The sequence below is a fragment of the Motacilla alba genome, chromosome 4A (assembly GCF_015832195.1).
Source record: "Motacilla alba alba isolate MOTALB_02 chromosome 4A, Motacilla_alba_V1.0_pri, whole genome shotgun sequence".
Taxonomy (NCBI): Eukaryota; Metazoa; Chordata; class Aves; order Passeriformes; family Motacillidae; genus Motacilla; species Motacilla alba.
Genome location: NC_052045.1, coordinates 3,607,101 through 3,734,684, shown reverse-complemented (window position 1 = coordinate 3,734,684; position 127,584 = coordinate 3,607,101). Strand labels below are relative to the sequence as shown.

At 39.5% G+C, this 127,584-nt stretch overlaps 1 protein-coding gene across 5 annotated transcripts; it reads left to right on the top strand.

Annotated features, from left to right (window-relative positions):
- Positions 1 to 22,882: 22,882 nt before the first annotated feature.
- KLHL4 (kelch like family member 4) lies at positions 22,883 to 95,794 on the top strand. 5 transcript variants are annotated; one of them, XM_038122826.1, is made up of 12 exons: positions 22,883 to 22,987; positions 58,067 to 58,153; positions 77,358 to 77,528; positions 78,425 to 78,561; positions 79,107 to 79,303; positions 82,120 to 82,332; positions 83,376 to 83,562; positions 86,809 to 87,033; positions 88,890 to 89,052; positions 91,702 to 91,914; positions 93,348 to 93,519; positions 94,186 to 94,245. In XM_038122826.1, exons 3-12 carry the CDS (start codon positions 77,386 to 77,388, stop codon positions 94,243 to 94,245), a joined length of 1,710 nt encoding a protein of 569 aa, XP_037978754.1. In that variant the 5' UTR covers positions 22,883 to 22,987; positions 58,067 to 58,153; positions 77,358 to 77,385. The 5 variants fall into 5 exon arrangements, with proteins under 5 accessions (XP_037978754.1, XP_037978755.1, XP_037978751.1 ...); XM_038122823.1 differs by having other exon boundaries at positions 22,900 to 22,987; positions 58,067 to 59,242; XM_038122825.1 differs by lacking the exon at positions 22,883 to 22,987 and adding an exon at positions 58,548 to 59,242 and having other exon boundaries at positions 57,982 to 58,153.
- Positions 95,795 to 127,584: the final 31,790 nt, after the last annotated feature.

The following is a 127,584-nucleotide window of genomic DNA, read 5'->3' as shown; positions in this document are numbered from 1 at the left end:
AGGAGTTAAACAAATCAGCCTGGAAGAGAAGAAAAGAGCAAAGGGAGGCTTTGAGGGGGTTGGAACCATTTAAACGATCTGGATTTCCCGGGAGTGTGACAGACAGCAGAAAGGAGCTGGAACAGGAAGGTCAGGTGGATGAGATCCTAAGGGGCTTCTCAGTGCCTCAGGGCTGCCTAATGTACCAAAGAGCCAGGGCAAAATGTGCCATCAGTGCTGCCTCATGGGCTGGACAGTCACCTTTGAAGTGCTGATACTCAAAACAGGCACGCCGCAGTTCTTCCAGGCCACAAAGAATTAACAGCAAGCAGCTTCCAAAGTTGTTGGGAGGTCTTTTCTCCTTCTTATATATTTGATAGAAATAAACAACAAAAAAATCTGTCTTTCAAAAATACAATTTCTTGTTTTTCTGGGAAGCTGGTGAGTTTTTAGAGGTACTTTTAAACACCCAGCAATATCCACTGCAGAAATAAATGCATGAAGAGCGCTGGTTATACACTCATGCCAGTGTAGTTTCCACAAAGTCTTTCTCCAGCCAAGAAATCACCTGAAAATTAGGCCTAAATCTGTTTTGGAAATTTCCTATTCTTAATATCTGTCATTTACATATTCCAGTTAAGTGGCAGAAGGGAGCAGAGCTCACAGCAAGAAATAAGGAGCCTTCAGGAGCCTCTGTCACTGCAAGAGTTTCTGCTCTGTGTTGTTCAGAGCTTTCCCACTCAAAAGGACTCTAAAAGAGAGAATTCATCACTTTAATTAGAAAATTATTCCCTAGTTCAGCAGCTGACAGCCACAAAAAAAAAAAAGAGTTTAATTTTTATTAAGTTTTAGCCCATTTGTCCAGAGGAAACTCAATGCCATCCCAGCTGCTTGCTCTTTTAATTTGTGTATATACATTTTCCTTGTATTATCTTGTGTGTTTAGTCTAACCAGACCAAAAAGGATGAATGTGATATATTTATTTTTAGTGCACTCTTTAATAAATCTTTATTTCTTCTTCTTCAGAGTGCAGAGACAAGTAGGAGGATAAGAAATTAAATAACATTAAAAAATAAATTTTAAATATTCTGAATATATATATATGCCCAAATTCAAAGTGCTTTTATAACAAAAAGGCTATTAAAAATACACATAGTAAAAGAGAAATCCAACTGAGTTTCCACCTGAGACAAATTGAAGCATTCAGGTCATTCCTTAACCCTTCTACAGCAGTTTGAAGATGAAAGAAAACCCATCTTGTCCACCAAAAGACAAGTTATGCAGGGGGACTTTAAATGCACTGAGCTAAAAAGAGAAAAAGAGATAAAGCTACTGTGTAGTTTTCGAAAATCACAGCTGTTCAAACAAGAATTGAATGTAAATGCATTTCTAACCTGCCAGATTATTGAATTTAAAAGTCTTAGTCCCATTTCTCCAGTGTTCCTTCCCTTGGGATTAGAGCAGTAGTGATATTTTTGTGTCATTTGCTGCTCCCTAGTGGAGATAAAATATAATTTCAAGGTTAAAAAGAAGAAGAAGACCGAAAGAGATCAATTATTTGTAAATTTTGAGCCGTGAGGAAATCTGAGTTACTGAGGAGAGTCTGTACTGCAGTGTCAGGGACCCTCAGTTCTGAGGTGAAATAACCCCAAGGCTGAGGGTTTGATCCCTGCATGGATCATTTACTTAAGAGCTGGACTCCATCCTTGTGGGCCCCTTCCAAGCCAGAATATTCTGTGATTCTGTGATATCCCATACAGCACACCACTGCGGAGCCAGGCAGTGCTTTTTTGAATATAAATGTATAGTTCATAATGGAATTAGTGAGAGGGATGCTTGCGTATCAAAACCCCAAATTTGGCTCCTGTTCTGCTTCAGTTGATGAAATACACTTTAAAATCTAGACATTTAATAACCCTAAAAGCCTGTAGTGCAAAATGAAAAATCACTGTACAAAAAGAAGAAACTTTTTTGCTTAACCTGCACAACTTTGTCAATGTGAATATTCCTGTGCTAACCCAGAGCTCTCTGTTTGTTTGTTATTGCCTCTCCCATGAAATTGATTCCCTAATTTCCTTGAGTGCAGAGAGGGGCTCGTCTGCTTTCTCTAATCACAGAGGAAAAAGCAATAAATTATATTCCAGCAGAATGCATTTACAGTATCTTCATGCGGTTGGTACAGCACGAGCATTTCCAGCTGATTCTCCCATTAAAATCACATTGGTATGGCCAAGTCACCTTATTCTCAAATCTTATCATTTGCACAGGTTTTCCTTCTGGAGGGGCAACCAAAATGTCTCAGTACAATGTGAATTCTCCAGCCTCAGCTGGACTGTGAGACACCTCCCGGAGAGTCCCCAACAGGATTTTGCTCAGTCCTACACAGGATTTGCTTTTGAGCTCTTGAGGATGACTCCCACAATTCCAGGAACTCTTCAATTTTAAATAGCACTTGGACCACTTGATTTTCAGCTAGCTCCAAAATCAAATCAAATTTTCAGTGGAAAACTGATTTGAAAATTTTGGAGTTGACTGGCAAGGCTGCTCTGAACATTTATTTTAGGAGTCAGGGACTTAAATAGGTGTTTGGCAGCTGAGCTGCAGAGAGACTTGGGGCTGAGTCGCCTGCTCACAGTTACCCCAAACATATTCACCATTTCCACCTCCAAAACCTGCTGTACTGGGGAAGAAATTAGTTAGAAACCTCTGAGAGGCAAAGGGTGAAGTGTGAACTGTGAAATTTGTTTAAGAATTGCTCACTCTGAACAGGAAAGGCATGGACAAGAGCAACCCCCTTTTGGATTCTCCACAATTTTCCTCTGGTATTACTCTTAGGACAAGTAATTACATATTTAAGTACTTGCAAGTTTAAAACTTCCTCTCATTTCCCATTTGTACAAAGCTATTTGTGGGGGTTTCTCTGCAGGTTTGTACAGACATAACATCTTCAAGATCCACCTTGTTTATTGGACTCTTCAGCAATTTTTAGAAATTGTTGCCCTGTGCAGTCAAACAGAATTCAATACCTTATTTATAGCACACATTTGATTCGTTGCTTTGCAGTTGTTTCTTCATTGGCAGTTTCAGTAATTACTGGAGTGCTCTGCAGAGCAAGAGCAACGAATTAAGCTTACTGTGAGCACAGTGAAATAAAAAAAAAAAAAAAGTTGGAAAAAACAGGGAAAAGGTTAAAAAAAATCAACCTATAAGCTGGAGGAAGAGGGTTGCGTAACGCTTGCTAAAAAAGCCAAGAAAATATTAAATTTACCAGTATTGAAACTTCAGTATCCTCCACACAAAAGTTTGATTTGGATGAGTAGAAATTGGCTGATTTGCAATATTAGATCCTCATTTCCCTTCCAGTAATGAACTTGCTAAATTCATGACAGAGGGCACCAAAGCCACCTGCAGAAACCAGAGCCATTGCCAGATTTCTGTCTCCCAGAGCACAGCTTATCTGCCCTGATAATGTTTACATCTCCTCTATTAGTACCTACTAATGTTATATTTTATCAGATTATTCATTCTCATTTGCTATATAGACCTGAAGCTTTAATTTGGCTTTTCAATTTATCAAGGCTTCTTCAAAACCAAACAGCATTAACACTGATTTTACTCTTCCCTGTCAAACTGACTTTTATTTGCAATATCACTCCTTCCAACTTTACCCCCAAAGAGCCACTACTATTACAAGTGGCAGGTGTTTACCCTCGTGGGTCCTCCTGATAGCAAAGAAACAACACTCATAAAATTGTATTTTGTGGCCACTAAAGCAGTATCAATATTAAGCAGACAATGAGAAAAAACAGAATCCATCCTTGCTGAAAGAACTGTCCAACGTGGCTCTGTAGCATTCCCTTCAATAATGTTATCTGTTCCACTCAAGGCTCAGAGAGGAACAAAGCAGGTTTTTTTTTCTGCTCCCATCCCCTTTTTGGAGGGCTGAAGAGGTGATGTGCCTTTTGTGTGTGTCAAAGTTTTTCATGTAGAATTGCCAGTTCTCTGTTTTTAAAGGTTTCCTGACTCAGTGGGGATTTCACAGTATTTAAACAGACAAAAATTAAACTTGAGATTAGTAATCACATCTTAGGAATGCCACAAGACAACAAATGATCAGTGTTTTTACAGGGAAATTCACCTTGGCCTTTGGGTGCTATCATCAACCTCTCAAGAATTTCTGCAAATCTGAATACTTGAAAAAAGGCAAACCTATCAGAAAAACCAAAAAACTCTGGGGAAAAAACCTCTCGCTTTTTGAAATAAAGTTTACTGACTTTGGATGTATGATCTCTCAGTCTAGATCCCATCTTTGCTGCTCGAATTGCAAGATGAAAATAATATGAAATATGAATATGACAATCCTTGGTCTGACCACTAAATGGCACAGAGAGATGCACTCAGCTACCATGGGCAGCACTCTGCACCACCTCCTGATGAAAAATGGAACTCAAATTTTGGCTTGGGGACATAAATTTTCACCCAATTTTCAATTTCTGATCTCTCAGCAGCCACGCAAGTACAAAATCTGTCAGTATCAGCCTCACTTACACCACAACATACTAGAAAATTCAAGACCAGCCTATGCACCCTGCCTGCACTGAAGAGCATGGAATGAGATGTGCAGGAAAGTAGAAGGTAAACATGTTTTGGTTTTTTAAAATTGATTTATTCTACAGTTTTTAATAGTTTTTCTAAAGTGTATAAATTTTAATTTAAAATGCAAATTTGTACCCATATAATTGACTAAAATATAGTGGAATTGGTACTGTTAGCAGTGATTTATTTCATGTCACCAAGAGAAAAATCATAAAAACTAACATGACACAGAAGAAAAATTCCTATTAGTTAAAAGCTTTGTAGCATAGCAAACAATTCCCACTGCTGAGTAAAAAAGGAGTTGTTACATATACTGAATATATCCTAAATGATAAGCAATTAAAAATTGACAAGACTGCTCTAATGGAATGATAATGGCTATCAAGGGTAATATCCAGCCAGAGAATTAGCAACTGAGCTAATAGATCAATTAAACCTACAAGAAAATTTGCGCCCACTTTGTCACAGTGGCTGTTCCCAGAGTGGATGTTCTGCACAGAACAGTCTCCCACAGCCAAGGGACAAACTGGATTTTTAACAACTCTTGTCTCAGAAATTCCAAGATAAGGAAAAAAATGGAGAAAACGAATGCTCAACTAGGTGAAGACAATATTTTGTAGGAAGTATAAAAATTTGTCTTTGGGCCACTGGGATTCAAAATTCCTATAAGAAAAAAACAGATTCTTTTCATTGTCTTTCTTTGTTTTCCCTATGGATGAATCTGAATATTCTCAGAAAGACCAAGAACTGAACTAAACTCGTTTGAGCTAAAGAGAAGATTGAAATCCTTGGTTCCCCCACTCGAGAAGCCTCCACCTACATGGCAGCCCTGGCTGTTAAGCAGCTGAAGCAAACAGATCCACCAGTGTTTTATTTATTTAGTGCATTGCCAGCGCGCGGGCTGCACTTTATCACGGTGACGGCTGAATCCATCATCCCCTACCTGCAGCTATAATAGGAGTGCTCTCAAATCAACAAGTCTTTCCTTCAGAGTAACTGAACTGTAAATTGTCCTTGACCAGTCAGACAAACAAAAACAACCTTCCCTGTTAATCTGCTGAAGACAAACAGCTCGGTGTCTCCCCTCCTGCCAAGAAGGATGTTGGTGGCAGTGGTGGTTTATGTGCCACATCCCTCACGCCACATTCCGCCCCCGGGTTCACGAGCTCACTGAGGGATGGAGAAAAAGATGCAATCCGACCTCTAAAAATGTAAATAATCATTTTGTTTCTAGGGTCACGGGGATGGTTTTAATGGAAATGAGGTTTTCTGGATTGTTAGGATATATTAGAGAAATACAAGTTTTTCTGCTGGATAGAGTGAGCTTCCAATAGCACAGCACGACGTCCCGATAATCTTATGTCAAACACAGGCAAGTTTTTACTCCTGTGCACGATCAGGAAACCAATTTCATAAAACACAGTTAGAAAATTAACTAATGATGCCTAGGCTTCACTATTCTGAATTTCTAATTCATATATATGTATATAAATTGCTGGAAATATTTTTATTTAGATCATTTTCTGTGTTTCTCGTGGTGGCAACTGAGTGCAAATATTTTCTCTCTCCTCATCACTCTTTGTAACTGACTTTTTAAGGTGTTTTACCAAAAAAAAAAGCATTCCTGAAAGGCTCCATTAAAGAAATGCTGACACATTATGTTACAGTATGTTACAGTATCTTGGGTTCTATCAGTCACATTTCATTACTTTTACATAACATGGCTCTATTGATGCAACCTGATGTGACATGTCACACTGCAGTGTCAGCGACAAACTTGGGCTAAAAAGTTTTCCTCCTCAAAACCCCTGTCTTGACAAAACACAGGAGGGATGACTACACATATTCCTTTATTTATCACCACAAATACATAATTTAAATTAAAACCAACACCACGCCTGTGTGTTAGCATGTAATTCCCTGCCACATTTGTGCGCACTATGTGCAAAGTGGGTAATTGTCGGAGTGTTTTACTACTGGCACATCTTTATTCAGAACATCCAGAGGTGTCTGGGTCAACAGCTTCCTATTTATTCAAATTTATATTGACTAGCTTCAGAAGGCAAAGCTGACAAAATGATTAATTAGACTTTATAACTCATTGGCAGCCTGCAGTTTAATAGAATTAGCAGAGCTTAAGTTCATCTTTAAATACCATGACGGTTTTAATTTCAAAAACGTCAAATTACATTTTTCAGTCAGCACCAAATACAAGATGACTTATTCAAAACTTATGGGAAATCCAAAAAGGCTAAACAGGCACCATGTTTAATATTAGATTTTTATGACAATTTGAATCTTTAAGGAACAGATGAATATTTTCTTTTCCCCCACATCAAGCAGCTGACTCCTTGGGAAGGCAGCCAGTTGAGCAGGTATGAAGGTTTTTATAGTGTTGGCATGCAGGACTTTTTGTGACCTATTAAAGATTATCTAAACTGGATAAAATCAACAAAAATAGTGTCAAACTCTACAAGGTGGATGTGAAACAGTTAAAAAATCAGTAGTAATGATGGCATTTTGGTCTTAAATGTAAAAAGGTCTACCTGGCCCTCCACAGGGGACATGACTACAAGGGGTGTCACACGTGCTTGTTTCATTGCCAACTCTTACTGGAAACTATTGCAATTCAAATATTCATATTTAAGTAATATTATTACATTAAAACATTTATGTTATGCTATGTATGTGATGTTATACAATAATATTTATGGTGATTCATACTCAAAATTCTCATTTTTTGTTCAACAAATCAGTGGATCTCCAGGACACACAAGCTGCTGGAATTCTAGATAGCCTTGCTGATGTGCCAAAATTAAAATCATAGAGAAGCACTTTTAGCACCTGCCTGTACTGCATCAATCTGAAAGTAAAGCATGGCACTATTTTAAAAGAGTTTTTCACTTTTTCAAGGCAAAGTTGGAAACTCCCAATTAATACACACACAACACACCTCCTTTTATGCTTATAAAAAGTATTTTAAATGGTGTGATTACCACTTGACTTGGTACCAAATTAAGTGTAAAAAATGTGCAGTTTTTGGAGTAAGCAGATACTTCCCAAAATCTGCATCTCAGTACAAATGAAATTCTTGTCAGTTTTTGCTACGGTGAACAAATGCCCACGAAGTTCAGAACACTCCAAAGCACATAACACAAGCTCAGTTTTATAACAGGAAAGTGTCATTTTTATGGACTGCAGCACAAACCTCACTGCATTTCAGATACTTTGAATTAGAAAAGAAAATAAAATGCACACGGAACGCCTTCAATGAAGCCAGAAATACATCTACAACAGGTAAAGAGGCTTCCAAGAAACTGCAAGGCATTAGAGAAGCATAAAAAATATAAAGCTAGTGTATAAATATGCTGGAAATTCACGGAAGGGGTGCATATATATTCCCAAAATGTGTAACAAAAACCTATCTTGACTTCTCTGGATACAGCTGTGTATGTCATGAGACAGGAATTATGGTGATTCCATGAATTAGCAGGGAAATGATTTCCAATGGAAAATGATACACTAACTTTTGAACAGTGTGACACTGCCTTTTTGCTTACACTCCCTTTTCAGCTATGAGATTCAAGGTTCCCTCTGAACCTGCAGAATACTGGGAACAGACCTGGTTTGTTGTGCTGACCAAGAGGAAACTGCAGACCCACAGAGCTGCAGTTTCAGGGGGTTGTTCCAGACAATTCATTTTTCTGCAGCATTGATGGAATTCCCTCTTCACTCCAGGAACTGGACAGAATTTTCTTCACAGGCAGAGTGGAAGTGGCAGACTGTGATGGCAGGGAAACAGAAAATGGCCAGGGAGGGGGGTCTATGTCCACCTGTGGGTTCTCAGAAGCAATGGTGACATGTGGATAAGGAAAACAGATCCCCGGAAATGAAATTAAATGAAACGCAGCAGAAATTTGCAGGTTGGGTTTTGAGCATGGGCATGCTAAGTCAAGAGGCAGCAGAGAAATAAAGCACTGCCTGTTAGCAGTGCAATATCTGAGTGTGTGTTTTATAGAAAATGCCACCAGACAGGGCTGATGGTCCTTCAGGAAGAGGCAATTTTCCACTTAAATGCATGTGAATATTAAGGTGTGTAGTGCTGTGCAAACGAGGAAGGCAATCTATAAGGGACTTAGAGCAGGCACTCTGAATGAGAGTCAAAAGAGCCAATTCAGCATAGAGGGGATACACGGCTGATCATAGAGCCATAATGAACAATATCCCCGTGATGTTAATTAGTTGCACAGTGCTAGAGAGGCTTTACAATGCTAGGGAGCAGTGGAGTAAGGAAAATCCGAACCTCGATGAATCTTTCAGCATGCTAAAAGCAATAAGGATTTTTTAAAAAGCAAACCAAAACAGGAGCCCCTAATTCACTGGATCATCCAACCTCCAGAGAAAGAGGAAAGACTTCATAAAATGCAGAAACAGAAATTTCAAAGGCACAACTTTGTCAGAAAAGTCTACCTTTCTTTTTGTTTTCCATGCTACTGTAATAATACTCTTTGTCTCTTTCATCATCCACTTTTTACTTCCCCAAAGCCCAACAGGGCACAAACAGAATTACCCAGCCTGGTAAATTGTCACCATCCAAACACTGAACTTGCTCCCTGCTCCTGGATCTTCTTCCTTTGCTGTTTTTGAGTGCAGCCAGACCCCAAAGTGTTCAAAGCTGAGCATTCCTGCTTTGCTGTGAGGCTTAAAAACCCCAAATCCATTTGAAATTCAGGATTTCAATCACTGTTGAACACTTGTCCTGAGGACAGGGGGATCTGACTCGCCCCTACACCTTGGTGTTCTTGGAAAACAAGAACTGCTGCTGCCTCCCTGCCTTGGCAATCCCATGGCAGAGCCCAGCTCAGGGTCACAAGGGCAGGAAAGGAGAAGTACACATGTGGAAAAGCAATGGAAGAACAAAGGAATAACCATCCCATAAATAATCCAAAAATCAGATCAGCAAAATATTTCGCTGAATGAGCTCTACAAAATGTCCAAAACTTTACTAAACTACACTGTCAACGTTTATATTATAGAAAAAGTGTTCAGTTTGGGTCATTTTATGAGTAAATCAACTTACAAAACAAGCCAAAATGATCCTAGATATCAAGTACAAAATAAAAATAATGGTAGAAAAACACCATGTTCTTTCTGTTAAATATGAAACTTCTGATATCTCAACACATTTGCAGTGGTTGTGTTTGCAGCATTAGTTTGATCAAAAAAATAAGAAAGCAACCTTATGCATTTCTTATTAAAAAACCCAACCCCCTCCAAAAAACAGATCATACTTTGATTTAGGTTCTTATCAGCTGATAGCCTTAACTTCATGGCTGTGTAAGAAGATGGAAAGAATGATTTATTGTTGACTGTCATTCTTTCTGGAGATGAATAATCTTCTTCCTCAGTATTAAAGTGGCTTTCAGGCAAATCAATCAACCATAGATCATGTCATAAGACTGTCTGCTGATGTTAATAAAGCATTTGGTAATAAGGAGCTTTATGTGTTGTATTTATAGACACAGAAATGCTATAATGTCCTCTTTAAAAAGGGGACAATTTGCCTGTGGCATTGTTTAAAAATGAACTTTAACACACAAGTTTCTTAATTCTTCAGCATATTTTATGTGCAAGAGTGCAACAGTTTGCCAGGAATGCTGTCTCAAATAAAGGGATCAAGTCAGGGAGACAAAAGTCGACTGCAGGTGCAGCCTGAGTAATGGACATCATGTAAATTATTATGGTATTTCACTTTTTATTTATAATTAGCATCCCTGTATTTCCTAGTCTTCCTACATAACCCAAAGATTGCCTTTTAGATTATAGGGATGAGAGGGAATAATGTGGAACAGCAAATATGTGAAGGCTTACTTTAAACCTGCCTCTTCTCCATTGTATATATCATAAAATGACAAGATAATGGATTGTCAGGGCTGCAGAACACACAACATTGCCCCATGGAACTCCAGCACAAGCACAGAGTAATTTCCAGGTCAGGTATGCTCAGGAGTGGGTAATTTAAATTATCTATGAATTCTTTCAAGCTACTGAAAATTCATTACCTCCATATCTCCAATAATAAGGGAAAATGACATTTACTGCAGAATTTAAATATTTAGAGGAAGGACTGAGTAATGACTTATGGTCATCAAATACAGTTTTGTAATTGAACAATGAAAGAATAAAGAATTAAGCTTCTGGGAAATAGGGAAAGTGAATTTTTTCTAAATCCTAAAATTTTGACTTTAATTGTTAGCTTGTGTCAATTGTTGAGCTGCTCTTCACGATTTGGGCATCATCACTTTTGAGCAGAGGTTGGCTACTAAGGAATAGCTTGAATAAATAGCATTAAATAAATGGTCAAGTGTTCCCCACATGTAAAGGATTCCTCAGAATTTCTGAGTGTCATGATCATGTCTGTATATTATTGCAGACATTTTCCTTATTGAGCAGAAACTTTTCCTGTAGGAGTAAAAAAGCCAAAGCCAGGAACACTGATACTCCAAGGAGAGATGGATGAGGCACAGCTAAAGCAGCAACCATGCTGGGAAGATCCTTGTGCAAAAAATTCAGTTTTGAACCACAGATGGTGGAAAATCAGATACTTGGAGGATTCAGAGGCTCTTTGCAGGGACATTGAAATGGGCATATAAAGTGGTCTGGGGAACTCTGAGTTTTGTGTTCACAAGGAAACAATTATTGGTAGTTCAAAGATTAAGAGAGCACAGAGAAAAAACTAGGAAGAGATGATGGATCATTGATCAGTTTGGTTGGATTTGGAACAATTATGGAGAGATCAGTTGTAGAACCATGGAGATGTTAATGTTGGAAAAGACTTTTCAGATCAGCAAGTCCAGCCCCACCCTGAGCTCACCACATCACATCAACCCTGCAAGCAGCGTGGGGGAAGAGTCAGACCCTCGACATTTCCTTGTCTATGACCTAACATTTCATTGCAATAATTTAATTCTGATTCATGTGGGTTTTTTTTTTTCTCCCCCCCTTTTCTATTTTCCCATTTTCCTTCAAGATGTTGCCGTGGCCAGGGTTTAGCAGCCTCCTGTGTGGACTTAGCTGAAGAAGCCAGTTAGATTGGTTACCTGGTTATGCTGTGGAGTTATTTCCTACCCTGATGGCACTGAATTAGATTGCTGGAGTACAACCTTTACAATCTGTCACTTCTCCAGATCTTTTAAGTGCCGTTGATATCATCCTAGAAATTTCAATCACTAGAGTAGGAATAGCTCTGGAAATTATTGATGTCTATAATAAGGTAATATGTCACGGCAACAATGTCATTTTTGTATGGATTCCAGCTGGTGTAGATATTAAAGGAAATGAAATGGGAGATAAAGCAGTCAAAAAAGCTTTGCAAAATAATTCAGAAGTCATCGAGAAAGAGAATTCGGTCAGTCAACAAACAAAAAGGCAAAGCCAAACAACTAATTCTGGCAGCTGAAGGTTAAAAAAGGATAAGGCAATTTACAGCAGTAGAATATTCTACTTCTGTGCCCAGCTACCAAACACCACAGAAATGGCAATAAAACAGTGCCCAAGAACCAAATCTGTGAGCAGACTAAAAACATCCAGGGGCTGCAATGCCTTTTCTTAGATGTCCCTGCCAGAACGTCCTCACCCAAAACTGCTCCAATGTAAACTCATCCCAACAGAGAGAACATCACTCAGCAGAGTGCAGGATTTCACACACCATTGAAGAAATCTGATATTTGTCCAAGTGGACATGTTCTATTGTTTGAATAATTTTTATTAAATCCAAATAAAAAAGATTCAAGAGGAATGAAAAATCAAATTTAACCTTACAGCTTGCGATTACTGGAGCTAAAAATATCTATTAAGTCATCCTTCCATTTTTTTTCAGCTGAAGCAGAAGTAAAATATTATTACCACACAGTTTACAATAAATGCTTTCTTCAATGGTAGTATTTACCTGTCTAAAATAGGTAAAAGTGGGATATTAAGCTGATCTAAAGGCATGTTGGATACCTTTGCAGTAATGGCCAGAAAAAGTGAACACCCCTGTCTAAAGACACAATCCCAAATCAATCCTCTGACAATGAAACTCAGGGTACACAGACACACACAGGAACCTAAACACAGGTAGAAAGTAGATTTTTGGAAAATAAAGTTTGGAAGGGTCATGGTCAGAGCACATTCCTCTTTGCTGTTGAAGAAACAGCATATTTAGCACAGAGAGACAGTACCAGGGGATAATATCAGCATCAGAAACACAGTATGGAGAAGGTTTGCTCTTATTTTTACAGTCTGGTGGTGGGAGCTGACACCTGCCCATGCCAATGCATCACTTCAATGCCCTTTTGCCAACACCAAAGAGTTTCCAGCATGGAAATCTTATTTAACCTCTGATCATCAGGTCTGGACTCTTTTCCTGCCTCTACCATGATCATCATTTCCTATACACGAGAGCTAAAAGAGACCTAAGGACTAAAATGGAAACATCCTTTTGACTTATCAAACCTGGAGATGGTGAGCTGGGTACTGGTGTAAATCACCTTTTTAAAAATAGTTACATGTTTTAACAGCAGTTCAAACATTAAAAGGAAAATTTAAAAAAGTAAAAGGGAAAAAGAGAAGTTGAAAATATTTTACTGCCCTCCAGTGGTAAAATGCGAGATGGACCAGAGCTGACAGAGTTTTCCGGGAATAAATGTTTTATTTCTTCCAAAATATTGCAGATATTAGAAATTTAAATGCTCAAGAAAATATAATACATATATGTGTCAAAACCAGAACAAGAATATAAACGTACGAACCTCACTGACCTTCTGCAAATTTTTCTGTCCCTCCCCCAGTCCAGGCAATGAATTCCTAGAATGGAGATATTTATATTCTTAGAATTCTAAAAACAGGATATTAAATTTTAGCATGATCTTGAGAAATTTAACCAGCCTTACTGTGGGATTTAAATTTTTTTTTAATAAGTGAATAGATGGGAGCCTCGTAAACATCTTTTGATTTAACACGAAAGGCTGAAAACAATGAATTGTATTGATGCCAATTAACTGAATCAGTGCACCCAACATCAAAGCATCCCCATCACCATCTCCAAGCACACCAACATTGTATTCTCATGCCAATCCTCAGCCAGAAGGGTCCAGGGAATGGTTTTTCTAAATGGTTAATAATCAAAATATAGCCTGATCTTAGGAAATACTTTCAATGAATCACTTTTGACACAGTCTATTTCTGACAACTTTAGCATTTTTTTATATTTCTCCTCCAAAAATTAAAATTAATCCATAGTAATTCTTCCTTAGACCTAGGTCCCTGCAAGGTAGCCATTCTCTGAATGAATTTGCATCAAGTTGTTTTGGGTCTTGTCTGAAAATTAGAGATACCTTTCAGTGCCTCCTCAAGGAGAAGCAAAATCAAACAGTATTTATTGTGCCTCCCCCAGAATCCCTAAATCCAGCCATTTTTCACTGCAGTGGTGGGGGCTGGGATGCTGTGGGACATGAGGGAAACCCCCAGCAGTGCAGATCTCAAAGACCCCAGTGTGGTGTCCTGCAGGAACACCAGCTCTGCTGGAAGCCACCCTGATCCCAAAATGTTCATTCCTGCACAGCCGTGCCAGGCATCTGAAGCACCATCAGAGGAAGGCAGTGAGGGTTTCCAGAGGCTCAATAAACCAGCACAGACTGAATGTTTCTTGGTGCTGCTGCAGCTTAGCCAGGGCCTGACACCAAGTCAGCCTGGAGCTGCCCTGCCCTGGGCTGCTCCTGCCCAGAAACACAGACAACACAGAGACTGTCTTGCATACAACCTGTCTGCTCTGCTGTTTATTAATTCCTCATTCAGCTGTGCAGAAACATCTATAATATCACTTTCAACCCTGGCTGTGAAGTGGCCAAGAAAACAAGTGTTCACTTCTCTGGGGACGAGCACTCTTCCTTCCCTCGGTGCCCCTGCTCCGGGGGAAATTCCACTACTGCTCTCCTTCTGTTGAGACATATGACTGCAAACATGCTCTTCTCACAAGCACATAAATGTTTCCTCTCAATCACAGCAAGCTATGTCTGTCAGCTGCTCGTTTCCTCACAGTACTTCGTTGTGTGTTTTGTATTGGATTGTATTTTCTGCAATGAGATTTTCTTGCCTTATTTGAAATGGAAAACAAACAAACAAACAAAACTAAAACACTGAAAACCCAAGGAAAAGCACTGAGGTGTTTGATTGCTATGGTATATGATTTCTGTGAGGAGCTGCATTTTACAAATTGCTGAATATCTGTGCTGAAGGGCTCAGCAGCTCTCAGGACATTCCTGTGAATAATTGACAGAATCAGTTCTGAGCCTGAACGCCTCTTCTGAAGCTCTCTGAACTTGGCCAGTCCGGGAAAAAAAGGAAAATTTCTCATTTTTCTCCTTTGTTATGCCCTGCTGTCCCTCCAACAGCTCCTGCACGTCTGTGACAATAAAACATTAACTGTGGAGCAGCAATTGCAAAAGTTCTTTTATCAAATCCCATCCATAACTGCAACCCAGTAATATCACACACAATATCCTTGTGCCAGCAAAACACTCTGTGATTTCAGATACTTCTCTCACAACTTCAGCTCCCTGTACAAAGCAGCTACCAAATGAGAGACCACATTAGACTTTGGACCTAGAGAAGTAGTTGATCCTTAGCAATTTTATTCCTATTATAACTTACACAAAAATACAGCTTTGAATCTGTACAAACAACTTTTCTGCCACATTTTTTGTCTGCTCAATCATTTTGTCCTTGTGGAAATGACTGCTATCAATTCCACCTGGGTAGTATAAATGTGCTTGAAGAAAACAAAATGTCACTACTTTCAATTACAAGGGCAGCAGATAAATGCCAACTCATTACAGAGTACTTAAAGCTCAAGTCTAAACTTACTATGAATTACTTTCTAAATCTAAATGCCAATATTATACTTAGGTGTATTGATTCAGACATATAAACCTATTTAACTCTCTGGGTCAGAGTTTGTTTATCTTTTGTCAGGAACACATTACCAAGGCAAGGAGAACAGTAGTGGGTTTGGATAATGGAAAGAGTTTGCCTTGAGTGCCCAGCTTCATTAGGAGGTGACAAAAGCCTGGGATTGCAATGCATGTGGCGTTTCAATGCATGTACCAGGCTATTTTTATATTTTACATAATGCTCAAGTGTGAAATTGGGCGCTGAAACTCTGATTGAAAGCAGCACTGTGGCATACACAAACAGTGGAGGGACTTGAGAACATGCTTGAAGCTAAACAAGTTCTTCATTGTACTGAGGCTTCAGAGAGGCCCCTCGAAATTGAGTTAATTGGGCAAGAATCATTGCATCAAAGGCCAACCCACGCAATGGAGTTTGTTAGTCACTCTTTGCCATTCCTTTTGGAATTACCTGCCTTGCATATTCTAATGAGAATCATGAGTCTCTAGAAGCACAGTTTTTGTATCCCCATCCCCTCAGATGCCTCTGCTACCTGACCTTGGCTCCAGAAGTGACAAAATTAAAGGGTCTACAATTCTCTGGACGATTTCAGAGCTTTTCTCAGGATTCTGGGAAAACTAAATTACTCTTCTGAAGGCCTACAGACAAAACTCACTACTAAAAACCAAATTTTAAGTCAAAACAGCACCTTAGCAGCAGGCAGAGTGATGAGAGAGTAAACTTGATGAATTTTCTTTCCCTCATTGATTCAGTGGAACAGGATGGTGGAAACGTCTGTGGGCTCCTTCGGGAGAACCTCACAGGCAGTGAGGCCATTCCAGAGCCCGAGCCCGCTGAGGTGGAGGAGGCACAACCCAAAATGCTCTGAGCTGCTCCCATTTCTGCTCTGAGGTGAATGAGCTCACTGGGAGCATTCCCATCAGTGCAGGAGGGTGGAATCGTGGACACAAGGAAAATAAAGGTTGGATATTAGGAAACTTTTTACAGAAAGGGTGATAAAGTTCTGGAATGGCTGCCCAGGGAGGAGGTGGAGTCACCATCCCTGGGTGTGTTTAACAAAGCCTGGGTGTGGCACTGGGTGCCAGGGTTTATTGAGGGGTTGGGGCTGGCTTGGACTCGATGATCTTGAAGGTCTCTCCCAAGCCAGTGATTCTGGGAATTCTGTAAATTCTGTGGATTATCTGACACCCTGCCCAGACTCTACATCAAACCTGCAGAGGAAAGAGTGGTGGCAGGGCAGAGACCACTTGCTGGGAGCCTGGCAGTGGAAATTGCATTTTCCCTGACAGGGAAAGGCACAAATCCCCAGCTGCAGGTGCCAGAGAGGAGCCAGGATCAGGTGGGAAAGGCACAAATCCCCAGCTGCAGGTGCCAGAGAGGAGCCAGGATCAGGTGGGAAAGGCACAAATCCCCAGCTGCAGGTGCCAGAGAGGAGCCAGGATCAGGTGGGAAAGGCACCCCTGGGTGCTCCATCAGAGGTGGCAGGTTTGTAACGCCACAGCTGCCAGACACGAGGCTCGGGCATCACAGGAGCTGGCTGCAGCAAGATAAGTGTTTACAGAAGGACTGTGTGTGATTGTCCCAATGAATTCAGTGGATGGAGCCAAAATATATTTTTTTAGAACAGCAGCGCTTTCATTTCTGGCTGAACATTTATGAGTGCAGCAATCAGGGCTCAGTTTGCTAAGCTAAATAGAAAAAAATATGTTTTTTTACTTGACTGTATTTCAGACAAAGTATGACATAGCAATGTGATTCATTCAAAATTTCATAATCTTATTTTTCAATAAAAGGCATTCTTTAAAGGTATATTTCCACTATAAGCAGTTGCACTCAAATTCTTAATATGGTTTCTGGGGTACAGAAATCACAGAATTCCTCATGTAATTGAAGCATTACCTAATTTTCTATGCATTACAAGCATTATTATTGAAGTTTCAGTAGTTTTTACAGAAATTCTCATCCAAACCACTAAAAACTGAATCTACATCTCCAAATTCCCAGCCCAGGGCAGATGTCCATATTTAAATGAGAATTCTGATATTTATTTAAAATCTAACTAATATGGATAAACATAAAAATGTAACATGTTTCTCTTCTAAATATCTTTGAAAGATTTACAGGCAATCTAACACATAAATGGAATTAGGCTCTAAACAAAGACAGGGACATTACTTCACCCAGGTAAATATTTTTATCGTTAGTTTCTTCTTCCAATAGAGATTTAAAAAAAAATCAACCCCCTCACCTTCCCCCGCCCCCCAACCTTGAAGAGTATTATTCTTATAATTTTCTTATTTTCTTCAAATACAGTTATGGTGTATTTTATTTATCATTAAAATACCATTAGGAAAAAAATAATCTTGCAGATTTATAAAAATAATTTCTAAAATCATATGAAGACAGCTGTACTCACCATGTAACATTTACTTATTTTCATTATGAAATTGCTTTATGTTACTAATGGTGCACTTACATTTCAAAGGTAACAACTCCAACCCCTCCAAACCCGTGGAAAGGAATTTTGGAAGGAGCCAGCAGAGGGACCCCTTCAGTTAGAAATTAGAAATCATTCAAAACCCAACCCTTGAATCCAAACCCACCAGGGTTTTATTTAGGCAAAGGCCCAGATAGTGTCTAAAGTACCACGAGCACAAAAAGCAGCACATTTCTCATACAAGACAGTGAGGTTTCAGACAAAATAACAAATTCTCCTTTTGTGTTTGTACATTTCTAACAAAAACTGTGATATTTTAAGATTACCATTAAATTACACAATACTGAGGATGACTGGAACCCATGTGCTAAATCCCAGTGCCAGGATCAGAGCTAAGGAAATGATCTGGTTGCATTTTGTGCTGTTCCCTGAGACTAAATACAAAACAGAGCTGTGGCAGGAGCAGAAATTATCTCCCTAACTGTCCCTTCCTTCTTTCAACCACCACTTCCTCAGGATTAAACAGGATGTCCATGGGAATGTGACCACACAAGAACAATCCCAAGCTGCAGAGAAAGTCTGACTGCAGGAAGGATCCTGCGCTGCTGCAGCTGGAGCCTGCTGCTGAGCGCTGCTGCCGTGCACACATTCAGAAAGTGTGGTTCTGCAGCAAACACTTCCCAACTGCACCTTTAATTTGAGGGGAAATTTGATCAGGGAGTGTGTCTTATGCAATTGTTGCCATGGCAGCTTAGCCAGACGTGCTGTTGTAGAAACAATTAATTTTTCACATTGCAGGAACTTGGTATTTTAGGACTTTCTGCTTTTTATTCTTCGATTCTGGGAACTCCCAGAATATTATTTCCAGTCCAAAGTGGTAGCACCTTTATAATCAATGCTTGTTCACACTGCAGTGTGACAGCCTCCACACTTCTAGATCATTTATTCTAAAAAAAAATGTAAGCTATGGACTTCTGGAAATGCAAATTTAGAAAAGAGCTCATTGTGCTGTCTGCTTCCCAATGTTTGCAATGTTCTAAAACACCAATTCCGTGTAAAAGGCAACAGGGGCCATCACACAGCTCTGCCTCACATTCAGAATGAAAAGCAGATCAGGTTCCAACCACTACAGATTTAACCTGGTTTTGTCCCTTAAATACAAAACTCAGGAGGGTTTGGAGATTCAAAAGAGATCCAATTTTGTAATTAATATTAATATTTCATAAGTGATCCTATTTGCAGAGAAAAAGGTAACTTGGGATCTGTATACCCCTCACCCCTACAGATGTGCCTCTTTCACAGGTAGACAAAATTTACAATCCAGTAAGTCACTCTGATTGCTCAGAAAACTGATGGCAGCTGTACCTTTGAACCTATTTATTAATTATGATACAAAAATATTAATTTTTGTCAATGTAAGAGTGATATCATAACAACAGCAAGACACAAGGAAGCTGTTTCCTGCATACAACACTATAGTTTCACCCTGCTCTTTGTCTAAAAATTCATCTCCTTCCTCTTCAGGCTGTTTTGAAACTTCAATTCTTCCCTCCCTGCAATTCTCTCCCATTGTCTTATGTCACTTAATAAACTCAAGTCCTCCTTCAAACATTCTTGCACTTGCATGGCCTTGCAGAAAAAAGATTGTCAGCAGAAAGGGATTCTATTTTTTCAAATTTTCATAATTTTTGATGGACGTGTAAAAATTTACCTAGGGTTAAAAAAAAACCTCTTGGGGAAATAAGTTTTTGATTATCTGCGCCAAGGGGATGGAGAAATTTATAAATGTAACAGAATAGCAACATGGGAAATAACAGGAAACAATTTGCAGAGGATTATTTCATGACAGGACAGTTCTGATAATTTGCCAAGATAAAAATTTCATTTAGTGTTTCAACAAAAGAAACAACCTAAACATTAAAAATATATCCTGTTCTCTATTCACTGATTACCTTGAGCTCCCTTGTCCACATTCCCGATACCTTTTGGGTTCTCCTGCTCCCAAGAACTGCTAAAAAGGAATGAGATCCTATTGTATTTGCCAAAGCATTCACAGGAATTCTTTCCCCCATGTGCTGATAAGGATCCCACTGAGGACAGATGGCAGATGCTAATTCCACCCAGCTGACACACTGAGGGTTTTTGATCACCACGTAGGCAAGGAATACAATAAGTTGTGAGTTACTTTGAAAAACTCAGTAGATGACCAGAATTTGCTGGGCAGAAAGCATATGGTCAGCAAAACTTGAAAGGGATGAGCAGGTTTGGGGTTATTGTATCTGACTTCTCAAATCTGCCTATTCGAGCATTTGGGGCATTTCTACAAAGGTTTCTTACTTCATGCATTTATAAAAATATGCAAGAAATGGAGAATTTGAGGATCTCTTAACAGTATCTATGTATATCACTGTCTATGGAAACTATATATATAATGATATATTAGAGAATCTCCACCCTCATTTCCAGTTCTTGAAGTTATACAGCACTTTCATAGTAAAAGCAGATAAATTCTTGGCATTTTGGGATTACAGAAACTCCTCACTAGTAATTTAAATGTAGGTGACATTTCAGAAGTGCACAGTTAAAGAGAAAGGGAGGAAAATATAAATTCAGAACTAAAGGTCTCTAAAAATCCTTCCTGTTTCTTAAAGGTTGAGGTCTGGGTGCAGTTCAGTGCATGGTTGTGCTTGAAGAGCACATCAAACCGCAGTGTTCCTGTAAGCACAGGGGTAACAAATTCAATTCCAAATGCATTCAAATATGGAATTTCTGCCTGTACATTTATGTCTAATTAAAGGCTGCCTCTGCCATACAGCCTTTACAGCAGAACTCTATTTTCTGTCTTCCAGCAGCAGGTGGCTTCCTTCCTCCTGCGTTAAAACTCGACAGCTTAGTCCTACAAGGCACCACAGATTTAAACAAATGGCCTTTCTGAATGAATAAAATTTACTTTACCAAGCAAATAATAAAAAAGGAATAAATTATTATTAATAGGGAAAAATTGAGTAGAGAAAATGTGAAATATCTCAGGTTTTTTTTTCTTAGAGAAGCCAGTTATAATGCATTGGGTCATCACAATAAAAAACCTCAAAAGTAGGAAATCTCTAAAACAAAGAACTGTACTGTTCTTTTTTCATATTGTCAATCCTTACTTATTTAAAGTTGGTGCAGTATTATCTAAACTACACTACTCTGAATCCAATGGCAAAACGATTTTTGAAAGCTCAGCTGGGGAGATGAACTTGCCATAAATTATTTTCAAAGGTATTGCTTGGCTTTTTTAAAATTTATTTCGATGGCATTTATTTTTTCCCCAAAGCAATGTCAACGATTGCCTTACATAACTTTTATTTAATTGAAAATCAATAAAACGATACTCATATAACCTTGGCATTCAAAAATGACATTTCTCCTTTGTTTTTACAGCACACACAGCAAACAAAAATCAATGCTTTATCTCTCCACACTTGGCTAAAAAGGATAATAAAGCAGCAGGCTCACAGTGCTGTATGATATTGATCGTGGAGTCTCTCAAGATAAATTACTAAGATTTAAAAATTATTCTTGGTAAGCCAGCACTACATATTCTTTTATCAGTTTTCACAAGACTTTGAGGGAACATGGGCATCAGTACATGAGCTAAAATACATTACACTGGGGGCAATTCTTTGTAAAACTCTTCAATGAAAAATGCACTCAAGGAGCACATTTAAAAGTGAATATGTTTCATATTTTTTTTCTGCAGGGAAAAATGGTTCAAGTTGTATAATCAAATTCATTGAGGCACTCCAATACTCGTGCAATAAATGGAGAAATACATTGAACAGATTTGCAATTGCTTGCAGTTTTTAGCAAAAGAGAAATTTAGGACAAGAAAAAAGTTACTTTGTAGGCATTACTTCATTTTTAGAAAAAAAAAAAAAGCTTTTCAAGATAGGCCTTTTGGGTGAATATTAGAGTAGAGGCCAGATCTACCTTAGGATTATTTATAAAGTATATTTTGAAGAGAAATTAAAGACAAGAAATCTTTCTGTGTCATCTGAAAGGGCAACCTTTTATATGACATCTTGAAAGGATTGCTTTAAGAGATTTTTAAATTTGAAGTTAATTGCAACATGAATGTAGCTTAGCAACTTTATTTTCACAGTAAAACTCTCATGAATCATTAGCTGCCACTTAAATGTGTACAAAACCACCTGAATCTTAAGTGTTACAACTGAAAAGTTATTAAAACCTTTGACTCAGAGGGAAATGGAAAACACAAAAAGATTTTAGCAGGCTGGAAGGGATATATTGCTGAATGTTATTCTGTAAAATAAATGAAAGCTGCTGTGCAAGAGTCTCACTATAATTCATCTTGGTGTGTTCTCTGCTCTGCTACGATTCTAATCACCTACCAACAGCGGGGCATGAAATACATAATATTGTAGCTGTATCTTGCTCCTCCAAGGACGCCTTTAGCTCACAAAAACCCCTCAAAGTCTAAGTCTAACTCTCCAGAATTGTTACTTCTTCACTTTGCATTTACCCTGCAGGAAATATTTCTATAATTTCAATGAAAGTTTCGATTTCTGGGGAGATTTTCTGGTATGATTTTTGAGATAATGATATTTAGAGACTGGGGAATGTCCTGCAACCCCAAGTTCCATGCTGTGGCACTGGGCAGGGACAATGAGGACCTTGTCCAGCAGCAGAAAGTGGAGGAGGCCTCAGGAAATGGTCGCTGGCAAAGGCGTTGTTAATGTGGATGCTGAGGGAAGTTCAACGGAAAACATTTATCAGAAGCTTCCGTCCAGAGAGAGATAGGTTGTAGGGAAAAATGCAAATATTACTCAGCAGGCCAAGGGCAAAGGAAATAGGAAATGGGCTAGAGAGTTCTCTGAAATAATCTGTCACTGAAATGTGAGAAAACAGCCCCGTGTGCTGCCCGTTCTGTTGTTTCAAAGCCTTCCACGAGTCAGGATCCTTTTGCAGCATTGTGCCATTATCTGAAAGTTGGCTACTTCCAATTCGAGCTTCTTCAAGGTAGGAGAAAAAGCTTAATTTGGGTCTTATCTTGACACATCATTTGCATGTTTATTATTTGAGCCTTTGGAGTAACTCATAGGAAAGCCATGAGCTTATCACGGAAACAATACATCTCAGAAACGCTGTAACCGTTGGCTTTGGGCTCCGCACAGCCTGCTCAGAAATGCCAACCATCAAGCCAAAATCTTGTAGGGATGTCAGAGGGACAGAGCACAGCTCTGGGAGGGTGCCACCTCTGAGTCTGCCAGGGCTGGGACAAGGGGTGGAGCAGGGCTTTTGGGAGCAGCAAGGAAACCTCCTCAAATACAACCAGGAAGGGATAGAAAAAGAGATGGTGATCTGAACTCTGCATTTTTAACCTTGGAACGCTCAACTCTGCAGGCACTAAACCTCAAGTATGCCTTCCTTCTGGTAATAAAGGTGCTTGCATCACTGAAGGCAAAATAGATGCTTATTAAAGTTTGATTTTTGATGTTTTTATGATAATCATATTGCTCAAATGAACAGAAGAGTAAGTCCTTACACAGGGGGATATACTAACAATCCTTCCTTCAGCCATATCTTATGTTGTCCCCACTGATTTAAAAATCCCCAAACAACTTTCTCAAAGGTAAAGAAAATAATATTAGGAATCATAACTGCTGCAATTAGTGTTGCATTATCTTTTGAATTCCAGTATCCTTGAGTTCCTATTCCACAAAATATTACTGAAATTGTAGCAATTCCCTAGGTTTGACAAATGCTTTCCATGCTTATCTGACACAGCAGGAAAGAGAGAGAAGTGCATTATATGGAATATTCACACTAATTCCAGGTACCAATAATATGAAACAATGCTCTCTAGGTGCTTCAGCAGAGAAGAGAGGCTCCTCCAGAGGGTGATTTAGGACAAGCAAATTAGACTTTCTGTTGTGAATGGCACTCAGAAGGCTCGTGAAGCCAGGCAAAGTGAATATGTCCTACAATGGGTGGTATCAAGAGCATACAAAAAAAAAATGCAAGGCAGGAAGAAGTACAGGAGGAAAATAATCAGCATGATTGCAATCTTGCACTCAACTGGGTGCTTGTCTTTGTCTGTCTGCTCTCCTGTCTCCATTGTTCGCTCTCCATATCTTTACCCTCACACTACTTTCTGTTTTAAACTACAGCACCATGTGTTCCTCACCACTTCCTTAATTTATAATGTAGATAAATAAATGACTTCATCCAAAAGGATTCCACTAGACAGTGTGCTCACACGCCTCAGTGCTTACCCCATCTCTGAAGTAGGCTTTAGTTTATCGTAAATGAGCAGAGGAAGTGGATCTTAAAAAGCATCTCCTCAGCAAGGAAAAAACAGGTTAAAGGTATGTCATTCATAAAGCTTGATAACAACAAGAGTGATAAAATGACCGTGGCTGATGCAGAGAAATTTGACAGTAAAACAGTGAGAGGCAACGGAACTGAAAAGCAGGGCACAAGTGCAGGAGGAATTTCAACTTAGATTGGCTGAAAAAGGACAAAGCAATGACATAGATAAGTGGGGAGATGAGATCAGAAAACATTAAAGAAGATATTATCAGTGATAAAGACATTCTTGGCTTTGTTTTTAGTTCTGTAATTGATTGTGCTTCCCTCTGCACCACTGGGGGGACTGGGAGGAGTTCCAGCTGTATATGGCTGGAGCTCTGGGCACGCAGAGATCCTTCCAGGAGCAGATGCTCTGTGCTGGGCTGGACACTCCTGGCTCTGGGAACTCATCCTGAGGCAGCTCAGGAGCAGAGCTGAGAGCCCCACTGCACACCCTGGGGCTGCCCAGAGCCCTGCCCTGGCTGCTTTTCCAGCCCCTTTGGAAGGAAAGCTGAGAGCACAAAGCAGCAGGGCGCCCCACAGCTGCCTCTGGGATGCAGCCACAAGACTGGAGAGCAGACACTGCCTCAAGGGCTGCTCTGAAGCTCAGATTCAGCAGGTGATGCCAGCACAGCACAGCTCTGCTGTGAATGGAAAGGATGAATGGAAAGGGTGCTGAAGCAATTTTCATACTGTGCTTTTTATTTTTATTGGGTAAGTCAAGTGGCTTGGCAGCAAAGGAGTTAAAACAGGGAGAAGCTGAATATATTGAGAAAATAATCCAATTACTTCCGAGAATCATGACTTTTCCATATAATTAGCTAGTTTTACCCTTTTTTAAAGCACTGGGTACACTAAAGCTCTGTAGGTAGTGATGACAGCTGACTGTACATACGCCTGCATGAAGTGAGAGATCAGATCCAGAGAGATTTCTTTAGGAGAGTTCATTCCAAAAACCACCACCACCTTGCTGGCAGCATCAATAAAAAGCACAGCTCTTGCCTAATTTGCTTATGCAGTAGAGCTGATCCCCATTGGAGCACATTTGGAGAATAAATGTGGGAATATCACAGGGAGGAGGAAGTTTGCAATCCTCTTGCTCTTCCTGTAAATATTGCATGGATATCTAGAAGATTTAGATTCAGTTGTAGAACAACCTGTCTGGCTAGTTTAATTTTTTTAAGCAGTTCATGATTTCTGCTATTAAGTTTTGGTAGACATATTGTGCCATCTACTGAAAAATAGCCAATATATTTATTGCTTTGTAATCCTAGAATCAAGAGATTTAACTATTATTGTTAAAATCTGAACAATTTCAGACTGCAACAAGAACATATTGCCTTCACTCACACTGCCAAAAACTTACCAAAGAAAAAATACCCCTCAGAAAACTCAGCACAGAGCAAGATAATGCATAATTTTAAGTAGGATTTCTCCAAACCATGTCCAATAAGTGTTCTGTACTCACAGGGGCATACTCTGGGACAGAAAAACAAGAACTAATATCTTTGAAGAATTGAGCATTTTCCATTTGGAAGCTGCTTGTTAACACAGCTACAGCCATGCAAAGCAAGGTTCCTTAACTCTGTCTCTTCTGATGAGACATAATTGATTTCAGGCTATATGGGGTCAAATATACTTTGTAAATACAGAAGATAAAAATAGGCAGTGGGGCCAGGATATGTGAAACAGCTGAATCCACAAATACCCATTTTAGAGAACAAACACCAACCTACTGTGGGCTACAGAAAAGGTGAGTCATCTTTATCTAATCCATACATATGTGAGAATATATAGGTGTTATGAAATTATTAGAAATTTATTAATTATTTTTTAGAGTTTGCATTAACCACTTGGCCACAGAACATACCTGGCTAAAAAAATCCTTATGGCCACTGCATGTTCAGCAGCAGTACTCAAAAGGTTGATGCAATGAGTCTTCAAGTCAACCAGATAAGGCAGGATCTAATTACTTGACTACAGCATCAAAAATAAAACTGCATAATGTGAAGTGTGCAACACTTGAATGTTTTGCTCAGAAAAAGAACAGGGCTGTCTGCTTCTGTTTCACTTAAGAAAATGTGAAGACTTTACATAAAACCTTGTTTACTACATGTGGGATAATTAGCTTGTCAAATATTAAGACAGTGTCAGTTCTGTTCCATTAGCTAGCTGAAGAGACTATAAATTACATGGAAAATGTCCAAGGAATAATAATATCAAGGAACACCATCCCCTGGAGGAGTTTTGGTGATGGTTTTCTTCCTCTCCCTCACTGTATATCCTCTGCAGAGAATTTTTAGACAGAAAGGTCCCCAAATTTAGCCCACAGACTGGAGTGTAAATACCCAGAAGGGGAGATCAGCTCCATCAAAGTCTGTGTGTCATATTCTATTTAAAACCCAACCCAAGTGTCTGATGGTTGGGATAACATGATGCAGACAAGGCCGAGCAAGGTCAGTGGGATGGAGGAGCTGGAATCCCTGTCCCTTCCCCTCCCACAGCACATGGACACACATCTGCCACAGCAGCACAGCCTGGCCAGGGCTGTCGCTGTTCCCTGCATGCAGATGCAGCTTAGCACCTTCTCCCAGACGCTCTGGAGTGCTCACCACAAATAACTGCACTAAAAATAACCCGCAAAAATATGCACCAGGAAAAAAGGCAGCATCTCAAGGCAGCTGTCTGCTTGGTTCTGCTGGAACTCCAGGAAATCTCAGAGAGCTGAGAAATCTCAGAGCTGGCTTATCCTCTGAAATGAGCACTGGTTTTACTCTCTAACTCCATTTAAAGATGGCTGGATCAATACAAATAAACCCAGTAAAGAAAGCATGATTAAAGGTTACAGCATTTTTAAGGCTCTTTGTAAATTTTACTGTTAAGCAATACCAATATTCATAAATAGGTGGATTCAAAGGTCACTGAGAAAGGGATAAACCCCTTTAACCTGAGCAGTTCTGTGGGGTCTTTTTCTTGGGGTAAACCTGGATTGTTTCACGGATCTATTTCATGAATCTTTGCAGGTACATGTGTAACAATTTAAAATCACAGAATAATTCAGGCTGGGGACATCCTCTGAAGGTCCCAGCCCATCTAGCCCAACCTTCCTGTCAGAGGCAGGGCCAACTATGAAATGATAGTTAAAATTAAATTTAAATAAAATCAGATATACAAAGACTTATGCAATAAAGCAGAAAGATGATACTCCAGTAAACACTTCCATATCAGATCTTCAGTTAGTAACATTTAACAATCATTGGCACACATTTACCAAGATTAGGGGAAAGATTGCTTCCTATAAAAAGACTGAAGTAATTTTTTCTATCTATTCATACTTTCCCAAGAACAAGAATTGGGAACCAATAGTCTACCTGGTTTGCAGTCCTCTGGAGGAAGCAATTTGGTATCACATGAGAAATGGAGAATTGTGTCTGCTCATGACTGATCCAGACACATCCACAGAGTCTGGTCTGGCAACAATGGAGAAAACAGCTTGCAAATATCACATTGGATGTGGGCTGAAAGGTCTGAGAGAAGGAAATGTTCTCCCTGTTCCTTGAACTACCTCAGGCCATACATTTTGGGGAGCAAAGCAGTTTGTGACTGCCACAGACACCCTGGCCCACGAGGATTTGGTGTGGCTTTGCTGTCTGACAGGGCGAGGTACAAAGGAATGCCAATACCTCCCAAACCCATCAAAATCCAAAGAGAAAAGCAAACTGCAGTGCAGATAATATTCCAGCTTTTTGTTCAAGGGATTTAAGGATCTTAACTTTATAAAAATGTTTAAAAAAAAAATCTCATACTTAAAACTGTAATTACAATTCCAATACTCTCAGTTCCAGTTTTTGCTTTTTTCCCCTGTGCCTACTGTTCATGCTGTCAACACTTGTCTGGTTCATTTTGGTGTCTGAGAACTCTCAGAATCACAAAATAAATGTACTGTATCAAAAAGCTTGAGACATGAAGACTTGTACAACAGCTTGTATTACACTAAATCAAAATGGGAAAGAATTTGTGACACCGTTATCAGCTTGTGAGAGCTGATATCACACACAGGGAGTCTCTGGAGATACCAGGAGGGGATTGAAGCTGCTCCTGTAATCCAGCAAGCAAACTGTGTGCTCAGGTCAGAAAGCATTGATAGGCAGGAGCAATGGTGCAGAGCAGACCAGATAACCCCCAGCAAATAAATAATCTGTGGTGGCTGTAAGAACTTCTGCACCTGTGAGGAGAAACATCTGAAATATGATTAGATCCTGGTCTGATTTCCATTCTTGTTTTGGAAGGCATCATGAAAAGGTATCTTTTAAAAAAATTAGAAGTTTTTTCCATATGTCACTTTTGAATGTTGACTTGATCCATCTGTCAATAAGTCAAATGAACAAAAGTGGTTTTTTTTTAATTTTCTGTACATGACTGTTCAGTGGGGCTTGGGTTAAACATGTTCCATTGCCTTGTGGGGTGAAAATCATAAGGATGCATCTATTTATTCCTTTTTCCCTAACTGCTTAAATGATTTCAATTTTTCTCAAGTCCCACTAACTGCTCTTCCTTCAGACTTTACACAAACTCTTTCCCCTCCCCTGGCTCAGAACCTTGTCACCCCAAATCCCTCAGGGCACCCCTTCCCCAAGGCTGTGCTGCTGTCACACCTTTCAATTCCCAGCCTTTCTCTCCATCAGCCCTGCAAAACCCTTCCTCCCTTCTAGCTGCCCCTCAGTGGGGACAAGCAGTTGGCAGAGGAGGGAAGCCAGGACAGAAATACCACGTTTTCTGCATCTTTGACACTTTTACAGACCCCTAACCACAGTAAACATTTGGTGTGGCTGAAGTGAATGTGGAGTGATTGGCAATGAGCTGTGAACTGGGAGAGTCTCGGGAGGAAGAACCACTCTGAAGTTGAACAGAGGTAGAAAAGACATAAGAAGTAATTCTTACATAACCCTGGAATATGTCTGGAGGCTTTTTTGAAACATGGTTTCAGTACTTTTTCAGAAATTCTGTTTCTTTGCTGACAGCAATATTTTTATCATTTGCAGCACAGCTTTTATTATTCATCTTTTACTCAGTTATTCTGAGTTAGTTATTATTATTGAGTTATTCTAAGTTATTCATATTTGGATGTTTATTCATCTTGTACGGATTAGAGCCTTTCACTAAGTGCTAATTAAGAATTTGAATATATCACTTAGTTTCCTAAGCAGATATCCAGTACAAAACCTCTCCTAAAGAAAGGAAAATCTGCCTGGTTTTAAAGAATAGCAGATCAAAGCTGCCTGAGAAAAGGAATGGTGTCTTGTAAGGGAACTAGGATTGCTTTCCAAAGGCTAGTCTTAATCCTTTCATATAATATTCATACATGGAAGTAAACTCAGGTCATGCTTCAAATAACTTGTTTCAGAAATTAAGTTCTGAAGCCTAAGTTGAATATTTGTCTAAAAATAGTAAACACGTGACCACAAAAAGCTTAAAGCTGACTTCCTTTAAATCCTAATGCATTTTGGAGTATTATTTGAGAAGGTCAGGAAAAAAGGCCATGGAAATGAATTCAGTGTTGCTGATATAGTTTGATGACAGATATTTTTAAATACACCAACTTCAAATAGTTTTTGACCGTGGCTTTAATGCACCAGAAAAGCTGTGCACAAGTTGAGGTCTCCAACTACACAAAGGACAGGAGCTCATTTATTTGGTGACAAACATCAAGACTTGCACATAATGACAGAACAGGAACTGGACAGAACTGTAAAACTGGAAAACACAGGAAATAAAACTACTACGTCTCCATTTCTAGTAACATAAAATCTCCTCCTAGACAAGGGATTGAATTTGTAAGACAAGCCATGATGTCACCTACTAAAGTCACGAAATGCTTTAACAGCAAGTTAGGAACAATTATCCCTGGATCCTGGATACTTATTCTCATCCTAAAACTGTTTTGTTAAGCCATTAGCTCAATGCATTCAAAGTCAGACAAAAGTCACAGCAATTGAAAAATCATAAAAATATGACTGAGTTTTCTTATTCACCAAAGGACAGAAGCAGAGGGAATAGATTTTATATGAAATTTACTTCCTTGTTATAGTTCAGTGTTTGGAAACATCTTCATAAAGAAGATTTAAGTCCTGTATTGCTTAAATAGATATTGAAAATTATTTTGCTGGTATCCCTAACTGAATTGTTGAAAGACAATTAGCTTCCAAGAGGAATCAAACAGTTGGAGGCCTTATTTGAAAATCTAGGAAATAAGAAGAAATTTAAAGAACCATTTTCTCTCCATCCAAACATCTCAGTGGTGCTTCTTTCAAATCTATTTTGTTTGAAGAAGTGTTTCCTAGATAAGAAAGAATGACTTGTCTTTCATCTGCTTGGTTCATCTGCTCCTTCAGTTAATTTCTCCTTCAGCATTTTAATTGACTCCAGTACTGTTCCTACTGAGGGAAGCACTAAGTCACAATAGATCTGGAAATGTTATAACTTTATTTTAAGAGGTACCAGTGGGTTTGTTTTAAGTATTGTGCTGTAACAGGAAAAGGGCTAGCTTCTGTTTGAAGGGTTTGGAAAACTGATTGTTTAGAAACAAAAAGTCTGATTTCTTTGTGGCACACAAGGCGGACCCAGGACATGGCAGCACATTTGTGAAGCCATTACTGGGTGTCCCATGGTCCCCATCACCCCGTTCCTGCCCTGCTCAGAGAGCTCATTACCACCCCACAGAATTCAAACCTCAGTTCTGCTGAGCTCACAGCCCAATGTGAGCACACCAGGCTGAGAGCAGCTCCTGGCTGGGATAACCAAGCCAGCCCTTCAGCTGCTTGTGCTGCAAACACAGCCCAGCTGTGCCCTCACCTTGGCAAAGGATGTGAGGCACCAATACAAAACCAGCCTAAACCTCATCCTGCCCCTTGGGGACCTTTTTCTCCAAAAGATGCTCCTGCCTGTGTGGAGCTGACAGGGTTCTGTGCCTCCCCCAGCCTGGGCTGTTTTGGAAGCCAAAGAGATGCATGTCCCTGTGCAGCAGCTCCTGATTCTTTGTGCTTTTTACACTCTGTATTGCCCAAAAATTGCCCATTGTAGCCTTCTCCCTAAAGGCTCCACCACAGATTCCTGCCAGCTTGCTTGGGAGAATTTTCTCCTTCCTGCTTCATAAAGTTATTCCTGAACTAATGGCACTGATCTGTAATATTGACACCTGAGACAAAACAGTTTCATTGGACAGAATTTGCACCAAAATTTTATACAACAAACCTCAGCACTGTGTTGGAACAAAGTCCAAACTTGGCAAACATCTTCTCTGCAAGCCATTGAGCACATTCACCTTTGATCTTGGAGTAGTTCCCTCACTGTTGCAAATTTGCTGGGCTAAATAAATGCCAGCCCATGTGCCCATGATATGAATGCCCACAGAGAGCCCCAGTGTTGGAATAAAAACTATTTATCAGAGACCAAAAACCTGTTCCTGGACCATGTTTTTGTCACCTCTCTATCTTGGTATGAAAAAATCTAAAAACTTTGTGTCTGGTGAATGGGAAATGGCATGACAAGCACAGTAATGAGTCCTGTGAGCACAGGGCCACTGGAAGCAAGAATGGGAATTGCTTCTGACTGGAAATTTTAAATATTTCTTGAACAAAGTCCATACAAAAATCTTCCATTTGAAAATACAAACCCGCTTCCCTCCTTAAAAAATCTAATGACAACAGTAACCGCAATTATCATCCTGCAATCAGCTGGAATTGGATCTCTTTACACCACACAACAGATGAATGGTTTGCAACAGCAGCATTATTTCTAACCCCCCTTCCTAATTTACATAAAGAAATTAATATTCTGAAAGAATAGTCTCTGGTGTATTGGTGGGAATGTAATTAACAAAATCAAGACAGTACTTACATGAGTATTTGTTTTGATAAACAACAAAATGTGCTGAAGACAATTTTTGGGAATAAATTGGTATTTGGTTTTGGTTTTGTTTTTTTTTTTTTTTATGGATGGCACAAGTTGGCCTAAAAGCTTGATTTTCTTTCAGGATTTTAATTACAGCCGTAGCAACAAATGCTTGCAAATTCTGACAATGGCTGTCGAGCTTTTTTATCTTAATTACTCTTCCCTGACTGTGGGGAATATATTTTTAAAAGTATTTATTGCTTAAGCAGCAATTCACCCTAGAGTACAGGACATCTGTCAGGAAGATCAATAAAATCTCAGCCCTAAGGGGTTTGATCAAGGCTGACTAGCATATAAACCACAGATAATGCTCAGAAACTAAACTCAAAACTAAATTTAACTTCAAAAACTCTCAGGGTAAGAACACTGTCCCTAAAATCCTGTCTGCCTTTAGCTCTGTGGGGGGGCCAATGGGTTTCTATTCCTGAAAAGCAAGAAAAGGCTCTCATTTTCTCAGACAAACCCATCGAAATGTGTCACAGCCATGACTCTTTTGGGGTCCCTGAAAGGCCATTCTTTTGTCAGCATCTATAATGATAATAATTTTCATTGCTGTTTGTTCTATATTAAAAACTGCTGAAGTTTAACAGGCTCTACTTAAAGTACATTCATAATTAATTTTCTACCACTTGATACATTTTAACTGTGCTTACAGCACTAATCTTTGAACTCAGCTGAAGGGAAAAAAAATAACAGGAATTCTTCCATTAGTACTCCAAGCTATTCCATTTGCCATCCTTCCATATCATTCAGGTTTGTTGGCTGGAGTAATGTCACTGTAACTAGAAAATGAAACAGAAAGGCTGTTTCTGGAGTCAAAGAGGGAATGATTTAAAGAAATAAAGAAATCTGTGATATTTCCTTTGCTGTATTTTGTGGTTTTTTTAAAGTTACATATGAGTCATTTCTTGCTTTAATATATATTATTGAGGTTGTGCATAAATCCTTATGCTTGACCTAATTTTTTTTGCCAGTGTGCATTTGTAAGATGTACATGGCTTACACGCAGGGATTTCAGTACTACAAGGTCCATTTTTATACAAGAATTCAACACGTGTTTGGTTGGTGGTTTTTTTTGGTTGTTAAACCAATAGCTCTGCACAGAGAAATCTGGTGTGAATTCCTCTTTTCACTCCATAAATTCAGGCTGAAATTAGATAGAATTGTAAGTGTTGCTCATTTCCTTGTGTTCTTACACCCTTTTTCGTCTGTTTTATGCTGGCCTGCTCACAGTTCTTGTTGTGTTTGAGTCCACAAAGCAGGGAGTGACTGGGGTGTGCCACTGGGAGAGCACCTTTGGGGTGACACCAAAATATTATTCCTCTCTCAGTGACCACAATCAGACATCAGGAAATCCTGTACCAGCAAACCAAATGCAGCTGAACATCCCCAGAGTTACCTTTTTTTTTTGTTTGTTTTTTTGTTTCTTTGTTTTTTTGTTTGTTTTTTTTTGTTTTTGGTTTTTTTTGGTTTGTTTTTGAGGGGAGGACATAATTTTACATTTTCATGATGTTATAATAACCCAGGGTCTCTCTTGGGTACAACTCAGAGCCCACCATTCCACCAGAGCATAATTTGACATTTCTCTGTGCTGAATCTCAGGGGCCCTTTTATTGCCCAGTTACTGAACTTTTTTGTTCAAATCTACAATTCTTCACTGCCAGGGCCTGAGTGTGATAATCTGCTGCTCAGCATCACCAGGAAATGTTACCAACTGATAACTCCAACCCTTCTCCCAGATGTTACAAATGTGCTGGACAGCAAAGTTCCAACCTCCAGGCCTTTTGTAATTTCGAATAATTTCCCTCAAGGTTCAAGACGAGCTTGCACTCCTACCTCATTTTGCACTTTAGCCAATTATTTTTCCTCTTATGCACCTTTCTTCTTATCACAAGAGGATGTGCAGAACAGGAGATATCTGTGAGACACTTTCAAGCAGGCAGCAGGAGCTGCAAACACAGAGATTCAATAATTATTGGTGCTTGTGTGCATGCTTAATGTACAGGAAAAATGAGTAATCAATCACAAACTGTGATGCATGACAGATGAGAGTAGATAAGAAAAGAAGGGAAATGAAGAGTTCTAGCCTGGCCCCTCTGGTTACAGAACAAAGATAAGACTTCCAGTGCTGCTCATCAGTCACACTGTAATTCTTCCCACCTCAGATGCAACATTGGATAAATGTATTTCCATGGCAAATCCAATCTTGAATCAGACCCTGCTGGTAAAGAAAAAAAAAAAGTCTACCTAGGCCTGTCCTTGAAAAATACTCTGGAAAAACTGCCATATTTGAGCACATGTTTTAATGACAGTTAGTGCTGGCATCTAGATACTTTCTAAAAACTACAAAGAGAGCTGTTTTCAGTGCCCTGATGCCACATGTGGGACTGAAGGCTGTATTAATTCAGTACCAAGTGGTTTTGGGAGCATCTCGGGATAGCCAAACCCAACTAGAATGGGTTTCGTTCTGGGGTGTTCTAGAAAGTTGAGTTGTTCCCCTCCTAAGGTTTAATATTCATTATTCCTTTTCCAGTTTTGTCCCTTACTCTCTTACTGACATTCCCATGAGCAGTCAAAAGCAAGTTTCTTTCCTTTTACATATCTTTTCTAAACATCAATGTCAACTTTTATTCAGACATTTGTTTTGAAGAAACCATTACCCTTTGCATTTTTAGCCCAAATGATATTATTTGTATTTTAAAATGTCAGAACTTCTGCAGGGAATCCCTGCCCTATAATTAGATCTTTTCTAAGGTTTCAGCCCTCATTAGTGCTGCAGCACAGACAGACTGGTACAGTTATCACAGTTTGAAGTGATAATGCTTTTGCTAGCATTTGATTATTTAAGCAGTGTCTTTTGTTAATATTCTCTGTTCCTATGTTAATATCCCCTGGCTTGGAGGCATTTAAGCAAACTTTCTTGAATCAAATACCTAAATAAGAACTATATTCTCAGTTTGCCCCTTAACTTTCATGTGAATAGGGTTAGGTTCTGCATTTTTAGGAAAAACTGATGGTTAGAGCTTTCAGCTTGAAGATGAAACTATTCCTTCTGAAATACAAAACCTGCTGCCTCTACTTCAAACCAGTATTTAATTCTTGCACCTTTCAGTCAGCTCCCACACCATCATGTGTGCAAATGGAATGCAGCTTACACATGTAACGGAATTAATGTGAAACTCTCATCAAATAAAAAGCTGCCTTCAGTCAGACTTCAGAAGAGAAGCCCTTGCCAGAGCTGCAAAGATGGAAAGTGGAACACTTGCTCTGAAGTGCTGGAGTTTTCTCTCAAGGTGCTATTTTCTCACATATCTGAATCATCTCAGGCTTCTCTGCCACAGCGAAGAATGTCTGACACAGATCTACCCAAATCCTTCTCTAACACCATGAACCCCATTTAGAATCTTCTCATTTTAATTTAAAACCTGCTCCTGAAGAAAAAAAAAACCCTGCCTTTTATCATGGCAATTTTGCTGTGACTATGATGTTTCCTCCACCATTCCTTACAGAAATTGGATAGCCTACAGGTGCATCGTAATGAAAAGGAGCTCTGTGCAGTCTATCTCCAGGTTTTCCAACAAGGTGACACTGAGAGACTTTCATTTTTAAGTTGTATAAAATTGGCTTCCTTACTGAGCTCCAAGGTATGAAACAGTTCGTGTTTTGACAGCTTATTTAACAGGCTTTGCTGGCTTCACAGGCAGTTTTATCTTTGGCCAGGAAACAAAGCAACCAGGTCCAGGAGGGAGAAAAGGGCTGAAATAATTAAATGAGAAACAGTAATGATTCATACACTATAAGAAGAAAGAAAATATGAGTTTTTCCCTAACTTAAAAAATAAGTAATTTCAAATTTCTGCTTCGCTTTCCCCTCTGCAACAGCTGTAATATTCACTGCAATTTGTTCCCAGCTCCTGCTATTCTAAGGCAGATGCCATGACTGGGTCACAATTTTCCTGTCTAATTAAACAGCAACAGCTCTCTGAGTCACATGCAAGGAGGCACTGCAGTGCTGCTACCACACTCTCATGTTGGAAAGGCTTTCACTCGAAACCAGGCTTTTATCTACTTGCACGTGGCCAAACCACTCACACCCCTGTCTGCATTTCCTTGCAGAGGATTCCCCTTTCACCCTTCAATATCTCACACTGCCTCCAAGAGCAACCTTGAACATTTTCTTTCAAGGGAAATTTTGTGCTCAGTAGATGACTTAGACAGGAGATTTTACAGTTTGAAGGGAAAACAGAACAGGACTTGAGCAGGAAAAGCAGCCTAGAACTAAATTAATCCACAAAGTCTGTTTCCACTGTACAGGCAACAGAATTAAAGAAAAAGTTATTAAAAGTCAGGGATAAACATGGAGCTATCTCCAGCAGAGCAGCAGTTCTCAGAACTCTGGTAAAGAGTTTTAGAATGCAATAGTATATTAAGCCACAAAAAATGAGACTTAAATGTTCATCCCTGTAATTACCCTTCATGATTCAAAAGCTTTGCTCAAAACTCTTAACTTCTACTCAACCAGGCCATGTGTTCTGATCTTCTCTCTAGTAATATTTCAGACTTTATGACAGTTTTCCAGGACTAGGACTTCCAAAGCAGGTGGTTTTTAACCTGACCTCCAGGAAAGAAGAATCTGGTAGCAACGTTGGTAGCTGCAGTGCCCAGAAACAGTCTCATTAAAGATGAGCCCAGAATGGAAAAAGCAGTATTTGTGCCTGCTTTTCTTACAAAACAGAGTGACCACAGCATCCCCCAGGTGTGAGGAGCTGCTCTGCGCTGTCCTTAGCCTGGTGGAGAGGCATCTTCCCAGGGAAGGGCTGTGTGCCACCATCAGATGCTTTCAGCATCAGATCCAAACTGCTCAGTGTCCCCAGCCCTCCTGCAGCTTGGGCAGTGAGCAGTCAAGTGCATTAAACCCCAGAATATTCTGGGTTGGAAGGGACCCACGGGGCTCATCAAGCCCAAGTCTCAGCTGAATGGCCCATCCAGGGATCAGCCCCACAACTTTGGGGGGGTTCCCAGCACCATCTCTGGGGCAATCTCGGGGCCCCAAGTGACAAAGGTGGCAGCAAGGCTCACAGCAGGACCTTCTCCACATTGGCCAGGTTGGGAAAAATTCCTTTACTGAAAGAGTGGCTAAACATTGAACAGGCTGAGCAGGCCAGTGGTGGAGTCAGCACCCCTGGAGGTGTTCAAAAATGAGTAGATGTGGCCCTTCACAACATGGTTTAGTGGGTGTTTAAAGCTGGATTCAATCTTGGAGGCCTTTTCCAACCTTAATGATTGCTGTGGTTCAAATGTTCACTAACTCTACCTAAAGCAGCAAAGCACGATGGAATGACCCTTTAGAAGGTGTTTACATGATGTAATATAATGGCATTTCCATGCTGTATAATTGCAGAAAATATAATTACAGAAGGTTAAATCATTGGTCAATTTCAAAAGCATAGCTTGACTTTTCTTAGCTATTAAATTCCTTCTAAAAATAAAAATAGATTTTTTTTTTTAAACTAAGAATAAGGGTCTCATACAAAAGGACTGAATCAAAGTTCAACAACATGGCAGGTTCATGCAAATAGCACAGAAAAAAAAAAAGCATGTCAGAATCCAAAGCTCTAGTTCAATTTGCATCTTTTGTGCAATTTCCACTTAGAAAGCTCAGTTCCATTGAACAGAGCCAAGAATTACTCATTAAGTACTGCCAGGTATGAGAAACTTGGGAAATAACTGAGACTCTTATGAAAGATTACAATGAAATAATGTGGGATCATTCACATTACTGAGCATCACTGCTCAAATCCCCCTGCTGTCATTGTCACACGCCATGCAAGGTTTATAATGAGCTGGTAAACAAATGTTAATTAGGAATTTCTTGGAAATCTGAAGAACAGGAAGGGTTTAGTGAGCTGTGGCAAACACTCTGCTAAGCCACGTGTCCTTTTTGTGGCATGGCTTACCCCCAGGATTTATCCTGGTGCAGCCACAGGAGGATCCCTGATGTGGATCCAACCTGGACCCTGCTCATGCACTAAAGACTAAACTCAGCTGAAACTTGAACAGCTCCACACAGTTATAGCAGGCTGTAAATGTGGCTGACGTGCCCTAAAACATTTCATATGGAGTCACAAAATATCCATGACAATCTGATAAGAAACACCTTTGGCAGTGCCCAGTTCTGTTTCCCATGGAAAGCTCCTTTAGAGGAGGCATCATCCACAGGACTAACAGAGGCATTTCCAACAAACAGAGCTCAGGAACCTCCCTGGCACCACACGGAAAGAGAAACATGAAATATGAAATTTGCTGGACATACCCCAACAGCTCCATGCTGATTCAAACAGAGACACATTCCTATTTACTAAAGTTAAATACATTCCTCCAACTCAGGTTTTCAAGCATGACCTGATCAATACCTTGTCAATACTCTGCACACTTCACACATTTTGTATCCATTTTATTGTTTGCCTTGGTAACATCAAATTTCTTTGCTGTGCTGAAAAGTAGTCCCAGCTTGCCTTGAGTAGTCCCATGAGTATTAATTACTCACCTCACTAATTTCAGTGGAGGGAGAAGTGAAATAGCTGCCAGATCCCAGCTCTTGCCTACAATTAATTAACCCTGTGGAAAAGATGTAAAATGCTGCACTAGTGCCTGAAATGCTCAGCAGCCCCATCCAGGTGTGCTCCCTGTGCCCACTGCTGTTGGTACAGCAAAGAGGGCAGGAGGCTTTAGAAAACAAAGATCAAAGCAATTAAAGACAGTAAAAATCTGAGCAGTTAATTCATATTTTATGTCTTTTTCTCACCAAACTGCAGGCTTTAAAACATGGAGGTAAGGACTGTGGAAGCTGCTGTACCTGGGACCTCCTTGCACACGTCCCAGTCACAGAAAGCTGCCTGCCTGCTGTGCAATGTGACCCACAGCAATAAAAAAGCTTTGCAGTTAACAACTGCCTACATTCTGTTAAAAAAAAAAATCCTTCCCAAGCCCCAAATAACCAAAAACCTCTCCTCCCTCCAAAAAAATCCTTCTAACTAATATTTTTGAGGCTATAAAGAAACATATAATTTAAATTCTAATCCCAAAATCACACACAGTTGTAGATCACACCTACACTGAATGCAAAAATATTTAGGAAGAAAACAATAAAGACAAAGAAGAATAAACTCGAGGCTCACTAAGTTTCAAAGCATTGTTTGCCATAAGTTTTAGCACAATCTCTGCTTATAAACTCATTTCCTCATACAGAGAAGCAGCATTTTGAGCCGTGTCATTCAGAGAAATCTCAACTAACAGTGGCTGTGTCATTATTGTCTGACAGGTTAATAGAATTACTGGCCAAACCAAAACCAATGGACTTAAAACTGCATGGAGAGGAAAAAAAAAAACAATTTAATGTCTAAGTCTGGAAAGCTTTCAAATACCACTATATTTTCCCCTCTTTACATACTGCAGCTACCCCTTCCCAGACACACTTAATTGACTGGAACAATTCCACTTGGCTTCAGTGACTTTATAATTTGTCATAAGCACCTCACGAGCTGCTGAGGAGACAGACTCTTCCTCATACCGCCAAAACAGTCCTATGAAATATGGTTTGGTTTGATTAAAGTATAATTAATGCCTTGAATTTTAATTATTTCTGCTGAGATCTGGAGATGAAAATATTCCTCTGCCAGAATAGCACATTTAATAGGAAATGGACATGCTTTGTATTAATTCCCACTCTATGCCAACTTCAGGAATGAGTTCCTTTGGTTGAACAGGCAGAACCTGGGAAAAAAAGTAACCCACAAAACTTCAGCTTTTCTGCCTGTCAGGATATAGATGTACTTGTTGAAAATTAAATTAATTAATTTAATGCAAAAATAAAGCTGAAATCTGTTTTCTGAATGCTAAAAGATATCTGAGATTTTTCCTTTTATCTAGAGATGTGACTTGGAAAAAAAATATTTCAGGGCTAACAGGGAAGGAATGTTGAGTGACACATTCACATGAAAATATTTTTGCTAAATGTGCATGTGCTAAATTTTAATTCTGCTCTGAAGACACTTGAAAAGGAAAAAAATCCCTTCTGAAATAAACACAGGGCACTTTCTCTTCAGAGCAGTGATTCCATGACAGGTTGCTTGGAAAACAGTGTGGAAATATTAAGTGTACTGATAATTTTTGTTTTTTCAAATGTGACATGGTTAACATTTGATTTAGTACTGGTGACCAAAACTGAACAGGTGAGAGAATACTGGAGCCAGGGGAAAAACAAACCAGTTCACCCAGTACTTACAACTTCAGCATTAAACACTCTGAGTTCATTCCTCTCTGAGCTTGTTAACTGTTGCTCCTTTGGGAAAGAAAAACCCACATATTTCAAACACAGAAACAGAATAAACTGAATGGGAACTCACAGAAAACAAAGAAATTAATTTATAAAAATAACCTGAGATCTCTCAAGGGCACCACCAGTTTACTGCTGGAGCAGAAAAACTTTCAGTTTAATTTGCAGGTTCATTTGAGATGCTCAGTCCTTCAGAAGACCATGAGAGGGAGTTTTGGTTGCAGTAATTAATTCAGGGGTTTTTATTACCTGAATTTCATGGCTCAAAATGTATTTTGAATATGAAAATATGGTATTTCTATCACTGCAAATGAATATGGAGTATATAAAGGAGTTCTAAGACAGTCTCCTTTGTACTAAATAAATGATCTATAAAAAGATAAGCCATTGTTGCCACCATCTGCTTTTCTTTCTTCTCCCACCTTTGTTTCCATTTATACCTCCTTGGGATTCCTTCCCTGACTCCCAGAGGAGCTCTTAACAATCAAACCTAAAATGAATTCAAACAGTGACTCTAAACATTAATTCCCCCAGGTTCAGAATGAAATACCAATATATGCCAAAAAATCTTACACATTCAGAAAAGCAGAGCTACAAACATATGCAGTAACATATGCCTTGAAATGAGCAGTACAGTTATTTTAAATATTGAAATGTTTTTAATTTTTGAAGACACGAAAACAGCTGAACCAGTAGCAGCATCATTAAAAATCTGGCAGTCAAAGTTTTCAAATGTTAAATATTAAAGTGTCTTACAAATGCATCCACCACAGACCTAACATAACCCAGCAGTAATTGACATTTACCCCAGATTACCTCCTGCCTTTAACAGGAGCTTTTCTGATAGGCATTGAATAAATGTATGAATTGCAAAAATAATTGCAATATCCTTGGGCATTTGCTTTAAAACATTAATTTATTCGAAGAATGAAATGCAAATGTTACATCAAGACACAATCCACCTGCTTTAGTGTGCAAGGGGAAGGTTTTCCTCAGCCTTTTTCTCCTCTAAAAGCTGTTACTGCAGCTGAAAACCTCCTAATGTCAGACACGGCCCAGCTCACCAGGAAAACAGCAAAATTCCATCTTGTTGCCCCAAAAATGAGAAGCTGCCTGGTGAGGAATGGGACAAATCAAAGTGTCCATGACCACAGGCCCCAGCTCTGTGATCCTGATTCCATGGATGGAGTGGCTGTGTGGAGGACAGGATTTTGCTCACCCCAATGCAAAGAGAAAGTTCTTTTCTCCTTGGCCATCACTGAGATACATTTTCCTTTTCCTTTCCCATTCCTTTTTTTTCCTCTCCTTTCCTTTCCTCTGTAACTCTCCCAGCTGTGCCCTGGGTATGGATCCAGAGCTACTGGAAGTGCTGCAGGAGCTGAAAAGGGGAATTTGAAAGGATAAAACAGCTGATGGGGTTTACATTCTGCTTTACCACACATGCATCAAACTCACTGTGGATTTGGCAGGTATGCATTGGCTCTCATGGGACAGCAATTCCATTTATTTTTCCATGGATTCTGGCGTACGATAATCCTGTCTAAGACAAGAAACCTCTCTCTTCAGAGAGGCTAAAGAAAGACAAGCTTACCATGGATTGTTGCCCTCCCTTAGATCCCCAGCTGCCCAATGGAGCCAGGAGGATCCATAAATCCACTCTGCTAACAAGCACAAACAAAAAACTCTTATGGAACAACTTGCAGCTGGCAGGTGAGCCACTCCAGCAAACATCATGAAAATTATGCTTAAAAAGGGCAAAAAATATACCAAGAAAGCCTGGTCTGAGCAGTGTGATTTATAAGATGCCAGCCCTTGGCTCGTGTTTTGGCTGCATTCCTTAGTGCAGGAGCTTTCCTGGGGGAGCAGGAGCTGCCCTGGCTCTGCTGCTGAGCCCCTCACTGGGAATGCCATGGGATGGATGTGTGCCCTGGGAGCTCTGGCTCCAGGGCTGCTCCTGCCCAAATCCAGACCCCTCACAGCAGACTGGGGCTTGCAGCAGGCTCAAAATCCTGCAGCTTCAGAGGGGATTTGGCTCCTCTCCTCAGCTCTGTGCCTTGGGGCTCTATCAAGTTCTATTTTCACGGTGTCTTCTAGAACACAATTGAAAAAAAAAATCCCAAAACAACAAAACTTTCCCCGCCCCAGTTCTTATTTTTCCTGCAGAAGGATCTAAACCTAATTTACCTGCATTGAATATATTTGCTCTTCAGTTACTCAGAGGAAATATTCCAATTTTTGCAAGAAGTGCTCATCACTAAGGCGGCCTCGACATAGAGTGAACTTCAGGTGGGATTCACATTTCATTTGTTTGAAAGTGTTTAAAAAATGTGAAATCCAATGAAATTTCCTACCTCTTGCACTACTGCAATTCCTTCCCATCAGGAGTCAATGTTGTGTTTGAGTTTCTGTTGAGCAGCACCTGCAATCCAGCAGGAATTCTGCAGCAATTCCTGTTTGGTGTCTCCTCAGCTGCCCCAGGCTCAGCTACAGAGCACAGCCCTCTCTCAGCCTTCAGCTGTAACCTGGTGCTAGGTTTGAGAGATGAATTCCCAACACTACTCCTCCACCTACAGATCACCCACAAAGTTACTTTAAAATATGGAAATTTTTAGATATAAATTTTATGAAACTATGGATCTTATGCATAATGTATTAATACACACATTATATAATATACATTATACACGTATATATCTCAGCTTGTTAGGAGTAGAATAGAAAATTTCATGTCAAGAGAGGTGTGGCATTTTGTTAAATAGCACCACATTTAACTAGATAATGAGATAAATAACAAAGAATGTGTGTAAATACAACGTTAACCTTGTTCATTTCATACAACCAAATGGAAAAAAAGTAATTCAACTAAAAAAAAGAAATATTTTTGCTTGTTGCCAGGAAGAAAATGTTTTTGGAAGCTTTGATGCTTGTGGCAAATGGTATCAGTCATCATTAATTTGACTAAAACTGTCAGTTTTGCATTATTTGACAGGCATTTCTAGTTGGGGCTTATTTTCTGAGAACATTTTGACAAGTGTATCACAGGACAAGTATTTCTAAATACAAGGGAAGAGTTTAGGAAGCAAACAGAGTGATGCAGAGCAGAGAGGTGTTTGGGTTAACTCCTCAGGAGTGTGGAGAGCAGAATGCCAAAACTGAGATGAAAATTTCCCAGGAAATAACAAACATACACACAGAAAGCTGTCCTTCAAAGCATCTTCAAAGTTCTGCATGTGAGGGTATGAGCACAAATAATGTAATTAATTCTAAATTTTTAGAGTTTTGGGTGTTGTTGTTTTTGTTTTTTTTTTTTGTTGACCAGCTGTGGTAAACAAAACAAGCTGTTCTTGTTTGTGAATAAAAAAGGAAGAATGAACAGATGATACTGAGGAGTGTGGATATTAAGAATTGGCTGGGCTGAGGATGCTTCACGGCAACCAGCTGGCTGATGGCACAAACAGAACTGGGCAGAAGCAGCATTGTGGGGCTCACAGAACATCTCCCAGGCTTTTTGGCACCCTGAGAGCTGGATCTGGGAGCTCTTTCTCAAGCACAGCCCTTCCAGCCCCACCCAGTGCAGGAGAAGGAAGGTGACACATCCTGAATTCCAAAGGTATTCTAGAACCAGATGCAACCACCACCCCTCAGACTGAAAACGTCTGTGAGCCACCTCTGCTCACCAGAAAACACCCAATGCTTTAACCAGGAGGGTGGAAATTCACCACCAAGACTGAGGGCATCCATTCACCACCAAAGGGAAAACTTTTCTCCCCACTTTTTCCCAGAGAGCTGCTGGTGTTCTCAAGTCCCAGGCTATTTTTGGCAGGGCCTGCTGAACTGTTGCAGGCCAGAACATTCAATAGCCTCTGAGGTTGCCTTCAGCATTCAGCTGTGGGTGAGCTGGCAGCAGGGTCAGTACCACAGCCTCTGATAATGGTTGCCGTGGCAACATCGCTGCCTGCTGCCAAATTCTGGAGCTCAAGTTTAAAAGCTGATCTCAAAGCAAGGTCCTTCTCCAAAAAATCTCTGAGCTCTTATTTAAAAAAAAAGTAAACACGCCACCATATTCCTCAAAAAAAAAGAAGGGGAGAAAAAAAAAAGAGGGGGGAGGAAAAAAAAGAGAGGGGGGAGGGAAAAAAAAAGAGGGGGAGAGGAAAAAAAAAAGAGGGGGAGAGGAAAAAAAAGAAAAAAAGGGGGGGAAAAAAAAGGGAAAAAAAGAAAAAAAAGGGGAAAAAAAGAAAAAAAGGGGAAAAAAAGGGGGAAAAAAAGAGAAAAAAAAAATCCATCCCACATAGAAGGAGGCAGTCCTTGATCTGGCATTTACTTCCAGAGTTGTTACTCCAGCTGTTCTGACCTCAGTAGTGGCTTCTCTTCTACTAAAATGCTACATTTCCACTGTGAATTTGCCTGGCTTAAAACCAAGCATGCAATATTTATATACTTCTAGTCAAGCATGCAGAAGATAAGAATGCCATTTCTGAGGGAAGCAGCAGAGTTTAAAAGGCAATTCTGTTACTGTGGGTTTTCAAAATCACCTTTGGTCACTGCCCTGTGCCCCTGTGAACCTCAGCAGAACTCAAACCAGAAGTTTCCCAATAACTAGATTTTTTTTTTCCTTGGAATTTCTGAGCAGGAGAAATAGTTGCCCTAATTTTATGAAATTTAGGGCAGAGTGAAAAAACCCTAGACCTGTCAAACAGGTTTTATTAATACAGAAGATAATGCAGAAAGGAGTTAAGTTCATAATGGAGCTTGAATGTCATTCACAAACTGCAGTGATGGCACAATTTTACCATTATATTCCAATTCTTAGAGCATTTGAATCTGGGTTTCCAATTCCCAGCTCTAAGTTCTCAATATATTTAAACTACATTGCAATCAAAAAACCCCCAGTAGTCTGCATCAACTCAAACATCCTATCACATATGAGAGAATGCCAGGAAATACAGTATATAAAGGGTTTTTTTTTCCCAAGGAATGTCAATCTCTTTCCACTCAGTCTTCAAAAAGCATCCACCCTTAGAACCAGCTAAAAATGAGAGATGCAGCCGAACAATCACTGACACTTCAGATAAGAAATATCCTCAGCATCTTCAAAAGCCTCTCAGTGATGGGCATTTCTGTGGATCCTTCACAGTGTTCACTGTCAAGCAAATGCAATAATCCCTATGTCAGCTGGCAGGGCACCAGCAGAGCAGAACTCTCTGCACAGACCCTGCCTTGCACATCTCACTTTTCCATGAGTGAACTGCCTGTGTCTCACCTTTGCACTGCTCAGTAAACCTCCAGCACACACCAGCACCGTGGCCTTGTTGTTATAAATTCAATTTAGTCACTACATGGATGGCGAAACCCCAAGAAGTAGGAGGAAGTTGCCTTTGCAATTTCATGATGGGGTATATAAAGTTCTCCCCAAAAGTTTGAGATCTGAGATCTGCCACAGCAACATAATGGGGAAAAAATAAAGAAGCACATCAGGTCAGGCTGATTCATGCATAAGTTACAATTCAGATTGCCTGACAAAGTATTTTTAACAAGGATCTTGGCAAAATACCCCATTCTAGGTGGTTCATTATCCAAATAACATCAGCTAAGAGCAGAATAATTGCTTTGCCTCCTCCCTTTCTTCCCTGAGTGTGTGCATTATTATTGTATGTACTCTCCTAAAGCAAACAATCTCCTTCACTGGCTATTAAAAAGTCTTTTAAACTACCTGAATCATAACCCTCCCTGCTTCTGAGTGTGCTCTGCTTTACACAGGGGTGCTGTTTGTACTTCCTATAATTCTGTGTCTGCACATCTGCAAATGTGCTTATTGTGAGCAGATTTTAGCAACACCAGGGTCCTTGGGGAAAGTTCAAGGATAATGTTCCTCACGCACCAGCAACACAACAGAGGACTTTTAAGACACATTGTTTGCAGTGATTTAAAGAAATGAGCCTCTCTTTAAAACCTCTGTAAGTACTTCAGGCTCTCATAAATCCCAGGGACAGAGTGGCGCTCACAGGTTCCAATGGCTACTGACAGATTTTGAGCTTGTGCTTTTTATCAGGATAGATATTTACCCAGAGGAATTATTTGGCAACGAGATTTTCTGAAATACAAAAGTCTATGAGGCAAAGAAGAGTGATGCACAATTTCTTGAGTACCTTATTTTAAGAACAAAATACAAATAGCAGAACAGATGCACCAAACTATTCTGGTCCATGGCATTATTTTCCAGTAAATCAAATATCCTGCCCCGAAACCTCCCCCCTGAAGTCACCCTTGCCATGATCAAAGTGTGCTGATGAGACAGAAATATTGCATTACTTTCTTTTGAGGAATGATTCTGCTCAGGGATGTATCCTGGCTGGGAAGCAGAATGGAGATTTTGGCCTGTGGCTCTGGGTTGGAGCAAGGACACTTCTTGGAATAGTCAATATATTTTCTGTCCCAGTGTATTTCCTTCTGGGTGATTCACATGGACACGGGTCAGGCCAAATTAATTATTGGGGTAATCAGCTCTCTGGTCTCTGCTTTAAAGAGAGAAGGGTCACAGAGAGCATAAAGTTAATTTATATATGGCAAAGTAAAGATAGGGGAATATTGCTTTTCTAAGAAATCGTTTAAAGATTTCTGAAGAGGCTCCCAGGGCTTTGGATCAAAGATAATGAAAAAATACCCAGTACATATTCTCATTATGACTTCTAGACCAATACTCTGGCATTTTCATCAGAAAAATCCCAATTTTTCAACAGATTGCTTTTGCTTACTAGGAATTGAATTATTTCTTATCTGAAGCTGCACACCCTCACAGAGCTGATTTGGTACAAGGAGACAAGTGAGACATTGAAATCTACCTCAGATACTTAAAAATATCAGGAAGCATCTCATTACCTTGACTTTTATGGCTGATCAAACAGAGCAAAGCAAATAGTCCGTAGTTGTTGAGTACAAGCTCATTTCTTTCCACCCAAAAATGTTTCCACAACTGTAAGTAATGAAAGCCATGCCCAAAAGTAGCCAAGAAAGCCCTTCCAGCTCTGCAGCATAGCTTCAGCAGCACAAATAGTCACCTGAAATTGGGTATTTCTGACAATTTAATTTACTATACAACATTTGCAAGCTGACAGCCTGTGCCATGTAATTAAGAAAGAGATGCCTGGCAAGATTTATGTGTTGGGGAGAACCCGCTGGAACCTAATAGGCTTTTGACAGCACTGAAGAATTGAACTTCATGACTCTACTGGTGGATCATATAATTTCCTGAGTAATGTTTAAAAAAAGTTTTAAAATTATGTTTATCTGCTTTAAAAACAAGGAATTCAGGGAATTCCAAATTCAAAATGCCATTACCTGTATTAGATAGGTTAACAGTGGAAGTTTATGGATTACATAATAGAACACAGGAATTTCCACCTGGCTGTGTTCATATCCCACTGCTAAATTGCAAAGGTGGGAAATGTGCCTTCAGCCTAGGGGTAAATAATGTAGGACAAATAGCAAACCTGGCTTTGAGGAAAATCAGGAAGAGAGAGAAAAAAAAAATCAAATATTAATAATGATATTAAAGCCTCGAGCTAAAGCAAAATAAAGTAAGGCAAGGTTTTAGTCATGCTATGGAATTCAGCTCTGAATTCATTACAGGAATGACAGCACAACCAAGCACAGAAAAAATAGAAGAGTTTAGTTTGGAGGTAGAGAAAGTGGGTCTGTTCATACAAAAGCTGCCTCTTTTGCAGGGAAATGGATGATCTATTTCAAGTACTTTAAAGCTTACTAAAGAGAACATCACGTAAGGACAATTTTGCACTGACCTGGACCATGTGCACAGGATCTTCCCATTTGCAGATTGTCTCATTAAAAATTGAGATGGCAGCTCTGATCCATTTTACACTGCTGGCAGTAACTTACATAGGCTCCAACAAAAACAAAAACAAAAATGAAAGAAGAAAAAAATTCTAACTTTCTTTTCCATTTCTCTTTTTCAAAGCGTGTTTCTTTAATCCTTGGGCTGAAAGGATTCCAAACCTGTGCCTTGCAACCCCCCTGGCAGGGCCCAGGCAGCATTTCAGGCATTTTATTCCCTCCAGGCAGAGCCTGTTTGCCTGGTGACATTTTCAGGTGCCACACAAACCATGCTCAGTGGTTTGAAAAGTCTTTATTGTGTCTTTCAAACCCACATCCCTCCTCTGAGAGGCTCAGCTGGGCTGTGCCCTGCACTGCAAAACTCTCTGTGGGTGTTATGGGCTGATTCACAAAACCTGAGCCAGGCTGAGGACCAGCAGCTGTTGAGGAACACCATTAAAATTTGTAAAGACTAGTGAAAACCTTTTATTTTGCCTCACTCCCCCTTTACATTTATGTACTGCTGACATATATCAGCATCACAGGTGAATAATGTCCCCAAACAGCTGAAGAAGGGGGACACAAGGCAAAAATCTCCTTAAATCACAGCAGCACTGAGTGGAACCGTTCGTTCCTACATGCTGAGAATTCAAATGCTGCATTTGTTCCAAATATACACTTTTTTTTCCTCTTCAGACACAGCCAGGCACTTTGGTTTTCAGACACCTCTGCCATGAAACCCTCTAACACGTGTAGCTTTTTGTGCTTTAGCCCTCAGTCCTGCAAAGCTGATTTGTGCAGCCAGATTAATGAGTCACCTATGTGCTGGCAGTGCTACTGAAAGCTTCGTGCAGTGTTAATCAAAATATTGACCAAAATAAGATATTTAAGGTAGAGGATTCTCTGCTTTTGGGCTAGGTGAAAAGGCAACTGGAGTTTTGCAAGTTGTGTGAGAAAGAATATAGTTCCTGTAGTGGTATTAAAAAAAAAAAAAACAGGCAGAATAATCTTCTCTTGTTTGTTCAAGCTTCTGGGACTTGACCAAGTTGGTGAAAAGAAGGTTATAAAAGATCCTGATATGTAAATGATGTGAATCACACCTCAGATTTTTGGAATTTCAGTATTGTTTCCTTTTGAAGGTAAAAGAGGTGTTGTTTTGCAGAGGACTGGATGTCCTGGTAATCCAGCAATGCCTTTGCTGTGTGTAAGTGAGAGGTCTGCAAGGCAGAATGATTAGACTGTCAGCCAGAAGAACAATGAGCTGTGTTCCAGCACACAGAAAGCAATTTCAGAGGGAAAAACCACCTCAATGGAGCAGCAAGAAGCAGTTATTAAGTAAGGAGAGGCAAATAGCTTTTCTTTTCCCACTGCTTTCTCCCATAACATTTTCATTAACATGACACATAAAATTATGAAATAAAGCACTAATATAATCAACTGCTGGCAGTGATTAAAAAGCAATCCCATGTCCAAGGCTTGTCTGCATGTTTCCATGGTTAGCTGAATTGAGTATTTTAGAGCAGTGGAATTTAGGAGTTCTATTTTTCCTGTAATCACTAATTCCACATTAGCACCACCACATTTACAGGCTTAGTTCTTTAAAGATAACTGTATTTTACATGAAAATGGTGATGGCATCCAAGATCCCTAAATGTTCAAGAAAGTGGTAAGCCATCAGGAACTCACTAACTAATGTATTAGCAGTAACTTAATTTAAGAAATTAATGCCACACAGCCAATCCAACTGAGCCAAACAATATGTGTTCTAAAGTAAAGTTCTTTATAACCCCTAGTGTGCAAATTGAGATCTCAAAATGATTTGATGAAACAGCCTTTTAAATTGACACCATCAGCCAAGAGCATCTCTCTCATTTGTGACATATGCTGAACTTTATTAGTTAGATATCACCAATTTATTTCAGCAGAAGCTTAGTTTCAGGAGGCTTGCTACCCTTAATTTCTGCTGAAACAGTTTCCTGGTAGTGTACTTGCAATATGATTTAATTTATTACAGCAGAGCTGTCCCTGCTATAGAATTTCTATAGTTAATGTATGCAGCTGCAAGTATTTTCCTTAATCAAAGAGAAAAGAGCCACTTTCCTTTGCCAGATCTCATCAGAGCAGAAGCACCCAGCAGTGATGGGGATTTCTGTCCTGCATTGATTTCTGCAGATCACCAGAGGACCTTTCAGGAAATGGTGCCACTTGACATTATCACCAAGCACCAGAAATTCCTGCTGCCCAGCTCGGGGCTGGAGAGTTCCCCCCTTCCAGCCGTGCAGGACTGAGCACCTGCACCCCACTCAAACACCCCAAACTGAAAATGGACTGGAAGCTTTTGTCTGCAGCTTTTAACACTGAAACTCTGCCACACCTACAGGAGCTCCTCTCACATCACTGGGGCTTGGGGTGGCACAAATCACAGCAAAACTCAGGTTCAAGATGAAGAGATAAGGAGCTGTATCAAATAAGATTGTTGATAAAGTTCTAAAAAAAATTAAACCAGAATAATCTATACTAAAAAAGAGGTGATATTCTCAATCACACTCCTGTCCTAGGCCATAACTGGATTTTTCAGCCTTTTATATTAAATAGTCAGATTTAATGTGTTGGTTTCTGTCCTTCTGTTTCTCTTCAGCAGGCTGTGCATCTCTAGCCCTTTGGAATCTGTCATTAATAGGCTTTGTCTGAGAATATTGTATGTTGGATTCAGTAATCTGTGTTTTCTGGAGGTTTCATGCCATCCCTCTCTCCCTGAAATTTGCTATCACTTTCAAACATAATCACGATGTTGTCCAGTACCATTTTATCATTAATAAATAGATATGAAGAGAAAACATATTCTATTTTCCTATAAATTCCCAGATCTCACCTTATGGTACAGCACTTACATGTACATCTCTTCCTTCCTCCAGAAAACATTAAAAGACTGAAAAATCCTTACACACCAAAATAGAAATGCTGAGTCTCTGTACTCTAAAAATTGCAAACGGGAAAGAATCAAAGATTATTTTTGCATGAGAAGGATAGGACTTGAGTGCTTGAAATGTAGTTCTGTATTTTTATATTCCAGGCCAGTATCACACAGTGAAAGCGCAGCCTCAAGGTGTTTTGGCAGCTACAGCAGCTAGAGCCAGGCTGAACAACAATAACATTGTGATGTGGATCTGTATGGCTTTTTGTCAAAGCAAAAATTGAGTTATTGTGTGCTTTACAGGCCACATGAGCAGAGCAGTGGTGTCAGGATGCTGGAGACAGGTTGCTGACAAGGATATTGGTTCACAGCACTTTTTCAGATGAGCTTTGACTATGATGCTTTTGAACATATGATTGTAAAAATTATTCTGTCCCCTGCATTCTTATGGACTCACAAAGGAGATATAAACCTCTGGGAAAATTGGTAGGAAAAGTGATGACAAGTGGGAGGGAAGTGAAGGTTGATGGATTATGATGTTACCAAACCCCAGCAGTAAGAGCCTCAGCTTGCAAGAAATGACACTGTTCCCTTGTTGCTGTAAAGGCAAAGCAGCTGCTGCTCCAGAATTCCTCCTCAGAATTCCACCCTTGCAGAGACAAAATCCCAGCTGGTGGGAGCTGGGCTGTGTGCCTGAGCTCCAATCAATGTGTGCACCTCAGAGAAGCCACTCAGGAGAAAGACATGAAACAATTGTCTCAGACCTCTCCAACACCTGCCCCAGGCTGCTCATTTTCCCAGCAATAATTGAAAAACACTCCAACCCCTGAAACCAGGGATTCAGGGGAGATGCAGCACTACATATTTTAAGAGGTTTTATTGACATACAGCACCTTTCATGAGCCTCAGAACACATTTGTGGGATTAAAACCTAAATACTCCTAAGAACCATTACATTCTACAGTGCATAGAAATAGAGCTGCCTCCAGGACCCCCCTTTCCTGCAATTAAAGGTGCCATTTATTACTTTTTAAGAGAGAATGAACAAGAGTCACATTAAAAAACTTCCCAGAGAAGACTGACCTTGGGCATAAGTCCTTGTTCTGCCCAGGCTTTCAGATGGCAAATGATACAGAGCTGTACTGACAAGTGTCAAATCCACATACTGGGCTTTGTTGAAGGTATGCCAGATCCTTTCCATACTCCTTCATATCCAACAGTAATCACTGGGGGTTAAATAGGGGTTATTGTTATCACTGAGTGTGCAGAAAATCCAAGTATTTTCTGCAAGAACCTGACTGCTGTGATCCTTTTACATTTGTGGAATATAAATCAGCATATGCTTGTTTGGTCCATCTGTTTCATGTAATAAATGCAAGTTGCAGCTACAATTCTACTACTTACTGGTATTTACTAATAATTTACTAGTGGTTACTAGGTAAGCAGCAGTCACCTTTAATAAGTACTGCCAGGTTTGCACAACCCTGCCTCACCAGCACGAGAAATATGTTGATAAACTGAAGAGAGTTCACAGGAATAAAATGCAGTACAAATAATTTTTATACGTCTTTGCATCCGTCCACATTTTTTCCATTCTTTTATATCTTGTTCTTGACCTGTGACAAGTGTTTCAAGTCGCGAGTTTGAGTTTTATTTTTGCTGCATTGGTGGCATCACTTTCAAGCCCTTGTCCGTGGGAGACCCTTCTGGACATTTGCTGTTTCTTATTCCACTCCAATATTCTGGTTCCATTTTGAGGGTGACAACACTGCCACTGTTTATCGAGATCTTAGTCAGACTTACTCATACCACGCTCGTGTCTCACATGCTTTTCTCTTGGATCTTGTGGGAATGCTGTGATTTTTTTTCCAGTTTTGGCACAGGGCTTTGTAGGTGGGTTGCAATCTGTAGGACAGTTCCCAGTTATTTGAGGAAGCAATTGCGTTTAAATGTGTCAACACCTTCCCTAAAGTGGATCATCTCTCCTGCCTCCTTTAGTGGGGAGCATGGGAAGCCACTGACTGTCTTAAACTGATTTGAGTCTGTGGCATTGAAAGTTTTCTTTGAAAAGAAAGCAGGAGCTTTCCTGCAGATTTTAAATTGAGCTATTTGTTTTGGGTTTTGTCCTGCTCCTTTCCCCTTAGCTCTGACTCCTGAATGCTGCTCTGTGCTATGCAGATGTTTCCTGGCCTATCTCTTGCACAAAGGATGGACTAATGGGAGTTCTTTTTAGCATTATTTTTCAAAACAGGGTAATAAAAATATTCAACTTCTTGTTCTCTGTATCTGGCCTGATCTGCAGTGGAAGTGCTGAGTACACAAAGTGTGCAGACCCTGTGGAGCACAGCTTGGGCACAGAGGGAACAGTTTTTAAATAGGGCTGGGTTTAGTTAGCAACAATGAATGTGTGCACATGTGAATCTTATTTTGCTGTTCACCCCAATGCAAACTCTGTAAACAATATTGACATGAGTAATTAACTTGACTTTCTAAATAATGTAATATCATAATAGACAAAAAAAAAGTCTTCAAAAATGTGAGAAAACATTCTTCACTTTTTGTGCTTTTTGGTTGTCTCATTCAGCCTATGCAGATTTTCCCCTATTTGACTCAGTTATCTGGCATTGAAGAACTCTGCTTCAAGCTATCCTTGCCTTTAATAAAAAAATCAATTTTTTAATGGTCTGTCTTATATCCAGCAAAGAACTACTTTATCAGCTCTTGCTACTAACCTAGTCCTCACAATACTCCTGGCTTCAGAGTCCACAAGTGGTATTTTTCTGGGATTATTTTACAAGAAAGGTGGATGATTCCTCTTTTTTATTACTCTTGTCGAGGTTTGTTGGATCAGAGAGATATTTTTCTAACAGGCTCTTGATACATGCACTGTACTACCAGGCTCAGGGCAAAAAGAAGAAGAAAAAAAGAATACATTTCTGTGTCTGTATTGAGAAGAGAATAAACATTACATAACTGCTTGGATATATTCCTCTTGCTTCAATTTTCAAAGAAATTACTGCGTTATTAACTGAAAAATACAGACATTTTGACATGCTTTACAAAACTCCTTTCTGTTAAGTGCTTTGGTGGCAAACTTGGGAGGCAGCTGTAGCTAAAAGTCATTTTTGAAGTCTATTTAAAATATGATTTGTGACAAAATTATCTATTTTTTTATAGGTAGATTATGACCAAAGTACTTTTATCATTTCCTAAATCAAGTGGTGCCTCAGGTATTCACACATGTAATCTTAAAATGATTACCAAAACCTGTTTAGACTATTAATACATATCATTCAAATCATCTGCAAGTTCAACATATTTACACAAAGCTTTTCAAATAATTTCCATTTTCCTGCTGGGGGCCAATCTACGATCAAATTTAATGTATTTTCCTAATGGGAGCAAAGACCTTTCTCCAAATCTTGTACGGATTGGATGGGATGGAGAGTTTTTTGCGGATAAAGACTTCTTTTTCCTCCAAGTCCTGGCAAGCCTCCCCTGGGGTGAGCAGCTGGCCACGCTCAGCCCTGCAGGCAGTGATGCTTTGCTCCAGGACTGCAGGGCAGATTTCTGGAGAAGTATTTGTTCCTCACAGCTGACAACCACATAAATTTTACTTGGCTCCACCACAGCCATGAGATAAAGACATCAAAGAGTCCCTGGCATGTCACACAGGCACACAACAGCTCAGGAGGGACCTCTGGAGCTCATCCAGTCTGATCTCCCTCTCAAAGCAAGCCCAGTTGGAGCAGTGACACAGATCCACCTGGAATAACAGGATCCCACTCTGCTTTGGGTTGGAAAGACCTTAAAGCTTATCCAGTGCCACCCCTGCCATGGCAGGGACACCTTCCACAGTCCCAGGGTGCTCCAAGCCCTGTCCAGCCTGGCCTTGGGCACTCCCAGGGACGGAGCAGCCACTGCTTCCCTGGGCAGCTTGTGCCAGGACCTCCCCTCCCTTGGTGGGTCTCACTTTCCCGGAGCAAGGAGATGCCACAGCCTCTCTTGGCAGCCTCCTCCCACCTCACATCTTTTTCTCACATCTCCTCAGCTTTTGCCACGGCCCAACAGGTGCCTGCTGTCCCCAGTGTTGTCTGTGGCTCCTCTGGAGCAGCCTGATTCTGTCTCTGCTCTCCCATCAGGTACCTGCAGGCAGCACAAAGATGCCCCTGAGCCTTTTCTTCATAAGGTTGAGCAAATCCTTCTGTAGCTGCCTCCCCTCATCCATCATATGCTCCAGCTGCCTGACCCTCTTGGTGGCCCTGGCTGGACTTGCTGTGGTCCTAGAAAATTCTGTTCTTTGGAGATTTCCAGCCATGAGGGGAAAGAATAATGCTGTTACGTGGTTATTCATCTTAATGAGACCAAAGGCCTTAAATTAGGGCTAGTAATAACAGAAAAATCTTATCTCTTGTCTCTTTTCTCATTTAGAAGGTTGAACTCAATCAGAGATTCACCTAAAAGTATGCGAGAGATTCAGAAAGAAATCACCCAGAAGTAAACACTCATTGCATTCAGGTTGAGGAGAACTAATTTTCTCACCAGAAGATAAATGAAAATGGTGAAAAGCAGGTACTTGGCATAAAGCTCCTCCAGGGTTATACGTGTATATGCCTCACTTCCAGCAATTTCAGGCCTGAAATTTTGGGTTATCAAATCACTTATGTTGACCTGGTACAGCACACTGAAATTTTAGCCAGAACACCAACAAGCTCTGTAAAAAAATAATCTCCTTATGCCCTACGTGAAACATATCCTGTGCTGACTCAAGCTGACTTTCTGAGCAAGATGGTCTCTTCAGCAAATGTCCAGTTTGACTATTTTAATTTTAGCTACATTCACTACATCTGCTAAAACCTGTACTGAGCAGGAACAGGAGTAATTCACAAGCAGAAGTGCTGCTTGTACATTCGCCAGTAAAATGCAAGGAATATGCTTTTGATGCTATCTCAGAGCAAAGGATGACTTCAGCAAAAGAGATTTAAGAGAAGAAAACCGACAGAAGCTTTGTGACATGGTGGAAAAATATGGATTAAATGTATCAGAGCTGTTGCTAAGAGGAGCTGACAGAGCTGCTGAGATAGCTCAATGACCTGATTAAAGAGTAGGAAGAAACCGTGTTCTCTGTCCACCTCTACAAGATTTCATCATAAATTATTTCATTAACTTGGTATATAGAGGCTCCCTCCCTAAAATAGATGTCAAATTGCCATGTAGGCAATCCTCAGGAATATACAGAGATACCACTGAGTCTCATTACTTGTGTGAAATTGAAAAGAAAAATATCCTTAGGTGTGCAGGCTGAAACTGAGAAGTGAAGAAACATTATATTGAATATTATACACGTGTAATGCAAGAAAAAATACCTGAAACATTTGGGTCTTCAGAAAGTTTTAGATTGCTGTAAAAGGTCATCGATAGAATGTGAAAACATCTTAAACTGACTTCAGGATATACAATAATCTCTCCTGCTCAATGCCCAGCCTTTTCACTGATCCACTCACTGCCTATAAATCTTTTAATATCCCTGAAGTTTGGTAGCAGCTTCTTTATTAGCTCATATCCTCAACAAGCTTGAATTGAAGCCCCTTATTAAATGCACTTTAAGGCCTTTATACACCTTCCTCTTAATGTAACTTATTAGAAGTTGACTAAGTTTTCTAGCTTCTCTCTATTCCTAGAACATCTCAAAGGAAATCTTGTTAATGTACATTTAATTGCAACAGCTCAGCCTCAAAGTTCTCTATAGCAACAAATATGCATTGGCTATGTCTGTCAAATCTTCCCTCAGCTCCTTCCTTTCTGCCTTTTATGGCCAAGCCTTTCACACAGGTTTTCTTTTGTACAAAGTCTTTCCCTCTATGGATCTAGATAAGAAAAGATCTTGCAATTATTTTGATGAGTTCTTCACTCATCCTGTAATTTCTCTCACATGCATCCAGCCCATGATGCTGCATATCCTCTGCTTGAATACCATGAATAGGACAGGAGCAGGAGAGCCCAGCATAAAACCTGCAAATTTCTTAGTCCTATTCTCTCATTTTGTTTTTTCTTCTTCTTTTGGTTTTTTTAAACTCTATTTCACGTTTCCTTGCTTGTATTGTATGAAGTCCAAAAGAATAAAAGAACAGATTTTATTTGAAAGTTCAATGTCCCATCATAGAATTTTGGTAAAAAAAAAGGAGAAAAACTCACAGAAAAGATGGAGAAAAATGAAATTAACGTCAGAAGGTCTGAGAGGAGAGGTGTGTTGGAGAGGGGTCCTCTCTGAATCGTGTTCAACTCACTTTGTGTTACAGCTTTTGCTATTTCTGCACCCTGCTTACAGTTGGATAGACCATCAGTAGCCAACCTGGGAGAATATAACATTAAAAAAAATCCAGTCCATTCATTTCCTTTCAATTTGCACATGAAAACATTCTGTGTACATTATTTCAAACCACACAGGGGACAGTTCTCACAGCCCTGCCTGGTAACTAAGGCATGGGAATGAAAACCTCTCCCCTGTTAAATTTGCTGAAAACGCGTTACAGCGCACGCTATCAAAAGAAAGGTGTTTTCAAAAAAAAAAAAACAACAAAACCCACGAGTGAGAAATCAAGAGCAGGATGGGAAAGGCTGTTTACACAGGCACTCAGCCAGGAAACTGTGCTTGCCACAGATCCAGGCATTCAGGGAGCACATCTCCGATTTTCCTGAGCTCCCTCCCTCTCTTCTCCTAGCCCTGCAATTACATGGAGAAACCCATCCGCAGGTGAGAAGGCACAGCCAGTCCTGCACCATGCATCCAAACGCTGCCTCTCCTTTAGGTAAGTGCTACCACACCGAGGCCATTTGTAGGAATTTTACACAGCAAGACAAACAAACGCAGACCCTTAAGGAGACGCGGGAGATGCCGGAGAGTTTCGCGGCGAATCGCCACCAAAAACCCGCCTGGAAGCATCCTCTCTAAATCTCCCGTGAAAAGCAGCATTGCTAATTAGCAGGCTCAATGGAGAACGCCGTGAGATAGACAGAAAGTCTTGTCACTTGATTCGTGCATGCTTCCCTGCATCTTAAGTTGCAGCTCAGGCTCCCTGAGGATCATGTGAGGCTGGGTTATATATCGGGAGCCGCGCTGTAGAGCTGCGAGTGTGTAAGCCTGGCAGCTGGGGAGTGTTATGGTTGCTGCTTTCCTGTGCTAAGCTGATTTACTTGTTTAAGGTCTGACCTCATCATCCTGTCAGTATGGATTCCCACCTATACAGCTAACAGCAGCTCAGCATCGCCTGCGAGAGCTCGCGGTGCATTCATCAGCAGAGAGAGCGAGAGCTACCGGTGTTTGTTCTTCTGTTGCCTTTCCTTAAGAAGAGGAGTTGAAACAGAAGAGATAACAAAGAATCCATTTCCTTCCTGAAAGAACAGGCTTTTGTCTTTTTTTTTTTTCTTTCTTTTTTTTTTTTTTTTTTTTTTATTCCTCTCTGAAAAAAAAAAACCATGTCAGTCTCTGGAAAGAAAGAGTTTGATGTGAAGCAGATCCTGAGGCTCCGCTGGAGGTGGTTCAGCCACCCCTCGCAGGGCTCCGCTGGCTCTGGGGGCTGCCACCAGCAGGAAGGATATGAGCACAGGGGCACCCCGGTGCAGAACAGGCTGAAGAGCCACTCTCGGGACAGAAATGGGCTGAAGAAGAACAGCAGCCCTGTGCACCACAACATCCTGGCCCCCGTGCCGGGGCCAACGCCGGGGCACCACCGCTCCATCCACAGCTGGCACCAGCAGAACCTCATCGAGCAGCTGCGCTGCAGCGAGGAGAGCCCCAAAAGCAGCACCCAGGAAAACTCTGGCAAAGAAGATTCAAGTAAAAGCACCCAGGAGCTGCAGATGATCACAGAACAAAATGCAGATGAATCTGCAGAGAGGTAGGAGTTTTAAAGTCTGCGCTTGGAAAGGCAGACTTGTTTCCAAGTTATTCCCTAAAACTGTCTTTGTTTTCAGCCAGAGTTCCTTGCTGCATTAATCTCACTTTATGTCTGTGCACACCCACACTCAGAGGAGAAGGAACACTTCTGCATCAGAAAAACGAACAGGAACATTGTCATGAAATTGTGATCTTTGCTTAAGGTACATCCTTCCATAACTCTTCCATATGCATACAATCTGCCAGTTTGTCAAATTTGCTCTATCAACATTCACAGCATATGAATTTCTTCTCTTGATTTATTATGTGTGAGTGCAATGAAAAAAGGAGCCTCCTGATATCCTGTCCTCATTCTGACTTTATCAATGGGTGCAACTTTGACAAATGGGAGCTGCTGGAGGTGCATGGGCTCTGTGGTTGCCATTGATCTCTCAAATTTCTCACTGATTTTCTGTCAATGTCTTCCTGGCAAGTAAAATTAACCTTGAACTAAGTGGAAAGGAAGCATCATTTTTTGCTTTTTTAAAGGTTTGTTTGAAATCCCAGTACTTTCACTGCTTATTTAGTAGGCTAAGACAAATACTTTCTGCAAGGTCAGGTGAAAAAACATTACAGCTCTGAGACCTTAAAGGTGTAAGCACAAAGGAAAAGCTATTTTTAAGTTGTGTATAACAAAGAATACAATGTCAATACCACTTATTTAATTAAGGGTTTTTTTAAATGTTTTCTTTTTCAAAACTCATGCCAGTATTTTTAGCTTATCCAGCAACATTTTTACCCCACCTTTCCCCACCTTGGACTCAAATCAAACATTTATGATAAGATTGTTTGCATTGTTTGGTGAGATTGCTATCAGTCTTTGGACATAATTTAAATATATCACATTGCATTTAAATACAAATTTATCTCACTTGAAGTTACAGTTCTCTCACTAAAAACCAAGCTGACAGCTTGCATATTTTTAGCAGTTATTATTTTTCAAGTTGTGCATCTGCTGTGGGGAGCATCTGCAGATGGAACAGCAAAAACTGCATTCCAAAATGTCACTTGGAAACCAGTCCCAGTAGTGAATAGGTACCAGATAAAATCATGACAGAATAAAAGCACTGAGGAGGGACTGTGGGAGTTCTGTGTGTTTCCAAGGGTGCTGGTTTGGAATGGGGAAGCAGCAGACCCTTAGTACAACATTTCAAATGATAGTACAAATTTCCTGAAAAAAAGAGGTGGTTTTAGACACACCTTAGAAGGAAAATTGACTTAATTTGAAGAAAATAAGGAACACTTGTTCATCCAAATAAGACTCTATACCATGTGAAGAAGGAGGTAAAAAAAGTCTAATCAGTTCAGTTTGGGAGGTAATAAACCACTGCCTTCTAAAATAAGATGTGACATTTTCTCCAGCTAGGTATAAAGTTTCTGCTAAGACCTCCTGAAGTTTTGTACCTTCATATCCATTCCAATTTAAGTTCTGCTCTTGAGTTGTTGAAGTTGCAGCTTTTAGGATAGTTTTGGAGCTGCATATATCATGTTATAGTAAAATAAGTGGGTTTCCTTAAGATTTAAGTGAAAGTCATCATTGCATGTTGTAGATTAAAATCTATTTTAACATACATCTTCAAAAGCTGAATTGGTAATCAATTGTTTATAAAGTGATTCATGGCTATGAGTTTCTCTATAGTTAAAATTTATTTCAAGAAAACAAAACTGACCATTAAGGACAACATAGCTCAAATTTTTTAAATATGTATTAACAGAAATTGTTAGGTAAAGCACTGTTCCCTTCCCCAACAACATCCAGCACAGGCCACACATTAATTAATGCATTAATTAATACATTATTTGTCTGGGTAGAAATGAGATACTGAGAAAAAATAAGGAGAAGCAGCCTTATACCTACATCTACGTAAATCTAGGATGTAGACACAGTATCTGAATATATTTTCACCTCTTCAAAACAATGTCTCATCCTTAAATCCTGCCTTCACATCATTCCAGGTCTCCTTTTCCTTAGAAGTTCCAGATAGTCCCAACCAATGGTAATCAATGGGCTCTGCTGGTGATTAACACACAAAAATCAGGTTTTTGCAGGATCCCCTGAGCCCACGTTCTCACGCTGCCAAAGCCACCACAGCAGGAGCTGTGCAGGTATTTCAAATGTCAATTGGTCAAATTTCACATCCACACCTGAGGACACCAAAGACAATTTTGCCTTTTAGACCACAAAAGCTCTGTACCTTCAAAGCAGCTCTCTCTCAACCAGTGGATTTTCCTCTGCCTGAAGTCCCATTTTTAGGTGGATCTAAAGCAGGACTCTGCTGAGTGTCACGTGGACATCCAAAATAGTAGAAAAGGAAAGAGAATCTGGCAATACCTCAACCCTGAGCAGAATATGAAAGCAGTTTCTACTAAGAGTTTAATGCTTCCCATGGAAAACTTTGGAAATGCAAAAAAAATATTCTTAATTTCTTCAGAAAAATGTGATCTTTCTTTTTCTCAAACCTCAGGACTGAATGCTGTCAGTGCTGGACAGAGAGTACCCTGGGGTTGGATGAAATAAGGGTTGGTTACTGAGGAGGAAAGTTAAATAATAAAGTACCAAAAACCAGTTCCATACGTGATCATCACTACTCTTATTTCTGCTGTTTTCAACCCATTTTGGTATTCCTGTCCCCAAAGTAAATAGTGCAAGACTTAAAGAAACCCTTCTGGTGCTTTCTCCTGAATTACACCCCATGACAAGTGACAAAGTAAATGAGGCTCAAGTGATTAAAACTCATTAGTTTTGTTCTAATCATAACCAGTTAATGTGTGGTCAACCAATACATTTTGGACCATAAATAACTGGGGGGGCTGCCTGGTCCAGTGCTGCTCAGGGAACCTGCTCAAACAGGAGCATCTGAAATGATGGGCTTGACAAGCTGCTCCAAGGTACTTACGGAAGCTACATCTGTAGTTTGGAAAAAAGATAAACAGCAGACAACCTTTATTTACTGACCTCATCTGATTCTCAGCAATCTGCTCCCTGAATGAGGACTGGGACCTCTGCACGGGTGAAAAAGAGAGAAACCAGCTGAAGTCTGCATAGACACTGAGTTATTTTATTTGTAGAGTGCATTTCCCAGTGCAGCATTTTCTGATGTTACTGGGGTGATCAGCAGGCAAAACCTGTGGAATCTGGCCATGCCAAGGAAGGGAAAACACCTTCAGAGATTTCAGGTTTGGCTTAAAGAGGGAGCTGAAGTGAGCTCTGTAGGACCCATGGGAAATAACCTGCAGGTGGTTCAGCCGGCAGGGCTGGGGCAGCTGAGCTCTTGAGCTGTTCTGATCTATCTGACATCTCTGACCTATCCTGCTGGAATCTTGTGAGGTTCAGGCTCCTCTGCCAGGGGGACCAGGAAGCATTTCCATTCCTTTCAAAGAAAGTGGTTTGGCAGTGCTCCAGAGAGAGCAGCACACACCGGGAGGATTTGATTGTTAGATCTTGACAGTCAACAGAAACTGTGTGTGCACCCCATGGACACACTTGTGCACACACCGACTGACAAAGCACAGAAACCTCCTAAAAAGAAGAATTGTTATAGTGAATTACTTCAACTACTTCCCTTAATAATTTCTGGGCTCACAGATATTGACTTCTCCATGAGAGAACTGTGCCCAGCATTTATTAACAGCATGCCACATTTTCACATCCCTTCCTGCATGCCTGCCACGTTTGTGATTCCACAAGTGTGCTATTGCAGACCTTGTGTGCTGGTTAAGTATTTCCTGGTTGCCCAAAGGCACTTGGATTTCAAGAGTAAATGTAGCATCCATTCATCATTTTTCTCTTCTGCATCTTTTTTTCTAATTATGTGGCTGAAAAATTGCTGACAAACTCTAGCTTGGGACGAATTCTAGGACAAATGTTTTCTAATTTCCCACATGAGACAAAATATATTTCTAATTAATCTTAACAGTATCTTTTGATGCTGTAATCCAAACAGTCATTCCTGATGCACATGGAAACAGATACTTGGGAGGTGCATCCTCCCAAAGGCAATCCTCTTCTCTGGTGGCTATTTTTGATGTACAGCTATTTTGATAGTTCATCTCAAGACTTGAAAATTCACACATTTTTTGGTTCTGGCAGACATATGGAAATAACTATCAGATTATTTTCTTCACTGTCTCTGACAAATATATAAACACACACACATGTACATGACTATTTCAGATGTCTCCTATCTGAAGGTTTTCCCTTGAGTTCTGCTTTTACCTCCAGGAGCAGACAACAACCTTGGCTCCCACTCCAGCGTGAATAAAGAAAAAGAAAACAGGTGATAATTTTCCTGGTGAAAATGGAGCATATCAGTTATCCTGTGAAGCCACTGGTCAAACCAGATTGAGAGGGCTTTTGGCACTGTGAGTGAAGCTCTGGGTATCCAAATAAACAGTGGAGCACAGGAATGACTGATCATGCATCCCAAGGCAGCAGTGCAAGGGAGGACTGAGATGTGTCCTGGGCAGAGAAGGTGACAGAGGGCTGCATTCAGCGGGGAACATCACCACACTGCTTCCCTGTCTTGATAAGAATTCAGTTCTATGAACAATCTCTGATTCTCAAGGTAAAGTTTAGAAATGACAATTGCTAATCTCACATCGCAGCAGTCCTTATTTTTTAAAACAGAACTGTTCCAATTTTATTTTTGCTGAACTTCCGGCATTTTGAAAAAACTTTCAAAAAAATTTAAGTTTAACAAATAAATATTTTAGAAGCATGATAAAGAATGCTGGACAATGTGGCCAGACAGCATTTCAAGCCAGAAAGCTGGACCAACAAGGTTTAGGTACTTCCTTGCTTGTCTACAGTACAATTTAAGCTCTTTAATGTCTTGGTCTTTCCCCATCAGTGTATATATATATTTTACATATATATATATATATACACACACACACATATATATATATATATGTATATATGTATATATACACACACACACACATACATATATATATACATTGTATTTTATATATATTGTTCTCCTTATTATTCTTATTGCCACGCTTTTCTTCTTGGCACCCTTTGCTTATGTTTGAAAATTGCTGCAAGTCTAAAGAGCTGCAATTTGTGCAGTCTGGTCCCAGAATTCCCATCCTGACAGCTCTGATATTTCATTGCCGTCCTGCCTGTGTCCAGCAGGTCTGTCTGGACTTGCAGCTCAGTGGGCAGAGCTGGATGGGCTCCTGTTGGATCTGGCAGTTCTAGTGGAGAGCTGGAGTCCTTCTGTGCCGTCCTGACTCAAATCTGTTTGAACGTCCTCAGTAGTTGTTTTTCTCTTCTCAGCAATGTGGTGCTGTTGCTCATGCCTGCCTTGTGATTCATGTGGAACTCCTGCCTCTGTACCAGAGACCTGTTCCCAAACCATCTGTACATTTTTGCAGTTATTTGTTCCCAAAACCAGTACTTTGCACAAATGAATTCCATCTTGTGTTTATCATAGAATGTCTCCAGCTGGCTGAGCTAGTATTCAGTTCTGATTTTATAACCCTGATTTAGTGATTTAATATTCACTTCTGATCCAATACCCCACCATACATGCAGCTCTTCTCAGCTTGACCTCCAATTGTAACATGTAATATCAAAGATTTATCTTTTTTTTTTCCAATTAATTTAGAAAATTTATGAGAAGATATAGAGGAACTTCAGTAAAAGTTCCTTAGGAACTCTGTTTGTCAGTGAACCACTGATCATTTAATAGCATGTTTCAAACCAGTTTCACCCTTGTTCCAAAATGGGTTACTCCAGACAGTCCTGGAGGCTGAACTTTGCACTGTCTGATACAACACACTGAAAACTAATACTCCTCTGTTCAAGGTATACATTACAACTATTTCTTTTCTGTTCTCCATAATTTCTAGTAAAAGCTGTTAATGAGGCACTTCAGTTTACTTTGACGTGTTATTCTCAGCAAATTCTTGTTGACTTTTTATTTCTAAGTGCTTATAAATAACAATTATATGAATTTTACAGTGCATAATTTGGCAAGAAGAAGCAACAAGGAAAAAAAAATATGTTTTTGTCTTGTGGAGAATTCATCAGTTTCCATAGCATTTGTAACAATTTAACATCAATTCCAGCAGCACGTTTTAAAAAGATGATTTTCTGCAAGCCTGCAAAGGACAACCAAAATGCTCCCTTGTTCCCTTAGGGACAAGCAAAAACTAATTTTCTTCTAACAATGATCTTTAGCTAAAGGTCAAATTGTGGGTTGAAATTGAATTGTTTAAGATGTTTGTAGCTGATTTGAGAGGGGTCAGAAGTGACATTATTTTATAGAAATTCACTCACAACTGGTTGAAATAGGGTAGCTGGGGGTAAACAAGAAAATTTGGTATCTAATGTTTGCTAAGTGTGGAAAATCTATAAAGTTACAGTAAATGGCATCTGATGCAGGATTAAAATCTTAAAATCTAAGAGGAAAATAACTTTTTTATTATTCCCAGTAGTTGATAATTCACAAAGAGGAACAGGCCTTTTGAGGCCAAGAGCAAATGCACTGAACAGTGACCAATAAATTAATTCTGGACAAATGCTGTGACCTCATACAAGAGCTCTTGGTACAGAAATTAGAATCACAATGACTCAAAGGCATCCTTGGGATGTATTCCTACTCTCACCTTCTATTATGACATCTTCTAAAGATCTTGAAAAGGCAAAAACATGGGGTATTGAAGTGGGTTGAAACAGTTATTAAAGATGAAAGGAATGAGAAGAATTGCATTTTGAATTTAATTTTATGTTCACCCTGTGGAAGGACTGGATATTTATTAAAAACATTTTTTTTAATAGCTAGATAAATAGACTCATAGGAAAATTTAAGCTGAAAAGGGGTTCTGGATGTCATCAAGTCTAACCCTGTCTACCCACCAAGAAGTCTATAATGAGAAATAATCTGACTTACTAGAAAACACACATTATTTTACAGACCTACATTTAACAAGCCTAGCTTTCAAAGATGAATTATTACAGGCAAGGGAAAAAAAAAAGCCATTTAATAGTAATTTAACAATCTAGGACAATTCCAGTCATTTCAAAACAATTTTTTTTATGATTCAATTATCTTCTCATTTTCACTCCACAGAGCTCGCTCTCAGCAAAGACAGCTGTTAAATGACTTTTTAAAGAGTTATTACTGTTCTTAAAATCACTTCTTAATGTCTTCAGGAAAAGTTAAGGAGATGATTAAACACAGAGCAGAGCAGTTTTCACAGACCCACTGAGATTATGCAACTGAAAGATCAACAAGAAATGAGATGGTTGGTGAAACATTCTGGGAAAAGGGGGAGAAGGTTTTGCTTGGTTTCAAATTTATAGCCAAACAGGATCCTAAAGAAAAGAAACGATTTCTTTTCACCCTTGGTTTGTGGCTGAATTGTTTACTTTGAAACATTGTAATGAGGAAAACTATTAAAATCCTACGCATTTAAGAAATAAAGGGATTTTTTTGTTATGATCAAGCAGCTAAATTTGCCCAACTAAACTACACCAGTTTGGTTTAGCTCCTGTCATTCTGCTAGAATAAAATTCCCTAATGTATTTAGAGAATGATGTCAGGCAATTGAATAAGACTGTGGCTTACTTGCTGTGCACCTGTTGGTGTGCAGGGTAAAAGAATTAAAAAATGAAGCTGAAGTACTGTTGGGATTCACAGAAAGAGCTGAAATATAGGATATAAACGTAGAGAAAATAATACTAAAACAAAGTTATAACCAAATTTAACCTCTGTGACATCAGATTCCCCCGCTGTGACTCCATCAACACAAACACCAGCACTGGAAATTGCCACCCTGCTGTGACAGCAAACCTGCTCCCAGACCATCCCATTCCCTCCTTTTCCAAGCAAATGCCCAACAGTAAAAACTCAATTCAAAACAGCTAGAATAAGAGCAGAGACCCTGGCTCTTTACAAAAATTCTGCCCATCCAAGAATTCTTAGCTTAAAACATCTTTGCTTTCATTGTAGCAATTGTTTCCATCCCATGTGACAAGTCAGGGTATTTCATTAGAACCTGTCTGCTGCTCCCCGGGAACAAGAGGATACCTAAAAGTATTTAAAGGAACATCCTGCCTTCATTGCAGGTTTAAATGTATGCTGGATTATCTAATGAATACAGTTTCAAAGTGTTTTGTCAGGAAATAGGCACTGTATTCTCATGCTGTTTTGCAGGATAAAAAGTTTGCCTCATCACATTCTCCACTAAAACCCATTTAGGCCAAAGAAACATTTTTAGTGGAAAGGAAAGCAATGGCTAATACCTGGCCCTTCCTTCAGTTTTGTTGTACATATTTTGAAAACCTTGGGACAAGAATCTAGATTTCTTACCTGGACATTAACATTTGATTTAGTCAAATTCAAGCACTCCCAGCCAAAATTTTTAGCTTCATGACTAGGATCTGAAAATCAATACATGGGTTATGTCTCAGATTTGTTGTCTGCTTCTTTTATTACCTGAGCCATCACCCAGCCTCTTGGTATCACAGTTCACTCATGTAAAAGAGCATTTTCCTGGGGGTACAACAGGAACTGAGCAGGCTTTTCAAACATCCAGATTTGCCTGCACCCAGCTTTGCAAAGCAAAGTGGAATTCATGTGAGTGATCCATTATATTTCAGAGCTGCACAGTTTACCTTCTCATTACACTGACATCACAGAAATCAAAGTCTGCTGGGACTTCCCATTGCAATAAGTAGAGACCAATAGATTTCCAATAAAATCTTTTGAACAGCGAACAAAGGTAACACAGTTGAGAAAGTGGACAGCCACTGCCGCCCTTCGCCATGCTTCAGTTTACCTGATAAGTTACAAGTTAAGAGGAAAGGAGACATTCTGAAAAGAAATGAGCATTTTCAAACCCTGATCATTTTAATAGAAGTTGAGAAAAATGAAGAACCTTTTTGAACAGGGCAAATATACCTTTATTTAAATGGAAACTGTGAGCAAACCACTAAGAAATCCTAGGAGTTGGAGAAAAGCTATTTTAAGCTATTACATATGGTTTGAGTTGCTAGGGAAACCTCTTTTGCAGTGTTCATTTAGCACAGATGCTCAGGAAAGCTCTGTCTCCATGTCAGAGCATTTCAGAGCCTTGCAGAATGTGAGGAAATAGAGATGCACATACACACACATGCAGGCAAAAATACCTCAGCAATTTTACTTTAGTCATGTTCCACGTCTTTGGGGGCAGCTCCTTCTTCCCCTCTCTGCCATGGCCACCAGATCAAAAGCTCTGATTCCAGACTGAGAATATTTGCTCAAAGGTTGCCTTCAGTTTGGATCCATTGGGGTTCATGTTCCAGACATTTATCTTTGCAGAGCAGAAGCTCTGCCTTTGTCACGCACTCAGTGAAAAGGCAAAGGAGAGGCTGGCTCTGGTGCCACCATTCCTGGCCATCCTTTTGAGCAGGGAGATAAATATATATTTATATGTATATATATATATAAAAATAGTATTTTGAGCAGAGAATAAATATATACTCTGAACAAAAACTGGGGAGCTCGATCATGCTTATAAGGGATATATAGTGATCATTTGAAGATGAAAATGCTGGTTCTAGGTCATGACTTTCATTCCTGTCTCACAAAAATCACTCACAAAAGATTCTCTCCAGCTCATCATTCACTTTATGGCAAACTACACCTAAAGGCAGAAACTCCCTCCTGTGCCCTTCCTTACCCCCACCCGTGTCTGTGTGCTGGGGCAGTGGCTCAGGATGGACTTCTGACCTTTCTGTCTGAGATGCCTGACCCAGTAAATTCCCCAGCAGTGCAGCCACTGCAGTGCCCTGGTGCTGTCACAGGGGATTTAGGAGCAGGGCAAGACAACTTCCTGGGAAGTTCCAGCCTGGTGATCCTGCAGGAGCCAGGCTGCTCAACCACAACACAATGAGCTGCTGAGATCAGCACAGAAAGGACAAGGCTGTAAGTCAGGACTTATTTCTTTTGCCTTAATTTGTTTTATTCACCTAAAGGATCCTCAGTTCTGCTAAAAAAGAGATGTCGAGGGGCTTGGTGGTATAAAATGCCAATAAAGTTGCTCAGGAGGAAGCTCCCATGGGATGTCATGAAGCAGGAGAGCTCAAGTGTGCCTCTCCCTTCCTCTTTCAAACAGAGCCCAATTACTCCTCAGCTGTTTAAAGCTTCCTTACACTTCTTCACTTAAAGTGAATCCAAACCTGACTTTACCACAATTTAAAAAGTAACAAATTCAGGACTGGAAGGACAATATTTTATGAATAAATGCAATAAAATTGCTGTGGTATTATTTGTATAACCACATTACAATGTAAATTTGCCTCTCTCCCAGCCTAGTGATTACTACTGGCACTTTGGGAAAAAAACCTGTCATAATAATAATAATATAAGCAATATTTTTCACAGTTCATATCAGTTACATGCTTTTAGCCTTTCTTTGTTTTTCTTTTGATTTAATGCGCTACATTTATTTAGATTTCATGTTTTTATTCCGATTCAATTACAGCGAGTGAGGCTGACACAAACCTTGGCTTGTTGGAGCAAGTTACCACTATTATCTGTCCAGATAAATGCCAAGTCACTAATGGCATTGAGAGAACAGGTTTTATTAAGCCAGGTTGTCAGAAATACTGGTAAATACACTTGATACTGTCAAATTAAAGCAGCCCTAATGTTCTTCCTGTAAAGGTTGTAAAGACAATTCTCTCTCTGTCTTACAAAGGTGCTGTGGGCTCATCAGTAGAGGTTTCCTCACGGAGGAATTCCTGTAAGGTGCTGCCTCAACCCCCTTCTTTTCTGAGCAAGCACAGGAGATGTGCAGAGGATATAATTTCTGACATTAGCAGTGATGTGCATAATAATAAATGCTAAAATATTTATCAGGTGTTAAAAAGTGCAAGTCAGTAACCAAAGGTAAAAACAGGAGCTAAAGCACAACAGTCTACATAATTTATAACATTCAAAATTCCTTCCAGTAAATATGGAAGGGCATTCTCAATATGCTGGTTTGGTTGTACTGACTTGAAATAAAATGCCCTCAATTGAGCCAGAAATGAATACAGCATGCTAAGTTATCTGAATTCCTTTCCAGACCTAGGTTTGAGTTATATTTTCTGACACAGAAGCTCAGAAGATAACAACTGGCTGGAGAGTACTTTGGTATTGGCATACCTGTACCCAGGGACACGCAGAAATATTTGGCTTTAACACAGGGAAACTCTCTCAGGGTGTAATTGCACAATTAAGAGAAGGAGAGAATTGATCACAGATAAATTTATGTGGCTTACAAAACCTTCAAACAGAATAGAAAACTTCAGTCTGCTTCTCATCTGTGATTTCTGCCTGTGAGGCTGCCCAGACCTTTACACACATCCTCTTTCCCTCATTTCTAATAAATCTGTAATTATGACAGGACACTCTGGCTAAACAGGTTAAAAATCACACTTTTTCTCCCCAGTGCAGTAGTGTTTAGCTTTGAACGGGGTATCCAGCAGAGCAGCTGAATCAGGTCAGGAGATATTTTGGAACAAGCCTGGAGATTTTTACATGACTAGGGGTGTCTCATATAGCAAAATGAAATTTGAAGTGCTGCCTTCATCTAGGGGATCATGTCTCACTTGAATGGGAAAGCATAAGTCTTGTTGTTTGTTAGTTGGATCCAGCTAAATGCAGGAAAGGAAAAATGTAAAAAATGAAATAGTCATGAGAAGCCCAAGAATAGTGTCCCTTTGCCTCTGATGAAAAACAAAAAAGAGGTGAGAAGCATGTATTAAGGTATTAGTGGTTTGAGGTTTAATAAATCAAGGTATCTGCAAAAATCTCCCAGCAGGCTCCGTATCTGATGAGCTGCAAGGCTCAGATTGGCAGGGGCAGGGATAATTGCTATTGAGACTGTTACTCTCTGCCTTTTCAAAGCTCTGCTCACTGGGGGCACAACCACTTCACATTTCATTTTTCTTATACTTGGATCTCCCTTTGCTCCTCTCTGCTCCACTTTTCCCAATAACAGTCAAAAGGGACAGCATAAAGCAGGGTCTTCTTCCCCTCATGCTCTCCCATCAGGAGTCTTTCTGAAAAGTGCTTAATGAAAGAACAAACATGGAGTTAATTAGTTTCATCTGGCAATAGCTTTGCTTGGAGTGAAAACCAGTTCTTCTTGCCATTGGCCTGTATTTTGTTTTCTATGTCCTCTAAAGAAAAATGCCACAGGCTCAGATCCAGCATTAAGCCATTATTTTTCATTTTGTACATTCTGACAGCTCAAAATCATGCTGTATCATGCCTTCTGGTCACATCATTTTTTGTTCTTTAGAAAGATTATCACTTGCTCCCAGGAAGTTGAGCAGGAAATACTCTACCTCCCCGAGTTTCTCCTTCACTTTTAATTTCCCTCCAACACAATCAGGCACTACAAATGTGAGTTTGGAATTTATGCATTGCAGTGACCACCCGGCATTATCAGAACAAGGGATAATTTTAAGGTGATGATATATAAAATACTCCTATCCTTTTACCTGAAAGGTTTCACTTGGTTATTCTTTGTTATATAATGTAAATGAATACAGTGTTAATTCTCCTGGAGGATAATGTTCTTGAATGGTGATTTAAACTGGCATTAATTGAAATGATTTGTCTGAGACATTCACTTCACCCCTGAATATAGACACATTTCTATTAACTGAAACACTCGGGCTGTGCAGGCAGTGTTCTCTCCAGGCTGATTGGATATTGCTGCTGCTCCAATTTCTATGCCACAGAAAGAAGGGGTTTTAAGTAATTTTAAGAATGTTTATAGCAAAGTTTCATATTCAGATTAATTCTGTACCAGAAAGAGAACCTTTAGAAACTCCTTTCTATGTATGTAGGATTAATCAATTTTTTAATTATCCGCATTACACAAACAATGAGCATAAAACCCTAGTGTAGACACGAGATCCTTCAACAGTAGAAAAAGTAGATCAACAATCAAAAGAGTTCACACACTAATCTGCAGAGACTGGAAAATAAGTTTGCAATTCCTCTGTTAAAAATAATAAATATATAATTTCCAAAGGGAAGCAGCTTACTGAGGAAAGTTTTGGGATTGGCTCATCTTTGTACCTTAAATCACAATGTGGCCACAGCTGAGAGAAGGTACAAAGGGCTCAGGGGCTCTGCAGTTTGGGTGCAGCTTCCATTTCCCAGTGGAATTACCCCAACAAATCCCTGATTTCTATTTCTGGGAAGATTCAAAATATCCTAACCCAAATTCATCCTGCTATGAATCATGATGGCATCTGTCTGTACCTTGTCATGTCTGGGGGAAGAACAAAACTCAAACGAGCTAAAGTGGTTTGCAGTTAATGAAATGCACATTTACACTTGTAATCCCAAATGGGAAAAGTTATTTTAACTGACACTGACTGAGACAAGTGGCCATTTTATGCTAGCCTTGGCAATAAAAAATTGCTAAAACCAGGCAGTTTCAAGAGCTCCAAGCTCTAAAGGAATTGTCAGAGCTTTCAGTTTAGTTGGAAAGTCAGGAGTTTCTCCGTTAACTAAAAAAAAAAATTATAAATTTTAATTATTTATTTCTTCATTTGCTACATCATTTTCTATCATTATAACCTCATGTTAATGTTATGACCTCAGCAGTCATCAACAATTTCCCATATGCTTTTAGGACAAATCTTTTCACCCATACCCTAAAAACTCCACAATAAAGAATAAAAAAATGAAGAAAATGACTGCAGCAGAAAATTCAAGGCAGAGGCTGGGACAGTTACTGATGAGCTAAAATTTTATCAGCATCAATTAATACACAAATACAACTTTATCATTATTTTGTCTGTGTTCAGAAACGGCATCTAACTTTCTCTCTGTTCTTTCCTAACTGAAGTATTTTAATTTCTCAGCCAGCTGCTGGGGTTTAGCTGTGACAGATGCTGAGATTTTTGTAGGAAAAGAGTTTTTCCCAGCAGCCAGAGGGGCAGAGCTCCCAGGGCCGAGCAGGGTGGAGCTGTCTGGGTGAAGGGGCTGAGCTGCACTTCTCTTAAATAAGCAATAAATAAAAAGAGAGAGTAGAAAACAATGATGATCTGCGCTGGAAATATTGCTGCACACACCAACAGAACTGGTGGAGTTGCAGTTTTGCCTCGGCACAGCTCCAGCACATCCCACAGAGCTGGAGCCTCCTGAACTCCAGGATCTGTGGCTGGTGGGATTTACAGAGCACAGGGAAGGACACCCCAAATCCCAATCTCTAAATGACACCAACTACTGAACTTGGTGAAACTGAATTTCTCCAGTATCATAGCATCTTAAATGGGTACACTCAACAAACACCCAGGAAGTGGCCACCATAAAAATGTAAAAAATGGCCTCATCCACACCAAGAAAATTAAAAGACTCCAATAAATCACCTTGTTTTCGTGCAATATTGTGCTTCTAAGCTTCCTTATCATCAGGTTTGCTTCTTGGTTTTGGCCACAGACACACTGAATGAGGTTTAATAAAACACTGACTTTTAAAAATGTTATGGCAAATAAATGGTATTTTTGTGTTATCACATTCTAATTAAATAATGAGGAAGTCTGGATTTATCCTTTATATACTGATTAATGAAGAGTGCTCTGCTGATTAGTGTGAAGAGTTCTCCACTATGACAGAAAATAAATTTAACATAATTCAGAAATTTAAAGAATTGTAGGCTTGGAATGAATCACAAAACTCATGCCATCAATTCTGATTACAGAAAAGATGAAATTTTACCTCCAAACACCATTTTTGAGTCCCAGCTTTCTTAGGATCCAGAAAAATCTTGCTGTTACCTGTCATTTCCTCCCCTGTGTTTCATTCAGGTTCATTTATTTGAACAGAGGTGTAAGCAGCTCTTTGAAAAGTAAAAATTTCCCCAAAGTTTAATGAGAAAAGGGCAAAGATGCCTCTCTAAAATTAAATTATATTCCCTTTCTGAATTTAAATTCTGTTCCCAAAAACCTTATTTATTGCTATGACAATAAAAAGAAAAAAATACAATATGCTATAATTACCCATAATAATAATTAAATATTAATAACAATTAAACTCTCTTTCTACCACATGATTTTCTGTAATAAAATCATGGAGCAGCATCAGGAGCAGGATTTGCCTGGAATTCTCTCAGCACCTTGCCTGCCTTTGGAACTGAGTCCCTGACAGATTTCAAGCGTGGCTAAAGAAGTTATTCCTATCTCTTGTATTTATTTCACTCAGAACCTGCCATCCCAGCTCGATTTTGAAAATGTCATGTGAAATAGTGTCAGAAGTCATCCAGAAGGCGAGATGACTTCTGACAATTCGTGTTTTTCTCCCAGTAAGCTTTGGTACCTTGGAAAAAAAAGAATAAAATACAATTTTCTGACATGATTCATTCTGACCAGCCACGCTGGCTGGTATTTGTGTCCTTCTTATCATCCAGGCACTTCATGCTTTTTGATTATTTCTTCAAGTTTTCAGTGTATATCTTCTGTTTCAAAATTCCATGTTTCTTTCAAACTATGGGACCATATCTTGAGTACCCTTCACAAATCCTTACAGGAAAATTCTGGAATGATTTCACTTGGTTCTCTACCTGAAATGAAATTCATTCAACTCAGCGACTTCGGAATAATTTAAATATAGATTTATCTCTCCAAGCTAATCCACGTTTTAAGCCATTATTAAGAATGCTAATTACAGCTCCTCATCCCAGTGAACACCAGCACAAAGATAACATGAAACAATTTGGGTTCCTGATTCTTCAGACTGAATCATTGATATTTTTCCTCCCTGACTCCACTTTTGGAAACTTTTATTTCTGAATACTCAGCTTTTGTTTGTCCAAACTTGTGCATGTTTTATAGGAATAAATCTTTATCTGTGCTACACTCTCTGCCAGAATTCCACATCAGACTCCAGGGGGCTTTTCCTGACTCCTTCCTTTAGGATATTTTGATCTCTGACTTTAGTTCATCATTACCCAGCTCTACACTTTGAAGGTCAATATTTGAGTCTGACAGTCATACACTAAGGAAAATATATAAATATTTATCCTTGAATTTAATTTTCCCCCTCCATTATATATCTACCATTTCGAATCAGCTGCTGAAGATAAACCAGAAATTATATTTGTAATTTTAATGGAGAACTCGCTTATGCTTCCAGTATTTTTCAGTCTCTGAAGACCTTTGCCTTTGAAATAATTAATTATATTAGTGGTATTTATGGTGTAGTTCAATGTGACTCCACTAAACTTCTGGAAAAAATACCCATGACTAAATGAAATAATTAGACTTTCATTCCTTTGGAAATGATTCTCTAACCACAAATAAATATGTGCTGTGGGGAATTATTTATTTCACACAACCAGTACTGCCTGTTTACAATTATAGTATTATTTGAGGTTTTTCCTGCAAACATCAAGGCTGAGTGCAACATGCTGAGATACAGAACTTAGAGTGGATATATTGAATCTGAAAAAATAATTTTTTCAAAAAGGAATTTTCTGGAGAAATGTTAAAGGATGGTTAAGAGGTAAATAACAAAACATTCCAGAGTATGAATTTGGCACCCAGTAGCTGATACAAAACTAATGAGCATATAATCCAATTTTGCAGCTTTGTCATTGTCTATGAAGCATTGAAAGAAAACAAATAAGAAAGCGGAGTCATTAAACACACTGAGACAAATTCATTTCTGTAAGTCAAAAGTGACAAAGGAAACACATTAGAGGTGAACTTGGTTTTCCCCCTTTTCTTTAAAACTAAACTAATCTAAGCTAAAATGGATTTGGAGTTGTAATAAAGACAGAAATGTTTTGCAGAGGGGATAGAAAACTGCTGTGTCTCAATTCAATATTACATTATAATTTGATTTTTAATTATTTCCCTTGACTTCTATGAGCTATATAATGAGGTATGATCTTTGAAAATGAATGATCTAACATCTCTGTTTTCTGATACTACCAATTCAACCGACTTACCCTTTTTTATTTTTCTGTTTTCTGAACTAGGTGTTAAATTGTGGATGTAAGCCAATACTCTGCTAAATTTAATATGCTCATTTTGTGAAGAGACCTCATCTCTCCTAATCACTCATGAATTTGCATTAACAATATCAAAGACAACCAGGAAATTTAGTAAACCAGCTGTTAATATTTCCCAGTTGGGCTTGGAAATTTAAAAACACAAGTCCTATGCATTCTAAAAAAATATTATATTAAAGTGAGAAAAGGTTTTTCTAAATAATCTTTAGCTAAAGTAGTGTTAAATATTGCAGCATTTTCAAGCTATGTGATTTACATTTATATCAACAAATGCATTATTATTTACTAAAAACAGATAAAAAAATAAAGATTTTTCTAAGGAAGTGTCAGAAAAGTGTTTCAATCTACATCAAAATCCATATTTAAAGGCTGTAAGGAATGTTTTGAAAAAACAATATGGGTTGTCTATAAGTGGGAAAGCTAACAGAATCCTGGAGTGGGAGGAATATATTTATCTTGCACATTTCTGTGAAAGGCAGAGAAATTTTAATTTGTCTCCATTATTTGCATTCAGATTCTAAAGGCCACGTACAGATTCCATGAACTTTTAATTTGGAAATTTCTCTAGAATTATATGGTGCTCATTAAATTGTCCTCAGATTCATTACTATTGAGTCAAGTAATTTAATGGACAAAGTAAGAAGAGATCAGAAATAAGACCTAAAGATGCAATATCCAATATTTCATGCCAAGAGGTATTTTAGCTGTCAGTATCACAGGAAAATAGGAGGTTTTTTTAAGGATTCTGTTTGTGAGTGCTCAGGAGGCTGCATTTATCACGTCAGTGCTGTGCAATCCACTCAAAACTGATGGAAGCAGACAAACCAGTAGCACCCCCTACTACACACAGCTGTAGTAATGTACAGTTTATGTGCAGGTTTATGAATGAAAATATCTAGATACCAAAGAGAAAAAGCTGCAAGAAGGCGTAGCAAGACCAGGACTGTGGGACTTTTATAATTTAAAAAATTTCTGTGCTGCCTTTTGAATAAAAATCAACATCATCAGCGTTTACATTTCATTTCTAACTCTGTGCTCATCGCTGCCTCTGTCCCTGGCAGGCTGTCCACCACCAGCAGCTCTCTTGGGATGAGCAGCAATGGCTCTGACGAGTATTTCCAGTCCACGAACCACGCGGAGCAAACCTTCCGCAAGATGGAGAATTACCTGCAGCAGAAGCAGCTCTGCGACGTGCTCCTGATCGCCGGCGACCAAAAGATCCCAGCCCACAGGTGCGCTTCCCTCAGTTCTGCCTCAAATGCCCAAAAAGCTGCCTCAGTTTATGAACAGCCTGGTCAGTTATGAATGGAGAGTTACTCTATTTAGGACTCCAGCTAATCACATGATCAACCTTTCATATCTGTTATTTTGAACACAATGAAATTCAAATGCAAACTGCTGGCCCTGTCCACCCTCTCTTCTTGCTGCTGTCAAACCACAGCAAGATCAGTGAAGAAATTCTGCCCAGATAAGCACTCTGGGAGAAAATTAGATTACTAATTACTCTTTTAACTTCACTGCTCACTGCTGCAAGATTTGACTCCTATGCTAATAGTTTCTGTTGTACACACAACTCATAACATGATCAAGCTGGATTTTCTGCCTGGTACTGAGATGATGAGGTAATTTGCTGTCCTGCTGATGCCTTGTGAAGGCTGCCCTAGAACACAGGCTGATGGAGCTAAAGAATAAAGTAGGGATTTATCAGGAGGCCTCAGTGGATCCACCTTGGGCAGCACAAGAGCCCAGCCAGGGCTGCACCCACGATGAACCAAAATGGTCACAAAATGCACGAGCGCTCACAGGGTCTCTCATTTTTATAAGTTCTGCTCCATTTGCATATTGGAGTTCATTGTCCAGTTACAGCTTTAGGTTATGCAGTCCCATCCTTCTTGTTTTTCTCTCTTCAGTCCATGTTGTTTGTGCTCTTGGGCTGAGATTTGGATCATTTGTCCTTGGTGCCCAGCTGGAGCAGGAATTGTTTTGTCTCCCTACTCTGTGCAGAGAGCTCACCATCCCCTGATGTGAAGCTCAGACTAAAGCAGTGTACACACAAAACCAGCACAGAATCTGAAAAATATAAAAGCTAAAACCTGAGGCATCTCTGCTAACCCTGCCTCCCCTGCAGGCTGGTTCTCAGTGCAGTCTCTGATTATTTTGCTGCCATGTTCACCAACGATGTGCGGGAAGCGAAGCAGGAGGAGATCAAGATGGAGGGAGTGGATCCCGAGGCGCTGAGGGCTCTGGTGCGCTATGCCTACACAGGTAACCCTGCCCCACAGCTGCTTCTAGAAATTGGTATATTTTTTGTTCATTAATACATGAATTTTCATACTAAAGCTCTGCTTATAGACATTTATATATTTTTTTGTTCATTATTATATGAATTTTCATACTCTAGGCTGGAAGGGAGTTTAAAAAACACCCATCTCCAACCCTGACACCTTTCTCAAGACCAGGTTACTCAGAGCCTTGATTTGGGAAAAGTTTTTTTCCCTAATAACCATTTTCTTTTTATGTTTTTGGTTTTTTTTTTTAACTAATCCAGATCAGTTTTAAAGCTGTTAAAGTTCCAATAAAAATGGTCCAATCATTGTATTCAAAATCCACCAAATCCTGTAAGTTAAATATCTGTTTAAAGAATCCTTCAGCTAGAAAGGAAAATGGATTTGTGAACCACAGCATATCTCAGAGAAAAGCCAGAGAGCGACAAGGTTTTAATTAATGAAAATGAAAATACAAGAGAAATGTCTTAAAACTTTCTTCTTTTTTTTTTTTTTTTTTTTTTTTCCTAAATGAAATCTGCCCAGGTATCCTCGAGTTAAAGGAAGACACTATAGAGAGTTTGCTGGCTGCTGCATGCCTTCTGCAGCTCTCCCAGGTCATCGAGGTGTGCTGCAACTTCCTCATGAAGCAGCTCCACCCTTCCAACTGCCTGGGGATCCGCTCCTTCGGGGACGCCCAGGGCTGCACCGAGCTCCTCAAGGTGGCCCACACCTACACCATGGTAAGGTGAACAGCTGACAGCTTTGCAGTAACATTTGCATACAGAAATACTCGCTTCTGTTGCTCCCCATTCCAGAGTTTTGCCCTGTAGAAGGGCAGCCTCAGTGAACTTAAATTTGCAGTACGAGTGGTACCTACTCCTGCCAAAAAATGTAATAGGGCCTTAACATGGCTCATGTCGAGAGACAAACAGCAACGGGCCATCCTCGTGCCTTTGATTCCACACAAAGAAAACTCTAAAGCTGATTTTGAGGTGAGACACTCATAAAAAGAGTCAAAATAAAGAATGTATTGGAAAGATTTGGAATGCTAAAAAGAAGCACGTCGCTGACTGGAACGTAATCCTCCTCTGGCTCAAAGCAAGAAATGAATATTCAGAGCATGGGAAACAGAGAAGTGAGATAACTTGCTATGAAACCAAATTGAGGGATAAATATTCAGGGCAACAAGATGTGCTATCACAGCTTAAAGCACACAAAAAGAATGGCAACTGCTAGAGCTAAATAGATATAAAAAGAACTACTTGTTAGGAAACCCATGGCAGCTTTCTGCTTGAAATATTAGGGGAGGATGTCAGAACCAGTTTAGAGGCTTCATAATGCTGAGAACACTCCAGCAGGGCATTGTGCTTGTCCACCTGCTGAAGGTGAGAGTTTTCTTGTGCTCCTCCCTGTCGCAGCAATGAATGCTTTGTTTAGCAGCAATTACACCCCCTTTACATTTCAAAGTTTGAAACGGGGCATTTTAGATAGAGGTTTACACAGCCTGTATAAAATAAGTGTTGTCCTTGCTGCTCCAAACCTTTTTATACTCATCCAAAATCAGGAAATCCCCCTCTGCTGTTGCTTCTTTCCTCCCACCAGTGTGAGAATGTGGGGGGCAGCTTAAGGCATTTAAAATTATGCTTCAGGTTTCTGCAAAGCTGAAATAAAATCCTAGTGTTGGATTTATGATTTTATGACAGTAAGAGATGATGAGCTAATAAACAACAAAGAGATTATGACAATAATTTTTGTTTACAGTTTTTTTTAACCATTTGAATCCTCCAGTCTTTCCCAGCAGTTAAACCTTTATTATTTTTTGAAACACAATGTAAAAAAATTTGAGAGTTGAGTCATTAAGAACTTCATAACATGAAGTATCATGATGACTCTGTGACACTAAGCAGCACTGGGCATAAGTTTTGTATTATTTTCCTTGAAAACAACTTCTACCACCTCTAGAACCACCTCCTGTTCTTGCATGAAAATGCTGCCATGAAACAGGACCTGGACCACAAACCCACGCACTGCGTTTGCTACTGACAGCTTAGAAAAAGAAGAGGAAACCTGAACCTCTGAAATAAAAATCTGTTTCAAACCCTTGCAGTGATATTACAAAAAGCCTTTGGAGAGCAGGAGATGACAACAATGCAGAAACACATAAACATTGTGGAGGAGGATAAGTGAACACTCAGGTTTGTTTCATGTTGGTGAAAATGTGGAACTTAGGGGAAAGGCTAGAAGGTTGTCCTGTAAATATAGATCCCGTTACATTTTCAGATGTGCTGTAAACACCAGATCCATTCAATAAAACCAGACACAATGGGGACCTTCCCCTGCAATATTTTGGCCACTGGGGCTGTGTATTAACAATTTCCTGCCTGGTATCTTTTCGTGCAGATAGAGCTCGTTCTGATAAACAACTTGGGCTATATTTGTGACTAGAAGTGGACTGGCCTTCCTGTCCCTGTTCTCTGAATGTCACCAATATTAAAGCAGGATATGCACAACAGACCAAAGTTGACATCTCTTTTAATCACTGATACTTCTGTATTTGCATCCTGGCTACACTTGAAAAGAGTTACGGAAAGTGAAGAAACTGCTGAAAGCAAACAATAAAATATCAGTTACTAAAATTTCTTCAGCTGCCCAATTTCAATCTGGTTCCTAAAGAAGATATATTAATTCTAGGTACAGAAATAGAAATTCTGTTTCAAATGCACTAATGAATTCCAACATGCATCTCCTGGCAAGTAACATAACCCCTTCTCTCTCTTCATCAAATTTCTTTTTTCCTTTGGAGTTTGATAGGGAATGAGATTATATTTAGATCCTATATATTGATATCAACTCTGATATTGTTGTAACTCAAATGCACAATATTTTTTTTAATGAAAAATAATTCTATTAAAGACTTTAGCTATTTAACACACGTGGTCACTTCTGGAGTTGGGGAGTTTGATCACAGCAGTAGCTAAAAGACCGAGAACCCTTTATTGGGATTTATCCAACTTTGTGTTGCCCAAACAGTGCTGTTAGAAAAGTGAGCTGGATTTCCTTTGCTGGATTTTCTTGCCCTAAGAGCACAATAACACAGCCAACAGCTGGCACAGCACGCTGCAAAAGGATTGGAAGGTTTTGGTTTATTTGGCTCAAAACCTTTGAATCTGCAACAGAAGGGACACATTTTATTTGAGTGCCCACTTGGCACTTCTAAAATGCACATTTTAGCTTCAAATAGTATTTCTATCAAGCCACAGAGCTAAGATAACACTGATGAGCAAAAGTGCCAGTGGCAAATCCCTAAGCCAGGACAAAGTCATCTGGTGGTGTGAAGATGAGCATTATTCCTTAGTTTTGCAAGAGCAGGGCAGCAAAAAGCAACCAAAATCTCCCTTAAATGGTAGAAGGACATTCAGTAAGGACATTCAGTAGTCTTTAGAACATCCACAGCATTTCCCTGAATGAAATATTCTCAAAGCCTACATTATCTAAGAGAAAAGCTATTTCTACCTGTGAAAATCACCAGCGCATTGAAATCTCCTTTTATTTTTAGGAACACTTCATAGAAGTAATAAAAAACCAGGAATTTCTTTTGCTCCCAGCTAATGAAATTGCCAAGCTCTTGTCTAGCGACGACATCAATGTGCCGGACGAAGAGACAATTTTCCAGGCCCTGATGATGTGGGTGAGGCACGACCTGCAAACCCGACAGCAGGACCTGGGCATGCTCCTCTCCTACATCAGACTGCCCCTGCTGCCACCCCAGGTAGGAATGTGAAGGGTTAACAGGGAGCTCTGCCAGCTGAAATGCCTGTCTTGAGCATCCTGTAGGCAGAGAGGAGAGGTTTGTGGAATTTTGTGGTTGGGACTGGAGATTATTGGTATTTTTTCACCCTTTTAAATTTTTTTAATGATATAGCATATACCTTATATCTGTTTTTAAACACAGATAAAAAGAAATCCCCCAGTGCCAGTGTAATTACCAGGCTCAGAATTACCTCTAAAAACTGCCAGTCTGTTCCAAAAGCCAAGTCTTCCAATGTTGGGTTGCAATAGTTCTCCTCTAACAGCACAGCAATTTAGATACCATGCAAAGACATTTCATTAGATTTATCAAACTGCAGGACAGAGAAGCCACAATGCTTCTTTCTGTATTGCCATAAAAAGTAGACAAATATAAAAGGTCCTAAATTGCTGCTGACAATTCTGAGCAGAGACATTCCTTGTCCCTTAATTCTGAAAGAGACAATTCATCCATCAAGTTCCAGAGCTGGACATTCTGTTTTACAGAAAGGTGACTCTGCTGTGTCTGTGTCATGGAGGAATCTTTATATTTCCTCAAAACTTCATATAGAATATTGAGACTGTCAGTCAGGACACTTTATGAATCAGCATGACTGACACTGCAAATATTGTACCTTGAATAGCATAAAAATGTACCATAAACACTTAACTTAAAATTCATTTAGCATCTTCTAATACTCACAGAGATGTCCAGTACTCTGTGGTAGATTTATTTACTCACATAAGGAGTTTTGTATAGAGAATGGAGAACTAAAAAATTCTGATTTGAACATTTTTAAGAGTTAACAGAAGTAGGAAAACACTAATCAAAGCCATCACACTCATAGACTTTCCCCCTCCACCTTGATATAGTTTTGCTTGCATTAAAGCAGAGTTCCCAGCAAAGCACAAGTGAGTGGTGAGCTCAAAATGAGTATTTGTAGCTACAAATACTTCAATTATTCAAGTGCATGCAATTTTAATGATTTAGCTGTATCTCAAGATGCTTTCCCCCCTATTTCTTAGCTACTGGCTGATCTAGAAAACAGCCCAATGTTTGCAGATGACCTTGAGTGCCAGAAGCTTCTCATGGAGGCCATGAAGTACCACCTGCTGCCAGAGAGACGCTCCATGATGCAGAGCCCTCGAACCAAGCCCAGGAAATCCACAGTGGGTGCCCTTTATGCTGTGGGAGGCATGGATGCCACTAAAGGTAAGCCCACAAGTTAATTTGATTGGATTAATTCATTGTATTACAGACGCCCAGGGAATATATGACATTTAGTTAAATATTTCCCATAGGAATATGTCAATTTAGGGGTTAAAAGAAGAAAAAGCAAATTACAGAACAAAATCCTACATGTCAGAAGTGCTTTCTTCTTGCAAGAATCATATTTGTAAACAATACACTTATGTTTAGGTGCAGACTAAAGAAGTTTGAGTCATACGGTGATTTTTAAAATTAAACTTAGTATGAATTTTTGGGAAAAATAGTTGAATTTAGAAATCTGAAGGAAAAGTAAATATTTAAAATGTTTCAAGGTGTGTTTAATATTGAACCTTGAACAAAGTCAGAAAGCTAAGATTTCAGAGAAGCAGAAAAAAAAACCCCATAAAGCATCACTGAACTACAGAGAACTCTTACCTAATGCCTATAAATCCTTATTAGAACATTTCAGGTGGAAAGATTTGTATTTTTCATGAACACAGCTTTTCTTCAGGACTTCAAACACAGGGTTTTTTTTTTTCAGGTTTGTAGTCGAAAGTTAATTATCATAAATATATTCCGGTTTCTATTATTTGATTTTCACAACTGCAATCAGGTTACAGCTTTAAACATTGCACTATTCTATTTAGGAGGCAGAATATTAAATCATTTTCTGCAGGAACCTCAACTTCAAACCCACAGCTTGGAGCCAGAGAACTCTAATTAGTTTAAAGTCTAGTGACTTGCAGCACAGAATTACTTTTAGCTGTGTGAGTTCACTTTTAATAGAATCACAAAGAGGATAATCCATTTCATGGTTTACAAAAACCTGCTGACGACTGATTTTTCCCCACATGAGAGACCTTGCAGAGTTACCTCCCTATCTCGGTGCAATCAAATCAAGTGCAGAATACACATTCACCGCCAGCACAACATGAAAACACTCATTCCTAGCACAATTTAGCAAATTGGAGCTAATCTGGTGCAATTAAGTAGATTCATTAGCGATACCGAGTATTTATGAATTATATCAGACAACCAGGTAATCTTTAAAGTATCTTCCCCTAAAATAAGAGTACAATTTTCCAATCATTTTTTCCTAGTAAATGTTATGCAAAGAAAGGGTTATTTCAGTCAACATCTGCACTTCCTCTTGGTGCCTCTCTTACTTCTTACCTTGGAGCAAAGCCAATTCTTTGAACTTTTGCCTTTTGATGGGTAAGAAGAACAGCACTTCTGCTCCTCCTGCTGTCCTCCTCAGCTCTGACTCAGATTTGGAGCCTGGGCTGGACTGGGAGATAAAGGAACAGCAGAAAGAGACCAGGGTGCTCTGGAGGAACAGCTCTGAGAAGGGAATGTCTCCCACCCCTGGCAATAACACACTGCCTGTGATAAAGACAGACACCAGGCAACGCCAGCTTTGCCTTTGTGCTTATCTCAGGTGGAATACGTAGACAAATCTCAAATTCCAATGATCAAAAGAAGATCAAAGAGGTGCTTTTGGGCTGGAATTTTGAAAAATGGGAATGTGCCTAAACCACGTTAGGTTTTGTGACTTTCAAATCTTTGAGCCTCTGTAAAAATTACAGCCCACAGGGTATGGCTGAACACACTTCAACCTGACTGCATTTTCCCTGTGTTTTAGTTAGTGTGAGAGATTTCCTTTGAAGTGGAGAACTTTGGGGCACTCACGTATTAGCATAGAATAAATGAGAAAGAATCAAAGCAAAGAGCAGCAAATAGAATAACAAGATGGAAAGAACAGGCAAAGAAACTCAGCTGCTCTGAATGAAGGGGAGAAAGCAGAATTTCTGCCTTTTATTGCAGATGGGGCTGGTATTTTCTTTCCCAACCTATGCATGTGGAAAAAAACATATAGATATGAGAAAAGACAGCATGAGATAAACTCTTATTTTACTGAATTTCTGGAGTGCATCAGGTGATCTCTAACAGATCTCTAAACCAAATCCTACCTTTCTTTTCTGCTTTATTGCATGGTTGTTTTCCTGTTGTAAAACTGATTTCTTAGCCACAAACTGCCCGTTGTTATCTCCAAAACACCATTTGTCTGGTCTCAAATCCCAGTCAAGGAACAAGAAATCAGCTCTGTTTTCCTCATCTGGTTGCCTTTGACTGAGCTGAATTAGAGCTCCAGGGTGCAGTGGCAATTCTGCCTCGGATCTCACTGAGCCGTGGCCTCGCTGTGCTCAGCAGCTCTCAGAGGAGCAATTATGGCTCCTGAGGGGTGATGGGAGCCAGGGCGTGGAGAAGTGTCAGGCTGAATGGCAGAGAGCTCCTGCCTAAGGAAGGGTTTCAGTAAAATGTTAGTGCAGGTCCAGTGACCTGAAAGAAAATGGAAAATGTGGCTGGTGTGTTAGAGCAGCCAGGCAGCTGCTGCAGGGCTGCTGCACAGGTGAGCCTCAGGGAAAATACCTGTGGGAACCAGGTGTGCAGTGACAAACAGCCCTGCCTCCTGCCTGACTCCATCCTAAAAGGGAAAATACCCACAGGATTCCTGAAGATGCTTGTTGAGTTCCTCAGACAGGTACATGGAGTCTGGTTTTAATATCACTAGTGCTTCAGGCACAAACACGGTTAAAGAATAGATTGTTGTGAGGCACTGTATTCATAAGGAATATTAAAAAAAACCCAAAACAAACCCACAACCCCCCTACTCTCATGGCATTTAAGCAACAGATTTAACTCACCTCCAAAATTTGCAGTGCTATGTCGCAATAGGACATGAAATGAACGACATGCACAAGCTGAAAAGTACAAGGTAAAAAGAAGGTAGTTTATTTTCAAACTCCAATATTTATAGACTTTCAAAAGTGACCATGGATTGGAGGATGAAATTGCCACCTCTCCAGCCACACTGTTGGTCAAACCAACAGTCCATCAAATTTCTTCTCCTCCACAAAGGAATGCAAAACAATTATTATTTACATGAAAAGTGTGTGAGAAACTCCATTACAAAAACATAAACATCAGAAGGCTTAGAAGAACAGGGTGACAGTGCTACAAAAACTGCCACAACTTAATTCTCCATTTCTTGCCACCAGTATATTCTCATGGACTTGCCAACCATGTATGCAATTAGTGCAGCTTTCTCACTGGCTTCACATGAGAACTGAAGTTCACAGCAAAACCTCACAGAAAAAAATTCAATTATTTTATAACTGAATCACATTTTGAGCTGCCTGCTGACTGCTGGGGCATTGCTCCCTCCATGGCTGTCTCTGTTTTTCACAGGCACCACCACGATTGAGAAATACGACCTGAGGACCAACAGCTGGATCCAGATTGGGACCATGAACGGGCGGCGGCTGCAGTTTGGGGTTGCGGTGATCGACAACAAGCTCTACATCGTGGGGGGCAGGGATGGGCTCAAAACCTCCAACATCGTCGAGTGCTTCAACCCTGTCACCAAGGCCTGGACCGTGATGCCCCCGATGTCAACGCACAGGCATGGCCTGGGTAAGGGGGGCTCTGCCTCTGCAAACCTCCCAGCACACACACAGGGGTTGGATTGAGTGCAGCACTGCTGAGAAAGCTTCTAACAGCATGCAGTGACACGCAGCAATATTTGTAGAGGACGGTTTTCAAAGAGAGATTTGCCCATTGCCATGATTTGATGATTTTATTCGTATCCACCTAACTAGCACTGGTGTTCCAGAGTTAATTTTTCTTGTAGGAAATTCCAAAATAAAAGTTATAGTGAAAAGAATCAACTTCACATGATTTAATGGTCAAGGGATATGTTTGCAATACAATAACAACCTGATTTTATTGGTTTTTTTAAAATAAATTATGAAATAAGCCCAGAGATATCAACCCCCTCTGTAACTCAGATCAGGGCATTACCCACACTGAAGAAAACAGTGTATGGAAATAAGTACAACTTCACCAGTTCTAATGTTGTAATTACAAGAAGTTTTACAGAGCTCTGCTGTGGCTTAGTATCTATGGGTCTTTTTAGTGCAAAATAATCCTTAATATAATTCACACTGAAGGAATAATATGAATATGAAATCTAGAATTTATTTCCAGAACTATAAAAAATAAAGCTAAGTTTACAGATGAGTAGACTGTAACAGAGGGAATATGATGATTTCTGAACAATTTATATATCCCAGACCTAATGAAAAAGCTAGCTTCTCTTAAGCTAAAGAAACAGGTATTGCTTGAAATCATCAGTAAGTTCAAATGTTCTGGAATATTTTTATTTTTATGGATAATAGAGGAAGATTGAGCCAGAATTATTTGGCAAACCAATGTGGCCTATGTCACCTTCTCCACTGCCTGACAGAGAAAGGGTCGTGCAGGGCTCTTACCAGCTAGAGCACAAAATTTATGAAACCAAATACTAGTAGGTGGCAAAGGGGAAGAAGACCAAACAGATGAAATAATTTGCATTGAAATCCTTGTAATTCCTGACTGCAGGGGCATAATTCTCCCTAACAAGTAGGTCACAGCCATAAATTGGAGTGCCCAAAGTTTGGCTTCAATCTGTGCCTGGTTTGCAAAGCTGCCTCACTCTTACAGCCCCCATTACCTTCAGGGAGATTCCATGGAGCTGGTGCTTTTGAAGAAATCAGGCCATGTATATTTAGGCCTGAAAGACAGATTTAGAAAACTTTTAAGCAGCTGGATTGAGACATTTTGCCTCACCTAACAAAGGGAGCAAAGAGCAGCAGCAGCTCCCAAAGGGAAGGCACCAAAGCCCTTCTCTGGAGAAGGACAATGGCCCAGGCTTTGTCCACACAGAACTCTGCAGTGACAGCCAAGCTGGCCCTCCTGTGCCTCAAGGACAGCAGGCAGGAGCCAGCTCTTATCCAAAAGGCATTAAAATGTTGTGGAGCTTTAGCTGGTAAGGACAGCCAGCTACCCACCCACCCAGGCTTCAGCTGGCAGCACTACAGAGCTTCAGCTGGCTCTGAATTAGGAGAGGTTGTTGGTTTGGGCATATTTTTCATTGCCTGACTCGAGTTTTGCCTTTTTGTAGGAGAATAGCATCGTTCCCCAGTTAGGGGCTCAAATTTGTTTCAGAGCAAGGTCACCAGAAGTGAAAGAGATAAAGTCCAAGAAGAGAACATCAGAACTAAAGCAGCTTTCCTCTAATCTTTTGGCAAAAGATAATGGTTATTTAGAAGAGGACTGTATGTGAAGTGCTTGTTTATCTCAATTTATTATTCCAAATGAAAAGGCAGCTTTCAGATCATTTAATACCAGCCGAAATTGCTTATCTGCATACAGGGAATTAACGCACGAGATGAATTCACCGCTGGCCACTGAAACCAAGAGATAATTTGTCCCTAATTCTATCTCTCAAGGAGTAGCAATGCTTGAAGGACCAATGTATGCAGTTGGTGGCCACGATGGCTGGAGTTACCTGAACACAGTGGAGCGCTGGGACCCGCAGGCTCGGCAGTGGAATTACGTGGCCAGCATGTCCACCCCGAGGAGCACCGTCGGGGTGGCAGCACTCAACAGCAAGTATGAACACAGGAAAACCTCTCTCTGGGCTTTCATTGCTTCCTTCCCTGCAAATGCAGCTTCTTGAATTTTATTTTCAGGCTTATGGTTATTAATGACCTCAAGGAAACAAAGAGAAAAATCTAATGTGTAGCAATAAGAAAGGAAAGCCTTTCCTCTGCTGTGTGGTAAATCGATTTCAGGCTTGCAGTCAGGTTTTGAAAACATTTCAGCCCTTTTAAATTATAGCAATGTGAAAATGTTATTACATGCACACCAGAATTTTACCTAGAATGTAACATATGGGGATATAAAACCAGCTACTTAAAAATATATTCTGCATTTATGTTTACACTTTAAAATCATTGTGTCTAAATAGACTTAATGTGTACGGAAACAAAGTCTTTCCCTTGTCATACAAATTCACAGCCAATTTTTAAAAAGGTGTATGAAGTGTTTAATGGAAAGAAGAGGAGTTTATTAATTAGGTATGGAATAAACAGCCTCTTATAAATCTTATCCTATCCAGATTTGCTCCACCCTCCATCTCTCGCTTAAATACATAAAATCAAGTGTTAATGTATTGAAACATTCTGCTAAGATGCTAAAGCCACTCAAGCCCTTTTACATGGGAGCAGACAACTGTGGATCTTACAAAAACCTTGTAAAAAGCCTCTGGTTATGGAGAATACAGTTTGAGCCAACATTTCTTATTTAACCCTGTGGGAAGCTCTTAGCAGTCTGTAGGGGCTGGGAACACTCAGTTACAGGCAGACAATTGCATTTACCTGGAGTCTTTGCCACTGGCTTCCCTGATCTCTTTGTAAATTCCCAAAAAAGAGAAGGATAAAAAGCAGAAACAAAGCTGTCAGCAAAGGGATATTTGTAAATGCAAGCTGGGGGTTTGCATTCATACAATACAGGATTCAAAAAGTAGAGGCAGAAGTGCCTCTCCAGGTCCCTGCTGTACCTCAGAGGAAATGTTCTCAGCAGAAACGCCACCAGAAACTCCTCCTGGTGCCTTCCACAGCAACAACATGCAGGAAACCACTTTGTCAAAGAGGAAATCAGCCCGATCCTGACTCTGTTCTCAATCATTGCTGATACAAACTGTCTCCAGCAGGGCTTAAATCACGTCTGTTAGTCTGGTGATGTAATTTCTGGCATACCAGGAGATCAAATATCCATCACTCAGTGCTACTGCTGCACTCCAACCAAGAGAATGCTTCTCCTTTTCCTGTTTCCCTAAACCACACCATATTTTTTCCTGTTTAACCCCACCAGAAAAGCCTTTGCATATCTGTGGAGCAGCACTTTTGGACCAATAAATGGTCCATTGAAAACATCAGTCAATCATGCTATATTTGGTCTTTTCCTTAGAGAATGGGAAACACCACCGAGTTTGTAGACATGTTGTGGAAAACAAAGGATCCCAACCCATCAGTTTGTATACACAGAGATTTCCTTGCCCTGTGAAAGCTGGGTAAACAAGCAGGCTATATCAATGGCATGATGTGAAAAGAAAATAAATCAAAGCCTCAAGTTTTTTATGGATCAGACAAAAAAACTGCACAACCAAGCTCAATTTTATCAAGTGAACAAACATTAGGGGAGAGAGAGATGGGGATTTTTTATTATTCTTGGTGAACAGAAGAATCTCCTAGTTTAAATATGCACCAGAGAAATCTGTAAGATTTTTAAGTCTCTGGAATAAAACAGGCATTTCTAAAGTAAAATTCAGCTGATCTGGTTTACACGATTTACTCTGGGCAAGTTCCACATTTCCCCAGGTTTTTAAGAAGCTGCACTAAATAAATTAAATTTCATGGCAGAAAACAATAACAACGGTCTGAAAGGGAGCAGAAAAACCAGCACGTTCAACACCTGAACACATCTGAACACATCTGCTATTACACTCCGTCCTAGTCCAGCAGCACCCAACTCAGCTTGAGACCAGAAACAAGTTCAGGCTTTGGAAAATTCATTGACAAAGAGCCACAACCCTTGACATTTTTTAATATGGATCACCACAACTTATTCCTACAAGTTGCCCCAATTTTTTAAACAGGGATTACCACAATTTATTCCTACAAGTTGCCCCGACATCAGCTGTTTAAATCTCTGTCTGCTAAGTGCCTTTGGGCTAAATAGACAAGGTGACACACGGTGGTACCTTCTGTCCAGCAGATTTTCTTAAATACAGGCTCAGAGGAAAATATATTTACTATATGTTTTATATATGTTTTTGATAGCTATTCAAGTTGTTAAAGTTAACTGCAGAGGAAAAACTTTTAATGTGATAATATGTCAAAAACTCTGTAACCCTGTCCCAGGGAATGCCACCATATGTTTCAAACATATGCAGCATCTTTCAATTCAACTCTTTCTATTGGCTCACATTTAGAGGACCTGACATGAATTTTTAAGCTTAATTTTCATATGTGGCTGCTTGAACATTTCCACTGCAGGTGAAGAATGTAACTTCATCTAATGTGGCTTTATGTTAGACGGCAAACAGCTAACATGCTTGCCTTTGAGCAAAGGAAGTTCCAGAGCACAGCAAGTAATGACAATTTTAAAGTGGTCTGAATGAAGTCAGCCAGATAAAATTCCTATTAGTGGGAGAATAGAGACTGAAATTGTTCTCCTGCTTGTGGGTTGCTGTCCCAGGCTGTACGCAGTTGGTGGGCGAGACGGGAGCTCCTGCCTGAAATCCATGGAGTGCTTTGATCCTCACACAAACAAGTGGAGTTTGTGTGCCTCCATGTCCAAGAGGAGAGGAGGTGTTGGTGTGGCCACCTACAATGGGTTTTTGTACGCCGTGGGAGGCCACGATGCTCCTGCTTCCAACCACTGCTCCCGCCTGTCCGACTGCGTAGAGAGGTAAGAAATTATTTTGCTTTTTTTTCTTTTCTCTTTACATTCTGGGAAGGGATTCTAGAATAAATTCTCTTCACAGCTGGAATGTTGTGTTTGTAAAACATATCCCACCTTTTTGAAATAATATTTTGAGCAGGAATTTCCAACTGATTTCCAATACTTTTGTGATAACAAACGAATTAAACCTCTGCAGCAAATTCCTCCCTTCTGCCTGAGCTACCTAAGAGCCAGGTAAAAGGAACTGAAGTATTGAGACAAGTTAAATATATGACCTTCCTATTTCTCAAATGCCAGAACTCAGGTTTAGGCTGCTTGTGCCATGTGCTGTAGGAATGAAATACTTTTCAGTTATTCCCCCAGTAATTTGACTGATACTGATAAAAGTTGTAAAAATATAAGAAATATCACAGAGTCTTGTCATTCGGGCAAAAGAAAGGAAAACTGAGCGGGTGTTAAACCCTGCTGTGAACAACAATGGCCAAATTCTGTTCTCAGTTAGATGGGGTAAAATCCACTGCAATATATTGGAATAGATCCGAAGTAAAATCAATATTAAGGTAAGATGCTGCCACGCGTTTCATGTGAGAAACTTACAGCTGCTACACAAGATATTTAACTTCTTTTATAGTAAACTTCTCTGGAAACATTAATTCTGACAATAAACAGAAAACCGAAAGCTTTATGGAGGAAGAAAAAAATAATATAATGAAATTAGTTTTGCTGAATCAACTGGAGGCCATGCTATCACCCCTCAGGTCCCATTTGTGTTTAAAACTTATTGATGGCTTAATGTAATTGAAATTAAGAGGCTGTAATCAAAAAGTGAAAATAGGGGCATTTTCTGTGTGCTTGAAGGCCCCTCTAGTGGCTAAATCAAAAACTGAATTGTGGCATTCACATTCTCTGAAAAAATCCCTTTGCCCAGGATTTTTCTCCTGGGAAGCTGAGATGCCTCAGAGAAAAGGAAAACAATTCTTATCTCATTTGCTTCTCCTGTGTTATGCTCATGTGGAATGTGTTTGGGGATTGTTTACCCACAGGTGATTGTTTCCTTGGATTCTTGTATGAGTTGTTTTCACTCTTTGGCCAATCAGTGCCAAGCTGTGTCAGACTCTGGAAAGAGTCACAAGTTTCCATTATTATCTTTTTAGCATTGTGTAAGTATCCTTTCTGTATTCTTTAGTATAGCTTAGTATAGTATTCTTTAATATCATATAGTATCATAAAGCAATAAATTAGCCTTCTGAGAACATGGAGTCAGATGCATCATTCCTGCCTTCTTCGGGACATTCCCAGCAAATACAATACTGAATCACATCTCAGTTCTACTTGTTCAGGAAAGCAACATAGGAGAAAACCAGCAAATATCAGCAATTTAAACCTGAAATGTGTCTCCACCATGCATTTTTTCTGAAATTGATCCCCACATTTCCTAGGTATGACCCCAAAACAGACGCTTGGACCACCGTGGCCCCTCTGAGCGTGCCACGGGACGCAGTGGGGATCTGTCCCCTGGGGGATAGGCTGTACGCGGTGGGCGGCTACGACGGCCACTCCTACCTGGACACCGTGGAGTCCTATGATGCTCAGAACAACGAGTGGACAGAGGTAAAATGGGAACACTGGTGATGCCTCAGAAAGGACAGGGGCTCTTCCTGCAGCTAGGAACAATTCTGTCCAAATAACCGTGAAATTGTCGCCGGTTTGGGGAAAAGCGACATGTCAGGATGTAGGTAATACTATAAAATACTTTAGGTGGGCTTCAATGAAATATCACTTTCCTCTCCTGCAAAATAACCACGTAAAACTTTTCACACTGAGGGGTGGAGGAAATGCATGGGCAAGGAAACCAGCTTGCACAAATCATTTTGGGTTTTAAGTGTTCAGATTCCCTGTTGGTAGATCTGGTGTGTTTGTCAGCCATTCCCTCTTCTGGAGGCACCTCCCAACTTTTATATTTATGGCTCTCCCCACTGAGCCCAAGAGGAAATCCCTGCACTGCCAGGATCCTTTTGCAGCCACACAGTCCCTGGTTTTGGAACACTGGATTTGAAGGCCTTTGAACACAGCAGGGGGACAACACCAGGCTAAACACTTTTTTAAAAAAGCCCAAACTGTGTTTTCATACCTTAGTTAAACCTATTTTTTTTTTAGCATTACATCAGTTTGAATAAATAAATTGCTTTCCCATTAATCTGAAAGTAATTTCTTCTTGTCCTACCCATAGGATGGTACTAAAAATTTCCTCATTTTTCTTTTCCTTTTCCTTCCTAGGAAGTTCCTGTCAACATTGGCAGGGCTGGAGCATGTGTTGTTGTTGTGAAGTTGCCCTGAGGACTGTAAATGATCATGAAACCGAACTGAGTGGAGTCTCAGAAGTCAAGAAACATTTCCAGGACAGTACAGACTGCACGCACCTCAGCAGCCCTCTCTTACAGACAATATTTATCCCTGAGCCATCTCATTACAGCACAGAAGTGGCTTCCTGCATCACAAAAATCAGAAAACTTTGCAGAAGTGAATTACTTGGTTATGCCTAATATGTAAAATCCAGTAAAATGGTTTAAATGTTTGAATGGTTCAGGTTTGTTACAAAATTGTATCTGTTATTTATAAATTACAGCAGTGAGAGATGTATATAAGATTTCAAACACTTTTTTCCATTCTATGTTGTCAGGAATGCTAAAGTTTATAAAAAAATCTTTTATATTTTAAGTACATGAAAATGACTATGAAACACCTCCAACAGGGAACTGCACAAAAAGAAATATTTGCTTCTAAATATTACTGTCAACAGAATATTCTCTGCAGAAACAACTTAATTTCTATATTCAGAAATTACACTCCTAAATTAACTTTAAAATCAAATCAGAGAAGTAGATAATTTTTGTTCTTTACCATCCAACACTGCTAGAACTGTGATGGAATATCCATTTTTAGCAGTGTATTGAATTAAATAGTAGGGTTAAGGTACCTTTATCCTATTGTGTGCCAGCAGAAAGAAATCTCTCTTGTCAAAACATAATGCAAATATAATTTGCAATAATTTTCAGTGCATAGATTTGTGATATTTTAATGCTGCTCTGTGTGTCAGGTTACTCATGGATTTCTCTTTGCCCACTAACCATCTGTCATGTGTTAAACTAATCTGACTATTCTCGGGATAATAACCATGCATTAAATTTTAAAACAATCACACAATTACATTCCTTGACTATAACTTACAAAATGAAATTTTTATATCATATTGATATGACAATCTTTGACCTCAGCTGAAGATTACCAGCTTTCTCTCATGTACAGTAGAAATATGGTAAGGAATAAACCACACCCACTGTGTAACTTTAGATGCCATTTACGTAAACCTGTTCATCTGGAATTAGTGGAATGATAAGAATCAAGAACGAACAGGAAAAGGATCACCTGAGAACAGCACATAGTATTCCACCTGCATGATATTTTCTTTTTGTGTGCCAATTTCTACTGGTTTGCTTTAATGTCATTTTTTATAATTTCAAATGCTGAAAGTGTATTCTAGAAAAAAAGAATGTATGTAAGATATTCTATGCTGTAAAGCACAATATTTGGTCAGTATCCACCTCAGTGTTTGTTATGTTGTTGTTTTGTCAGTATCAAAAAATTCAGGACAGGGACAAAGATCTCTGAATGTGTATGCTAACTTTCCTGATAGAAACTGTGGTTTCAGATTTTAGCAATATGCTATTTTAAAACAAATTTATAGTATTAAACCTATTGAATGCCTCTAAAGAAAAAAAATCTCATAAGCATATTTATAAAAAGAACATTTTTAACTTTAAAAATCAATTATGTTTATATATAGCATGCTACATTCAAATAAACTTTAATTTCTCTGCTAAGAAAATTTTGGACTATATTTTATGTTTGGACTATATTTGGACTACACTTTCAAAACTAGAAGACACAGAAACATCAATCTCATTTTTGTACTCTAAAAGAACAAAAGATGCACAAAAATCCCCTTGCCAAGCAAATGGGGAATGAACCCCAAAGCAGCTCGTGGGTTCCAGATGCCACATCAGAAGAATACCATTAAATATTTTAATTTCCCGGCAGATCAAGGATCTGAAGCAAACACAAGGGGCCAAGCACAGACAGAGAATCTGCCCCGTGGCACTGGGGAGTGGGAGGTGGGTGTTGTTCCTCTCTCTTTATCCATAGGGAAGCTGTCTGTCCACCTACCCAGAACATCTTCTTGCAGCAAACACTAACTTTTAAACATTAATAATAATAATTCTAACTCTTTCCCCCTATTCTCTGTCATCCTGCTTTGGTCCTGCAACAGCCACGTGCAATCTTTTGTAGGAATGAGGGTTTGTGTGGATGCAGGGAGAGGATCCCTGCTGCTTTTCACTCAGGCTCTAAATCATGCTTTTCTCCTAAAACAGCTCACCTCTGCTTCCAGGAACCAGCACAGCCTCCTGTGTTTGGAAAACACTGGCATTGAATGCTCGTTTTGAAAATTCCAACATAAAAATGATACAAACAATGTGCAACTTGATGCCAGCATGGGCAGGAGGCACATCAGGACAGACGGACAATGCCAATGGGCCTGACCCACTGAGCCTTTGCAGGGAATTTGAAGTTTTCTTGGGAAAAAGAAGGCAGAAGCCTCAAGTGAGAGGAAGCAGCCATGGCTCCTGAGCCAATTGAGAGGTTTATAAATAAAAGCCCACCTCCAAAAACCTGTTCAAGTCTCTAGTACCTGAATCCAAACACACAGAATCTTTGAGAGATGACACAGAACTCCCCTGCCTTTGTCCCCTTCTCAGCTTGTAAATTTTATTAAATGCTCTATCAGTAAACAAGACAGGAAACACTTAGGGAAAACACTTAGATATAAACAATTCCCTTAAATATCTTTGAAAATACACACTGCCATTTCTGTAATTTAATAAAGGCTCAGAAGGAGTATTAGAACACTTCCTCTATTTCTTTACAGCTCTCTAAAGAAATCGTGTCATGAGGTTTGCTTATGTAAAAAATAACATAAAGCAGAAAAAATATGTCATGCTTTTAGCTGGCAGAAATCAGCTCGATTTATCAGTTTAATAAATTCAGTAGCTCTTCCCAGCATGAACCACAATCTCTGAGGCAGAGCATGTGAATATTTGCACGTGTGTGTTATGAGATGAGATGCTCTCATTTCTGTGGCAAGGCTGCAGTAACAAGTGCATTTCTTCAATTTTAAGTTTAAGGTTGCAGCTGGTTATGGAAACACCACCAAGATAAATACAGGTATGGGGAAAAGGGAAAGGATGGGAAGGATATGGTGGTTTTAGTACTGAACTTTAAGGGTTTTGTTTTGTTTTTTTGTACAGCAGTGAAAAACCACGTGAAAGGAAACCAGCACTCCACAAAAGGAAATTGGGTTCTTTACAGGAAGGTGGAAGGAAAGAAAGCAAGAAAATTGAAGGTTTAGGTGATAACTCTACATGAGTTGCACTAGCAATGATAATTTATGTAAATAGGATGTATGGGGAGCAGGGATACCACTTACTCCTGAAATCAGTTCTGGGAAAGGCTGAAGATGCAGCTTAACCCTATCTCTGTCTAGTAGGAGATCTTCAGGACAAGAGCATAAGCCCAGAAAAGTCCCTCCCACAACTTTAGCAGTGATACTTGGAGGAAAGCAGTATTAGAGCTATTTACAGCTGTCACAATAAAAATAAATTACATTCCTGATAGAATATAATTTTCAATTTCTTGCATAACACAGCTATGCTAAACCACAACCTCAATTGATCAGTTCTGGGTGACTTCAAATTGTACAAACTAAGGATTGAACAGCCTCCATTCAGAGTTTACAGGAACTTAGTAAGGATTTACTCAATACAGGCAGAAACACAAGATTTTTTTCCCTGACAGGGTCACACATACTACATTTTCCACATAGGACATTTCAGTGTGAATTTCCTTAGAGTTGCTTGATGTTTGCCCATGAATTTTTCACTCAGGGCAGACATGACACTCTGATACCCATTTCTTAATAATGAGTCCTCTCTTCCTCAGCAAATTGGATAAAACTTTTCTCATGCCCCCGTCCTTGCAAAGTCCTGAGCATCAGGGCTTTGAGCAAGACTCGAGCTCCGCTCAGGCTGTTTGCCATTCAGGCTCTGCTCAGAAGATGGTGCTGTGTGACAATTTTTGGAGAATCCTGGCTCTAAGAGAACACGAGGCTACCTTGTAGTAATGTTTATCCTTGAAATAGAAATCCACTGTTTAATACTCTCCAGAGCCTCCTCCATTTGTTAGTGGAGCTGCCTTATGGACACGCTCCTTGCACACACAGGCGCTGCTGAGCTCCTCAGGAAAGTTTGGAATCAAAGTTACTGAGTTACAGCAAAGCCCCTTCTGTAAATATTCCCTAAGCAGCAGCTGGTACTGCTGCCCTGGTGCCTCTCCTGGATTTTGGCACGTGTTAATCAAAAGCTGTTTGTGTTTGATTTTGCTGAGCTCATGGAACCCATTCCTCTGGCTGCACAGGCTCGGGATGAAAAGCCATTGATGTGGGCAGGTGGATGAAGAGAAGGGTCTGTTTTGCCCCATTAGCCCATCAGCCAGCCACAGAGCCCCAGCACCCACCCCTGACTCACCCAGACATTTTCAACTGCAGTTCCTGATGTGGGGTGAAACTGCACAGCTCTGCCCTTTAGAAAATGCACACGACAAATCCACAGCTGTTAAAGCCTTATGGCTTTAATAAAGTATGAAAAGGTTTTTGCCCTGTTCCCTCATTTTCCATACCAGGATGGTCATGAAACAGAGCAGAGGTGAATACAATGTGCTTTACATGAAAGATGAGGAAACTTCATAGAGCCCTGACAATTCTTTTTAGAGGGAATAAAGCAGGGCTTCATCCTTCCACTGCAGCAGGGAACAGGGAATATTGAATATTCCCAGATATTGAATGTAACTTTTCCAGGATTCAGCAGTCTCACCTCACCTCTCTGTAAACACAGAGCTGCAGCTTGCTTTTATATGTAGTTCTCCCTGTCACCTCCAATTTATAAACAGTTCAATGATACTAATTCCAGAATTCAGAAAGAGGTTCTGAAGCAAAACATTAAAAAATTACAGTTTATGAATTATTTCTTACAGAAAATAGAGGCTAATTCACAATCAGCTTTATACTGTTTATAAGACAGCACTAAATACAAACAATAATTTTAAAAATTTTGGGGAAAGTGAAGTATTAGAACACTTGAAACTGACCCTTTCCTCTGCTATACTTTTGATTAAAGGGGTAACTATTCCTCACTGACTTCTGTGACATCAGAGACATTTGACTGTGTTCTGTAGAGAAGTTAAAACACCACAAATATATTAATAATCCATTGTGAACCACCACTATTACATGGCAAAGTTTGCTTTTGTTTTTTCAGGACCTACCCCCTACCAAAGACACTTCCTCAATAATTACAACTCCATAAGAAAACTTCTTTATTTCTGTGACACGAGCAGCGGAGATGGAAAAAGAGATAAATCCTCAAATTTAATGCCTCAGCTTCCCAAACTCCTCAGGGTCCAACTGGTCCCTTTTGAAAGCCAGAGCTAAAATTTGGATGCAGCTCTTTATATCTACAAATCTCAGTGGCCCTCCCTGCCTCCCCCTCCTCACTAAAAAGGAGATTTCTTCCAAAAAATTTGGAAATATCATTTCCCTAGAGGCTCCTCTATGCATTCCCTCCCTCCTATTCTCACAAAAAACATCTCCTATTCTCTTAAAAACAAATATCCTGCCCCCAAATCCTCCAAACCTCTGTGTGCCAAAGGCTTTCCTGCCTCTGAGATTCCCCTCCCAAAGCTCAGCTTTTATCTGACAGTGCTCACATGTGAAATCAGGCACAGAAAATAATGACAATTGTCACCAAACCAGTCCAAGTGGGAACAGTTTTAATTTCAAGCATTCAAATGTAGGCTAATCTTTCTCAAAATAAAGATAAAATCAGCACTTCTAGATGAAAAAATAAAAGCCTATGTACAGCCACTGAACAACTGATGATAATTGAAAAACCCCATTCTGCCCAAGGCATCTCTGATAAGAATTGATTATCAAAGACCTCATTAGTTTCTTTCACTCTACACTGTTTGTGCTGAACAATAGTAAATAAAAACTCTTGTGATGATTGTGTCTTTACAACCTTAAGTATTGCACGATGCTCAGAAAAACATGTGCTTGTCTGATTCACTTGGGGAAAACAGTGTGCCATATAAAGAAGAATTCATTTTAATCACACTCAGTAATCAGATTCTTTTGTGGGAAAAGGGGCCTGCAGCTGCTAGATGGAATCAAACACGCTGCAAGAATAAAGAAAAATCACTATGGCATGTTCTTCCCCAGCAACATTGTACACACTTCATTAACAATATCCTGGAAAACTGGGAGACATCGGAGAGAAGAGGTCAGGAGCTAAAGGAGACACTACAGAGCAGGGGAAAAAAACAAACCCAAAAGGTAATTCCTCTGAGGAACCTGTCAAACTTAATTTTATCCTCAAAATACAATAAAATACAATATAAAAATCTCATTTGATGCTTTACTACAAGAAGTAAAAAGGACCATGCAGCAAAGCAGGAGCAATGAAGCTCTAAGTGTACATAAGAGCATTTCTTACAGATTTCTTTCCTGTTTTATTCTTCCAAGAACAGAACTGTCAGATCAGAAAGCAACATTTTATTTGGAATCTGTTTCACTCTACACTTAGTAACAGAGATGAAAATTGTATATAAATTCATATTTCAATTACCTAGCATGCAGACGTAGCAACAGAGTTAAAATTCATGGTGATTAAATGCCAAGAGGTTTTTATTGCTTTTAGCAAGAAAGAGCTGAAGAGCCTTTACAAAAGGTTAAAAGCCAACAAAATCTAAAATGTAATGTAATTTTCTTAAGTTTTAACAATCAACCTCTGTGAACTTCACTTTACATATTTTTTTTTTTTGTTTGGTATTTCCTTGTATTTCTTCTCTTATTTTTTTCCTGGTCAAACCTTTTTTACTTGATTTAACTTTTGTATTTTCTCCACTAGGTTATCATCATAAAACCCTTATAATTCTCTCATTACTGTTTAGTTTATCCAGCCCTCCAGAGACAGATAATAATGCAAGGTCCAGTACAATGTTGGCATCTTTTCATAAAAGTAATGTAGCTACAGATGAAAGTAAACTTTTGCTAAAGTTGTTTCAGGAATATTATTTGGGAACCAATTTGATAATTGTCATTATCTTGAATGGTTTGTAGTCCCCTAATTTATTGATATAGCTCACTGTTGCTATTATTTAAAATGCAGAGCTACACGTTTTACTCTCAAATTCTCATTTGAGAACAGACATTTGTAAGTGTTTAAACAGAATTTTGTAGAATTGTGTTGGGATATTGATTGATAATTGCAAGCAACCAGCTCTTGATTTGAGCATGCAAATAACTCCTTTTTCAGCTAAAACATTTTTTATACTATCATATTGACAGAATCTGGACTTTAAGGGACACTGCAAGAATCTAAAAGTATCTGCAAATTAAAATATAATTTCTGTGCAGTGTATCAACAGTTGCTTGACTCCACTGTTGAAAGCTCATTTGCTCTTCTGTCATAAGTTGCCAAATAAACTGAGTTCAAGCTGTTCTACCAAATACATCAGACCATGCATTACCCTTATGACAAACAGATTTTATTTTCTATGTTTCATGACCTAGGAGAAGCCCAGATGCACTTCATAAAACAATAACTTCATTTTGAAATGAAGCAGACACCTATTCTAATGCGGTCAAATCACTGGAGTGTTAAATAAGGAGCGTTGAGATAATTTATTTATCAGTTTTTCAGAGCACAGCCCAGGAGGGAGAGGGAGCCAAAGGAGCCTTGTGGGCAGGTGGGGGTCAATCTCTTCTCTCAAATAAGAAGTGAGAGGATAAGAGGAAGAGAAAATTGAAACTCAGGCTCTCTCTGTGAAGGACCAAACAGGATCAAACAAGAACAAAGCAGCAAACAAATGATTTGAGGAGGATCAAAGACCAAAGGGACCAATATTCCGCATTCTATCTGTAAAGCCCCTACACCCTGAGCCTCCTGCATGTCTCAAATTTCAGTACAGACAGATTTTATTTTTAGTCTGCCACAGGTGATAGCTCAGAAAGTCACCTAGTCCAGCCAGTGCAGCTGTAATGGCACTCCAAGCTATTTTTACAAAGCAAATCAATTTTTATATATGGTATTGAGTTACAATATCACTAATTTAATTCTGATTTGAAAAAAGAAATACCCCAAACAGCAAACTGTTTGGCTGAAAGCGCAAAGCAAAAGAAAAAAACCTGCATTTCAACCTCAGAGAAATCATTGTTTCATTGGATAGAAAATTCAAAATAGGGCTGAAACATTTCAGAAGGAAGGGAAGAAAAGGAGGAAAGGCAGAGGAAAGGCGGAGGAAAGGCGGAGGAAAGGAGGAGGAAAGGAGGAGGAAAGGAGGAGGAAAGGAGGAGGAAAGGAGGAGGAAAGGAGGAGGAAAGGAGGAGGAAAGGAGGAGGAAAGGAGGAGGAAAGGCGGAGGAAAGGCGGAGGAAAGGCGGATGTGGTGTATCTCTGACTAGATATCCATTACTTTTATGGTATTTTTGAAGTTTAAAAGCTTATTATATATCTAAATAGTAAGAGATTAAACAGAAAATTCTATTACTGGAAAAAAAAAAATGCAGCTCTTACAAAAGGGAAGTACTGTCTTTGGAGGATGGAAGCTGTGACCATTTACTCAAAAACAAACACTAACAGTAAAACTCAATATGCTAATTAGGACATTGAAATGCTTAATATTTTAAAGAAAAAGTAGTTCTTTCTAGTACATGTTCATTAATTTGGACTGACAGCATCTTGATGATGTAACTGTTTAAATTCAAACTGTCCTCCACTCTGCCAGGTTGACTAAATGAAATTAATTTTCAGTTGCCTTCTAATAAGAAAAGTATTGCTGTGACATAAGCATGGTATTTATTTATTTTAATACATGTTCAGGGCTGGAATAGTCATTGGACCTCAGTTTCCTTTCATTTTGGAAAGAGAAAAGAATAAATTTTAGTGCCACAGAACAGTAGGAACTGCAGGGGCTCTAAATCCTCAAATTTTAGGGAAATCCTTTAGTTGGCTCCATCACCACCATGTTCCTGCATTGTGTAGCGCAAGCATGAAATTTTTGTGGTCTTAAAGAAAAAGGGACAAAAGGAGAAGTTTTCATGACATAAAAAAGGAGGGGAAGCAACACAATGAATCAAATGGGGAATGAGCCATGGTGGTTCTGCATTATTTATCAACAACTGAGGTGAAGATTTTGCACCATTTAATAAATGTGCAATTTTTAAAACCAATAAATTGTTTCCAGCATGACCATTAATTTTAGACATCCTTAGAATAAATCCTTCCATAAAATTACTTTATCAATCAACATCCCAGTCATCTGAGAAAAACTGATGAATCAATGGTCTTGTTCTAAAGTTCTTCTGCAAGGTAAGATTTGGAAAGGTCAGAAACTGCTGGGGATTATTTTTACAGCCACCAGTGGGGGTTTGCTCTGCACTGTTGGCTGTTCAGGCTGAGTGTGGCTCCCAGCAGCTGCAGACCTGGTGCAATGAGCTCTTACCAAGAGTGAGCAAAGCACTGAGCTCTCACACTTTATTTCAGAGGATTTCAGTTTCAGGTACAGCTACACCAAAAAAAAAAAAATTAAAATGAAATTATCTTTTAAAGAATTTTCACACTCCAGTGAATGTTTCTTTAGTCTTGGTGAACACTGAAAATATTACAGCCTGGGAGGAAAGGAAATCTCACAGCTCAGTGACGTCACACCTTGATGTCATGCTGTGATGCTTTAACACAATCACCAGAAAGAACCAATAAACTTCAGAATTATTAACAGTAAAATCAGCACGATCTGAGTGTGTGAGTGGCTGCACACCACTGAACATGAAGACTGGAGCAAATCCTGTAGCTAACCCTTAGTTATCAATTCCCCATCCTCTGCGCTAGGATTACTCCCTTTGTACACAATAACAACAAAACACCTTTAAATAAACCTATAATTTATTCTTTAGTACATTAAACTCTCTTAAAGTCTCAAGTTTGTCTTCATAAGGAAGGAAAAAACCATTTTTCTGCAGTCCCATAAAGGTTGTAGCCTTGAAGGGAGGTTGCCGAAGCATTACATGTGTGATTTGTATCAGTTCTTTCTCCCTGTGCCAATTGCACAGAAAAATAATTGCAGCTTAATAGACTTCTTCTGAATAGTATAATTTATGTAGAGTGTAACTTTTAATGTAGACTGAGGTTACTTTAAGAGGAAAGGTAAATTAAACATTTTAAAGAGTAAAGATTGCAAGCAAATGGACACATAATTCAAAGCTGGAGAAGAATTATGCTACTTGTTGGAAACTGAAAAGTACTAATTTGCATTTCTGTAATCATTAACAGGGGTTATGAGGTGTCAATTATGTTCCATGTGTGACCTTTTTAAGTTTCTAGGTAATGTACCTCAATTAATTGTCTGTGGCATCATAAAGCACCTTTTTCACTGCACCACGGCTGAGAAAAGCAATAAAATTCTGCCTCTGCAGCTGAAGTACGAAATGCACAGCTGACCTTAGCACCCAGCAGTAGCTCACTGATGCTAATGCAGACCTTCCATTGCCATAAATTCCAGTGCAGGCATGAGCTCAGAGCCCAGCTGATGCTTTCCCAGCTCTGGGTGGATTTTTGTAAAGTCATGGGAATGGATGGCCACGCTTTGAAATTCCAGTTTCAGTTCTCAGCTGAGCTGCACACAGAGTTCTGCTGGAACAAAACTCAATCAACTGCTCTAAATTTCAGTGCAGAAATTGCTTGGAAGGGCAAAACTATGATCCAGTCACACTGTTCCTCTCTTAGGAATATAAATGAACCAAAAATCTTGGTATTGACAGGCGTTCTGGGCAACACTGATGAACAAAATCAGAAGAGTATCATGAAATATTTTCTACCCAAGAGCCCTATGCTGTAAATTCAATATGTAAATATAATCTGTGAATTAAAATATGTCATTAACTCATTAAGTGCTTTGGAAATATTCAGATGAAGCAAAGAGTCATAAGATTATTAATTTTTTAAAGCACATTGACTATATAATAAACTTTTAAAGTGAGTAAATCAATATGATTTTCAGCTTTCAAAGTAATTCACTTGCAAAATTATACAGGAGGAACAAGAGAAGAAAAACCAGCCTCTGGTAATTAAAGAGTAAGGTAATTCAGTAGAAAAATATAACCCTAAAAGGCAGTTGCATCACCATTTTGAGAAGGAGAACGTGGTGAGAAAAATAATGTATAAAAAACCTTTAACTTTCTTCCCTCTGCTCCCCAGCCATGTACTACAGAACTGAAAATCTAATCAACAAACAGAAAGCAAATGAAATCCAACAGAATATTTCATCTTTCTCAGCTTTCTAAATCTTCAAATAAATGTCATATGTAAATATATTTTCCAACCTTGCAACGCCAAGGTGTAAAAATCCTCTTGGGCTCATGCAAATGTTTTTTGCTGCTCACAAAGACTTTATGAATCAATGGTGAGATATCTACTGAAGTTTCTTTTAATTTATAGTTTAAGTTTATAGCTATATTTTTGCCAAGATTGCTTCTCAAAGCCCACCTGTCAGTAACAGTTTTGTTTTCATTAATTATTGCCCCACGTCCCTACACAGAGACAGACATAGCAGAGGATTCACCTCAAGTTCATAACAAGGCTGCTCAATAAATTTATGATGTACTGATACAGATATAAAGTTTGCATTAGTGGAATTCTTAAAAGAATAAAAATATTCTGAGTTGAAGTGCAAATATCATTTCAGAAAGGCTTCAAGAAGTTCTATGAAAACTAGGACATAATAAATGGGATCAGTATGCACCCAGATCAAAACAGAACTTCCCCAAAACACCTTCCTTTTATTATGTCCTGACATTTTTACCTTAAGAAACTAAGCAGTTAAAAGTGGAGATGATTTCAGTTTTAAAATACTCTGAATTTCTGGTATTAGAAGCAAGGAAATGTATTTAGGTTCTTTGTCAAGCTGTGCCTTTGAGCCCTCAGCCCTTGCAGCCTGTGTGAAACCAGAACATGCTCATTAGATGGGAGATTATTCTTATGTGCACTCCATTTTATGGCTCTGAGGAAATGCAGACACCTGAAAGACAGAATTTTGGCTTTCCTTCCCACGTAATGCTATTCTATCAGCTACGCTATAAACAGGGAATCCTAGTTAGGAATACACCTCAAGCACATTCAGAACTGGTTGGTGCTTACCACATTATAGCTGCAACAGGAGTGACAGAGCCTTAAGATTTGTCCTATTAAAAGAAGATTTAACAGACACAAAAATCTACTTCCCAGCAGACCCATGAACTCATTTTGCCTTGCTGGTTCTCTGCAAGCTCTCCCTCACTGGTAAATTTTTCTTTATGTAACAAAATTAAGTTCTTTTTTTGAGTTCCTTTATGAAACACAAAGTTTCCACGAGCATCTTGTAATAAATAATGAGTGAAACGAAATTATTTCAATTCTCATGAAGAAAAGTGTGCAGCTGTTTTTGAGAAGGGAGCTTGTGGATTCCGTGGGCCCAGTATTGCCCAAGCTGCTCACTTTGAACAGCCCAAACAACTCCCAAACTAACTTTTCCTCCAAACCACTGCATGTGACATTGGAAGATGTCCATTTTTTAAAGGAAAATGGTGCGGGAACAGTAAATGATGTGTAAAATTGAGTAAAAGATCTTCACTTTTTCTCCACATTTATTGTTGCCAAGTATTCTCAGAATTGTGTGGAGTTGACAGAGGATTCAGGAGACGTTCCATCCATCTGTAGCTTATTTTCATTAAACCCTGTAATTTTATGTCAAAGGAATTTATGTTCTGTTCTGACATGCATCATACTATATGTCCCAGACATAATAAAGTAGTTTCTGATCACCAGAGTTTGAGAGAGATTAATTCATTCCACTTACGTTATCCAGAATATGCTCTGTGACTCCTCCATAACAATTTCTGAAGCTTTTCTTTTGCAGAAAGGTGATTCTGCTTGTAGGATATTTCTTTTACATAAAATGTTTAAGATTTTATGAAGTAAATATGAAAAAGACTCTTATGAACACTGGAAAACTGAAAGGAGATTTAAGTTTGACCTGCAGTAAGGTGAGTGCAATTAAACTGAGGTGTGAAACAGCTTTTAAACCTAGTCTGCTAAAGCATTTTATTTGCTCTCAGGTTGATTCATTAGTGCAACTCCCATTTTAAATAAATATATGCCTTCATTTTGAAAATTTTCAGGTGATGGAGATAACAATGAATTATTCCAGCACTCGGTTCTTACAGAAAGAGCATCCTTAAAGCCTGGCTCTAGGATTGCCTAACAACTTCTTCTCATGTACTTAAAACCCACGCCCAGGGTTAATTGAGACATCCTTGCAGAAGATTTGCAAAGACAAAGATGAATCAAAGGGCTCCAAAGAGGGATAGAACACTTCCATCAATGCCCTGCCACCTGCTGCAGGTCCCAGTGGAGCTGGGGCACACCTGAGCCTCGGCTGGCACAGGACAAGAACCCAACTGTTGTCTTTGCAGGGACCCCTGTGGCAGGGAGGAACGATGAATCTGACTCCATGTTCTCAGAAGGCTAATTTATTGCTTTATGATACTATATTATAATAAAGAATACTATACTATATACTAAAGAATACAGAAAGGATACTTACAGAAGGCTCAAAAGATAATAATGGAAACTCATTACTCTCTCCAGAGTCTGACACAGCTTGGCCCTGATTGGCCAAAGAGTGAAAACAACTCACAGCAGAATCCAAGGAAACAATCACCTGTGGGTAAACAATCCTCAAACACATTCCACATGAGCACAACAGAGGAGAAGCAAATGAGATAAGAATTGTCTTCCTTTTCTCAGAGACATCTCAGCTTCCCAGGAGAAAAAGCCTGGGCAAAGGAATTTTTCCAGAGAATGTGAATGCCACACCCAACAAATCCTGGCTCTGCCCCCTGAGCCATCTCTTCATGCTGGGAGCCTCTCTGAGGGTTCTGAGCAGTTTGTGCTTTTCTTGTGTCTAGAGTTTCCCCAGGAGCCAAAATGCTGTTTGAAAGACTGAACAATACCTCCATGGGATGTTTCTTTATGTTTATAGCACACTTCTGATCATGCTCTCAGCATATTTAGAAATTCATTAGCAGTGTTTCAAGGTTGTGTGCCTAACTTGGTACATCACTTCACGTCAGAGGCAGCCAATGAAAGAAAAGAAAAGAAGGAAAAAAACAGCTGTAGAAAAAAACCCAGAAAGCATTTGCTACTTTAATCTTCAAGAATCATTCTGAATATTAATCACTCTCAGTAAAAGACATTGGTCCACATGTAAGACCATCTTCTGAGCTGTAGCATTTTTAATTCACAGCCTATATTGGGACCTGAGAAGGGAAGAGGAAATAGAAACAAGAGGAGTTTCTCATGAGCAGTTGAACCCTGCCTGTGCTGATGCCCAGCCTGCAAGAAGTGACAGGGCAGGGAATTTCTGCTTCACTGACTGTCCCAGGAATAGGCAGGATCAGCTGATGCTGGTGTAGGATGTGAGGATGGCTCCTTGTGAGACCATATTTAACTGCAGGGTGCCCTGACTGTCTTTCCTGAGGGCTGGAGATCAATTCCTGAAGCTTTAGGAGAGCCAGGTGTCCTTGGACTAGGGCCAAGGTGACACAAGGGAAGGTGTTATGGACACAAAGGCAGCAAGGGCAGCCCTGCAGGCAAGGCAAGGCTGAGAGTATCCATCAGCTTTTAAACCTCTCAGGCATTTCAGTGCTTTCAACTGCAAATTCCAGCCACCTCTGCTGCCATTCCAAATGATCCAAAGAATCATTTGATGAAATTCTTCATTCTTCAAACCTGATCACTTTAAACAGGAGGGCTTTGCAAACTGATCCTCCTTAATCAACTGCACACTTAAAGCTTTAATTGTGTGAATATTACTCATTTCATTCCAAAATTGCTTGTGAACAATTACTATCCTACCTGCCCTCACTTATATGCAAATCACTCACAGGTCCTGATCAACTTTACAGCAGTTTCCTGCTAAGGGTCATTAATACCATTTCCATGTACTCTGTGATCTCTCTGCTATTATTGTAACCATAATGAATGCTTAAATTCATAGTAATGAACCAAAGTTCTTTTTTTTTTTTTTTTAATATATCCTGATGAGTTTTTCAGAAAAAAATTCTTGGACTTAGCCTAGTGATTCAAAAAACCCCACAGCGAATCAGTATTGAATTTTCTTAGAAAGGGAGTTTAAAAAAACCAAGACATTATTTTTAAGTATGAGTCGGGGTTTTTCTTTCACAGAATCCAGTGTAAGTGGGGCTGGCAGCTTTGTGCCTGTGCAAGTGTTGTATCATAATCCACACCAGCAGATCAATGAACTCTTGGACAGAACCACTCAAAATCACCTCCCTTCCCATTATCCTGCTTTCTGGCCTTCCAAGCACAAATTGCCCATCAACCTGGCTGCCCCAGTTCCAGAACGCTGCTGTAAGGAGCACCTGTCAGAGTGATGCATGCCCCAGCCCGCTGCAGTGACAGAGAGGAGGCAGGAGCACTTTTCACAAGGAATGACAATTTAGCCACAACTCTGCCTCAGCATTAGGCTGCCTCGATTTCCTGCTGTACAATCCCAGAGCTGCTACTGGACAGGACATTATGGTGCCAAACCTTTGTGATTCACCACAGGACAAACTGCCAGTGAGGGGTGTGACTGCAGGGATATCCTGCAGCTTTTTAAAGACCTGACACCAGATTATTTTCTCCCTCAGGTAAAGCCTGGAAATGAGAGCCAGGAGGAAATACACCCCACTTTCCCATCAGATCAATTTTTAGAGTGGAATTCACAGCCTGACAGCCCTAAGGGTGCTCACTACTGCAGTCCTGCCTATGTTCTGCCTGTAAAAAATAGAGCTTAATTAATTGCAATTTGGAAGCATATATGCTTTTAGTCATATGTGAAACCTCCAGAGATGCAATGCTTGGCTTAGGCTTTATCCTTATCTACTGTTTCTAAGCTAGAAGGACAAAACAGATTTTCCTACTTGACATTTAGTTTCGGCATTAGTAAAGCTAAGCAAGGCAAAAAGGACAGACAGGAAATTAATTGGCTGTGTCCATTACCACGAAGCCCCGAAGTTATCACTATAGAAACTGTGATGGGGAGCGTGGCCACGGTGAGAGCAGGCTCGGGTGCTGCTGTCACCTCAGAAATTGCCAGGGCACAGGCCAGGGGATGGGAGGTGCATGAGCCACTCAGGCGTAGTCAGGGATGGACTCTGACACACTCATTTGTGGTTATGGCTGCATGGAAATTAAAGTCTGTAATAAAGGCTTCCATTTCCATCTATGAGTTACTGGCTTAAGTTCACGGGGGTCTTCTGAAGTGAAAGTGGTTTTGTCAGTAGTGGAGATTTAACCCACTCTTGAACTCAGTGAGGGCTGTGAAGTGTTTCACATCCTCCCAGGTGAAAGGAACTCAAGGTCAAGCCCAGTGCTGAAACTCGGGGCCTTCAGGACAAATGTCCCAGCCTGTGCACAGAAACAGCACCCAGGACTGGTGCTGGGGCAAAGAACATCCTTTGATCACGCTGAAGCCACCAAAGGTAGGGCAGGAGGGAGATTCCTGCCACAATTCCTGCCTCATTCTGGCTTACTTTCAAAAGTGCCAAACTGCTTTGCTGGAGATTTTCCAGAAGGCTGATGACCTGCTCCTGCTTCTCCTGCTGGAAAGGAAGGTTTGTCTCTGGGATAGGGAGGAAAAGGAAAGTCAGTAACAGCCAGAGCTGAGGAAGAATCTCTAGGTCCCCAGTCAAAAGGATGAAGTGACATCACATCTCTTCTATTTGTTTGGTGTGTGTATGTAAACTTCATGGCTTACACGAAATACATCCATACATCACCAGAATTACCTGATTCCCTCCCCAGCCATGCAGAACTCGGTGCTGTATCATCCAATTTCTCACTTGCAGTGAGTGAAAACGCTTGCCAAGACCCCAAATTCACAGTAAAGGATTGTAAATTCTGCAGAAATTTATCTAAAGGCCTGACATTTTAAGATCTATGTTTTGGCATTTCTCTGTTTCAGCTTATTGAAAAAGCAGAAGGTGAGGGTAGAATAGATTGTTAACACCAGAACCCCGTTCTTTAGATGTGGCACGTGCAATGCATTAAATCATGCCAAAGGATAAAAATCCTATGAATTATAAACGAAGCAAGTGCCATGGGAACCTTCAATGCACATGCAAGACATTAATTAAAATTTAACATTTCCACCAAAGTTTCTAGCAACAGGTGACTCTCACCAGCTCCCACACTGCACACAGAAATATGAGTTGCTCAAGTTTTCAAAAGCATGTGTCTAATCAAAAAGCAATTTTTACCACTCTATCCAATTTTCAGTTTTATGCCAATGCAAAAAGGCATTTAAAAATCTATTCCTAAAGCTCAGGTCAAGAGCAGACATCTATGTGAAAACCTCAGGGAATGCTCTGGAGAATGAGCTGAACACTTTGAGCTGGTGACCAGTAGATGGTGGCATAAGCTAAAATACTGAAACATTTGATAAAAAGATGGCAACTGTGATAAAATGACAGCTTTTGTTTTTCCTGAGACTTCAGATATTTTCTCTGATACCAGGATCCTTTCTGCTTTGTTCTTCTTATTGCAATTGCTGTCTTTGTTCAATTCATTAAAAGTTGGAGAGAAAGGTGTATTTTATTGTCTTCCATCAAATATTAATTTTCATGTTCTTTGGTCTAATATTTACACTGCAATTCTATTGAATCAAAAAGCCTTCACTTTCAAGTCTCCTGATTAATCAGTTTGTTATTTATTTATAGCATTTAATGCAGGGATAATAATTATAAAAGGGCAATAGCACTGTTAGTTTGGTTCAGCCAGAGTTAAGCTTGAGCAGGATGGGGCAGCACCAGCTTTGCCTTGGCCCAGGCCAGAGGAACAACAGCAGCAGCATCCAAAGGACTTCCCTGCAGGTATTTGCTCCACAGTGTTCCACCCTGCAGTTCATAAATCATTCCTGTTTCAATACCAAGGAACAGTGAGAGAAACAAAAGCAATTTGCTGTTCTTCATTTGGGCTCGCAGCGATTGGGAAGGAACTGATGGATTTGGTGGGACTGGAGCAAAAGCAAAGCTCTGTCACCATCCGTCCCAGAATCAGCTAAAGAGCACGCAGCTTTTCCCAAAATCAAGGAAAAATTGGCTCTTGAATTAAATAAGTGCTGCCTAGGTGGATCGGGGCGAGATGTAAGCGGAGATAAAATGAGCTTTCAGAGCTCCCCAGTGTTTGTCAGGGCATCTATCAGAAAGCTGCAGAGGGATCCAATAACTGCAGGGCACCTCTGTGCTCTCCCCTGTGTCCTGGAGGCCGGTGGGAATGGGAACAGAGCCCATCCATTGTTTCTGTCACTCAGAGCAAAATCTGCTAATGCTTCACTGTAAAGAACACTGCAGCACAACCTGCTCTGAACAGGCACTGAAATACCTGGCGGGCTCAGCAAGGCAAGGCACACAAGCAGTGCTCTCTCGAACAGTATTTAGTTCAGGAGTTCTTAAAAAGCAATATCTCCAAAGTTTCAAACAGCCCCAGATCTCACTCACTCAGAATTACCTGCAAATATTCGTTGCAATCATGAAAGAAAGAAGTCTTGCTGTCAGACTTACAGTTCACAATTCACTTCCACAGGAAGTGATGACTGCAGAACTGTTCAAATTTAAAATAAAAGTCTTTGTTGAATTATGCCTCTATACACAAATTTAGATATGATACACATGCTCACAAACATAAACAAAAATCCCTAAAGGCAAGACACTTTCACAGTGCCACAAAATGATCCTAAAAGAGCATTATGATGTCTTTCAGGATATAAAATCTAAACCTGACCCATCATTGCTATTGTTCTCGGATGGTTCATGCAGTAAAGCTGATGCACACACCAAAGTTTCAGGTTTGCCCTTGTGCTGCAGTTCCATTTCCATTGTCTGCAAACAGATTCTAGCACAGTTAGAGAAACAGACTTTAATGCCATGGTCTTGAAGAAATTCAGTTTCACTAAAACTTTCCCCAAATTCCTTCTATTAGCAGGGCTGAGCTCTAAGCATTGTTCATTACCATGTGATAAAAACATGAAAAGAAAGGTGTGTCCCTTAGAAGGGGCCAAATCAATGATATTTCATTCATTATTCAAATTTCTTCCAAGCACCCCCATTTTCCCATATATACATGAAAATTAATACAAATCTACACTTCTATTCTGATTAACTGAGAGAATTAATCATTAAATCAGTACTTACAGAGAATGGTTATGGTGGATTTTTTTTTCAATACTTTTAAAGGAAATGTGTATAATGTATTTAATCAACTAAGAATTATACAAATTAAAGAAAAACTCCAAGCTCTACACTTGGAAGAACTGGAAAAAAAAACCCAACAAAACAGTGAGAGCAGGAAAGATCATTGCAAATGAAAATACTGAACCCCTCCAAAACGCTCAGATGACAATGGATAAAGAGTGGAATGGCAACAGTGAAGGTGTTTTAAGGACTTTCCAAGCTGGGACATATTTACAGCCTGTAGTGCATGAATTGAATGACATTAAACAAAATAATATATTCAACTCCCTGTAGGGTGGAATTCTTCCTTAGCAATCCATGAGGGAAAATGATTCATTGAGTTATTTACAGTGAGATGTAACAAAACCCTGGCAGGTTTCTCATGAAATACTTGTGTGTTGACAGGCAACCAGACAAGGCTATTATCAGTAATCATCTTTTTCCATCCCTAAAATTTCAGCACATCCCTTTTTGCAGGTAGGCACTTTGGGTAACTTTAGGGAATGACATTTCCTCTAAGGACGTTACTGTATGATGAGAGAATTAAACTATTCACTATCTGTTTATTTTACAAATTAATTTAAAAGTAGAGGTGGAATAGGTTATAAAAGCTGTTCTTATGAGAGCTCAATGCTATTTTTGTGCCACTGTGGGGTGATGGACTCCCAGAAGCCCACAAATCCAGGAGCAGAATCTCATGGGGTAGCAGGAAAAACCCAAATGTGCCTTTGTTTCTCTGATAAAACCATATAAGAGAGGCAAATATACAGCAAGCACATTCATAATAATCACGAGTAGTTTTTCAAAATACAGTTCTACAGTAAACAAATAATTTGTCCAGTAGCAAGAGCCACTGTAGAAGAGAAATGATAAGACATTATTTTTAATTATGATGTGTCTGTTTAAGCATGCACACCCACAAATGAACATCTATATTTTAATTTTGCCAGTGTAAAAAACAGCTTTTAAAATTTTTTTCTTAATCTAAGATAGCTGGGCATTACTCCAACATGTCTCTCAAAGTGAAAGTGAGAATATTTGGGAGCTGTAAGACCTTCCCAGGTAACTCCCAAACCACTGAAGTTATCAAAAAGAATTCAAAAGTGAAATGTTATTTGTCAGTCTCTTCAGTTTTAAAGCTCTGTAGTACTTGGATTTATTTCTTTTTGTCATGAAATCAGAATATTTTGCCCATATTCTATTTTGAGCCTTCCTACCTTCCTCTTGAAACAACCAGATTCCTATCTCCAGTGAATGACCAATCTAATACTTCTTTTTTGACATTTAATATTTCTTCAGGTTACAAAAAATATCTTCTTTGTCTTTTCTGATGCTGCAGCTGTTAAACTCTGCCATTCCCACAGAATTTTGCTGGGGATGCTGTTCCCTCACAAGCCCTGGGGTGATGCCCTTTGTCCCAGGCCAATGTGTGAGTTCCACCAAAATTTGGAATCTGTCAACTTCACTTAAATGCTGGCATTTTATTATCCCCTCATGTTTTGACACAAGGGCTACAGTGAAGTAAAAGGTGGCTGCATGTCCCTAAATATTCCAGTGATTCCTCCTGAGTGCTGCAATTTTCTCTCTCGTTTTTTTTCCCCTTTTGTTAGCTGTGGGATAATCACAGTAACCACTCTCCACCATTAATTCAAGTGGTACAAAACAGTTCCTGGACAGAGAATGCAGAATTCATTTGAAAAGGCAATATTTCCATTTGACTACTTTAGAGTGAAAAAAACGTTTCTAATCTTTTGAAGCTGCCTGCTGGAAAGGATTACAGGAACTGCTAATGTAGAGGAATAGGGAAACAAGAGGTGATAATGATGGGAAATGAGGTAGCACAAAGGTGGTTCCCCTCAGTTATCCAGGGAACTCTTTCTGATTCCCAATTGCATTTGTGCTGTCTGTAAAGATAGAAAATAATCCAGTGATTTTAGAGGGAGAGTGCTGTGTTAAAAGCAACATGTAAATTTGAAAGCTTCACTTTTCCTTGCGTTTGTTGTGTCAGCAATAAAAACGTGACCATGTGAAAGCTGGTGCAGCTGCAGGATGGGAACCTGTGCATGCAATGCTACCAAATTCCACAGGCTCAGCTGCCACCTCCTCCTTGTAGGGATGTTGTGCACTCCAGTGCTGACAGTAAATTTCATGAGCTCACTGGGAAGTGTTAGAGATCTATCAAAATTAATGCCAGTATAGGCTGGATGAGAACTGTTTGCCAGTTGTAGGCTGACTCCAAACCTCATCCAGCTCCTGTACTGCAAACAGACTGTGGGTATGGAAAAGGAATGGAGCAATGGTTCAAAGTTCTGTATGTTCACTGAGAGTAAATCCCAGTAGAAATGGAAAAATCCACAACCTAATCAAGAAAATCCACAAAACAGTTACTTAGTGCATATAAATAAAGGAAATTCAGAGAAAATAATCACTATTCCTGACCTGCAGTATAATTTCATTTTCTTTATTTAACCCCCCTTAGACAGCTGTATACTCACAAGTATTTCTGGTATTTAGTTATTTTTCCTTAGGCTTTTTTACTACCTTTATTCTTTTTAAATTTGAACATTAACACAATTTAACTGCTACATTTTTCAATACTTCATGTGGTACCAAAGTAAACGGATCTGAGATGGAAGCTCTCTTAGCTTCTGTCAGTCATTAACATCTGTTAATTTGGTTTTATAGTACCTTTCTCATTAGACTCTTTTTGCACCTTCCATTCAAGTCACAGAATCCAGCTAATAGTGCTCATCAAAAGGTGCTAGGCCTTACTTTGTATTACAGGTATTTTTAAAATAACTCCAATCTCATGTAAATCTAAATTCCAGTTGATTATAGGCCCTTCACAAAGATAAATTATTGCAAACCAATCTTCTGCAGATGAAAATGATTGCAAAGCTGATTTTATGCATGCTACACATTCTACTGCTAACTCGTGGAGTCTGGGAGAAAATAACTTGTTCCTTACTATTAAAATATAATTGAAAACATACGGCATTCTTTCCCAGCTAATTTCCATGGAGCAGCTAATGAAAGTGCTGCAGTGAAACTGGGCTTAGTGGGAAGCAATATCACAAAAGTAATGCCAGAGCAGCATGGGTCTAATTACTCAATTTTTAAACTAATTCTGAGGGCCTTTTAGTAAATGCCTGATTTAATAGTTTCACCGTGCTTTGGTTAATATATGACCCAGATGAAAAAGAACAATTGTTTTTAAGCATGAGAACAAAGACTCCCTCCAGAAATGTATCCACCCAATCACTCTGAGATGCTTTTCATTTCCAGCTCTCTCTTTTCTAAAGGATCTGCAGGTTGGCTGTGGCATAACCTGTGAGGAGTTTTGCAAAGAGGCTGGGAAAAATATTGAGGTTTCCATTGGACTCTAAGAGTTCAGGCATTAGAGATTGATGAGATTTCCCTCAGCCCCTACATTTGATGGCTATGCAACCCCTACATTTCCACTTTTGGTGCCAGAAAATCACATATCAACCTAGATTTAATGCAGCAGGTCTGCAATAGTCAGGTGCTAAATAAGGTTACTTGCTAATTATGCCAAAAGCATGACTTGTTAAGAGTTGAGTCTTTTAAATTATATTTTAAAAGAATTACCTAAAGAAATGACATTTCACTTTATGAATCTGATTTTATGGAAGTGAGACTGCTGTAAAGTAATGGATGTTGCAGTTCTGTGGAAGCACTCTTTGGGGATTACTGCTTGCCCTCACACCATGAAGAACTTTAATGTGCTTTAGCTTACACAGTGACTTCATGCTTTTAGTTGAAATCCCCTGGTTCCACCATAACTCACTCTCACTTGGAGAGCACAGCCATGTTAAAAGGGGACAGTATATCTCTTGCTCCCATGTACAGATTTACATATGGTTTCAGTGACAATAAAAAAATGGGAATCCAGCTTTATTCCAGTGTGGAAAGCTCTCTGATGTAACATTTACCACGTGTGTCAGCTCTTCAGTTCATCACATCCTCTTCTGATAACAAAGCTCTTAAGTTCTCTGAAATTCTAGCAGTAGGAATATCCAGAGAATAAAATACTTGCCATAGCCTCTGGATGTATCATCTTGCTTTTCCCTCCAACAAATTTAACTGATATCTGGTGTCTATCTAATTTTCCTTTGAGACTGTGTTCTCTAATTATTTAAATGCATATTTTGTTAACAAGTGATAAACAGAGAATGACTTATTCCAGACAATTTCTGCTAGAGGGCTCTGTGGCAAGAATCTCAGAGAACTTTAAGAGCAGGAAATTAATACTATAATTTCAATAATCTTGAATTATCTTAATCTCAAATACCTAGCCCCATTCCTGTGCCTAAGCAGAAAATCTCCCTGCCAACAACTCCTTTCCTGCTTTCCTTTATCACATCAAATCATCTTGCAATATTGTATAATGGACTGGATTTCCCTGCTTTCTCTTTTAGCACCCTGAGATTTAAAAAAAATCTTTAAAATAACTAAAATCTCACAATTGCACAAGTGATGCAAAGTCAGCGGTGTTGGGACCATGACAAGCAGCAGGAGCTCTGTGGGACCTACCAGATTTACCAGATTTTACCTCTGGTAAATCCAGATCAGCTCCACGGTGAACACAAGTTATTGAAGCTGCACTGCACAACAGATCAAGCCTTAAACATTGCGTGCAGAACTTGCAGATGAAATGCAGTTGGCATGTGAGAACCTTCCTGAGAAGCAGCTTTCCCTTTAGACTGAATGTGTCAGGATTTGATGCTAATTTTAGTCCAATGTCACAAATAACTAATTTGCCAGGCATGCAGTCAGTTGGTGAGAGCTGTAATCATGGCGATTTTAGTGATATGAAATGTTTAAGACCAGTTTAGTTCATATTCAGCAGGCACTCCAGAAGATAATTTCTAATTTGTAAGTCTGAAATCCGTTATCCTTGGGAAGCACTATGGAGAAACCATTATCCTGCTTTCTGAGCTATTATGGTTTCTCTGTGAATACACAGTGATTCTCTGCACAGGCACTGAGAACTGTACACCATTAAAAATCATTGAACTTTTGAGTGTCTCTGTTGATTGCATAACAACCACAAAATCAAAAAAAAATTTAAAAACTCACAAATTGAAATCCAAAACAACCTCCCGGAGTTCTAGATGTTGTTCTTTGGTTCCAGCTCTACCTTTTCCTTCCCACCTTTCAGCACTAATTGGAGCACACAACAGCAATCCTTTCTAGGGGTTCCCTGCCTCATCCCTCTTTTCCCTTTATAGGGAACCAGTGATCAATGCTTGAAGCACAGCACAGGGACCATAATCCTACAAACAACCCTTTCTGGGAGATTCAGCAAAGAGAAACAGCTGCAGATTTTAATGCTGGGCTTTGAGGAAACAAAAAGCTCAGTTTTGGCTGGGAGTTAAAGGTAAAGGCTGTGGAAGCTCTGAATGAAGAGAAGGGGGAAAGGCAGGAATCTGCAGCAAAGCACTGGATCTTGGATCATCCCCTGGTCCTTGTCTGCAACTGCACAGAATAAGCTTAAAGAAAAAGAAAACAAACCCAAAAAATCCCCAATCTTCCTAAAGTAGACATAAAAGCCCAATGTGAACCACGTTTGCAGCCATTTCTGCTGGATGTGGAAGTTTCTTGTGCCATCTTTTGTGTACTTTCAGACTATCTTTTTCACCAAATATTTTTACTATCAAAAATAGCAAGCAAAGACTGAACTTGAGCAGAATAATAGGAAAAATACGAGTAAATAAGAGAGGATTTCTCAAAATTTACATTTTCAAAATTTGGATTGTTCTGAACCATAGAATTCTTAAATGTAAAGGTTATAATAAATAGATGATCTACTCAGTAAATCAAAGTTTTGTATCATCATAAATCCTTCAGCACACAGTGTTTTGATTGCACTGTGCTCGAGAAAGGCCTTGCTCCATGGGCACTATAAAGAATAAGATTAGTGAGGAAAATCTCTTAAAATGCTACAAGAAATAAAGCACCAAAAATTCTATTTGAAATCATTTAAATGTATCTCTCTATTCTATGATCTTCCCAAACCAGGAGGGAATTGCAAGCCCCTGTGTGCACCAATTTACAAATGAAACTTCATGCCCAGGAGCAGCAGCCTGTCAGGGAGGATGTGGTGGTACAGGTGCCTGAGCAGGAGCACACACTGAAGTGTCAGCTCAAATAAAAACACAGATCACCTTTCCCCCCCAATCAGTAAACAAAAAACACTTACACAGGGCAGCAGTAGCAGAGGGAGAAGAATATCTTCCCTTAATGGTGCTTTCAGAAAAAAGGAAAAAGGCCCTGATTAAAATCTAAATGCCAGGAACCCAGACATTCCCAGGACATGCAACAATTTGTAGCAGCTAGAAGAAAAGAATATTGGAGGAGAAAATAAGTCAGACCTGCCAGATAAGGGCAGGGAGTTCATGATTCAGCAATGCTTCATTGTTAGCCCAAAGGTCAGGGATGCAAGGGAGGACACTGGAGCCCTGTATTGTAGCAAAATGCTAAACACACACTCACGAGGCAATTACAACTTCAGAGCCATAAATTAAAGCAGGATAGCACTGCCTCCTTGCATTTCAGTGTCTGACTGCACTGGGACCAAAGGCAGCAGCCTTTTTCCTTCTCTTTTTCTTTTTTTTTTCCTTCTTCCTTTTTTCAGCTAAATTAACTCTGAAAAGCAGCCTGTAGCTTTTGCAGGCATCTGGTGCCCAAATGCCAATTCTCTCTGCATCTTGACATTTGTACAAGGTGAGCATCTTTTGAAGCTTCTTCCCTCTTCCCACCACCAAGAATGTGAAATTATTTCATCGTATTCTCTCAGGATTTTGAAACTATTTCTGAATTATGAAATGTTAAGTGTCATATCCTCAAACTGCAATTTGCAGATGCAATGGCCTTGATAAGAATATAACAGTGACAAGTTTGTGCTGTCTCTTAATTAAAACAAAAGGGTGAGTGAGATCCTGACATCCAACTTGGCAAATTTGTTGGAACATTATATTTTGTCATTCTGATGGACACCCAATTTTCCTGTTCGTGAATGGAAGGGTGGCACTGAATTTCCAGCAGGTTGGTGAGGGCTTTATGTCTCCTACAAGCAGAAGATTGGCACTGGACCCTGCACTGAATATTTCTCTTACAGATATTATAATGTTTATAAATTAATTCAGAGGCACACAACAAGCTGTACTGGCATCTGGTGGCTGTGAACACAGGAGAGTCTAAATTAGAAACATAATTGGCCAAGAATCTACTTATTTATAAGTAACAACTTATGAACCTCATCGTAACTACTCCTGATATAATCAGGTGACATCCAGACGAGGCATGATCAAAAGTGGAGTAAAATTATTTTAATTGGGAGTCAGACTCACTTGAGCAGCCTCAAAACAGTAAAAATAACATGCTTAAAAGGACTTCAGTAATATTTGGTAGCAGAATTTAGCTGTAGGCTGAGATCCCAGAGATAATTATTCATAATGGAACCCTGGTAAAAATTTTGCCTAGTTTTTGCACTTTTTTTCCCCTAATTTGGAATGTAAGCCCTTTCTTGTGGATAAAATGTCTGTCCAGCTTAAGGGTAATGAAGACAAACAGCTCCACAATTACTATTTGAAGAAAGCTTATCATAGACCTGCTTATTTTTCAGTTTAATGAAAAATCATCATCTGTTGTAATAAAACTTTAAACAAAACTTCAGTTATTGCAGTAATTTTCAATGTCTCTCCTTGCTTGAGTGAACTGAAGATCTGAATTCTGTTCTTATTTCCTGAAAAAGCCACAGGATAGGGCAGCTTCCAAGAGAAATTGCTGAAATCCCCAATTTTCCTAAGCAAGTAATGAAACCCATATTTTGCACATGTTTGCTTAGTGTGTAATAGGGAACAGGCTGTGTTCCTGGATTTTTCATTAAAAGCACACCATCCCCTGACCACTGCCACAGCTCAGCTCACACTGGTTTGTAACTGGATACACAAAACCTGACACGAACCTAAACTGCTTTTATTTTTCACTGATTTATTTAAAATGCAGTAAAAACAACTTCACCATAAAATGAGCAGTGCTATGGCTGTGTTGGACAATAATGAGGCTTTTCCAAAACTGACCATACCAAGAAAGTACAAGGTCTGCTTTACCATTTAATTCCAGCTGAAGGGCAGAGCTCAACTAAATCCTGTGCCAGGATGAGAGCAAAAGTATTCTAAAGGTGCAGATCCTTTCAGGGCTGAGACACAAAACCTCTGGTTTATTTATTTATTTATTTATTTTCCCTTTTCCAGATCAACTGCTGGGCTGTATTTTTTCCAGGCTCAGGCTCTGGGTTTCATAAAGGAAAAAGAATGGGTGTAGCTGTCAAGGGATGGCACCAAGATGATAATTTTACTTAGTTTTTGCCACAGATAAATCATCATTCACCACTGAAAATTGCTGTTTCAATGATGTGACATAATTTTAACCATATCATCCTGAATAGCAACACTGCAATTACATCTAAGAATTCACTGCAGTAAACATCTCATTCCTGAGGTGTCAGACAACAGGCAGCATCCTGCAGACTGCAGCTCCACATCTCACTAGTAATCAATGCACCCAACAATGGAGCTGATTGACAGGAAGCTTGATGCTATTAAAAGACAAACAACAAAAAACCCTGATTTTCTCCAAGCAATAAAAAATGTATGGACCGTGTACACTCCCCTCGTGTTGTCTTCCTGCAGGAAAAAAAATAACACAGCTGAAAACCAAAGCAACCTTTTGGGCCCATCCTTAATTAACCTCCAAGACTGAAGTGCTGCACAAGAGTAAGAACTGGCCAATTTCCAGGCTACATTTTTTTTTTTTGTGAGCTGCTGTTTCTGAGTCCTGGATAACCTGCAAAGGAATCTCCACATACAGATTTATGCAGTGTTCATTGCAGGTTAATGATTCCTCCTGGTTTGGTTTTTAGAGCTCAGAAGCTGCAGTCATCACTTGGGGGGTGAAACTGAGAGAGCAGCAGCAGAAAACCTCAGTTCTCACCAATATAAATGTTTTTTTTAAAAACAGCCCAGTGGTTTTCTGTGGTCCTGGTACACAAAGGCAAACAGCAAACAGACAAACTGCTCTGCAAACACAGTTAAACCACAATCTCCTTTTCCAGCTCAGTCCTGAGGTGTGTTTTTCCCTATTCATACTGAGACATAACCAAACAAAATCTGCCAGGGCAGCGCGAGGATCAGCCCCAGAAAAACAATTGTAATAACCTGGAACTATTATCTTCTCCCCTGACCTTAGAGGTTCACTGCCATTTCTCCATGCAGCAGGAATAACCTGAGACATTCCATCTTTCTGACATGAGGAATGAGCTTCGATTAAAAGGAGCTAAAAGAAGAAAAGCTACTAATGTGTTTTATACAGTCACTGATCAGTCCCTGACATGAAATATTTCATTTGCTTGAGGACATTAAGAAGTGTTGTGTACCTAAAAACAACAGCTTGGATGATGGTATATCTATCATTACATACATCATAAAAACAAGCAGGACATAAATTTGTTTCTGCCTGTTAAAGTCTAATTACCTGTAAAATCATTACTTGGCACTTTAACAAATTGACACAATCAACTTAATGATCCTTAACATATTAAAATTTGCAGTGTGTTTCTGCTTGCTGCCTGTCCAAAGCACAGTAAATATTTGCTGGTTCAGGTGACACCACAGCAAGGGTCAGATCTTCATTTTTTTCTGCTAAGTACGAGTAATTGCAATATTGTCACTTGCCATGGTGCCTGTATTATGTCATCAGTCCTACAGCTGGGGATGGCAGCAGAGAGAGCTTTGTAGCATCCTCTCTTTAGAATCACATTAAATATTTATGCCTTGTTTCACCTTCTCTCTTAATATTTGGAAAGACACGCAGGAATCCTGCTGAGAACGTGGCCCTCAGATAATCCCATTTATGACAGCACAGCCAGAGTTGTTTGCCATCACTTTCTCTTAAAACCTGAGATATCCATGTCCCAAAACTCACATGATGAGCTGCCAGACTATTCCCCCTGACCACCCACCCTTACCTCCATACACTGATTTATTTTCTTTCCAGCATCATCTAGCAGTCCAAGAACATGACCAGACATAGTTTATTCTTTCCCACTGATGTAAAAGTTTTCTCCTCTGTGAAAATTACAATACCCAGATCCTTGGGAGAAAACCAAACCCCCTCAGAACACATCCAAGCTGAAAATCTTGTAAGCCAGCATCTGCTATTTTATCTGGGAGATAATAGCTTTTGCAGCAGTTGGTTTTAACTCTCAAAAGTCCTATGTTCAAGGCTGGAATATTTTCAGACATGGACTACTTAAAATTAATGAAGTGACTTCAAATAAAGTGTTCTGTATCAAAGTCATGGAGAAAGAAACTCTAATTAGATACTGAAGGAATGAGACTTTACAGGTGTTCTGATGCTATTAAGTGCATGTACCATCCCTTCTGATTTGTAAAAACTGTGCAGAGCCTTTAAATAAGTTCTTGAAAATTTAATTTTGATTTTTAGTTACTTTAATGATCCTTTTCCTAATATTTAGAATGTACAACAGAAAATATTTTAAGTTTCTTTTGCTTGTCTCTTTATAGCACTTCCCTAATTTCTCCCCATGGAAGAATTTACTTTCCATTTTCATGACCATCCTATGAATCTTACCTATTTCTAACAGATATTTATATCAAAAGACATAATTAACCCCAAAATCAAGGGAAGCCACTGATCAAATAATGCTTAATGAAGGCACCAGAGAAACTGAGAAACCCTTTAATATTAAAAAATAAAATAAAAGCTGACAATGCATTTTACAATCTTCCAGGGTTTCTGTGATCTCTGTTCAATCATATACAGATGTGAGAAAAATGGTACTACCTCAGATTGAATAACTCTTTTTAAAAATTATTTTGAAGCTGTTGCACTACAAAAGTAATTCTCAAATTAGGAAAAAAAAAAAGAAATATTTTGAAAGACTGAGTTTAAGATGGCAATTCTGATGTTTAATCAATCCTTACACTGAAATAGTACCAACTATTCTTCTAATTAAAACATGACAGTATCTTGATCAGCAATCAAAGGCAGAAACATCAATGGGGGAGGGTCATTATGCTTGGATTTGTAACCTTCATAATTTTCATTTCCTCTTTATCTTCTTTATAATAAAAAATAACTAATAAATTACACAATTTGATTAAAACAATAAAGCATTTTTACCCTTTTCTTGTTAAATACATTATTCCTGCATCTGTAAGAGTGGAAGCACCTCTCCAAAATTCCACAGGTAAAAAACTGCCTATTCACCAAGTTCATCCTTAAAAGAACTGCAGGATCCCTTTCTTAAATTCAGCTTCCTATAACTTCAGGAGGGTTTTTGCCCCCCTATTTCCACCCAGACCATGCTGGCAGTGGCCATTTCACAGCCACTTGTTCTCAACCAGCATTTGTGCTTCACAAAGCTCTTCCCTGCACTTCTCCTCCTCTGCACTGCATCCTGGCTGCTCTCAGAAGGAAGGAGTCTTTGTCAGAAGATTTGCCCAGTCTGCTCTCTCCTCCATATGCCTGGCAGTTTGTGTTGTGTTTTAGGTGATTTGTCACCAGATGGATTTTGAGACAGGGAGAGATCTTGTTCCTACAGCTGTAAACATTCAGCCGAGAATTAGGACAAAATAATTTAAATTGAGTGAGGAGGCTGATGTTTTTCTTGGAGCGTTCTGCTTTAATCCCATTTGCATTTTCATAAGAAGCCAGTTCCTGCTGAACAGCAAGATGAGGATGGTACAAGGTCTCCTTAGGGGCTCTTTTCTGAATCCATTCATGAGAAAAACTTACTCGTGGGAAAACCAAAACGTTGTAAAGGATTCAAAATGTTCAAAACAAGAAAGGAACAAATCTTCATGCAATGCTTAATGAAACACTACACCCCATGAAAATGTCAGAAAGGGAACAAGCTTGTCCTTCTTTCCATCTCAACTGTAAAAATCACATTAAAGGTGAATCCCAGGAGCAGTGCAAATTCTCACACTATTTCTTAACATACTGGGGAGGGGGAACCTAAGCCTTGGAAGATCAAACATGACATCAAGGAGATTTCCTGGCTAGAATCATCTTGCTTTTGAGACAAGCTCTATCTTCTTTATGTATAGACACATCTCAATACAAGTATAACCACCAAAGCATCCCTGTTCTACCCGATTTCCAGCACAAATCCAAACCACAGCCCTACACCAGCTTCAGTCTCAGCCCAAACCAGCACAAGTCGTTATGGATTAACAGAGGAATTATTACTCAGTTTGCAAAACAAAATGTCCTCCCCCATTTCTTAGAGGAAGTTCTGTTTGGTCTGGTAAAAGAAAGATTATGAAATTAATTAGAGGTCTTTTCTCCAGATAGGTGCATGTGGTTCATCAACATTAATGGAAAAAGCCTTTTGTAGTAGTGGGAGAAAAATATACCCCATGTGCTATTAGACATACATGGCTCAGTTAAAAAGCAAATCACCAAAACCCCAAATCTTGCTGCCTCAGTCCAGGTCAGTGATGGATACAAGGACCAGGAGTGATAATTCACTCCCCAGAACAATGTAGAGTGGTAAAAGTGCTGTCCAAGCTCACAGGTACCCTTCCTGCTATTCCATTTGTATTTTGCTGGTACCTAAAGTGCAGGCCTGCAGGTTTTACAGCATATCATAAAGACACCGAAATTTGGGAGTCACATTGTCTTCTAGTGGGGAACCTGACACAGAAGGTCACGAAGAACAAAAAGCAGAAAGCTGAGCATGAAGGCATACTAAGAGTGGGCCTAAAGCTAGAGGCAGTCTGTATTTCCACTTCAGTTTTGAGTCAGAAAGGGCCTGTTGCTCTCATCTCTGTGATGACCCATGTTTTCCCCTGGCAATTTTGAGCTAATCTGTCAGATTGATTACTGGCTATTTTTCCTTTTTTACCTTTGGTTCCCTTTCTGTCCATTGTGATCTCTCTCCTTCCCTTGTCATTCACTGCCTTTTTTTTTCCCCTCCCATGATCAAATTATTCCTTATGAGCATTCCACAGGAAACTAAGGCAGTCATTGCTTAAACACACATCCTCAAATCTAAACAGGGGAGATCCTGCCTGCTGCACTGGAGAAATTGGTCACAGGTACTTCAGTGAATAGAGGTAGAAGATTGCCAGCGCCTGTGAGCTTGAGCTTGCTTTCAGCTAGCTGGGATTTAATAGTAGATTCAAGAAGAACTTCTGCAACTAACAGGAATTGTGGCTGAAACCTGGAATGGCAGCTTCAGGCTGCTCCTGGAAAACATCAACATGCTAGGAAATGCATTTCTCTGCAATAACCAATTTTCCTAACACATCAAATGTTGTCACAGTACTGACTAGGATTATTACCAGGGATGAAAGCCACAAAACAACAGCTCTGACCTTCAATAAATCTCAATCTATATTGCACTGTAACACTCTTACATCTTTCAAAAGCAGAAATCATAAGTAAAAAGGAAAAGAGCTGTGCCATTGCCACAAGCACTTTTGATAGTTTGGAAAAATATGGTAAAGATTGAGAACTACCACTACGGGGGAGAAAATGGGGACCCAGAGGAAATCCACTTCCAGAAATGATGGCAAGATTGCACATGGCACCAAGGAAGGAGCGTGGCCCCTGTTTTATAGAAGTTCTTCAGAGCATGCCAGATTCCCAATTTCTCTTTGATACAACTGCAGTGATTATCATAACCTGCATCCCATCCCAAGAGCTCCATATGTGACATTTCCCACTGTGCATAAATTCACAGGGAGGTTGCAGTTCATATGTTTCCTCACAAATGTCTCAGCGTGGATCTCCGAGATGCAGACTTACAGAAGCTGGGCTGCATGGAGTAACTTTCATATCTATATTTCATTCACATCAAATACTTCACTTCTTTGACATATATCATGTATCTTTTGGGCTTGTCTATGAACTTTCATTAGATGCCTAAGGAAAAGCTTTATAAATGGCGTTGCATTTAATTTTACACTATCCTTGCTCACCACAACTGCACAGTAAAATAAGTGTTTCATAGTTCTAGAACTGAAGAAAATGCTCTGATTTTAAACACGTGAGCAGGAAAAACAGTAATTAAATCTTTTTACTGCTACTGGTGTAAATTAATTATGATTCATTTTTATTTGTAAC

Coding starts and splice junctions, on each gene's coding strand:
- KLHL4 (XM_038122822.1), top strand. CDS start 58,821: ATGTCAGTCTCTGGAAAGAAAGAGTTTGATGTGAAGCAGATCCTGAGG. Junction 83,563..86,808: donor AGGCATGGATGCCACTAAAG/GTAAGCCCACAA, acceptor TGTTTTTCACAG/GCACCACCACGATTGAGAAA. Junction 93,520..94,185: donor AGAACAACGAGTGGACAGAG/GTAAAATGGGAA, acceptor TTTCCTTCCTAG/GAAGTTCCTGTCAACATTGG.